We start from the raw sequence: 144,179 nt of genomic DNA, 5'->3' as shown, positions 1-144,179 counted from the left end.
TCATGTGTTCTGAGATTCTGTCTTTTAGACACCTTATCGTGCTACCTACATATTGTTTTCCGCATTGGCACTCAATTATGTAAATGACATATTTCGTAGTACAATTGATGTTCACTCTGATGTCAAATGTGTCTCCGTTGGGACCAGTAAACATCAAAGTCTTGTGTTTAGCCCATTTGCACATCGCACAAAAGCCGCATTTGAAGAACCCTTTGCTACGTTGTGTCAACCAGTCCGGAGTTGTGTCTGTTCGAGGAACAGTTGGACTGAGTCTGTTTCTCAGAGTTCTTCCTCTACGGAAAGTTATTTGGGGAGTTGGAGGAATGAGATCCTTGAGTATTGGATCATTTTTTAGCAGATTCCAGTGCTTGGTCATGCTAGTGCGAATTGGTCTGTGTAGGCTGTTGAATTCAGTAATCATCCTCACTGTTGAATCTTTCGCCCTGTTATGGTTGTTACATTTGAGTGTCTCTGGTCTTGTGATTTTATTGAGTCTCTTTTTGGCTGAGGACAGGATTGCTGGGGGGTATCCACGTCTTTCGAATCTCCGTTCCATGTCTTGTATGGTCTCTGCCAGGTCGCTATCCTTGCTGCAGTTTCTTCTGGCTCTGAGGAATTCTCCAAAAGGTATTGATCTGATTTGGTGTGGTGGATGGTAGCTGTCCGCTCGAAGAATTGCATTACAGGACGAGGGTTTTCTGTACAGTTTGCTGTGTAGTTTGTTGTCGTGTACATAGAATTCCTAATCTGGAATACCTGAAACCCTCCTAGTAGATCAATAGAAAAGTTGGAGCTATTGGTCTTGTAAATGACAAATATTTTATTTATGTGTTGGTTTTTAAAATAGCTACATTGATAGCTTTGTCATTTACAATGCCAATAGTTATAACTTTCGCGAATGTGACACCTATAGCATTTGTAATGCAACATGTTTTGTATGTACGTGATTTAGATGGCAGCTCTGGTCATTAGGCCACATCTCTGGAGAGATGTACGAAGTACTGAGGAAGACAAGATAAACTGCACTTCAATAATGATGTTGAAATTAAGTTAGTACCTCTTTGATCGTTTTACTGCAAAATTGTGAAAATTATGAGACTATAGTTCAGAACAGTTCGAATTTAGCTGTAGGACAAGGCAACCCAAGAAGTGCCAGTTGTTGTGGTGGCGAGTGATGCTGTGGCATTCAGTGATGCTGTGGTAGCGCATAGTGATGTTGTGGGTGGGTGGGTGTGGGGGTGTGGGTGTGTGTGGGGTGTGTGTGTGTGGGGGGGGTGGGGTGTGTGTGGGGGGGGTGGGGTGGGTATGTGGGGGGTGAGTGGGGTTGTGTGTGTGGGGGGGTTGTGTGTGTGTGTGGGATTGTGTGTGTGTGGGGGGGTTGTGTGTGTGTGGGGTTGTGTGTATGGGGTTGTGCGTGTGTGTGGGGTTGTGTGTGTGTGGGGTTGTGTGTGTGTGGGGTTGTGTGGGTGTGGGGTTGTGTGGGTGTGTGGGGGTTGTGTGTGTGAGGGGTTGTGTGTGGGGTTGTGTGTGTGGGGGGTTGTGTGTGTGGGTGTGTGTGTGGGGGTGTGTGTGGGTGTGTGTGTGTGGGGGGGGTGGGTGTGTGTGGGGGGGTTGTGTGTGTGGGGGGTGTGTGTGTGTGTGTGGGATGAGGGTGGGATGTGGGTGTGGGGGGTTGTGTGTGGGATGCTGTGGGTGTGTGTGGGATTGTGGGGTGTCCCCCCAGATGTGGCCATGGCTAATAGGGGATAATGGTACTCGACAAAACAGGTTGAAACTGTTTTGAGTGGGACTGTGCAGGGGAAGCATGCTAGCTCGAATTTTAGCTAGGCCAAAGGAACTTTTTTTTTTTTATATAGAAAGTGTTAACAGGTCTATTCACAATTATTGGGTTTCATATTTCGGGAGCTTTTTGATTTTCTTCTGCTTACGATTTTGTTTTGCATAATGCTTTCGCCGGGAGACTAGTTCGATCAAAAACAGTCGTGTAGTAGCTGTGCAATGGCGTATGAACTGCAGCTACATGCACACCGCTAGCAATATTCACTGAGTACGTGAAGAAACTGCATGGAAATTACTCGCATCACTTTTGCACCCACCAGCAAGCCTTGAGCAAATATTCACATGGACAGAAAACCCGGAGCACACTTCGAGTAATAATCCAAATCGTCATGAATGAAATACGCATATTTCCCACGCACACAATTTTGCAGTTTTGCCCACCCCTAAAGTTAACCCCATGGGAGATCAGCAGTCAGTCTAGAGCTCTACTGGTCTCTGAGATCCCAAAAACCTTTCTCATGTTTCATACATCCAAGTCGAGGTCTCTGTACTATCAGCAATTTGGCAATCGAGTACACTGTAGAATACTTGCTGCGTCGAATATCGGCCGGAGGTGCAATGTTTTAACGTGGGTGTCATGGCCCTCGAAGTACCTAGGAGGAAGCAGCATGCGCTTAAGGAAAAGAAACACAAAGGAGGGTAGATTAATGCAGACAAATGACCCGAGTACGCACCAGGTCCTTTTTCAGGGACGAGAATGGATGAGCTGGGGCCGCAACCCTGGAATCTGTCATGAACTCATCTTCGAAACCGCGTGCTTTTATATCAAAGTAAGTACAAACCTTGCAAACGCAGACCTGCTGTCCTCAAAATCATTACTCTGCAAACGCTTTCAGTGATGGTAATACAGGGACTGTGTTACATATCAAACCCTGGCCTGGTAGGGTGGAAGAGCAGAGGTGACGTGAAGAAATGTGCTGACACCCAAGCCTGCGCTGGATGGACTGGTTGGAGACACCTTAGACTGAGGTTCTGAGCAGGGGATGAGCTCAATATAGAAGCAGGAGAGGGGTCACAGAGAACAACAGAGTGGATGGGGGTGACGAAAGAAATAACAATGAGGAAGCTGGGAAGCAGAGTAGCAAAGGTGCCTCTAATAGTTGCAATCTTGATGCAATACAATGCAAAGCCCAGGCCTGTGAGTGAAGGGCAGGGTGTGAGTAACTTCTACCTTCCAACAGTGCCTGAAACTGAAGATGTCACCCTTGGAAGTTTTGCCCACTGATCACCCCGCCTGCCACTGCGATACTCCATCCCTCTCTACTAACAGTTAAAAATGCACGCCTTTACCCCCCTGCACCTGCCCTAGAAAATAATAAAGACACGCCCTTGCCCCCCTGCACCCGCCCTAGAAATTAATAAACTATGTAGCCAGGGGGTAACCAACTTAGGACCAGGAGAGCGAGATCAACAGATAAGTAAATGATGTACACTGGGGTTCATAGTTTGTTCAATTACCTTCTGTTGTTATCTTGAAAATATGGCATGGATCCAGCGCTCCTGGGTCGGCAGTGATGCAATCCTTGCACATATCTAGTAACAGTGGTACACGCCTGATCTCACTTCTCCTTGTAACGTGACTCATTCATGCCCGCGCCCCCATTCATACACCTCACGCATCATCCACTCTGGTCCACTTGTGACCACTCATCTGCACGTGACCTTGCCTTTATGCAGTACTTCTATATGAACTGCTTTAAATCCAAATAAACTCAACCCACCCATGTGCGGGAGTATTCAGACACTGGAGGTCAACAGGTAAGGTTAGAGCGAGGCCCACTCATGTGTGGGAGGGGAATGCCACCTTCTTAGCAGTGGTATACATATACACAAGGGCAGCGCATGGCAGGACAGATGGACTTCCGCAGGTACAAGCACACCACAAATGGCGCTATTGGGTGGATGCCACTTTCTCTGCCGGGGAATCAGATGCTGCCTCCCCTCCCCCACCCCCTGGGGCAGGCGATCCGTCTTTTTTGGTTGAAGGTTGTCCCGGCGCAGCGTGCTGCATGCACAAACCAGCCGCAAATCATCATATTTCAGAAACCAGATCATCCCATGCTTTTTCCCCCTAGGGACCTCGTCACAAAAATGTAAGGCAAGTCGCTTGCCCTTCCCTCCAAGCTGTCTTTTATGGAATGCGGACTGGGGCGGAGCGCACGAAGTGGGAGGGGCCCAGAGACAAACCCTAGGGCGCAGCTGTGTGTGCTATCTTGGGAAGCACAATAGAAAGCATAAAGCTGTGACGAGATATAGATAAGTCACCCCTCAACGTTTTGGCCGGCTAGTTCATCTCGTGATTTAAATGTGACACCCTGAGTCCATCAAATCTTCTAAGAAGTCAAAACGTGTGTAGAGTAGCAATTTGAAGCTATGCCTGGATTTGGTCACTGTAGTAGAAACGTGCTTTTTTTGCAATGATAAAGCGCACCGAACCCTCGTTGCATAAATATGTTGGCGCTAGGATGCTACACACAGAAAACATAAGGTAACATTCACAGGAGCGGTCGTTGATAGTGGCGAGAGAGAGTGCATTGTTTAGGTCAGAACTGTCTGTCTCATATGGAGAATACATACATTCTAAACACAACACCTCATCTAAATAACACGATTCCTCTGTACCCCCATTGTCCCCGTTGTTTTGTGTCCACCTTTGAACCCCAATGTTGTATTTTTATATTATTGGCAGATCCAAATAGTTTTGCATGCAGCAAAAAAAAAAACAAGACTACAAAAACCACTGGGGTGGAAATAAGCAGATTGTGTGAGAGTAGGTGACCAATGGACGGAGGGAAGAGAGAAGGGGAGGGTTGAGGAGAAATGCGACACGGCGGGCAGGGGAGGGGGCGGAGCGGGTAAAAAAATAAATAAACAAGACGGAGGGAAGAGAGAGAAGGGGAGGGGGGAGGAGAAATGCGACACGGCGGGCAGGGGAGGGGCGGAGCGGGTAAAAAAATAAATAAACAAGACGGAGGGAAGAGAGAGAAGGGGAGGGGGGAGGAGAAATGCGACACGGCGGACAGGGGAGGGGGCGGAGCGGGGAGAGGGAACAGACGGCAATTTGGTGATGTGCACGTGCATTTTAGGTCAATGCGCTTGCGCATTGACCTAAAAGCCACGGGCACAGCACCAAATCTCCCAGTTAGTTTAACTCTAGTTAAAGCCCTATATGCTCGCAAGCTCGATGCGCATGCGCATCGAATAGCGAGACCTAAAAAGATGAATGGAAAGAAGACATAACCAGCTGGGAACCGGAAGATCTATTTCCATTAACAACAGTAAAATATACAAAAAAAATTATTACAAAATTGAAAGCTGAAGGTGCCACAGGACCAAACGGGCTGCCAAATGCCCTATTAAAAAAAGACCCCGAATTCTGGTCTAATTACCTCACACCCCTTTTCAATCAATTGTTTTGTGGTAACAAGATGCCATGGTCTTGGAGCGGAAATCTCTTCCATCCTATCTATAAAAACTGTAGTAGAACAGAACCCGGGAATTATTGGCTGATAACCCTTATTGATGTAGAGGCAAAACTTTTCGCCTCCTGCATTTTACGTCACTTACAGGAATGGACAAATGAAAATAAAATAATTCCAAAATTTCAAACCGGCTTCAGGCAAGGTATGGGTACTATCACAAACCTCTCAGCAGTGACGATCTTAATAGAGATAGCAGAAAAGAAGAAGGCAGGATTACTGGCATGTTATATCGATCTGAAATCAGCTTTCGATAGAGTGCCACGCGATCGCCTGTGGAAAAAATTGAAAGCATGGGGCCTCCCCCAGATATTAATAGATAAAAGAATATCTTTATATAGTGATACATGGGCCACAGTAAAGCTTGGAGATGGGAGAAGAATATTGTCACAAACAAATGTAACCAACGGATTAAAACAAGGCTGTGTGCTCTCACCATGTTTATTCAATTTGTACTTAGCAGACCTTAACAACTATCTGCTACAAGTAAATGGTCACCCGCCAAAATTGGCAAATGAGCTAATTCAGTTCCTGCAAGATGCGGACGACATCATGGTGGTGAGCCAAACTCCAATAGGCCTGCAAAGGGTCATAAATAAACTAATTGACTATTTCGACCTGTAAGGCCTGGAATTAAACAAAACAAAAACTAAGGTGGTGAGACTAGCGTGCCCCAGGCGAGGAAAATATAAATGGTACGCAAAGAACACACAAATTGAGGAGAAAAACTCATATAAATATTTGGGTATCAAAGTGGGCAGAAATATGTCCTTGGTGGATCAAAAAAGGGACAATACAGCCAAAGCCCAATCATTAATCTTCGCCTACAAACAGCTTTATAAGAAACTGCAATGCCATTCACATGGGCACCTCCTAAAAATAATGGCAGCACAATTACTTCCAACTTTGGCCTACAGATTGGAAATATGGCACGGACAAGAAACCAACACCCTAAACAAATTACAGATCAAAGTTTATAAAGCAGTCTTCAATCTTTTTAAAGGCTCATCTCAGCACAAATAAGCTTAGAATTTGGTCTAGAAAATCAAGAATACCAAAGGAAAGCAATCTTTGCAAAACTGTGCTGGAAATTTAGAGCATCAGAAATAGGAACATTGAACAACTTATGCTGGACGGAAATAAAGACACAATATGACCAAAAAAAGCCTAACATTTGGGGTGACTACCTGCGAATTGCCCTGGAGACATTAAAGATCGAGGAAGCTTGGAACAGCAATTTGGAACGAACATCATTCAATAAAGTGTGTAACACCAGGGAGAAGTCACTATCTTTTGTGGAAGACAAAAGGAGATTGGCCAAAAGCCGTCATGCATGGGTTGTAATAAATTCGTACAAAAGACCAAAACCAAAACCCTACTTAGCAGCTCACTTCCGTTTATCATTAAAAAGGAAGTTTATGGTATATAGATTAGGTGATAACTGCTTAAAGGATCTGGACCCCACTTGGAAAAGCAAACAGCAAGCAAAGACATGCCGTCTATGTGGGTACCATACAGAAACTTTAAGCCATCTAATGTGTGAGTCCGTAAAAGAAGAAAGAAGGAATTTGCTGAAAGCAGCCTTAAATGACTTAAATATTTGTACCTGCCGACAGGCGGTAACAAATTGGATGTGTGCCACAACGAACATTTTAATATGCCGCGGAGTAACATTTATGACACAAATAGACAATTTACTCGCAAAAGTAGAATAAGATCAAGGTTCGGGCCAGAAAGGGAATTTTTTAGAAACTGTAAATATTTTAAAGCATGACTAAGAATATGTACTTTCTAAATTTTAACTGTTAACTTTCATTATATGTATACTTTATGGTTGTGACAGACCAAATAAAGTTATTTTTGGACTGACTGACTATCCAGCGTTTCAACGTTGTGAACAGAAATTATGTACTAAAATTAAAGGTATATTTTAAAGCAGCAGGGCTTTTAAACATAGCTATATTTTGAGAAAGGGCTTCTTCCCCACACAGGGGTCCCCTAGAAATGACGCAGACATTTTTCTTTTCAAAACCAGGATATTACCAGCTGTGTCATGGAATTGTAATCCGTATATTTTTACAGAATGTATATCTTAAGAATTCGCTACTATGCATTGCTCTCCTTTTGAGTACGTACGCGACAGCACATGAAAGAGAAAAGCACTGAGAGGGGCTTGAAGGGTGTTTTTTTTTAAAGGTATAACTCACTCTGGCAGCCTCGGCCCAGTGAGGCCTGGGGATGCAGCAAACACAGCACAGTGTGTGTTACCTGTGGTGAGGGCTGGGAGGGGCCTGGACTCTTGAGGGTCAGACTCTTCAGGGGGGCATGGGCTGGTCACCTCAATGTCCACAACTTCAACAGCAATTATAGTGTTATGGTGCATTTGAACTTTGTTTTAGAGCTGCATCAACCCCATTGGTCTGCATTTAGACACCTTCAGACTAACATTGAATTAATGTAATTGTTATAAGTTTGACAATGGTCATGCTGCATCTAGAAACATCACAAAATAAGCATCACATTGCACCACAACTGCACATGACTTGGACAGAGACTCTAAAGATACCACTAGCCTTCAAAGTATCAGATTGTGATAGCATAAGCCATACAGAAACATGAAAGTGCGCCTACAACAGAGAGCTGCTGGGTTGTAAATAGCATCAGACAAGGATTGTAATCTGCACCTACCTGTGGCTGCAGGATCATCAGAGTGGAGCTGCTCCTACACACATCAGAGGGAGCAGGGGAATCAAGAGTGTGACTGCAACAAATATCTGAGTGGAAGCAGCCGAGGCCCTCTGTACAAGTGACGGGGATTAATCCCTTTACCACCACTGGAAATCACACTTACCGCGCGGACTCCCGCAGGCTTCTCCCAGGCAGAGCACTTATCTGCTCGCTCCAGGTGAAATCTCCTGGTGAAACACTTGCTCCAGGGGTATACTGCCAAAAAAATCAATTTTCAATGGGGTGTTTGTCCTGCTATTGCCCCATTAAATCCAGTTTGCATAGATTATCAGGACTTTCAGATCATAAAACCCGGTGCTGGTTATCGTGCGCATACATTTAAGACATAAAGATATATTTTCACGCAAAAGTTGATCGAGGCTGTCGCTTAGCGCCCCCGTCGTCTGAGCACCCACACTAAACCTTAGAAATGTTAGGCCACAGCTAGGCAATAAGAAGCAAGCCAGTGTTACTACAATGATCAAGACAACCAGTCCTCAAATGCGGCTGGAAAAGCATCAGAGTTTGGCTGCACTAAGCATTCAGCGGCGGCCAGGAGAAGCACAAGGGAGCGGCAACAACGAGTATTGCAGAAGGTTGACAATGAGAGTCTGAGTCTATTTAGAATTACTCTCAGATTGAGGGAATTCCAATGATTGTGCTTTTACACACAACTATACAATCCTAAATACTACACATTATTTGTGGAGCTCAAACACTTAACAAACAGTTATTTCATTTCGTGTGTTGTTGTGGGACTGTCGTTAATGAGGTTTCTCAGGGCTTATTTGCAAAGTACAGAAATATATCAAGTCAATTATTATAATAATCTATTTAAACATTTTCTTAATGGGAAATGAGAAGAGTATTGGCACCCCGGATGATGTCATCAATGTCATTTAACATGCTATCAGTGATGTAATATGTGAGATCATAAGCAGTGCATGATGGGGGTGCAGGTTGAGGGTAGATTACCAAACCATAACTGGGGAATTTCAGTGGTTTTTAGGTTTTGATTTCTCATCATAATCTCACTTTGAGTTTTTTCCAGTGAACCTGTAAAAGTGTTTTCTAAAACATAGATTAAAGCCTTGTAACCAAAGCTAACCATAACTTCAACTAAACAGTTGGTTTTCCAGTGAAAATGTATGTCTATTAATTGATGTATAAATGTAGTGCCACGTGACACATTGGCAGCCCCCCTTTAAAAGTTATTAAAACCAGAGATCCTTGCACGAGGCTTAACTTGCTAACAGGCTGACAGATTCATTGATCAGCACCAAAATTATTAGCAAACAAACAATTTTTAGGTCCTCCTTGTAACTGTGTCCCCTGTTGAAATATGTGCATGAAACTCAAAACATTAAGAGTAAGCTAAACATGGTAAAGGTCTGTTGGACTTGGCCCTTCTGGCAGGTTCACCCCTGAACTTTTTGCTTTTTATATGTAAATTGCTGGTAGTGATTTTTGGTTCCTGGGCGCCTTCACTGTGTCCCAGTGGAAAGTGCGTGCGCACTCTGAGTGCGTGGAGTAAGGTTGGCCTGCCCTCCCATAGGAATGCATGGGGAATGTCTGTGTCCCTGGTAGTTCCTGATGCGTGAGGTGTGCAGGCTCGAGTTTGGTATGTGCGGACTCGTGTGATTGAATGCTGCGCAATGATGTGTGCGGCGTGAATGTGTCTAGTGTGGAAGTGCTACTTCTAGACATGGGTGTGCGTGTGCAGTGAGTGTGCTGACACGTGATTGGCTGGAGCTGGCTGGTGAGCCTGGCTCCAGGAGTCTGGATGGGTCTGCCTCGGTGGTGAATGGAGAGATTAGCATGCTGATGTGATGGAGGGGTGCAGGGCCTGAATAGGGCTGGGCTTTCCCCACACAATGCTGGCTCCGCCCCCTGTGGTGCATCTAATGACCCTAGCCTTCCTAGTGAATGGAATGGGTGGCTGAGGAAAAAGTACTCCAAAACCAGCTGCGACTGGTTTTTCCCCCACCCTGCACCCTGAGACAAAGGGATTTAATGTATAAACAAGGGCTGTGTCCCCTTGCAATTTGTTCTCTTCTTGGATCCTGTTGTTGAGGGGGGCTGCTGCTGGGCGCCATGAGGACTGCCACTGGGGATTGCCTCCCTGCCTAGGAGGACCCTGTGAGCTGGCTCTGGGCCCAGCCTTGCCCCCCCCCCCCCCACCTCCTGAAGGACTTTGTGCAGGACTTTAGGGGCCATAGCGCATGAGAAGCGCTTTATTTGTACTTTGCTGAGGTCCTACAGCACCTGGGAGCGCTGCCCCCTAGCGCCCGGTGCTGTGATCCTGCCTTCCTCGAGGGATTCCCCGGCGTGGGGATCCCCCCTTTTTGCGAAGCTGCGGCGCGGGAGCCCACCCTGCATTTTTGCCGTTTTTCTGCCCCCCAAGCGAGTGCCCACCTCGCATTTATGCAGCTCGTGGCACTTCGCTCTTTATTCAAATTAGAGGGAGCCCACCCCTTGTAGCACCGAGTTCACCGCCGCAGCCCAGGAGTGCTTGAAACCTTGCCGGGTCGCTGCCTAGTGCAACCTGGCCTCCACATTCCCGGGCCGCACTGAGATTGGGTCCCGCAGCCGCGACCCGGAAGTACAGTAGGCCAGGCAGGAAGCGGACAGGAGGCCACCCCGCACTCCTGCCCGGCAAAGAGAAGAAGTCCGGCAGCCCCAGACACGTGGAGGAGCCGGCAGCCTGTCCCTACGGAGGGAGGGGCGCGAGGCACCTTCCCGTGCCTGCCCTCGCCTCCACAACGAGCAAGAGACCCACCCGACAGAAAGAGAGCAGAGACGCCGCCTCCCCAAACAGCCGGTGAGTGGAGCAGAGGGCGATTGTTTGCAAGTCCCCCGGAGAGGGAGGACACCAGTGACGGGGGCACCATGGTTCTTTAAAGGCCCCGTGGGGGCCCGGGCCGTTATTTGTTCTGAGCCTGAAAGGCTCCATCGTCATGAGGGGGCCCTATGCGATTTTGAGCCCCGAGGCTCTTGGGGTGCATTTTGGCCATTTCCAGAGTTGCTCTGCAAGAGAGCAGGCAACTCCAATGCCGGGGTACTTGTGTTCATCCAGCCCACGAGGCTCCCGCACCACAGGGGCAGTTGTTATTAAGCCCACGAGGGCTCCTGCATTTCGGGTGGCAGAGCGACCCCAGCAGACAGCGGGCCACTCCCCCCACACTGGGCACAATTCTTGAAGAGCCCCAGAGAGGCTCAAGGGGGCATATTTGTTTTACGAGCCCTGCGAGGCTCTGGAGTGCCATTCTGTTTATTTAGAGCCACAATGCTCTTGGGGGACACAAGTGCTTTGGCCGAAGCCTGTGAGGCTCCAGCGTTGGCCACATCATCTCCACAGCTGCCCAGCACTTAGTGGGCAGCTGCTCCGTTTAGGCCCCTGACATTGGGACACAGGGCGTCCTAGCCCCAACAAGGCCAGTTGGCCTGGGTACAGTCACAAGTGGTGACTTATGTGAGTGCTGCGCAATTGCTCTTACACAGCTGAATGTTTTTAGGCATCATGTATTTTCCTTCCCTGCACCTCTGAATGTGTTTTGATGCGTCATGTGTAATATGTTCTTGCTTCTACTCCTGAATGGATGGTGATACTTAGGTGGTTGTTTTTCTCCTAGTACAGGTGTTGCTAGTGAGGCCCTGGTTCCCTGCGTGACCTTTTCTTAAGGGGGTTAGGGTTACGTAGGTAGTACTTACCTGTTACCAGTGATTACTGGTTGTGTGCTCTATTTTCTATTTTGTGCTACAGTGATTTATATTCCATGTTCTAAGTGCTAAATTCTAAAAGTGCCTATTCCTGACAGTGGTCCAGGTGGCCCTGTCTTGTACATATCCCCTGTAAATTCTGCCCGTGCCTGTTGGCACATTGTAAAGTGTGTGTTTTTATCTAATGGGTTTTGGGATAATACAAAGGCTATTTTTACATATAACTTTGTGTGGAGTTTTCCTTTGTGGTGGGCCTTGGGTGTTGTTGCTGGTTGCGCACGCAAACACTTAACCTACATAGACTCCGAGTTTAGCCTTGCTGCTCGCGTCACGTTACCTAGAGGGTGAGCAGGGGTTATCCTTGGCGTGTAACTCCCTTGCCCTGACTTAGAGTGGGGGTCTCTGACTCACTTTGGCGCAAGCCTTGGCCAGCCAGAGATCCCATTTCTAGCAAGGTCTGAAAACTGTTCAGTTCCATGACGTGGCACCAAAGATTTTACAGATTCAAAGACTAAGGTCCAGGCTCTACAGTCAACTACCATTAAACACGGCCGAAGGCCATGAGCAGCAGGGGGGGGGGGTGCGTCTGCCAGCAGAAGGGTGGGCTCATGGCCTGGCCATGGCCAACCCCCGGCTGCAAACACCCATGTGGTTAAGAGTAGCCCTGATACTGGCCTAAAAGTGGTTCATGGCAAGACTGATAGAGCAAGGACGTCGGCGGGCTCCAACCAGCATCGCAAGTACCTTTTTGATCCCTGGTAACTGCAGGTATTACCTTCTCATCCCCTACCCTGGACCCCCAAGGAGGTAGGAATAGGGACATCCTCTATTGATGCTTTAAACCTCACAGGTCCTGCTCAGCCCAGCGCTCAGAAGCCAAACAGAGGATAAGATGGAGTCTCACCACTCAACGCCACCATCATGGCCCAGTGTCCCTTTTGACTCATTGGGAAGAGCCATTGAAACTGCACTGGGAGAGGATCTTCAATACCAAGAGAACCTTTCAGCACTGCCCCCGCATGCCGGTAGGGGGCATCACGGGTCTACATAAAACAATTGTTAGTGACGGCGTGCTGGTCTCCAGCTTTAGACATTTTTAGGGGTCAAAAATGAGGCCAATCCACAGAAAGGGAAATGGGGGGGTCAGCGGCCCATTGAGCGGGAGGACAGCGGGCCATCTACAGCTAGAGTGGGAGGATAGCGGGCCATCTACAGTAAGAAGGGAGGATAGGGGGCCATCTACAGTAAGATGGGAGGATAGGGGGCCATCTACAGTAAGAAGGGAGGATAGGGGGCCATCTACAGTAAGATGGGAGGATAGGGGGCCATCTACAGTAAGATGGGAGGATAGCGGGCCATCTACAGTAAGATGGGAGGATAGGGGGCCATCTACAGTAAGAGTGGGAGGTTAGCGGGCCATCTACAGTAAGAGTGGGAGGTTAGGGGGCCATCTACAGTAAGAGTGGGAGTATAGGGGGCCATCTACAGTAAGAGTGGGAGGTTGGGGGCCATCTACAGTAAGAGTGGGAGGTTAGGGGGCCATCTACAGTAAGAGTGGGAGGTTAGGGGGCCATCTACAGTAAGAGTGGGAGGTTGGGGGCCATCTACAGTAAGAGTGGGAGGTTAGGATGCCATCTACAGTAAGAAGGGAGGATAGGGGGCCATCTACAGTAAGAGTGGGAGGTGAGGGGGCCATCGACAGTAAGAGTGAGAGGTTAGGGGGCCATCTACAGTAAGAGTGGGAGGTGAGGGTGCCATCTACAGTAAGAAGGGAGGATAGGGGGCCATCTACAGTAGGAAGGGAGGATAGGGGGCCATCTACAGTAAGAGTGGGAGGTGAGGGGGCCATCTACAGTAAGAGTGGGAGGTGAGGGGGCCATCTACAGTAAGAGTAGGAGGTTAGGGGGCCATCTACAGTTAGAGTGGGAGGGTGGGGGCCATCTACAGTAAGATGGGAGGTTAGGGGGCCATCTACAGTAAGAGTGGGAGGTGAGGGGGCCATCTACAGTAAGAGTGGGAGGTTGGGGGCCGTCTACAGTAAGAGTGGGAGGTTGGGGGCCATCTACAGTAAGAGTGGGAGGTTGGGGGCCATCTACAGTAAGAGTGGGAGGTGAGGGGGCCATCTACAGTAAGAGTGGGAGGATAGGGGGCCATCTACAGTTAGAGCGGGAGGATAGGGGGCCATCTACAGTAAGAGTGGGAGGATAGGGGGCCATCTACAGTAAGAGTGGGAGGTTAGGGGGCCATCTACAGTAAGAGTGGGAGGTGAGGGGGCCATCTACAGTAAGATGGGAGGTTAGGGGGCCATCTACAGTAAGAGTGGGAGGTTAGGGGGCCATCTACAGTAAGAGTGGGAGGTGAGGGGGCCATCTACAGTAAGAAGGGAGGATAGGGGGCCATCTACAGTAAGAAGGGAGGATAGGGGGCCATCTACAGTAGGAAGGGAGGATAGGGGGCCATCTACAGTAAGAGTGGGAGGTGAGGGGGCCATCTACAGTAAGAGTGGGAGGTGAGGGTGCCATCTACAGTAAGAGTGGGAGGTGAGGGGCCATCTACAGTAAGATGGGAGGTTAGGGGGCCATCTACAGTAAGAGTTGGAGGTGAGGGGGCCATCTACAGTAAGAGTAGGAGGTTAGGGGGCCATCTACAGTTAGAGTGGGAGGGTGGGGGCCATCTACAGTAAGATGGGAGGTTAGGGGGCCATCTACAGTAAGAGTGGGAGGTGAGGGGGCCATCTACAGTAAGAGTGGGAGGTTGGGGGCCGTCTACAGTAAGAGTGGGAGGTTGGGGGCCATCTACAGTAAGAGTGGGAGGTTGGGGGCCATCTACAGTAAGAGTGGGAGGTGAGGGGGCCATCTACAGTAAGAGTGGGAGGATAGGGGGCCATCTACAGTTAGAGCGGGAGGATAGGGGGCCATCTACAGTAAGAGTGGGAGGATAGGGGGCCATCTACAGTAAGAGTGGGAGGTTAGGGGGCCATCTACAGTAAGAGTGGGAGGTGAGGAGGCCATCTACAGTAAGATGGGAGGTTAGGGGGCCATCTACAGTAAGAGTGGGAGGTTAGGGGGCCATCTACAGTAAGAGTGGGAGGTGAGGGGGCCATCTACAGTAAGAAGGGAGGATAGGGGGCCATCTACAGTAAGAAGGGAGGATAGGGGGCCATCTACAGTAAGAGTGGGAGGTGAGGGGGCCGTCGACAGTTAGAGTGGGAGGTTGGGGGCCATCTACAGTAAGAAGGGAGGATAGGGGGCCATCTACAGTAAGAGTGGGAGGTGAGGGGGCCATCTACAGTAAGAGTGGGAGGTTAGGGGGCCATCGACAGTTAGAGTGGGAGGTTAGGGGGCCATCTACAGTAAGAGTAGGAGGTTAGCGGGCCATCTACAGTAAGAGTGGGAGGTGAGGGGGCCATCTACAGTAAGAGTGGGAGGTTGGGGGCCATCTACAGTAAGATGGGAGGTTAGGGGGCCATCTACAGTAAGAGTGGGAGATGAGGGGGCCATCTACAGTACGAGTGGGACGTTAGGGGGCCATCGACAGTAAGAGTGGGAGGTTGGGGGCCATCTACAGTAAGAGTAGGAGGTTAGGGGGCCATCGACAATAAGAGTGGGAGGTTGGGGGCCATCTACAGTAAGAGTGGGAGGTTAGGGGGCCATCTACAGTAAGAGTAGGAGGTTAGGGGGCCATCGACAGTAAGAGTGAGAGATTAGGGGGCCATCTACAGTAAGATGGGAGGTTAGGGGGCCATCTACAGTAAGAGTGGGAGGTTGGGGGCCATCTACAGTAAGATGGGAGGTTAGGGGGCCATTTACAGTAAGAGTGGGAGGTGAGGAGGCCATCTACAGTAAGAGTGGGAGGTGAGGGGGCCATCTACAGTAAGATGGGAGGTTAGGGGGCCATCTACAGTAAGAGTGGGAGGTGAGGGGGCCATCTACAGTAAGAGTGGGAGTATAGGGGGCCATCTACAGTAAGAGTGGGAGGTGAGGGGGCCATCTACAGTAAGAGTGGGAGGTGAGGGGGCCATCTACAGTAAGATGGGAGGTTAGGGGGCCATCTACAGTAAGAGTGGGAGGTGAGGGGGCCATCTACAGTAAGAGTAGGAGGTTAGCAGGCCATCTATAGTTAGAGTGGGAGGTTAGGGGGCCATCTACAGTAAGAGTGGGAGGTGAGGGGGCCATCTACAGTAAGAGTGGGAGGTGAGGGGGCCATCTACAGTTAGAGCGGGAGGATAGCGGGCCATCTACAGTAATAGCGGGAGGACAGCGGGCCTTCTACAGTAAGAGTGGGAGGTTAGCGGGCCATCTACAGTAAGAGTAGGAGGTTAGGGGGCCATCTACAGTAAGAGTGGGAGGTTAGGGGGCCATCTACAGTAAGATGGGAGGTTAGGGGGCCATCTACAGTAAGAGTGGGAGGTTGGGGGCCATCTACAGTAAGATGGGAGGTTAGGGGGCCATTTACAGTAAGAGTGGGAGGTGAGGAGGCCATCTACAGTAAGAGTGGGAGGTGAGGGGGCCATCTACAGTAAGATGGGAGGTTAGGGGGCCATCTACAGTAAGAGTGGGAGGTGAGGGGGCCATCTACAGTAAGAGTGGGAGTATAGGGGGCCATCTACAGTAAGAGTGGGAGGTGAGGGGGCCATCTACAGTAAGAGTGGGAGGTGAGGGGGCCATCTACAGTAAGATGGGAGGTTAGGGGGCCATCTACAGTAAGAGTGGGAGGTGAGGGGGCCATCTACAGTAAGAGTAGGAGGTTAGCAGGCCATCTATAGTTAGAGTGGGAGGTTAGGGGGCCATCTACAGTAAGAGTGGGAGGTGAGGGGGCCATCTACAGTAAGAGTGGGAGGTGAGGGGGCCATCTACAGTTAGAGCGGGAGGATAGCGGGCCATCTACAGTAATAGCGGGAGGACAGCGGGCCTTCTACAGTAAGAGTGGGAGGTTAGCGGGCCATCTACAGTAAGAGTAGGAGGTTAGGGGGCCATCTACAGTAAGAGTGGGAGGTTAGGGGGCCATCTACAGTAAGAGTGGGAGGTGAGGGGGCCATCTACAGTAAGAGTGAGAGGTTAGGGGGCCATCTACAGTAAGAGTAGGAGGTTAGCGGGCCATCTACAGTAAGAGTGAGAGGTTAGGGGGCCATCTACAGTAAGAGTGGGAGGTGAGGGGGCCATCTACAGTAAGAGTGAGAGGTTAGGGGGCCATCTACAGTAAGATGGGAGGTTAGGGGGCCATCTACAGTAAGAGTGGGAGGTTAGGGGGCTATCGACAGTAAGAGTAGGAGGTTAGCAGGCCATCTACAGTAAGAGTGGGAGGATAGGGGGCCATCTACACCAAGAGTGGGAGGTTGGGGGCCATCTACAGTAAGATGGGAGGTTTGTGGGCCATCTACAGTAAGATGGGAGGTTAGGGGGCCATCTACAGTAAGAGTGGGAGGTTGGGGGCCATCTACAGTAAGATGGGAGGTTAGGGGGCCATCTACAGTAGGAGTGGGAGGTGAGGGGGCCATCTACAGTAAGAGCGGGAGGTTAGGGGGCCATCTACAGTAAGAAGGGAGGATAGGGGGCCATCTACAGTAAGAGTGGGAGGTTAGGGGGCCATCGACAGTAAGAGTGGGAGGTTGGGGGCCATCTACAGTAAGAGTGGGAGTTTGGGGGCCATCTACAGTAAGAAGGGAGGATAGGGGCCATCTACAGTAAGAGTGGGAGGTGAGGGGGCCGTGGACAGTTAGAGTGGGAGGTTAGGGGGCCATCGACAGTTAGAGCGGGAGGATAGGGGGCCATCTACAGTAAGAGTGGGAAGTGAGGGGGCCATCTACAGTGAGAGTAGGAGGTTAGCGGGCCATCTACAGTAAGAGTGGGAGGTTAGGGGGCCATCTACAGTAAGAGTGGGAGGTGAGGGGGCCATCTACAGTAAGATGGGAGGATAGGGGGCCATCTACAGTAAGAGTGGGAGGTGAGGGGGCCATCTACAGTAAGAGTAGGAGGTTAGGGGGCCATCTACAGTAAGAGTGGGAGGTGAGGGGGCCATCAACAGTAAGAGTGAGAGGTTAGGGGGCCATCTACAGTAAGAGTTGGAGGTGAGGGGGCCATCTACAGTAAGAGTGGGAGGTGAGGGGGCCATCTACAGTAAGAGTGGGAGGTTAGGGGGCCATCTACAGTAAGAGTGGGAGGTGAGGGGGCCATCTACAGTAAGAGTAGGAGGTTAGCGGGCCATCTACAGTAAGAGTGGGAGATGAGGGGGCCGTCGACAGTTAGAGCGGGAGGATAGGGGGCCATCTACAGTAAGAGTGGGAGGTGAGGGGGCCATCGACAGTAAGATGGGAGGTTAGGGGGCCATCTACAGTAAGAGTGGGAGGTGAGGGGGCCGTCGACAGTAAGATGAGGGTTAGGGGTCTTCTACAGTAAGAGTGGGAGGTGAGGGGGCCATCTACAGTAAGAGTGGGAGGTGAGGGGGCCATCTACAGTAAGAGTGGGAGGTGAGGGGGCCATCTACAGTAAGAGTGGGAGGTTGGGGGCCATCTACAGTAAGAGTGGGAGGTTAGGGGGCCATCTATAGTAAGAGTGGGAGGTGAGGGGGCCATCTACAGTAAGAGTAGGAGATTAGGGGGCCATCGACAGTAAGAGTGGGAGGTGAGGGGGCCATCTACAGTAAGAGTGGGAGGTTAGCGGGCCATCTACAGTAAGAGTGGGAGGATAGCGGGCCATCTACAGTTAGAGCGGGAGGATAGGGGGCCATCTACAGTAAGAGTGGGAGGATAGGGGGCCATCTACAGTAAGAGTGGGAGGATAGGGGGCCATCTACAGTAAGAGTGGGAGGTTAGGGGGCCATCTACAGTAAGAGTGGGAGGTTAGCAGGCCATCTACAGTAAGAGTGGGAGGTGAGGGGGCCGTCGACAGTTAGAGCGGGAGGTTAGGGGGCCATCTACAGTTAGAGCGGGAGGATAGCGGGCCATCGACAGTTAGAGTATCCACTCGCATTGATTCAATGTCCAACATGGGTGTTGGCACGGGTTGTCGATTGGCACCTGCTTAGTCGGTATCAGAATCTTGGTGACAAGAATAGTGGTGCAATTGAGGGCTGGAGTGGACATCTGTACAGGAGTCGGTACAAGCCTGGTTAAAGGGTCCCATGAGGTCAGGTGGCAGTATGGGCGGTCCCTCCAGTTGCATGAGGCCCGAAGGCGCATCAGAGGGAGCTGTGAGCACACAAAAGATGGGCAGCATGGCCTCCTTGAAGGCCGCAATTTGCTAAGGGGGTGAAGATGACTTGGGCAACATGGGCCTGTCGAAAGCCAGCTGAGAAAACTGTTCTTAACACTTTGGGTGCATCGGTCAAACAACTTCGAGTCGTGGCTGGTGCCCGGGCACCGAGGGCACAGCTTGTGTGGGTCAGTGGCCGACATCTGCTTCCTGCAGCAGTGTGCATGGCTTGATTCTGCACTTTTGAGTTGGGAACATTGTTCCCTAGGACACGGAGAAGAGTTATTCTGTCGAAGTTGTCAGATGAGTGGAATATCAAAGATACAAACCGCGCAGAGGAGTACTCACCAGGAGATATCCGAGGTACAAACAGTGCACAGAAGTACTCGCAGTGGGATATCGCAGGTAGAACAGTGCAGAGGAGTACTCGCCATGGGCTATTAAAGCTAAAAACAGCACAGAGGAGAACTCACCATAGTATATCACAGGTACAGTGTGCAGGAGTACTCAGAGTGGGATATCGCAGCTGCAAACAGAACAGAAGAGTACTCACCATAGAATATCAGACGTACAAACAGTGCACAGGAGTACTCACCGCGGGATAGACCAGGTAAAAACTGTGCAGAGAAGTACTAACAATGAGCTATTGCAGGTACAAAAATAAAGGAGGGAAACTCATCATGTGTAATCACAAACAGCGCAGAGGAGTACTCGCCATAGGATAGCAGAGGTACAAACAGCGCACTCACCATGCGATATCATAGGTACAAACAGTGCACCGAAGTACTCAGACTGGGATATTGCAGTTAGAACAGTGCGGAGGAGTACTCGCCATGGGCTATTGCAGGTACAGACAGCACACAGGATACTCCCCATGGGATATTGCAGGTACTAACAGTGCAAAGGAGTACTCACCATGGGATATCATAAGTACAAAGAGTGTACAGGAGTATTCACGGTGGGATGTCAGAGATACAAACAGTGCAGAGGTGCATTTGCCATGGAATACTGCAGATACAAACAGTGCAGACCAATACTCACCATGGGATATCAGACGTACAAACAGTGCACAGGAGTACTCACAGTGGCTAATACAGGTACAAACAGCACAAAGTACTCGCCATGGGCTATTACAGGTGCAAACAGTGCAGAGAAGAACTAGGCATCGGATATGGCCAGCACAAGAAGTGCACAGGAGTACTAACCAATTAATATCGTAGGTACAAACAGTGCAGAGGAGTACTAGCAGTGGGATATCACAGGTACAAACAGCGCAGAGTACTCGTCATTGGCCATCACAGGTACAACAAGTGCACAGCGGTACTCACCATGGGATATAGCAGGTACAAACAGGGCACAAGAGTACCTGCGATGGCCTATTGAAGGTAGAAACCACGAGTACTCACCATGGCATAGCAGAGGTACAAACAGTGCACAGGAGTATTTGCCATGGGATATCACAGGTACAAACAGCACAGAGTAGTACTCACCATGGGATATCGCAGGTACAAAAAGCGCACAAGAGTACCAGTGATGGGCTATTGAAGGTATAAACAGCACACGGGAGTACTTGCCGTGGGATATCACAGGTACAAGAAAGAAATGCACCTGAGTACTCACCGTGGGATATAACAGGTACAACCAGTGCACAGGAGTATTCACCATGGGATATCACAGGTACAAACAATGCACAGGATTATTTACCATGGGATATCAGAGGTACAAAAGGGGGTGGTGATGGACAGAGCATCTGAACCAATCAAACACTCACACCCAGTCAACAGATCTGGGTTTAATCCATCACCGTTCTTTATCCCACTCTGCCACCCCAGTTCAGACATGGCCATATGCAAATCAGTCTGACCCTGTGCCTCATGGGAACAGTCCAGCCTGAACTGCCAAGCCATGCCTTCCATGGACCAGAAACAAGCTTCCTAGAACCGGTTTCTGGCATTCCAGCCGTCTTCAGCCCGGCTTGCTTGAATCCAGTGGGAAAGTGAGCAAGGGACTCACGTCTGAGCATACCCTGCCAACTTATGTCGAACAAAGCGGTACAAAAGGGGATGATGGACGGAGCGTTTGAGCAAATCAAACACTCACCCCCAGTCACAGATCTGAGTTGAATCCATCACCATTCTTTTGCCCCCTCCACCACCCCAGTTCCGACATGGCTATATGCAAATCAGTCTCCCACCAGCCATTTGAATTTGTGCCACATTGTTACTGCTTTGAGCTTTTACAACATCCTTGTGCTAATTCATTATTGCACATATTGTAATTTTTACATTTTTGTCTGAATGAGAGTGAGATTGATGGACATGAATGTGAGAGTATGAACATTTTAGGTCGTTTTTTGGTAAAAAATAATTAAATAAATGCTTTTTTTGGTCCTTTTTAGGTCGAAGGCCTAAAAGGCTGCGCTTGCGCAGTCTTAGGCCGGAGATTTAATGAGTATGAGTAGCGCCGAAGGTCCCGCCTCCGTGCCCCATCTCTCCTTCATTGGCTGGCTTCCTAAACGGAGGCCAGCCATTGGAGGAGAGATCAGTCACTCCAATGTAGCCCCGTCCTTTTCGGATTTGGGGGCGTGATTTTTTGCGTTCTTTAGACAGTGACGTTGTCCGTCACTCAGAACCACAAAACCACGCCCCCAAATCCGAAAAAATCTCGGGGCTTTTTTCAGCCATTTTGAAGCTCGCTTCGAGCCCTCCGGAGGTCGGTTTGGGTCGTGTGCTTCTGTTTTCCTGCGTGCCCCGATGTCCGTGTGTGCCTTCTTTCCCCTGTCTGTTTCGGTGGGCGTCTCTGCGTCTCCCCCGGTCTGTTTCCCACCCCCTCCCGCTCTCCGTGTATTTTCCCATTTTGAAGCTCGCTTCGAGCCCCCCGGAGGTCGGTTTGGGTCGTGTGCTTCTGTTTTCCTGCGTGCCCCGATGTCCGTGTGTGCCTTCTTTCCCCTGTCTGTTTCGGTGGGCGTCTCTGCGTCTCCCCCGGTCTGTTTCCCACCCCCTCCCGCTCTCCGTGTATTTTCCCATTTTGAAGCTCGCTTCGAGTCCTCCGGAGGTCGGTCATGAAAAGAACATGATTCAAAATTATTTTATTTTTACTTTTCTAGTGCGGAAAACAAATTATGTTATACCTCCGTTTGAATTATGATTTTTTTTTTCATTTGCGCTCTCCTACAATCTTAATATCAGCTGTAACATTACCATACCACTATTGTGTAGCATTCCTATAGCGGCGTTTGCTATGCTTCCGTTGAACCCCATGTCTAAACAGTTCTCGCATTTCAAGGTAGCCCCCTCCCCGCCGGTGTATGAAGTGACGTCACGTCACCAGGCTCGACTCAGGCTAGTCCGTCGTCCATGCCTATGGTGTGGCATCTGTGCGGGTGCCGCTGATGGCGGCGGGCGCGCGCCTCTGTGGGTGGCAGCTGGATTCGGGGGCTCGTAGGTGCTCCCATGCTTTGTGCCCATGGGCTGCCGGTCCGCGCTGCGGGTGACTCTGCTCACCTTTTGGCTGCTGCGCTGGGCGGCGGCTCTTGTCAATGCGTTCCCAGGGGAAGGTGCCAGCGAGAGCCGGAGCCTCCGCTCCCTCCCCGGCTCAGGTGCTGATGTGACAGTGGAGGACGACGAGACGACAGCCGAGCAGGAATACTACGAGAGTGGGGCCCGTGACGACCGCCCGTCCAGGTGAGCGAGGGGGCTGGTGTTGCAAGCCAAGTGGTGCAGCTATCCCAGATAACTTTACAACTTGTACATTTGCATTTTTTTCTATTTGTATCTCTTCCCTGTGTGACTTTACAACTTGTAAATTTGCATTTAATCCGAAGTCCGTATGTATCGCAACTGGTTCTTTTGTGAAGCGCCCTGACACCTTCGGTTAATGTTCGCGCTATAGAAAATCGCAATAAATAAAAAAAAGAGGTAACTGCACCCCCTTCCCCTTCTGCAGGGAAGGGGACGACAAGTAGAGCCGAAGGATACAACAACATGCACAAGATGGGATACAGTTAACCTGTATGTACATAGTGCAGTGCAAACGACAGTAGAACGTCACATGAGTTTGGGGCAATTAATGTGTCTGAGAATACAGTGCAGTCCAGTTTAGCTGAGTGTGCAGCCTATATAATGTGTATAATGCAGAAGGGGGATCGTGTAAATATCCTTTGCACCAGGCTGATGTCATGGTGCAGGGGTCGTTTGACATGAGGCCAGGGCAGCTTCTGAAGTGATGGGGTGCAACGCAGCTGAGGCTAGGGAGTGCATGCAATCTGGCAGGGCTTCCTTGTTTGAGGGGTGGGCATAGCGTCTGAAGGGCATTGCGGAGGTGGGAAGATGTACAGCTGACTCTATGAGGACGTGTGCCGTCTGAGCCCAGGTGAGGTACGTTGTACGGTTCTATTCGACATCCTAATCTGTGCGCCAGCCTGACTCGTGGAGTTTTATTTTTTTAAGTACCTGTATGCAGTGAGAGAACGCGATGCCATGTTCCGTCAAAACGAGGAATGACGTGGTTTCTGTCTGCGGAGCGGGAGATGTTTCCTTTCCCCCAATTACTTGTATACCTTTCAGCAAAAGAAAGGAAGATTCCCTTGATGTGTCAAGAGATGAAAATGTACTCCTGGCTAGCACTAAGTTTACGACAGTACTTCCAATCTACCGCCAAACAGATAGTTCTCTAGGCGCTTTACAAAATGGTTCCTTCCCTTCACCTGGGGGCGCCATTCACACCACTCTGATTGCAGGTGTGTCTGCTCTCCGCTTCCTGCCCACAGGCTTTGTGATTGGTTGCGGGCCTTTGTTCTCCAAGCAAGAAGCAGAGACTGACCTGCAAGCAGGTAACTTGCATTTATTTTGCTGATTTTTATTATTAAATATCAGTTTTTTTTATGTAACGTTTCCAAATGTATCCAAAAAAGCAGAACACCATTCCTGGACCTTTGTTTTTCAGCGTTTACACACTGTTAATGAACTGTTATTTCAGTCTGTTAGTTCGATTGTAGCCACCACATCAGAAAAAAGTGATTTGCACATGAAAAACCGGGGCTAGAGCGCTGCAGGACCCGTGATTTCCCTAAGTGAATATTGGTGCGCGCCGACTTTCGGAATTGCAGTTGAAAGAATGTGTTAACATGCCAACTGATTTCCTTAGCAGAAGCCATAGCTCAGAGGCACTGTCGTCAGCCTTTGATATGGCATGTTCCTAGCAGACAGGTCCTCTTTAAAAACAGAGAATGCCAACGCTGGTAAACGTGGATATGGTGTGAATTTTTGAGTGTGTAAACCTTCGAGTTTAATCATGTTAAGGTGATACACTTCTAACTGTTCAAGATCGTATATCATAGTGGTGCACGCTGAGCGCCGACTTTCAGAATCACAGAATGTTTGAGAGTGTGGGAACAGCTGTGACTGTAGAGTTTAACTGGTTACTGTGGTGATTTGGCATGGATGGGTTGTGTGTGTTCTTACTATGAAAGCCGAGCAGTTCACCTTCATTGCAAGGAGCCCATACAGCCTTTTTTCATGCTGCATTTCGCCCTCATAAAATGCACACGCTTGCTGATAAACAGGGACACCATGCCGTATTGATTGTAGAATGGTACGTTTTAACGTTAGGTAATGTAATGAATTAGCGCGATGTCTGCTGCTTATTTGTTTCACACTGCGGTATTATGACTGCTTTCAGGTCGTTAGTAGGGATTTAAACTCATGCGCGTGGCCGCTAGCTCGGATGGGCAGCCATACAACAAATACAGGCGTGGCCCGCTATTAGATTGCAAAGTACCTCAGGGCATCTCGAAGCGCAGTAGAATCATGCATATACACAGTCCATGTCAAGATTAAATCACATGCTTCCGTAAGTACCAGGAAATCCTTGGGATGCGACACGGGGTGGGGGGGGGGGGGCACTTAAATACGGTTCTCTGCCTAACCCAAATATGGACTATGTCTCTGAGTGCATCACCATCCTTTTAACAGTCTGTGTGCGTGGCTCTGTGTGTGTGCGTGGCTCTGTGTGTGTGCGTGGCTCTGTGTGTGTGCGTGGCTCTGTGTGTGTGCGCGTGGCTCTGTGTGTGTGCGTGGCTCCTGTGTGTGTGCGTGGCTCCTGTGTGTGTGCGTGGCTCCTGTGTGTGTGGCTCCTGTCTGTGTGTGTGCATGTGTGTGTCTGTCTGTGTCTGCAAATACTCTCCTCTACTCTCTACTACTCTCTAATGCTCACCTATTGCCATTGTAAATGACAATACCATTTATTTATGTTTTTTTTTTAAAAATCAGAAAAAAGTCATTAGCCAATAGCTCTACCTTTAATAATGCTGAGACCATTGCATTGTAAATGCTTGTTGTTACATATTTTCGTTGCCTTCGTTCTTTCTGTTTATCATTGTTTCATTATCAAACCTTATTGTTAGTAGGTTGCCTTAAATATGTACATTGACTGATATCAGAGGTACAAACAGTGTATAAGAGTACTCACGATGGGAGAGCGCAGGTACAAACGGTGCACATAAGTACTCGCAATGGGATTTCATAGGTTTATACAGCCCAGAGGAGTATTCGCCATGCGATATCACAGGCACAAACAGCGGACAGGGGTACTCCCTATAGGCTATCACAGGTGCCCCATACTCACGGATCGTCCCCCCCAGTACCTCCTCCAGGGCACGAGCAGACAGCAGAGGTGCCCATACTCACTGACGGGCTCGGTGGCGGGGGCCAGTCTGGCGGAGAGGAGCCGTAGACGAGAGGCCGAGCTGGGCCCTGGGGTGCAGGGTGAGGAGCTACTGGACCTGGAGGCCGGAGTGCTGGTCATCGTGTCCACCTGTGTGAGGAGAGAACCATAGGTCATAGGTTATAAGAACCTACCTTTCAAGGGTGCCCTTCTGAGGAGGCCTGGACCCGAAGACGTCTCTCAGAACCCCATCAATCTATGAGTCCAGGGTACTTCTCTGCACCTTGTTTGCTTCACTAGCTTTGTTAGTCCCATTTTCTAATCCACTTTAAATTAACAATTGTAAAATAAGTATTGGGAGCAGAAAATCTTTAAATGGCGACCAGATCCTTGAAGGGCAGCAGGTGTGAACGGAGGAGCGTGCATTCAAGGGCACAGGCTTCTATACCTAAACAACACGTTCAAGCTTCTCACACACAGCAGAAGCAGGAACGCAACAGTGCACAGTTCCTCATGCATACATCCAAACTAGCACCGGAACGAACCCTTAAAACACATGTAGCAGGTGAGGCATAGCAGGCAGCAATTCATGCATGTCCCTCTCTTTAAGTTTCGATCACACATTAGCGACTCGATCAATCAACACTGCGTAAACTTATGCAGCAAAAAGACAGTTACCCTGGTCCGGGCTTAATTTGTGATAGTAGTTGCCGGTGGGGCCACCAACACTCATTTTTGAGGACCGACGCGTACTTTTTGTCATCAGACTTTGACCTAGAACAAGAGAGGGAAAAACACAAAAAGAGTAAAGAAGGAGGAAGAGAAAGATGGAAAAATGTGGCGAAGGGAGAAAGCAGTGACTGGTGAGAGTGAGATAAAGAGACAGGAAATGTAGAGGAGGAAGAAAGAGGCAAGAGGAGGAATCAAGACCAGGCAGCCTCTGTGTTAATGAGATAAAGAGATAGGAAGTGTAAGGGGGTAGAAGGAAGAGGCATGGTGGTACCTGGAACATTAGCCGCCATAGCAAGAAAAGAACATGGCATGAGTACATCTTGTGGTGAGGAAGTTGATGACAAAGCTTTAACCTTGGCTGGTTCTGGATTCATTAACCCCCCTCAGAGAAATGTGCCCAAAGAAATGTAGTTTTGTTTTGTAAAACTCGCATTTTTCAGCATTCAACATGAGACCTGCATCAGCAAGTAGACGGCACACTTGGGTAAGGACTCTATCACGTTCCTTTCATGTGGCCCCAAATACCAGTATATTATCACTGTACTTGAAAGCATGCGTAACAGGCTGTATAATACAACAAATGTCATCTTGGAAGTTTTTGGCTGCTGAAGACACTCCAAAACTCAATCATTTTTATCTGAACAAACCAACATGAGTCGAAAAGGTAATAACGTACCTTCAATTTTCTTTGACTTTGAGCTGATGATATCCTTTGTTCAGATCAAGGTGTGAAAAGACCTAAGCACCACTCAACTGGGCAATCTTATCGGCAATGTGTGGACTTGAATGTCATTCTCTTTCGATTGCCTTGTTTGCTTGACGCATGTCAACACATACTCGCACTGACCCTCCACTACTCTTTTTAGGTACCTCCACTATCAGCGACACTCATGGCTCAGTAGTGCACTCACTGATATCATTTTTAAACAATGACTTAATTCCTTTTTCATCACCCTCTTGTAGATGAAAGGCAATTCGACAATGCCTTTGAGCAACAGTACAAATGTCCTCATTAATATGGAGCTGCACTTTCATTGTCCTAAGTTTTCCCAATTCATGAAACAAGAACGGAAATGTATTCACTATGCTGTGATGAGCATTGATGTTGTAATTCACAGAAATTAGTTCCATGTCAGCAGCAATGATAAAACTGAGTAGACAGGCACTTGGCGAAGTGCCCTGAAGGACCTGAATTGGGGCTTCTACTTTTGTCCCTTTGTGTTTCACAGTTGCCTTGAATGAACCTTGCACATGTGTATACTTTAGATTTCGATAATGTGAGATGGGGCACTAGAGGCAGTTCATTGAACTTTTCAGCTGGCATGATATTTATTGACCAACCACTGCCCATAATGAATGCTACATAGCACCCATAGACCTTCAGTTTGATTTTTGGACAGTGTCCAAAAGAATTTAGTGATTTCACTTGTAAATCCTTTTTCAATTTGTATGCTTCAGGTGCACATCTTTCAGTAGTCAGCATTGACATTAAACACCCACCATCTTCACTGTCACCCGACAGCGACGGCGAAGAACCTCTTGATGAAGAATTAGATGACAATCAGCCTTTTTAAATTTCTACCAGCCTCAAATGATTTTGCCGTTTATTTCAGTGGGCATGACTGGAATGTTTCTGGAACTTTCTGGTAGCCATTTTGTCTTTAAGATGTAATGCACTGGCAGTCATTTTGTCTTCTGGACATGATGCACTCATTTTGCAAACTGTTACAAAATAGTTTTCTTTCCCACAGCCTTTACAGATCTGTCCAATAGCAGGACATTTACCTTCAGGTGCAAAAGAAAATTCACAACGAAAACACAGCTTCTTTTCTTCTGAGACATCACATTGCAGACTTCTACCATGTGTTTTGTCTTGCTTTTCATACTCGGTGTCGATTCACTCTGGGCTCCGCCGGCCTTCATGTCAGTGGCTTGTTTTTCGGTACGTTCTTCAGCTCTGACCGCCATGAGTACATGCTCCAGACTGAGCATCACTCTCAGCATTCGGCATCTAAAGGAATCGGACAGACAACGATCTATGACTGGGAGACGAATGGCTTCTTCATCACTGAATTTTCTCAACTCACTGTGTTTGATGAGCATTGCAAGTCTTTCAACAAATATGACCATTGTTTCACCATCTCTCTGTCTCTCCTGACTGAAGCTGTACCTTTCATAATCAATATTCTGCATCAGATTGAATTTGGTGTTTAGCACTTCTTTAATTTGACTGTATTAAGTTTTTTCGCTTCAAGGTATTTTCTTTATCACTTCTTTCACCCACCAAATTTTTTTAGATATTTGATTACCTTTTTTTCATCTGATTCTTGCAGCGCATCCATTAAATCATCAAAAGCTTCGATCCAGATGGTTTATCTAGCGCCAATATTCTGCTTCATGCAACACTGAAAATGGATAGAGATTTTAGGAAGGCAGCAGCGCTGTATCAGGCGCTCTCTTTGAAAAATTGGACTATTCCAACCGCTGCTCGGGCCTTGTTGGTACAGCAGGATTCGACAGACTTGTAAGCGCAGGCCATGTGGTTATGCTTTGGTTGCTGTGCCTGGCGCTGAGATCGGATGACTCTCTTTACTCGAGATGTTGGGAAACTAGATGCTTGTTTCTTGTATCTGAGGTGTGCCGCCCTTGGTGTTTCTTCACGCTATCTTAGACTTGGTTGATCTCTGCCTCCTAGGTCTTATCAGCTTCCTCTCGCAGCGTTCTATTGCACTTGGCTATTGAAGCTTTTGCACTTTCTCTACCTGGTGGTCACTGCCTTTAGCGCTACCATACTCTATGACTGATGGCTCTCTGTTAAGTCGTGGCGTCACACTTCTTATCTCGGATGTATTAGCACATTTTTGACCGATGATAAATGAAACTTTCCTTATGGCCTTCACTTTCTTTGAAGGTCTTCAAAGGTCTCGTATTGGCTAGAGTTGCACTTTGACTCCAAATACACCAAGTGTTGAACAATTTACTGGACCTCAGGAAACTCTCGCTCTCTGGGCGAGCAATCGCGACTCTTCGGGTTGGCTGGGGTTACGCATCGCCTACCTCGTCGCCAGCTGCAGTGTCCTCATCAGCTTGGTGGTATGTAAATGAATGATGCCACAAAAGGAGTTTGATATTACAAATCTATATTTCTCAGAGTGTTAACAGCATGTGCTCCATCGGAAATGTTATCTACCACACCCAATCACTTACGGAGTGCGTGAGGGGCCATAGGGGTCCCACACTCCGTAATACACAAGACACTACATAATACAATCAGATAAAATTCCACTAGATAGATATAAATTCTACAATTAGATAACGTTCTGCTATAAAATATAACATTCCTCAATCAAATAACATTCCACCATAAAAATGTAACATGCTACAATAAATTAACATTCCACTATAAAAAACGAATATTCCTCAATCAGATAATCTTCCACTATAAAAATATAACATGCTACAATCAGATAACATTCCACTATAAAAATATATACTTAGCCACCTAAGGGTATTAATGCGCTATAAAAATTGTTATAACATAACATAACATACATGCTACAACCACACAACATTATCCAATTGTGAAATGTTATTGATTGCGAAACGTCACCAATGGGCAGTCGGAGGCTGTCGATGGAGCAGGTAATGTTATGGATGGATCATGGGCTGTCTAGGTGGATTGTGGAATGTTGTCCAATTGCAGAACGTAATTCATTCATGGAATATAAACTTTAAGCAAAATATCTCCAAATGGACAACCCAGTGCCGTAACCAGCTAAGTGGAGTATGAATACCAGAAATCCCCCAAAGGGACCCGCAGGGCTGCTCGAAGCTGCCAGCTTAAGGAAAACCATAAACTGCGCGCCTCTCTCACACTTGTTCATCCATCACACTTCTAGGCGCTGCGTCCCGTAACTCGATAACCGCACGGTGGGGGTCATCACGCACCGAACAGAGACACTTCTCAAAACAAAGACGACGTTGTGGTACACACACCTAAAATCCAAATAACTACCTAACCTATCCGCCACTCAAATGACTTTCATATTTCACTATACTAATTCACCATTAATCCTTTATGGGTTCCGGAGTAGCGTGCTACTTACCAAAAACGCGCTTCGACTCCTCGTCAGGGGTAGTAAGCGCTATATAAATACAATTGCAATACAGTACACTGTATGCTGCCCATATGGAAAGCGCCTCAGCGCCCTACATCGTGGTAGTAAGCGCTATTTATATGTTATCCTTGAATTATGGGGAGTTATCCGATCCCTGAAGGCGGACTTTGCACAGAGGAATGTCGGCCGCCGGTGGAATGCCCGCCCGGTGCCAGTCGCTGCCCCGCCGCCCCTGTGCCCAGCAGGCACGTGAGTTCAGCACACAGCTGCAGAAATGAAGTGGGCGAGGAATGGAGCGGCCCCCTCCCGTCCCACCCCCGCTTCTGTTGTGATCCGGTTCCAGCTCAGTAAATCTGGCGGCCCCACTACCTGTCTCCGCCCCCGCCCTCCCGGGCTCGTATTTCCCTTTTAACGGAGCGCCCCCCTCGGCTGGGCACAGAGGGAGGTGGAGCAGAGGGGACAGACAGCAGCATCCCGGCCTCAGCCTTCACACCGGAGCATCCTCACTCCTGGTACCCAGGGTCAGGCAGAGGGGCGCGGGTGCCCCACACCCCGGAAAGGATGCCTTCCTCCGAGGGGCTCCTGCTGGTCCTCTGTGCAGCGGCGGTGGTCGCCTCCCAAGGTAAGATAAGACCCCATACACGGAATTTCAACTTTTTAAAAAGTGCTTGTTTTATATAGCGCCATGCACGGCGGCTTCGGGGCACTTGATAACACTTAACTTCGGAATTTAACTCATCTCAGAGAATCCCCGAAACTTTGAAGCTAAATTCCCAGGTGTGTGGAGAGGAACAAACAAAAGTTGTCCAAAGTCACACAAGGTGTGCAAGCTCTGAGTGAAAGACAGCCCTCCGGGCTCCGTGTTCACACTTACCCCAGAAATCTACTCCTTCTCTCAGTAGAGTAGAGCTGTAGAGAGTGACGTGCCCAGAAGCGCCCTTTGACGCACTCTTCGCCAGGAACGAGCGAGAGGCTAGGCGCGGTTTTACAGCGCCTACTGCAGCGCGCACTCTCTCCAGGCGCCGAGTGTGCGCTCGCTGTGCGTGAGTACGCTCTGTGCGTGTCTACACGTAAGACTCCCGTGGACTCCGCAGATTTAAGGCGAGAAATGTAAAGGCTGAAATGGCGCAGAAGATACATTATACAGTCCCACTAGACAAGAACAGGTGTGTCAGTCCCTGCACTTCCGGCGGCGAGTAGTGACGGCTCAATGGCACTGCGCCCCTGTGTCTATCTTGTTGTGATATCAATTATCTCCTTACACTAGAGCTAGCTACAACCGCCCTGCAGCTTCGCAGCGCTGTAAACAGTCTGCCCTTGAAAGCGCGCCAAATCTAATGTACTGAGGGCCAGTGGACAAATGCAGCTGCGGAGGGCCACGCTATGCTGCTCAGTTGGCTACATTACATTATGCGGCAAGAAATGACTCATTATGCGGCACATTTTGTGCCAGCATTAATTGTCGATTTTGTCTTTTTCTTTCACGAACGTTTCACCTCTTCTTTAGTACCAGTTGAACATCTAACCGCAATCAGCAACTGAAAGGTGTTAACCTTTGCAGAGGGCCTTCTACGGCGCAGTAACACTTGGGCAGATTTTTTAATAACTTTGGATCTGGTTGAGCCAGAATAAATAGATTTTTCCTCAAAATCTGCACATTATGCAGCAGATGACGGCGTTACGGGTGGGCGGAACCCCCGGAGTTTCACTCCGCGGAATTCTGCGGAGTTATATTAAACCTCTGCGAGATTCAGCGGAGTTTCGTAAGCGGCGGAATCATCAGTCACACTGATTTTTAGCACTGGGAGCTTGTTCCGCACTGCAAACATCAGCGCAAACGGCACCGCGCAAACGGCACAGCACAGCGCGCGCAGCTTCTTTCTGCGGCTCGAGTAGATTTTCTAGTCGAGTGGCGCATTCTCACTGTGAACGGCTGCAAACTGCCGGAGACCGCCCACAGCGAGAAAGTCTCTCCAGGTAGCATCCTAGTGCCTGAAAACTGCGCTAGAGGATGCAAATTCTCGCTCGCACTCGCCAACTTAACATTGGCGAGCCGCGCGGAGGAAAAAACTCCAGCACGCGATGGTTGGCGGAGTTTTTGCCAGAACTTTGCATTACAAGTGTAACATGAAGTAGGCAAAACTCACTGAACTTAGTCGGGGAACAAAATTTAGCCCCACCCCTAGTTATGTGACGTGTGACAAATGCACAATTATACAGAAAACACTTTGGCTGCTGAATTGCTTAATTGCGTTGGCCCTGGTTGTGCTCAGTGTTTCAATGTATCGACATTGGAAGATGAAAGACAGTGAACCTACAGAGATTCAAAGGTTGACTATCATGACCTGTTGAGTGCATGCAGAGCTCTACAGCACGTGCGTTAACCCACTGACCTATCTCTCCTTACGGTGTTAACTACTGTAGGAAGTCAAAAGAACTCTATGTCATTTATATATATATTACTATGCATGCATGTATTTGTATAATTCGGGGAGCAGCGTTTACAACGCAACTTTTACCACGCACTACCTTTACCACGCAACTTTTACTACAACGACTTGCGCTGGGGGTGGCGCTGTAGGATAGGGAATGGTTTAATTTACTATCCAAAACCTTCCCTACTATCCACGGGGACTGGAGTTGGAATAGTAAATTAAACTATTCACTATCCAGTGCCCCCCAACGCAAGTCGTTGAAACGACTTGCGTTGTAAAAGTTGCGTGATAAAGGCATGCGTAGTAACGACATACATCTGTATAATTCATTTGCACAGTGCCTTTGGCCGCAGTGCAACTTCGGAGCGCTACAGAAATTCTGAAGAGAATCAAGGAAGGCGGTAGTAAAAGGAAACACTGGGCTGGTATTGGTACAGAACTTTCCTACTCCTTCTGAGGCAGAGAGCACTTTCGTGGGGGTGGAGTAAAACCTGTTCTGTTTGAATCCTTTATAAAGAGATCTGCGCCTGACAGGGCGAGTTCTACAGAAATATGCCGCGGTCTTCACTCGTTCCCACCTTCATGGAATTATGTGGAATGCTGCAGCTTTTGGTCCCAAATGCATTAACTACTCATTTGTTAAGATATGAGCTAACAATTTATGGTAAATAAAAAGAGCACAAGAGGAAGCTTAGTGGGTTAATGTGTGAGCTGCAGAGAGCTGTGTATTGTAGAGTAACATGTTGTGTAGTGCTCACTGCCCCTACATAGGGGCGTTGAAGCACTTGTTGCAGGGGTATGAAGCACACGCTGTAGGGTGTGTGGTTGTAGGGATGGGGTCTTTGTTCTGATCCTGTGTGGGAAGTGTTTCCATGTGGTGAGTGGAGTCCACCCAGCTGCAGTTGTGGGACGTAGCGCTTCGCAGTGTGATGGATAAACAAGTATGAGAGGCGCACAGGTGATGGTTTTCAGTAAGCTGGCAGCTTCGAGCAGCTCCACAGGTCTCTTTATGTTATTTCTGGTGCTCGTAGTACGCTTAGCAGTTTCCTGCACAGAGTTGCACAGTCTGAGATACATAGTTTAAAGTTTATGGTCCTGACCGGGGTCTGGGACGGACGCAGGTACCGTCCTCCCTTATATGTCGTCATTGTGAGATGTCACGAGGCGCTTGTGTGGGAGGGACAGTGGTGATTACATTAGCGCCCCGCCCCCCCCCCCCCCCCTGTTGGCCAGTGGTACATGGCGGACCTTCTCAGCTATCCCACGCCTCTCCAGTCGGTGCTGTGGACTGGTCCGGTGCTGGGTGTTGGACACGACCTGCCGCGGTCCTGTCTTATGCCAGTGCAGGAGACTCGAGCAGTATGAAGGGGTCATTATGCAGTTGTTTGAACTACAATTAGTGAGGGGCAGGATAGGTATGTATAAATATACATTACAGTGGGGCTGACTCAGCCTTTCATCTTTCGAGAGCTATAACACGAGTGGGATAGTGGAAAGAGTTTCAACTGTTGATTACAGCACTAGGGGGGCATATCATCAAGGCGGCGCTATGAAATTATTGCCGCTTTTGAGTCCATTTTCGGGCTAAAAGCGGTGATAATTTCATCGCCTTATCAGCAAAGACACACTATCGCACATTTTGCTGACTTAGCGCCAGTTACAACAACGCCGAGCTTTGCATTTCTAATGAGATGCAAAGTGGGCGTTCCTCCCCGAAATAACTGGAGAAATGTCGCTAACCGACATATCACCAATTATCAAGCTGCACGCTAACAGGCAGAGCGACAAGAAAAGTAGTGCTAACCACAGTTATCGCTACTTTCCTTACCCCTGCTTGTAATCTGATTTAGCAATGTAATCCAATGGGAGGTGGATTACATGGCTGAGACCACCCTGCCCTATCAGCAAGGTATCGTCAGTCGCAGTGTGATTATCGCTGGATTTCCAACGATAATCACTCTGTTTTCCAGCTAACGCTTGGATTCCTATCGCATTGGAGATATGCGTTGCTGACAGCATGCTATCTCCGCGATAGGAACCAGCGTTCGCCGGCGATAAATATCCTAGTGCTAAGTGCGCTTAACTATAATTATCGCCTGGCCTTGCTGATATGCCCCTAGAGTCGGCTTGTGTGATTCACTTTCACGACTCTCCATCTCAAGACAGTGAGTAGTTGCTGAGGCAGCGCTAGAACAGTTACCTGTTGAGGTACCGTACATCTAAAACAGACACCATCCCAGGTACCATCAACGCTTACTACCTGAGGTGCTGCTGCAACAAGTGCTGGCTGAGGTACTGCCATCACTAGCAGCTGCTGAAGTACAACCCTCACTAGCAGCCGCTGAGGTACAGCCCTCACTAGCAGCCACTGAGGTACAGCCCTCACTAGCAGCCGCTGAGGTACAGCTTTCATGAGCACCTTTTGAGGTACAGCCCTCACTAGCAGCCACTGAGGTACAGTCCTCACTAGCAGCCATCGAGGTACAGCCCTCACTAGCAGCCGCTGAGGTACAGCCCTCACTAGCAGCCATTGAGGTGCAGCCCTCACTAGCAGCCGCTGAGGTACAGCCCTCACTAGCACCTGCTGAGGTACAGCCCTCACTAGCACCTGCTGAGGTACAGCCCTCATTAGCAGCCGCTGAGGTACAGCCCTCACTAGCGCCTGCTGAGGTACAACCCTCCCTAGCAGCCACTGAGGTACAGCCCTCACTAGCAGGCGCTGAGGTACAGCCCTCACTAGCAGCCGCTGAGGTACAGCCCTCACTAGCAGCCGCTGAGGTACAGCCCTCACTAGCAGCCGCTGAGGTACAGCCCTCACTAGCACCTGCTGAGGTACAGCCCTCGAGGTGCAGCCCTCACTAGCAGGCGCTGAGGTGCAGCCCTCACTAGCAGGCACTGAGGTACAGCCCTCACTAGCAGCCGCTGAGGTACAGCTTTCATGAGCACCTTTTGAGGTACAGCCCTCACTAGCAGCCACTGAGGTACAGTCCTCACTAGCAGCCATCAAGGTACAGCCCTCACTAGCAGCCGCTGAGGTACAGCCCTCACTAGCAGCCATCGAGGTGCAGCCCTCACTAGCAGCCATCGAGGTGCAGCCCTCACTAGCAGCCGCTGAGGTACAGCCCTCACTAGCAGCCGCTGAGGTACAGCCCTCACTAGCGCCTGCTGAGGTACAACCCTCCCTAGCAGCCACTGAGGTACAGCCCTCACTAGCAGGCGCTGAGGTACAGCCCTCACTAGCAGCCGCTGAGGTACAGCCCTCACTAGCAGCCGCTGAGGTACAGCCCTCACTAGCAGCCGCTGAGGTACAGCCCTCACTAGCACCTGCTGAGGTACAGCCCTCACTAGCAGCCATCGAGGTGCAGCCCTCACTAGCAGGCGCTGAGGTGCAGCCCTCACTAGCAGGCGCTGAGGTGCAGCTCTCACTAGCAGGCGCTGAGTTACAGCCCTCACTAGCAGCCATCGAGGTACAGCCCTCACTAGCAGACGCTGAGGTACAGCTCTCACAACTGCTGGCTGATGAATAGTACTCTATGTCCTTTGCCCACAAGTTTATAGCAAATAAGCCCTATCATGAATCTTACTGGAAAATAGCACTATTTGTCAACAAGATTCACCCTAGGTTTTAACATGAAGAAGAGGCCATGGACCGGATGGGCACATATACTTTACTAATTTCTCCAATTTAAATGGGATTTCTCCCAAACAGGTGTTTAAGATTATTTGCAGATGCGATCCCCATCACCTGGCAGCAATTCAAGCATGTTCTCATCCATCTGTTCGCCCACCTTTCATCCGTCCCTCCTTTCATCCTCTGGCCATAAGGCACGGTCAGGGTTTCTTCAACAGGTTGGTGTTGCTGCATGCATGGGTGCCTATGGGTGTGCCAGTCCGTGTGTACATGGACGTGTGCAGCTCTACCTACAAGAGTGCATGTGTGAATGCTATGCTAATGCGCTGGTCTGTGACATATAGCGCCTTCACAGGGAGAATTAGTTTCACTTGCTTTTAAAAACGAATGTTTGGGGAGCATTTGCACATTTGTAAGCCAAGAGGACTCAAAGATAGCAGGGTTCACTCTACAAGCCTCGCTTGGCACCACATTGTGTTATATCCGATCAAGTACCAAGTCTGTGGCTCGTCTACTCCAAGACTTAGAGATTGTTCATCCACACATGCACACAACCACCCACCACACATGCACACCGCCACCCTCCACACATGCACACAACCACCCACCACACATACACACAGCCACCCGCCACACAAACACACAGCCACCTGCCACTCAAACACACAGCCACCCGCCACACATGCACACAGCCACCCACCACACATACACACAGCCACCCGCCACACATGCACACAGCCACACGCCACACATGCACACAGCCACCCACCACACATGCACACCGCCACCCTCCACACAAACACACAGCCACCCGCCACACATACACACAGCCACCCTCCACACATACACACAGCCACCCGCCACACATGCACACCGCCACCCTCCACACATGCACACTGCCACCCTCCACACATGCACACCGCCACCCACCACACATACACACAGCCACCCGCCACACATGCACACAGCCACCCACCACACATACACACAGCCACCCGCCACACATGCACACAGCCACAAGCCACTAATGCACACAACGAACCACCACACATGCACACCGCCACCCTCCACACAAACACACAGCCACCCGCCATGCATACACACAGCCACCCTCCACACATACACACAGCCACCCGCCACACATGCACACAGCCACCCGCCACACATGCACACAACCACCCACCACACATGCACACCGCCACCCGCCACACAAACACACAGCCACCCGCCACACATGCACACAACAACCTGCCACACATGCACACCGCCACCCTCAACACATGCACACAACCACCCACCACACATGCACACCGCCACCCCCCACACATACACACAGCCACCCTCCACACATGCACACCGCCACCCTCCACACATACACACAGCCACCCGCCACACATGCACACAGCCACCCGCCACACATGCACACAGCCACCCTTCACACATGCACAGCGCCACCCTCTACATCGCCACCCCCCACACATACACACAGCCACCCGCCACACATACACACAGCCAACCCCCACACATGCACACCGCCACCTGCTACACATACACACAACCTGCCACCCTCCACATACACACAGCCACCCGCCACACATGCACACAAACACCCGCCACACATGCACACATCAACCCGCCACACATGCACACCGCCACCCTCAACACATGCACACAACCACCCACCACACATGCACACCGCCACCAGCCACACATACACACAGCCACCCTCCACACATACACACAGCCACCCTCCACACATGCACACCGCCACCCCCCACACATGCACACCGCCACCCACCACACATACACACAGCCACCCTCCACACATGCACACCGCCACCCGCCACACATGCACACAGCCACCCGCCACACATGCACACAGCCACCCGCCACACATGCACACAGCCACCCTCCACACATGCACATCGCCACCCTCTACATCGCCACCCCCACACATACACACAGCCACCTGCCACACATGCACACCGCCACCCGCTACACATACACACAACAACCCGCCACACACACAGCCACCCGCCACACATGCACACAGCCACCCTTCACACATGCACAGCGCCACCCTCTACATCGCCACCCCCCACACATACACACAGCCACCCGCCACACATACACACAGCCAACCCACACACATGCACACCGCCACCTGCTACACATACACACAACCTGCCACCCTCCACATACACACAGCCACCCGCCACACATGCACACAAACACCCGCCACACATGCACACATCAACCCGCCACACATGCACACCGCCACCCTCAACACATGCACACAACCACCCACCACACATGCACACCGCCACCAGCCACACATACACACAGCCACCCTCCACACATACACACAGCCACCCTCCACACATGCACACCGCCACCCCCCACACATGCACACCGCCACCCACCACACATACACACAGCCACCCTCCACACATGCACACCGCCACCCGCCACACATGCACACAGCCACCCGCCACACATGCACACAGCCACCCGCCACACATGCACACAGCCACCCTCCACACATGCACATCGCCACCCTCTACATCGCCACCCCCACACATACACACAGCCACCTGCCACACATGCACACCGCCACCCGCTACACATACACACAACAACCCGCCACACACACAGCCACCCTCCACACATACACACAGCCACCCCCCACACATGCACATAGCCACCCACCACACATACACACAGCCACCCGCCACACATACACACAGCCACCTCCCACACATGCACACTGCCACCCTCCACACATGCACACAGCCACCCCCCACACATGCACACCGCCACCCCCCACACATACACAGAGCCATCCTCCACACAAACACACCACCACCGTCCACAGATACACACAGCCACCCCCCACACATGCACAAAGCCACCCCCCACACATACACACAGCCACCCCCCACACATACACACAGCCACCCCCACACATGCACACCGCCACCCTCCACACATACACACAGCCACCGCCACACATGCACACAGCCACCCGCCACACATGCACACAGCCACCCTCCACACATGCACAGTGCCACCCTCTACATCGCCACCCCCCACACATACACACAGCCACCCGCCACACATACACACAGCCACCCCCCACATGCACACCGCCACCCGCTACACATACACACAAAAACCCGCCACACACACAGCCACACTCCACACATACACACAGCCACCCGCCACACATACACATAACCACCCACCACACATGCACACCGCCACCTCCACACATACACACAGCCACCCGCCACACATACACACAGCCACCCCCCACACATGCACACAGCCACCCTCCACACATGCACACTGCCACCCTCCACACATGCACACCGCCACCCACCACACATACACACAGCGACCCGCCACACATGCACACCGCCACCCGCCACACATACACACAGCCACCCGCCACACATGCACCCCGCCACCCGCCACCCATACACACAACCCGCCACACACACAGCCACCCTCCACACAGACACACAACCACCCTCCACACATACACACAACCACCCTCCACACATACACACAACCACCCTCCGCACAAACACACAACCACCCGCCACACATACATACAACCACCCGCCACACATACACACAACCACCCGCCACCCTCCACCCTGCTGCTGCCCACTGACTCTTCTGGGCGATCTTTTCTTTGGTCAGTCTGTTACCCTCCTTCAATCTCTATCTTTTTATTTACTAATCTCAAGCTCCCTGAAGATGAGGCGATGTGTAATTTTGAGTAAAAATCTAAATAAAGTAAAATATGTCTTCTTTGTGTGCAATCAGTTTACAAAAGAAACCAGGTCAGATTGTGTCACTGGCTGCTCACAATTAAATCCCAAACTCTGTCACCTTTGGCTGCAGTGACTGGCCTACCTGGTGCTTTGTTTTTTGGTGTATCACCCTGACTTCTGGGAAATAATGAACTCACCCTACTTTAAGACTCATAGGGACCCGACCCGAGATACTAATGTGGGTGAAGTGGAATGGGTGGAACACTTCGCAAACATCTTTTCTCCCACCTCTTCTCTTGTTCAACCACCCCAACTACACCCTCAGGTACCCAGGATAACTTATCCTTCTCACTTATAGAAGTTAGGTATGGGCTAGCGGTTGCAGTACAGGAAAGGCCCCCCGGCCCAATAGACTTTTTTCTGGACAATGTATATCTCCCTGGTTCTTCCACTGACCAATGTATTTAACCCGTTCCGTGCTTGCGTCGGCCAACGGCCGACACAAGCACTACCTCGCTGGTGCTGCGCAAGTCCGTTGGCCAACGCAGCCCCGCCCACTCTTTATTTCTCCCGCACTGCGGGAGAATTTGCCCCGCGGTTAAGGGGTTAATAATATAGCCATAGTAGGCCCCCCTCCCTCCTGGAAAACCAGCGTAAATATCCCGATTCACAAAAAGGTAGATAGGGGAAGTCCTAAGAACTACAGGCCTATTTCACTTTTTGACACAACAGTGAAACTCATGGGTCGACTTCTCCTGTCCATGGAGGCCTGGGCACCAGACAGGAAAATACTAATGCAGCCTCAGTACGGGTTCCAGCGGGGAAAAGGCCGGTAGATCAGTGCCTGAAGCTTTCACTGATTATGGACAAATATACTAGATCAAAGGGTGGGAAAATCCATCTCGCCTTTATGGATCTTTCATCAGCATTTGACTGTGTCTCCCACTCCAAGCTCTGGTCTATAAGGGATGGGGATTGATCTGCCCATGATCGATTTCATCCGGCAACTATACACAGATGCTTGTGCATCTGTCCGATATGGGAAAAATGGGGAATGTTCCCGCCCTTTTAAGATCCTACAGGTGGTAAGGCAGGGTTGCCTCCTCACCCCGTTCCTATTTTCCATCTACACGAACGGTGTTGAAAAAGCTCTTGTGGGCGCAACCCCGGATCTCCCTGTGTCCGATTCCCTTCAGATGCCAATTCTGGCCTACGCTGACGATGCTGTCCTGGTCGCCAGAATGGGGATAGGATAGGGCTCCAACGTCTTATAACAGCCTACGCGGCTTTTATGGACTCTTTGGACCCCAAAGTCAACCAGACGAAGTCATTTGCAATTGTAGCAGGGGGTGGGGACTGAGATAAAACCCCATACCTCCATATAGACTCATGGAAAATTGAGGTGGTTGATCCTTCCCTTACTTAGGGGTACTCTTTGACAAAGAACAAACATGGTCACGGTTGGTTGACGGAAGGGCTATGGGAGTGGAGAGAAGCCTAACAGTGATAAAAACCTTTACGAATAGGATGGGTGCAAAACCACGAGCCGCTATTTAACATATTTACCATGCCAAAACAAAGTCTGCAGCAACTTATGGGGCAGGCATCTGGGGTATGGCACCCACTGACCCACTCCAAACCATTGAGAATAGATTTTTTAAGTCCTTGGTGTCCCTCCCGCAATCCCACTCAAACTATATATTGCACACAGAATTGGGCTTATCCTATATCAGACGTAATTAGACCAGCCCCAATCCTACTCTGGCTCTCCATATGGCGCCGGGATACAGCGACCCTAACCCAAAATATAACAAGAGACTGCCTAAGATTGGAGAACTACAGCAGGGTCAGATGGTTAAACTATGGAGAACTAGAGATGACTGCTGTAGGGGTGAAATAATTATTTAAGGACCCAACGGCCTGTAGAAAGACGTCAAGGCAAAGGGTGGTGGATATATTTATGCTTAAGGCCGAACACATTCGAAGGGAGAAGAGCTACAACAAAAAGTCGGTCCTGGCTTACCAATTAACACCACGAATGTTAGAGGGAGGATACTTTCACCTAGGGGATATCTCATCACCACAACACAAATTCATAAGACTGTGATTTCGCCTGAACCCGATGCCATTGATGTTAGGGTTCCCAGCGAAAAGGTTTATTTATTTATTTATTTAGTCATTTGTAGAGCGCACAGCTACCTCCAACGGAGGTGTCCCGGCGCTGAAAACCGTAACTCCAAGGGTTCAGAGGGGTGCAGGAAGGGAGGGGAATTAAATTAGGGAAAAGAGCCAGGTCTTGAGTTTTTTTCGAAAAAGAGGTTTTGATGTCAGGAATCTCAGTTCCATGGGCAAATGATTCCACAGTCTGGAGGTGGTTACTGCAAAGGCCCTTCTCCCGCTCATGCAAGGCGAAAGCGGGGGCAGATCATTAGGCGGAGATGGTTTGATCTAAGATTTCTCAATGCTTGTGAGAGCTTCATTCTATGTCTCAAGTAGATGTGGCCACGATCATTAACACCTTGGGTGCTAGTGATATTTTCCTCCTGTGTTGAAAATTATATTTTCCCATTGTTTGTGACAAGGTCAACTCGTCATAAGCACAGCGCAGGTAACACCCATGACGAGCTGACCTTGTCACAAGCATGGAAGTGGTTAAGTGCTCTAAAAGCAAGGATTAAAGATTTAAATTGGTTGCAGAGTCTCACTGGAAGCCAGTGAAGTTTGATAAGGTGGGGTGAGATAGAATGACGGTAAGGAATGTTGCAAATCAATCTGGCCGCTGAGTTCTGAACCGTCTGTAATTGATTTATTAGATACGCCGGAGCTCCAACATAAAGACTATTAGCGTAGTCCAAATGAGTGGTCATGAGGGCATGGACCACTGTCTTGCTTGAGTCCAATGGCAGGAAAGGGAGGATTGTTTTTATCATCCGGAGTTTTCCGAAGCAGGATGTGGTAACTTTTTGATTTGTGGCTTGCATGAGAGAGCAGTATTGAATTGAAAACCTAGGTTACGGGCAGATTGGACTGGTACCGGTGGGGGGTTTAGTTCGGTCGGCCACCATAGACTGGAAGAAATGGGGGATTTCTGATTTAAAAAAAGAACTTCCGTCTTGTCTGTATTGAGTTTTAAATTATTGAAAGACATCCATGCAGCGATATGCACCATGCAATGACGGAAGTTGTAAAATGATTGTTCAGAGTGGTCCTTAAAGGAGAACACCAACTGGGTATCGTCGGCGTAAAAATTTACTCTGACGCCCCAGGATTCTACCACTTTTGCCAATGATTTTAGATACACATTGAATAAAAGAGGGCTAAGGGCGGAGCCCTGTGGAACTCCCCAGATCAATGGTTTCTTAGTAGGATAAAAAGGGTCCAGCATCACCTGTTGAAATCTATCTACAAGGAAAGATTTAATCCAAGCAAGAGGCGTACCGCCGACACCTACCTCTTGCAAGCGAGTGAGCAGCATGTCATGGGAGATGGTGTCAAATGCAGCGGATAGGTCGAGGAGAACCAACATGGCCTCCTCTCCCCTATCCGTGCATTCCCTGATTGACTCAGACACCTCAAGTAGGGCTGACTCAGTGCTGAAGTTCGGTCTAAACCCTGATTGGGAGTCATGGAGCAGTGAGTTTGATTCCAAATAGTTATAGAGCTGCTCTTGTACTGCCTTCTCCAGTACTTTGGCTGGCTTGGATAGAAGTGAGATAGGTCGGTAATTGCTTAGGCAGGATGGATCAATACTTGTTTTTTTTGGATGGGGATAAGCATTGCATGTTTCCATGTGGAGGGAACGATTCCTGAAGATAAGGAAGAGTTCCAAATTTCAAGTAGGGGATTGATAATTAATGGGGCAATTACATTCATGACCCGGGCCGGGGCTGGGTCCAAAGGAGAGCTTGATTTGCATTTTAAGAATAGATTCAGTGCGTTTTCCTTGGTAAGTGGTTTAAAAGTAGTGAAAGCATTCGTGTAGGGGGTGAATGGGACTTCAGTACTTTCTGTTCCGTTTTGAAGAATAGTTGCCGTGATGTTGGCAATTTTGTTAGCGAAGAACTCAGATAAATCTTCGCTGAATGCTTGGGAAGGAGAAGCAGATGCAGATAGAGCGATGGGGTTGGTAAATTCTTTAACAATGTTAATGAGGGCTTCAGTTGAATTTTTTGCATTGGCAATGGTTTCTGCAAAAAAGACGCTCATAGAGTTACGTTTAAGTTTGCGAAACTCCTTGAGGGCCTGTCTATAGAGTGATTTGGACGCGGGGTCATATGTTCGACGCCATTGTCGCTCCAACTTTTTGCATTGGCTTCTCTTTTCTGTTAGTTCCAAGGTAAACCAGGGAGCTGATGGTTTTTGTCTACGGGAGATGAGGGTCTGTAACGGGGCGACTTTGTCAATGGCAGTCGTAAGATCATTGTTGAATGTGAGGACCGCTTCATTGAGATCGTTAGAGGAAGAATTAACATTATTATTATATACTTGCTCACGGGCAGTACAGGAAATTTTGTGCCATTTTCTGCCTTGTGTTCTGATGGCGGATTCCCTTTTAATAGATGGAGGTAGAGCTACCTGGAATGGGATCAAAAAAATTATCAGACCATGTCAGAGGAGTGGACGGAAGGATTTTTAGTTTAGGGCAGTTGGAAAAAATAAGGTCTAGGGTGTGTCCTGCAACATGTGTAGGACCCCTCATCCCTTGAGTCAGATTAATATTTTGCATAGAGTCTAGGAGAAAAGTAGCGCGATTGCAGCTACTTACATCCACATGGTGGTTGGAGTCTCCTAGTACCGTAAAGTGAGGATATTTAATAGACAGGTCTGCAATAATTGCCAATAAATCAGAGATGGCAGATTGAGGGGTATTAGGGGGGATGTAGACCAAGATTCCTGAAAGAATAGCTGTGGAAGAGTCCGAGACTGAGAAATATAATGCCTCTAAGGGCTTTATATTGGTAATTTTCCTCGACGTGATTGTCAGGTGGGTCTTTAGGATTATTGCAATTCCTCCACCCTTTTTTGGCCCCCCACGGCTAATTCCTGTAAATCGATAGTCAATGGGTAGGGCAAGGGAGATGTCTGTGTTGGAGGAGTCTTTGATCCATGTCTCCGTAAGGAACAATAAGTCCCAGGACAAGGTAGACAATAACAACCAAATATCACTGGCATGACATGGTATAGATCGACAACTAAGCAATCCCATAGAGTATGTTTTCATGGGTGGGGGCATGCTAATTGCAGTATTATGGGAACAGTTTGGATGTGGGGAGAAAGCAAATGAGCAGTTTTGACATTTAAACATAGAGGGGGTGGACTGGGCAAGATTACATGGTGTGGGGGGAATGCAGGTTATCTTACCTAAGTCTAGAAGCTGAGATTTGGTCCAGATTAGCCTGTGTGCGGGGAGAGCACTAACAGCATGACTGGCCCTTGGCGCGGAGCTGGCGCGGACGGGCGCAGACGGGCTTGCCTTAGGCGCACGTTCGGCACGCAAACGGCGCGCCCCCTTTTCTGAAGCGCGTTCGAAAGAGGCACATATTTTATAGATGCTGAGTGATAACAAGAGAGGGCGTGGCCTCAAGAAAGGGGCGTGTCCCAGGGGTGCGCCGGTAATGGCGGCAATGCGGTTTGTTTACGTCCCTCTACAGCGCTAGGGTCCGCTGCGCGTGTTTTGGCAGGAGCGTGCTTGCAGGTAGGGTGAAGGTTTAAGAACAACACACAAAATGGTGACACTCAAAGTTTTAAAAGTTTTAACAGTAAAGCTCCCGGCTTCCGCCTCAGGAGATACAGTTATCCAAATGGTGCTAGCATTCAGCGTCTTTAAATAATCAGGGTCGGTGGGCGTGGCCTCAAGAAAGGGGCGTGGCCCTAGGGCACGCCGGTAATGGCGACAATGCTGTTTGTTTACGTCCCTTGGCAGCGCTAGGGTCCGCTGTGCGTGTTTAACCACTCAGAATTGACCCTTGGCCCCTGTGATATGCATTCTCCCCAAACTGATCTTCACTTATTTTTTTTCTGTGGTTTTTATAAGAAGGCAAGAAAAGAATCTATTGTTCCGATTTTAAAGCGGTATAATTTCAAACAATGTAGGGTTGCACTCTATTTCTTTAAATCACGGCCTGATCCTTTAGTCTGCTTTTTGGTAGTGACGTTTCTGTGGGCCTAATTGAAAACAAGCATTTACAATGCAATGGTTTCGCCTTTGTTAAAGTTAGAGCTATTGGCATTGCTCTTGACATTATTTTTATTTATGTATTTTTTAACATAAATAAATGGCATTGTCATTTACAATGCCACTAGCTTTATCTCTCGCAAATGACACACACAGAGCCCCCCCCACACACACAGCCACACAAAGCTCCCCACACACACAGCCGCACAAAGCTCCCCACACACACAGCCGCACAAAGCTCCCCCCACACGCAGCCACACAAAGCTCCCCACACACACAGCCACACAAACCTCCCCACACACACAGCCACACAAACTTCCCCACACACACAGCCACACAGAGCCCTCCACACACACCCACATGGCACAAGCAGGCAACAGGGGCACACTGAGGCACAAGCAGGCAACAGGGGCACACGGACGCACAAGCAGGTAACAGGGGCACACTGAGGCACAAGCAGGCAACAGGGGCACACGGAGGCACAAGCAGGCAACAGGGGCACACGGAGGCACAAGCAGGCAACAGGGGCACAAGCAGGCAACAAGGGCACATGACAATGGGGGTCCCTGGTGAAACGCGCCCTCGCCCCTCACCGGCGGGAAGCCACGCAGAGAGGCGTTTTTGTTTTTCTAAGCCCTATTTGTTTTTTTTCCATCATCCACCGGCCTTTCAGCAGCCTGGGGCTTTCTCTTGAAGTAGTGGGGCAGGGAAGCAAGCACAGCGAGGGGGCAGGGAACTAAAATTAAATTACTAAAAATAAAATATTCCATGTTGCAATTAAAGTTACCATCACCCAGTCACTCGTTAATGACTGTAAAAACAGCATCATCGCCTATGTACTAAAGGGAGGAGTAAAGAACCTCAGGATGCCCTTCAGTGTAAAAGTCTTCATTGGCTTAGGGTGCAGGTGAGTCTTACTTTTGTTTGAGATAATGATTTGAGCAGGCCCTGTCCTGTCCTGATGCTCTATTCATTAGGTAAAGACAGGCACCAAGAAACAAGTTAAAATAATACAATAAGATGCACACATGCCACATCAAAATGTTGCTATGATATTTTTCATCTTGGGGTGCATGATTTATAAGCTGGACTTTATTGCACCCAATAAGTACCATAAAGAGAGAGATTAGGGGCCTAAGATAGAACGTCAAAGGCTTCATTAAACTGGAACGTTTTAAAAATGTTGCTAAAATGTATGTGTTCTTGCTGTTTTCTGCAATCCTGTGGTAGGCATGTTACAGAACAACTGTTGTACTAAAACTGTTTTGCCCCCAAAGCTGCAACGTGCTCTGCCAGAGTCCTTGGATTTGTAGTGTGCATATCTTTTCATCCCTTTGTTGTCCAAAATATACTGGGGTGCGGGGAGTTGCAAATATTGTGTATAAGGGAATAGCGAGCAAGGAAAGAGGACTTTCTCTCGGAGATAAATAACAGGGCAAGTCTTATGAAAAGCTTCTTGTTTATGGCAAAGTTGGAGTTCATCACAATTCCAATGTTCTTCACCTTGGAGGCCATATAAAATCCCCAAGAGGTACACACCATGTAAATAGTAATAACTGGGAAAGTTCTGAGGAGTTTGTAGCTGCTGGCAGCATTCTTGTATCTACCATAAAGGAGTCATGGATGGTCAGAGACTCAAACAGTTGCATAAGCACCTGTTGGCACATCAGCCTCAAATTCCAGACAATATGAACTAAATGTTAAGTTGCTCTGAGAACCAGAACATTTAACAGACCTTGATATCAAACAAAACAACCTAGGTCTGGACTATAGTCTCTATTAACATTAGGAAATTCCTTCTTGGATTGCAACTAGTAGCAACCTGCATGAGTCTCAATCTGAGACCTTAGCTCTCTAATCTCCTAAAAAGGCATCAGTACTTGCATGAGCATTGAAATGATTCTTTACAATCAACATATTTTGGGGCTGAGCAGCATGTAGGGGCATAAAAATTCACTTTCATCTTAGCTGACGGACAGCACCACTACAGTAGAAATATTTCCTACAAAGTTTAGAATGGACTCCAACTGTCATCAACAACTGATGTAATGCAAAAGCGCACAGCAGAATGCACCCAACATATGAATCCTCAAGGCAGCCATTGCCAGGCTCACACGTTTACCAGGTGAACATCCAGGGTGAATTAAGAGATCACAATAAATAGTACAAAGAAACAGCACAATGACATTAAGAACAGTTCGCTGTGGTCCTGCAAACTTCTTTAAAGAACATATACAATGATGTGAAGGTTTTAGAATGCAATTGCATGTATTGTTGGAAAACATCAATAAGGCACTTGAGGATGTCACACCGAACGATGCATAAGTACAATATTGCACAGTGACTTTACTAGTTTGAAAAAACCATAAGTTCTGAAGAATCCATAGATTGATGTTAAATGTTGCATGGATGACTGATGGATGTGTGAAAACGTGTGTGTATGTGTAAAGGATGGATGGATGTATGGAAGGATGAAAGTGTGGATGGATGCAGGTTGGATTGTTGAAAGTGTGAATGGATGAAATGTTGGACGGAAGGACGTATAAAAGAAAATGTAGGTGGATGGATGTATAAAATGTTGCATGGATGTGTGAAAAGGTGGTGTGATGAATGATGGGTGGATGGATGAAAGTGTGAGTTAATTGATGGATGTGTGAAAAGGTTGTGTGATGAATGATGGGCGGATGTATGAAAGTGTCGGTGAATTGATGTATAGATAAAATGATGGATGTATGAAGGATGTATGAAGGATGGGTGGAAGAATGAAAGGATGGATAGTTAAAGTTGCATGGATGTATGATGCATGTGTGAAAAGCTATGTAAACAAAAATTTACACATTAACATTTTTGCATGTAGCTCAATTTGCTATAGAATAATTACATTTGTTGTAGTCTTTTTCAAGTAAAATTGTCCATTAACATATCTTATGTACTCTGTAATAATAATGCAAATACAAGATAAAAAGCTTTAAAAAGTTTTATTTAAGTAAATATATATTTAGTATTATTGTTTGCAAGCAAATTAAACTTTAATTAAAATACTGTATTTTTAGCCTTTTAACTGAAACATAATTTGAATATCTCCCATTTTTAATTAAAGAGAGTCTGTCAAAGAGATAGTCTATCAAACAGAGAGAGAGTCTGTCAAAGAGAGAGAGTATGTCAAAGAGAGAGTTTGTCAAAGAGAGAGAGAGTCTGTGAAAGAGAGAGAGAGTCTGTCAAAGAGAGAGTCTGTCAAATAGAGAGTCTGTCAAAGAGAGAGAGAGTCTGTCAAAGAGAGAGAGAGTCTGAGAGAGAGAGTCTGTCAAAGAGAGAGTCTGTCAAAGAGAGAGAGAGTCTGTCAAAGAGAGAGAGTCTGTCAAAGAGAGAGAGAGTCTGTCAAAAAGAGAGAGAGTCTGTCAAAGAGAGTCTGTCAAAGAGAGAGTGTCAAAGAGAGAGAGTCTGTCAAAGAGAGAGAGAGTCTGTCAAAGATAGAGAGAGTCTGTCAAAGAGAGAGAGAGAGTCTGTTAAAGAGGGAGAGTCTGTCAAAGAGGGAGAGTCTGTCAAAGAGGGAGAGTCTGTCAAAGAGGGAGAGTCTGTCAAAGAGGGAGAGTCTGTCAAAGAGGGAGAGTCTGTCAAAGAGGGAGAGTCTGTCAAAGAGGGAGAGTCTGTCAAAGAGGGAGAGTCTGTCAAAGAGGGAGAGTCTGTCAAAGGGGGAGAATCCGTCAAAGAGGGAGAGTCTGTCAAAGAGGGAGAGTCTGTCAAAGAGGGAGAGTCTGTCAAAGAGGGAGAGTCTGTCAAAGAGGGAGAGTCTGTCAAAGAGAGAGAGTCTGTCAAAGAGAGAGAGTCTGTCAAAGAGAGACAGTCTGTCAAAGAGAGACAGTTAGTCAAAGAGAATACAAGATAAAAACCTTTTAAAAATTTTTTTTAAGTAAATATATATTTAGTGTTATTGTTTGCAACCAAATGAAACTTTAATTAAAATACTGTATTTTTAGCCTTTTTACTGAAACATAATTTGAATATCTCCCATTTTGTACATTGATTTACAGTCAAGTATTGTGTTGTTTTTCACAACTCATGTATTTTCCGTATGTATCCATTTTGTAATATTACATTGACATTTTTGGGCAAGATTGGCATTAGTGCTTCCTGAATGTCGTCAATGTCCGGTGGTATTTGGAAGTAGTCCAGTAGAATATTGTTATCTATTTCGACTGATTGTAAATTTTCTGCATTATCAATATGTACATTTAGTGTACTGTGTTCCTGATTCGCATTTTCGAGGCTATATATAGTCATATTTATTTCTTCTTCTGGCGGTTCTATTTTCTGTGAAGGAAAAAGAATTTAGTTAATTTCATATTTATGAAGTTATTTTATTTCTTTTCTTGTGTTGACCTACGGACAAATTTCTTGATATATGCAGTCTTAAATAATGTTAATAAGTAGTGAAGATAGTTTAAGAAAGGATAGATTGTGAGTACGTATAGTGAAAAGGTATAATAGAGGATTATAGACTGTTTTGTAATGTTATAGATACTTTAGTAAAAATACGTTTTCATAAAGTGGAGAGTATAAGTTAGCTTTATAGTAGTGATTAGTATAATACATAGTGTAGCTTAATGCATTTAGATAGAGTATTAGAAGCGATAGTTTGAGTGGATTTTAATTAGTGAATATAGAGTTTGATGGTGTTTGAAGAAGTAGATAGTATAGATTGAGTAGTAGAGCAAGTTATTAATATTTTCATAATTTGTACTTACTTGAAATTGTGTATTCCTTGTTGTGTTTAACATTTTATTGTTGTTAAATTCATGCACTGTCAAGTGCGTCATCTTAATGTAGGATCCAATTTCAATGGGAAAGTCTGTGGCATCTCTCCAAAGAGTTATTTTTACTGAGTCCGTTGTGTCTTTCACAGTTATTGATTTAAGTTTTGTATCTTGTCCGGCAATAACAATTGTTTTTATTTCTTCTTCCTGTAAGATAAAATTGGTAATAGAAATTAAAGAGAGTCTGTCAAAGAGATAGTCTATCAAAGAGAGAGAGAGTCTGTCAAAGAGATAGAGAGTCTGTCAAAGAGATAGAGAGTCTGTGAAAGAGAGAGTCTGTCAAATAGAGAGTCTGTCAAAGAGAGAGAGTCTGTCAAAGAGAGAGGAGAGTCTGTCAAAGAGGGAGAGTCTGTCAAAGAGGGATAGTCTGTCAAAGAGAGAGAGAGTCTGTCAAAGAGAGAGAGAGTCTGTCAAAGAGAGAGAGAGTCTGTTAAAGAGAGAGAGAGTCTGTCAAAGAGAGAGCGAGTCTGTCAAAGAGAGAGCGAGTCTGTCAAAGAGAGAGCGAGTCTGTCAAAGAGAGAGCGAGTTTGTCAAAGAGAGAGGAGTCTGTCAAAGAGAGAGAGTCTGTCAAAGAGAGAGAGAGTCTGTCAAAGAGAGAGAGAGGAGTCTGTCAAAGAGAGAGAGTCTGTCAAAGAGAGAGAGAGTCATCAAAGAGGAGTCTGTCAAAGAGAGAGAGTCTGTCAAAGAGAGAGGGTCTGTCAAAGAGAGAGGGTCTGTCAAAGAGAGAGTCTGTCAAAGAGAGAGAGAGTCTGTCAAAGAGAGAGAGTTTGTCAAAGAGAGAGAGTCTGTCAAAGAGAGAGTCTGTCAAAGAGAGAGTGAGTCAAAGAGAGATAGTCAAAGAGAGTCTGTCAAAGAAAGAGAGAGTCTGTCAAAGAAAGAGAGAGTCTGTTAAAGAAAGAGATGGTGTCAAAGAGGGAGATAGTCTGTTAAAGAGAGAAAGTCTGTCAAAGAGAGAGTCTGTCAAAGAGAGGGAGTCAAAGAGAGTCAATGAGAGAGAGTCTGCTCAAAGAGAGAGAGAGTCTGTCAAAGAGAGAGAGACTCTTTGAAAGAGAGAGAGAGGGAGTCAAAGAGAGAGTCAAAGAGAGAGTCAAAGAGAGAGTTAAAGAGAGAGTCAAAGAGAGAGTCAAAGAGAGAGAGAGAGTCTGTCAAAGAGAGAGAGAGTCTGTTAAAGAGAGAGAGAGTCTGTAAAGAGAGAGAGAGGGAGTGAAAGAGAGAGTCTGTCAAAGAGAGAGTGTCTGTCAAAGAGAGAGAGAGTCTGTCAAAGAGAGAGAGAGTCTGTCAAAGAGTGAGAGTTTGTCAAAGAGTGAGAGTTTGTCAAAGGTGTAAGTATTGTGTGCAAGACTCTTTGGTATATAGTGTGTGTGTAAAAGGGTGAATTTTTTTTTATAAGCTTACCTCAGCAATAGTCCCAGAAATGCTCATTAATGAGCGTAGTGAAGCTGCTTGTACTGTTTTTATCGGTGATATTGGTGGAGCAGGGGGTTGTAGTATATATTGTGCCTCCTGTATTATTTCTTGAGGTATAGATAAGGGCATCATGCGTGATAGTTTCGTTTGTTTTGTGATGATAATCACATTGTTTTTGGCTAAGAAATTGCGAATCATAATTCCATTCCCTTCTTTCGTTTGCTGGTAAAATGGCTCATTGTAGCACGTTGCTTTAATGCAACTACTTTCATCAGCTAGAGCTAGATGATACATTACTTTGTGCTCTTGTTTAGCATTTGTATAGTTTGTTTTTGTCGAACATTTTATTACGTTGGCTCGGATTGTTTTTTGGTAAGGTTTGTTGTCTTCATGTTTCATTTTTTTGAGGTCTTCTATGGAAATCATCTGAAATGAGAGAAAATGTTAGTACACATTCTGAGCATACATTTTTCCCCTTTTGCTATTACCTGTAATAAAATAGCATGTTAATGAAGTTGTTGCATTTTAAACTGCCACCCATAATGCTTTGTGATCACTGTAATATGATTCTAATGTACCATAGTGCATGATGTTGTCATTAGTATAGATGTGATCTAGTGTAGAATTGTAGTCTGTTGTGTATTGTTCTATTTTTTGCTGGCATTGAAATTGCTGCAGCATATATTCTAATAGCAAAGTTCTGTTTGGTGACATTTGTGTTAAATCTATATTGAAGTCTCCCATGATGACATATTTTGAATTTGGATACAAGTAAATTATGCTACTTAAAGCTTGTAATAATGTCTGCAAAAGTACATGTGGTGGTTTGTACAGTATAATAAATAAGTATTCAGAATCATTAAGATGCAGAGTGAAAATTAAAAAGTCAATTTCGTGTTGTGTTTGATATATTGGCGATAAAAGCATGTTTTTTTTGTAGTAAATGGCAATACCATGCTTAGTGTGCTGGTTGTGAAATTTATCAAATAATAGTAGGTGATATTGTTCTATTAAGAACGTATTCTTATCTGCTTTTCTAGTTGTGTTGATTTCAGTAAGGCATATAATATCACTGTTCATGATATTTTTGTCTGATTTCATAGCAGTGTAATTTCTTTGCAAGGACCGTATGTTATGGACAATTATATTACACTGTTGTCTATAGCTATGCAATTGTGGTACTGATATTTGTAATAGCATGTGTGTTCTTAAACGTGTCATTTCTTCATGCACTTTTGGATGTACAGCTATTTTGTCTTGCTGAAAGTTTCTAATGTATATGTTGTCTAAAGATTTAGCTCTGCTTAAAGCTACATAATGTAGATGATGTACTTTACTGTTGTTAAAGTGAATGTAAATGGGCTCAATTGTTTCTCCTTGTGTTCTATGTATAGTTCTTGCAGATGATTGTCTCAATGGGAATTGTTTGCGTATAATAGTTATAAATTTCTGTGTATATTGGAAATGCCGTGTAATAGCATGAATGGGTGTCCAATGAGGCAAAATATTACTGTGATATATGTGTTTGTTTTCTTGTCTTGTTAATTTGCCTACTGTTTCTTTATCAAAATTAATCCAAATTACATTTGGGCTGTTATTGATAGTTTCCACAAATTCTACTATACCTGTTGCACCATTTGTTAAACCATCATTGACATTTATATTGTTAGTTAAATCATATCTTAATTGCAATGCAATATGTAATATTGATGGCAGGCTCATTGTTTTAGTAGAATCTGTGGGCAACTGTTTTAGTATTTTTTTTTTTACTGCTTCACTTAAGTCTGCTGCAACTGTATCTATTGCTGTAGCTGTGTAAACTGGGTAATGGGTTATATGTTCTAATAAAACTGCATTATTTACGCTATTGACTTCATTGTTAGTTCCCATAATGTAAGGGATCGTTTTGCTAATGTTTTCAGGTGGCTCTATTTCTCGTGTTTTTATCTGTATAATATCCTCATTTGTTTGTTTCCCTTCTCTTAATCTGTTTAGTAGTTGAGCAAATGGCAAGTCATTTTGTTGTCTCATTATTTTAGTCAACTCAAATAACTTGAAATGTGTCTGCCATAAATTAGTACTTACTGGCCTATATGAATGTTTTGGGTTGTCAAATATGTATGGGTCAAAAACTGGCTTCAATTGGTAAAAGTCTCCAATTGCTAAAATAGATATACCGCCAAAAGGGAGATCAGACATTTTTATCTCTTGCAATCTATTATGTATAAAGTTGAATACATTAGCCCCTACCATTGATATTTCATCAATTATTAGCAATTTAAGATGCATTAGCTGACCTTGTAGTGTGCTTCTATTCTCATGAGTTAGCTGTCTATGAGTTAGTGTTTGTGAAATAGGTATTTTAAAAGTACTATGTAGTGTTTGTCCTTGAATGTTATGTGCTGCTTTGCCAGTTGGAGCTGTAAGCAATACATATATGTTATCTGGGTTTTCTCCTGCTTTTGTATTGTAATAACGTACTAATGTTTGGTAAAGTGCTGTTATAAGGAAACTTTTGCCTACTCCTGCACCACCTGTACAAAATGTGTAGCATGGTGTTTCTTTAGTTTTAACCCAATGCAAATGATGATATATAAAGTTAAGTTGTTCTTCTGTTAGATTTTGCATTATACTATCATATTGTTCTTTTGGCATTATGTTATTGCTTATTGATTCTTCTCTACTTGTACTTCTAATCCCTAAATCAAATGATAGGTCATACAATGGGTTTTCATTATTTTGCACTTCATGGCATATGGTGTTATCTTCTTCTGTATCTATTGGTGGTAGCAATGTATCTAATATACTAGTTTCATTGCTATTAGTTGTTAGTTGTTTATTATGTTTATTATATTTATTATGGTTTGAATCAACTGCATTTTTAAGTTCTAGATAGCGTTCATAATAAGTTCCCTTGTTATTAATTATATTATGTTCATTTCGCCATGGGTAAAAAAGCATGAGCAATTCTCTATAGTAATTTTCTGAGTCATTTTTGATGTTAAATCTGCAATAGCGAATTACTCTTGCTTTTTTTCTTTTTATGCAGTTTGTTTCGTCTACTAAATTTATCTCAAGTTCTTCGTCATCTGAGCTATGAAAGTTGTTTTCAATAAGGAAATTGTCATGGCCTGTTTCTTCTTTTCCTTTACATTTTTTCTTTTCATTATACATAGATGCATAGTCAGCTAATGTACATGTTTCTAATTTTACAGGGCGTTTACTATACCTGACTATAATATTATCATATTGTATTTTACAAGACTCATCTGGTAAAGAATTGATAGTTTCGATGTCTTTTAATAAGTATGTACGCTTTTCATTAGGACTTGTATTGATAAATACAAAAGATCTTGAACTTTTCCGTAAAGGAATTTGTAGTATTAGATATGCTGCTTCTTGTGCACTTATTTCTGTACAGTTTAAGAATTTGTTCCCTATATGCTTAAGTTGTTCCTTAATACTTGGATTAGCATGTACTTCTTTAGCAGCTTGGGCAATTAGTTTGCTCATTCCTCGCTGTGATTTACTAATGTATGAAACAATATACACAGCACATGCATATGCATCTAAGATGTATTGTATATCTATGTTTGCTTGCCATGCTTTCAAAATAGTTGGATTGTAGTTATTTATAAAGCATTCAGCTGGTGTTCTTTTCAAGAAAATAGTATTTTTTTGTATAATAGATTGTATACATAAAGTATATTGTTTTAGATCTATGTTCATTGAATGCAAAAACTGTTCAAAAGTATAATTTGAAAATTCTTGGCTATTTATAGTTAGATGTATTAGTTCAATTTGCTGTAAGAGCTCGTTATTTGTTTTGTCTAGCTCTATTGGTTCTAGTATAAAAGTTTCAGGCATTGGATATCTGGGATAATGATATTTGCATGTTCTTTTATGTTTGATACGGCAGTTCTTGGTATGGCCGTGTCTTTGTAGAGGTAGTAAAGACTCTATATCTGGTTCTTCTGTTTTTGCACATGTAACATACTTATTTATGAAAGTAGTGACTTCATCTCTATCAGAAGTTTCATATAGTGGAGCATTTTCTATCCATATTATAGCATGTATATGTGGTGATCCCCGTTGTTGGAATTCCACTCTATAAAAGTAATCAATAATTTTGCCAATTGGATTACTTTCATGCAATAAAACAGAATTAAATAATTTCCGAACTTGAAAGTCAAAATGTCTTGCACATGTAATGGGATTCTGCTGTATTAATTTGCATTTTGTTTCCCATGACATATTGTTAAATTCTTCTTTTGTGCATTCTGGTCTCTTTTCTGTACGTAATAATATGTTAATTAAGTGATACCATTTCGTTTCTGCAGCAGATAACGTTAAAAAAAATGTTGGTAATCCTAATTGTCTAATCATAGCAAAGAGGTCTTTTTTGCATTGCTCCCAATATGGTGGTGAACTACGGATAGTTTTAAGTATTTTGTATCCTTCATTATACTGCAAAATTGTATCTAATTTATTCTTTATGTCTTTGGCAGTTATAATGTTTCCATTATTAAAGTATTTCCTAAGAGATATAAATATTTTGCTCTGTAATTGTTTAATGTGTAATGTTTTTAATTTAAAGAAAAGATTAGTAACACACTTTGCTACTCTTAGATCATTACTTCTTACTTCTGATTGACAGATTGTGCTGTAATGTATTGGGACATGCCTTTCTTCATTAGTCGGCCTTCGTTTCCCGCCAAATATAGTTGGGAATGCCAAATATTCAGAATCTTTGTCTTCATACAGGCCTCTTGGTGTGTTATATTCTGCAGGTGCTAAACTTAAAATATTATTTGTTTCTGTAGTAATAGTTTCATTATCTAACATAGTATCTAAATTTCCTGCTGGAATGTTGTCTGAGGAATCTGACGTATTACTTGTATCTGAAGTCTCATCACAAGAATGTATATCTTGTGTTGTATAATCCCAATCTTCATTAATAGTGATTCCATATTCTTGAAACAAAGTGCTTGTAGTGGCTAAATATAAAGCTGCACGTTTAACTTTGTTTGGTCTAACATTTTCATAATGGGTATAAGATTTATAACTTAATTTCCTTTTTAATTTTATTGGAATTGTCATGTTATCATTAATTTGCCTTGGTAAAACAGTTACTGTTGTCATAACGTCTGCAGGGACATTTACTACTGCACCTGATAGAGATTTTTGGAACCCACGTGGTAATGTTCTAATTTGTAAAAAAGGTATTCTTGGCGATACTAATCTTTCTTCTAAGTTATGCAACTGTAAGACTGGTGGGATATCAGGAAATGTCATCCCATTATATACTGAACATGGAGGTATTTTGTCTTTTGATATATATGTGTAACATGTTCTGCATATCTCATTTGTTCTGTATTTGCTAATATTACATTCTATGAATTTAGCTCTCTTACTAATACTGTGTGTATTTTGAAGACTTTGCTTATGCCAGAGTTGATTGCAAATAGTGCATGTGTACTCGGGTCCATATCTTATTTCTTCCTGAAATATCCTAATTATCTCATTTGTTGTTTGACCTGTTATATGTCTATGATTAAGTTCATTCTCTTTGTTTTGTGTCCGTTTTCTTTTTCTAGTACTGTTTACTTCTAGAATTTCTATATTTGTTGGTTGAATTAGTGATTCAACATTAGCTGTTAATGTGTTTATTATCTCAGTATTGTTAAGAGCTATGTGTGAAGCTAAATAACTGTCTTCTGTTACATGCAGTCTATTGTCCTGACTATTGCTGTTTTGTGTGTTTAGTATTGTATTTTCTACTTGTAAGTTATTCGAAGGAATTTCCCCTAATGCATTTATAGATATATGTGTCGTATGAACATATATGCTTTTTCTCGACTTTACATTTCCTTGTCTATGATTCCGTTGTGTTTGGTGTAAACCTTTTTTGCTAATTGTTGTTATGTTCACTGTAGTTAAATCTAAAGTAATACTCTCAGAATTAGTAATTTGTTCTCTATTGCCTAATTTTAGGATGTATTCTATAATAAGATTAATAGAGTCAAGGTTGATAGCAATACATGTTCCATTAGGATGTTGTATTGCATTTTCATTTTGGCTATGTGAATCAAATAGAGAGTATGTATCTAGAGTTTTGAAGACTGAAATTATATATCTACCTATAGAGATCAATATACCAGTTTGTGAATTAATTGTCGAAGTTAGTGCAGATATAAATTTACTATGTAAAGTTTGTGCTGATTTTGTTAGTTCTTCGCTAAAGCATTTTTTGAGCTTTGTAGAATAGATTAGGTCATTGCTAACTATGTAATTTGGTAACTTTAGAGGTTGCATACAATCTTGTTCACCGACAGAGTGCATTTCAGTGTACAAAGCATCTCCAAGATTCATAATACAGTGCAAGTCTACACTATCCCAAATATATGCTGGTTTACAGTAGTTCTTTAGAATAGCAAATATACTATTTTGAAGACAATGTGTATAGTGACTAGTTTTATCACTATGTGTATTTTTGTCCTGTGGATGTGTGTTATGTAAAAAGGGAATTTCTTGTGGTGTTTGTGTTAAAATATGTGAATCTATATTGGTATTATTTGTGCTACTTTCCTTGTTCTGCAATGTGCTATTGTGTATATTATCATGAAGTAAACTGTCATTACTTCCAGTAATAAGTTTATATGTATTATAGTAATCACTTGAATATGTGTTTGTATGTACATTACTTGTGTTTATTGTTTGTTGTACATTTATGTGTGTGTTATTAATTACATTAGTAGAATATGTGTTGGTATTTAACTTACTTGCTGGTATTGTTTCTTGTAGATTTATGTGTGTGCTATTAATATGTTGTCTTTCTGTGTGGCTCTTAAGTGTTTTCTTAAGTATACTTGCATATGTGTCAGTAGGAGTAGTCTCTTCTGGTGTATTAGTATATTGTGTTGTGCTGATCTGCTTGCTGTTCTCTTTAGATTGATTATTAGGCCCTGTTGTAGTGAGAATTGCACAGGAATACGTACTAGTACTAGGAGTATTATCTAAAAATGCTAATGGCTGTTCCTTATTCCAAAAAGTTTTTTTTTTAGATTGACATCTCTGAATGATTTTTTTGGCATTTTCTATACGCATTTCAAATGCTTGTGTGAAAAAATTTTCACTACCTTTAGTAGAATACACATAAAAATTTTTTGAAGCTACTGCATTCTTATTTTTTTCATGACGCACCATTGCTTTTTGAAGTGATTCTTTTGTAATCGTACTTATTTGTATTGGAGTTAATTCATACGGCACACAATTCAGGTTTGGTTTCTTAAGATAGTGTGCCAGATTAGTGATGTACTCTAGAAGTTTTTCAAATGTGAACTGTATAGTAATACATGTTCCATTTGGATGAGGCATTCCAGTCTTATCACGACTATGTGAGTCAAATACAAAGTATGAATCATTTTTCTTAAAAATGGAAATAACATAAATTTCCATGCAAAGTATAACACCGGAGTTGGAATCAAGTGCAGGTTTTAATATTTTGTTGAGATTTGGAAACGAAGGGTCACATTGTTGTAATATGTCTCCATAATAAGGTTCTTTAAGTTTAAGAGAATAGATAGTAGTATTGTGTTCAATAAAATTAGGTAACTCATCTGGATGCCTAAGTTGTTCGCTATTAAGTAAATGCATATCTATATATAAAGCATCACCTAATTTCATAATGTAATGCAAGTCTTCTTTAGTCCATGTATGTGCATCTTTGTAATAGTTGTGTATAATTGCAAAAGTACTATTTGGCAAGCATTGATAACCTCTCGAATTGCATGTAAATTTGTCATGACCTTGATGATAATCTGCTGCTAGTATTTGCATGTTAGCTAATCTAATTTATGAAATAATTTGATATCGCTACAGTATTGCTAGATTTTTTTGTTATCCGCGAGTCTATTTTCGTTCTCTTATTTAATCTCTCTCTATATATATATATATATATATATATATATATATATATATATATATATATATATATATCTATTGCTAATTTATATTTTATTTTGTACTTAACTATAATGCAAGGCAATTAATTGAACACTATTTTTTTGCATTGTATTTTAGGTAGCAGATTTAGATGTATTTTGTTTACAATTTTAGTGATGTACTAGCTATAAGTTATACTATTAGCATATATATATATATATATATTTGGATATATATATATGTATATATATATAGTTATTTTACTGTTAAATATATTCCAAGTTACAGGTTGATAGCTTATTTAAAAAACATACTTCTAATTGTATATATTTCCAAACAATTAGCAATTGTCTTTATAAAAGAAATAATTTTCAATGTTAAGTATATAAATATATATATAATTTTTTTAATAACTAATTATATATCTGATTTTGTCTAGTTTTTTTTCTCTAAATCCACTCTATTGTTGTTTTGGACTTGTTTTATAGTTGGAGCTGCTATCAAAAGAAAAAGCAATTACTTTTACTTTTTTGTTAACTATTTTTTTTTCTTAAGATTAATGTTACCTATGGAAATCTTCTATATGATCTTTTCGAATTCTAAGTATATACTATATATATATATATATATATATATATATATATATATATATATATATATATATATATATATATGGGTGTGTGTTGATATGTGTTTTGCTTTTTCCCTTGCTATTTCTATACTTACAAGTCAATAAAGAAGCAAAATAGATACTTTTACCGTGATGATGTTTTCACTGATGTTGTGTCAAAGAATTACGTCTGATGTTATTCAATCAATTGGCAATCTAAGGAAGAATGAAACAAGCATTAATATTGAGTTGACTTATTAATATAATAAAAGCGGCTCTATACTCAAGACTATGTGTAGAAGTTGTATGTGTAGTATGTGTGTGGATTGAGTGAAGCATATTAGTAGTTGTAAATCGAGTATTAGAAGTGTATGTAGTATAGAGTAACTAGTAATGTATAGTAGTAAGGAGGATAAAGTGAGCAAGATAGAGAGAGATGGAGGGCAGGAAGAAGAGATGTTAATAAAGAGGGGTGGTTAGGCAATATTGAGAGTAGTGGAAAGATGAAGAGAAAGATAATGAAAAGAGAGAAGTCTGATAAGGAAGAGAGGATATAGAGGTGTAGAATGTAAGCTACAAAAAAATAGAAATGTAAAGTACATGAAGTGATTTTTATGAGAAGTTGTAAAGAGTGTATTAGATGCATTGTTTGTAATTTTAAGCAAGTACAAAGGAATAGGAGAGGTAGTGAGATTAAGGAACACTTAATCCCTTGTTAAATCTAAATAAACAATAGAAGAGACGTTAAATACATCTGAATTTGCCACAGAGACTGATTGATGCAACTGGGGAATTGCACACTCACTTTAGGTGGAAAAGAAAGCCCTCACACACCGACCTAGTCAGTGTCATGCTTCATCATTGGGCCCCACCAAAGAGGCCGAATGCCTCTTTGGTGTGCTACGACGCCAGAAGACTGCGGAGCAGGTTTTGTGAAAAAGGCATGTTGTGAGTTTTATAATTAAAACTGCCTAATGTGTAAGTAAAAATCTATAATTCTTGATGCTTAGTACACAAATGAAAGAGTTATGTGTCTGAATTTAATGCCCAAGGTAATGGATTTGTTAATTTAAAATACTAATTAGTCAGTCAACATGTTTCATGTTTTACAGTTGTTTACATTTCCTTAGGCATTTATAATGACAGAATTATACCCCGGCGGTATGGACTCTCTAATCGCCCACCCTGACCTGGGGGCGTGAAAGTGAAAATATCAAAAAAATTATTTAGTGCATTAAAAAAAAGGGGAAGAGCAATTGCTCATTCCAAAAGTGTTTGTGCACCTGTAAAAGAAATAACAGACAAACATAAAACTTTCACACAATTAGTTGTAAATATAAGTCATTGCGTTTGTCCAGTGTGTTCTATAGTTGTTGCATAGTGTTCCTAAATAAACACTATAGTTAACATCATCTATATAGCCTTATAGGGATGCTCACACTAACTTAGTGAAGTGGAAAAATGTGTGTAAAGCACACAAAGTAGCTAGAAAGTGTTGATGAAGAGAGGAGACACATAAGAGATCAAGAGGGCTAGAAAGCAAGAAGAGAAGTAAGTGCAGAATGGAGTGAGAAGATAGCAAGTAAAAAAAGTGCAAGATAGAAAGTGAAGACAAGATGGAGACGTAGATAGAGTGTGAAGACAGGAAGGAGAGAGGACATGAGAGAGAGAAAAAGGGAGGGAAGAGGGTGCAGGAGAGAGGGATGGTATAGAGAAAAGAAAGCATAAAGGAGATAGAGATAAGAATGATAGATAGGGAGGAAGAGGAACACGGAGAGTATTAGAAAGAGAAAAAAAAGAAAAAGGAGAGTGCAGGACAGAGAAGCATGATAGATAGAAAAGGAGCTAGAAAAAAGAAAAGAGCAGATGTAATAGGGGGCAGGAAGAAGGAAGAGAGCATAACGGAGAGATATATAGAGAAGAATGAATAAAGAAGTAATTAAAAAAAGGAAGAGAGAGTGCTAAGAAAGAACGGAGTATGCAGAGAGGAGGTGAAAAGAAGTTAGAGAAAGATAAGTAAGAAAGAGGAAGAGAGTGCCGGAGATAGAAGTATGATAGATAAGAAAGTAGAGAGGATGCAAGATAAATGGAGATCATGAGAGAGAACGTAAAATGGGCAAAAGACTGCAGAATGGAGGCAGAGGTCCAAAAATATAAGGAGTGCAAGATGGAAAGGCAGAACAACATAGGGAAGGATATAGAGAGCAAAAGGAAGAGCAAGAAAGAGAGAAAGCAGGAGTTAAAGGGAGGGTGTCCATGAGGGAGAGTGATGGCAAAGGGAAAATAGCAGAAGGGAGATAAAAAAAGAATGATGATAAAGAGTGAGGAAGAAGGAAGGAGAGAGAGCAGATGGAATAGGGGTCAAGAGTAAGAAGAAAGAGAGCAAAAAGGAGAGAGAAAAGAGAAGAGAGTGCAGAATGGAGTCAGAGGGCAAGAAAGAGAAGGAGTGCAAGATGGAAATGTAGCACAATATGGGGAAGGAGATAGAAAGTTAAAGTAAGAGAGAGGGCAAAAGGGAGAGCAAGGGAGAGAGAGAAAAAGCATGATGTAAAGAGAAGGATGGAAGAAAGAAGGTGAGAGGGTAGATGAAGAAAAGCACAAGAGTGTGAATATAAGATGGAGTGGCCAAAATAAAGAGAAATAAAGAAGGAATACAAGATAGCAACATAAGGAGCAGAGAAAGAAAGGAGAGAGATGGAAAGGGTATGCAAGAAGAAGAGAGGGGCAAAAGGTAAGAGCAACAGGGAGAGAGATAAAGATCGAAGGAATAGGAAGAGAGGGCAGGAGAGATAAGCATGATAGAAAAGGATGGAGAGAGCAAGCAGAAAGGAGAAAGGACGCAGGGCGCAAAGGGAGCAGCTTTTTTGCGCAAGCCAAAACCTAATGAGAACTGTAGTGTGAGTTTGGGTCGGCCCTCGTCATTCATTGTCTGGCTCCATAAATTGAGCCTAGCCATTGGACGAGGGGCCTGTCCGTCAATTTAAAGCAGACTCAGGGGCGTTCAAGATTCTTTGGCTTTTGCCGACAAAACGACGCCGGGAACGCCCCCGATTCTAGCCCGGCATTGCCGGGACCTGCCTTTGATGACGTATCAGGTTTCTTTGTCTGTGGCGGAACAAATTGCAGGTAAGCGATGATGTCTTTTGTAATATAAATGACTGTATTTTTTGAATGCCCCATCCGAAATGTTTAATCACGTTTTTTTTTTGTTCTCTGCAGGTATTTTGCGACGGCCCGGTGGGGGGAACAATTTCCGGGCGGGATCCTTGGCTCGCTGTCTGTCTCCGTCTCCATGGTACAAGGGATTTCTTGCAGGTAAGAGATGGTATCTTTTAAGGACAGAGATGGAGAGTGAAGGCAGGAAGGAGATAATACGCAGGAGTAAGAAGAAAGGCAGAAGGTAAAGGAAGAGTAAGAAGTAGGGCATGAGCAGGGAGGGAGAGAGAGCAGATGGAAGAGGGTGCAGGAGAGAGGTATGGTAGAGAGAAAAGAAAGCATAAAAGAGATAGAGAGAAGAATGAAAAATAGGGAGGAAGAGGAACACAGAGAGTATTAGAAAAGAAGGACAGTGCAGGACAGAGAAGCATGATAGATAGAAAAGGAGCAAGAAGAAAGGTGAGAGCAGATGGAATAGGGGGCAGGAAGAAGAAGGAAGAGAGCAGAAAGGAGAGATATATAGAGAAGAAAGAATAAAGAAGTAATTTAAAAAAGGAAGAGAGAGTGCAAAAAAAGAACGGAGTACGCAGAGAGGAGGTAAAAAGAAGATAGAGAAAGAGGAAGAGGGTGCAGGAGATAGAAGTATGATCGATAAGGAAGTAAAGAGGACGCAAGATAATGGAGATCATGAGAGAGAACGTAGAAAGGGGAAAAGACTGCAGAATGGAGGCATAGGGCAAAAAATAGAAGGAGTGCAAGATGGAAAGCCAGAACAAGATAGGGAAGGAGATAGAAGTGAAAGTCACAGAGTGCAAAAGGAAGAGCAAGGAAAAGAGAAAGCAGGAGTTAAAGGGAGGTGCATGAGCAAGAAAGAATTAAGAAGGGAGCAGTTGGAAGAGGGGGCAAGAGGGAGAGTGATGGCAAAGGGAAAATAGCAGAAGGGAGATACAAAAAGAATCATGATAGAGAGGGAGGAAGAAGGAAGGAGAGAGAGGAGATGGAATAGGGTGCAGGAGAGAGAAAAAAGAGCAAAAAGGAGAGAGAAGAAAGTGCAGAATGGAGTCAGAGGACAAGAAAGAGAAGGAGTGCAAGATGGAAATGGAGAACAACATAGGGAAGGAGATAGAAAGTGAAAGTAAAAGAGAGGGCAAAAGGGAGAGCAAAGGAGAGAGAAAATGCATGAGGTAAAGAGAGGGTGGGAAGGAGGGCATGAGCAAGAAATAAGTAAGATTGGAGCAGTTGGAAGAGGGTGCAAGAGGGATATTGATGACAAAGAGAAAAGAGCAGAAAGGAGGGAGATAAAAAGAGAAGCATAATCGAGTGGGAGCTAGAAGGAAAGAGAGAGCAGTTGAAATAGGGGGTAGTAGGGAGAAGGAGAGAGCAGAAAGGAGAGATATATATAGGAGAGCAATAAAGAGAGCAGGAGGGAACAGATTGTGATGGAAGAAAGAAGGTGAGTATAGATGAAAAAAAGCACAAGATTGTGAATGTAAGATGGAGTGGGCAAAATAAAGAGAAATAAAGAAGGAATACAAGATAGCAACATAAGGAGGAGAGAAAGAAAGGAGAGAGATGGAAAGAGTATGCAAGAAGAAGAGAGGGGCAAAGGGTAAGAGCATGCGAGAGAGAGATAAAGATAGGAATAGGAAAAGAGATGGCAGGAGAGATAAGCATGATAGAAAAGGGAGAGAGGAAGCAGAAAGGAGAAAGAACGCCGGAAATAGAGAGATAAAGAATGAATTCAAGAGACAGCTACATTTAGGAAGTAGAGAAAAAAAGGAGAGAGATGGAAAGGGTATGCAAGAAGAAGAGGGGCAAAAGGTAAGAGAGCAAGAGGGAGAGAGATAAAGATAGAAGGAATAGGAAAAGAGAGGAAAGGTAAGATAAGCATAATAGATAAGTAGGGAGAGAGCAAGCATAAGTAGAGAGAGCAAGCTGAGACGCAAGCTAGAAAGAGCATCAGAGAGAAGGTAAGGAGGAGTAAAAGTGAGAGCAGAATAGAGTGAGTAAAAGAAAGTGCATGATAGAAAGAAAGAGAAGAGGGGAATACAGGAGAGAGTGTAGGGGCAAAAGGTAAGAGCATGCAAAGAGAGATAAAGATAGGAATAGGAAAAGAGATGGCAGGAGAGATAAGCATGATAGAAAAGGGAGAGAGGAAGCAGAAAGGAGAAAGGACGCAGGAAATAGAGAGATAAAGAATAAATTCAAGAGACAGCTACATTTAGGAAGTAGAGAAAGAAAGGAGAGAGATGGAAAGGGTATGCAAGAAGAAGAGGGTCAAAAGATAAGATAGCAAGAGAGAGAGAGATAAAGATAGAAGGAATAGGAAAAGAGAGGGAAGGAGAGATAAGCATAATAGATAAGTAGGGAGAGAGCAAGCATAAGTAGAGAGAGCAAGCTGAGACGCAAGCTAGAAAGAGCATCAGAGAGAAGGTAAGGAGGAGTAAAAGTGAGAGCAGAATAGAGTGAGTAAAAGAAAGTGCATGATAGAAAGAAAGAAAAGAGGGGAATACAGGAGAGAGTGTAGAAGAGAAAGGATGCAAAAGAGGGAGAGGAAAAAAAAGAAGGAAAGTAGGAGAAAGTGAGGAAAGAATAGAGCAGGAGTAAATAAAATAGAAAGACTGCTGGCAAAATCATGAATGAGATGCAGAGTAAATGCAAGAGAGAGGAAAGGCAAGAATGCAAAATTGAAAGGGAAGGCAAGAGAAAGATGTATATATGTTGCATGTGCTGTCTCAGTATCTAATCATTTGCTCATCTCCAAACTAAATCAAATGTTGTTTATGAGGCAAACTTTTGTGTATATCCAGCAAAGAATGCCCAGTACAGACAGAAAGAACAAAGTCTTAGTTATAAGTTTTCCTTTACCTTTGACCTCTCTCCTGATTACGACCTCACCAGTGCTGCTTTCATCTCCAAAGTAAATTAAATGTTGTTTATGAGGCAAACTTTTGTGTATAACTATCTAGCAAAGAATGCCCAGTACAGACAGGAAGTACTACCCAAAAATGTCTAAAGTAAAATAAGTTTTAAGTATTAACGTACCGTGTTGAATGAACGAATTTGAAAGATGTGTCCGCGATGGGGCAGTTGCACCAAATGGCAAATTTTTTGTCCTGTAAAAGCCAAATATACCGTTAGCAAAAGTTTGAGAAGAGTGAGGACATTTGTGTGAAGTATATTAGAAGTTGTAAATAGAGAATTAGAAGCAGTATGTATTATAGAGTAACTAGTATAGTAGTAAAGACTATAAAATAACAAGGTGGAAAGAGATAGAGGTCAGGAAGAAGAGAGAGATGGATAGAAAGAGGGGAAGATAGGCAAAAAGAAAAGGAGTGAAAATAAAAAAGGAGAAGGATGATGAACAGCGCAAGTTAAAAAGAAGCTTGATATGGAGAGAATGCAAAGAAGTGAAAAGACGACAAAAATAAAGACAAAAATAAAGAAGTAAGAGTGCAGGAAATTGAAGTATGATAGATAAAGAGTGAAGCATAATAGAGAGGGAGCAAGAAGGAAGGAGAGAGCAGCTGGTAATTGAAAAAAGGAAGAGAGAGTGCAAGAGAGAACGTGAGGAACTTTTTTGGACAAAAGAATGTTAAAAAGGGTATATAAAGAAGAAAACCACAAGAGTGTGAAAGTAAGATAGGTAGAGTGTGCAAAATTGCGAGAAATAAAGAAGGAATCCAAAAGAGCGAGATATAAGGAGGAGAGAAAGGAGTGGTGGAAAGTGTCTGGAAGAAGAGAGGGGCAAAATGTTAAGATATCAAGAGAGTGAGAGAAATAAAGATAGAAGGAATAGGAAAAGAGAAGGTAAAAGAGATAAGCATAATAGATAAGTCGGGAGATAGCAAGCAGAAGGGGGAGGACGCAAAAAATAGAGAGCACGAGAGAGAAGAAAAGGATGGGTAAAAGTGAGAGCTGAATAGAGATGGAGTAAAAGAAAGTGTGCAAGAGAGTGAGAGAAATAAAGATAGAAGGAATAGGAAAAGAGAAGGTAAAAGAGATAAGCATAATAGATAAGTCGGGAGATAGCAAGCAGAAGGGGGAGGACGCAAAAAATAGAGAGCACGAGAGAGAAGAAAAGGATGGGTAAAAGTGAGAGCTGAATAGAGATGGAGTAAAAGAAAGTGTGCATGATAGAAGGGAAGAAGATTAAAACAGGAGAGAGAAGGTATAAGAGAGGGCATGAAAAAAAGAGGGAAAAGAGAAGAAGAAAGAAAGTAGGTGTAATAGTGAGGGAAGAATAGAGCAGGAGTAAATTAAAGAGAAAGACTGATGGCAAAATGGGAAAGGAGATACAGAGTAAATGCAAAAGAGATAAAGGCAAAAATGCAAAATTGAATTGTAAGTCAAGAGAGTGAAATGTATGTATGTTGCATGTGCTAGCTTAGTATGTAAGCATTTGCTGCCGGGACCTGTAAAGAAGGTGGGGATGAATATATAGGGTGAGGGCAGAAGAGTGAGAATGCAGGAGAGAGAAGGAGAGCAAAAGAAAGAGAAAGTCGGAGGAAAGGAGAGAAGAATAATGCGAGAGTGAAAGAAAGGACATTGAATGTAAAATTGTGAAGGAGATGCAGAGTAAATGCAGAAGAGAGACATAAGGAAAGGCAAGAAAGAAATTGAAAGGGAAGGCAGGAAATAAAGAGATCTATGTATATTGCGTGTGGTAAATGAGTCAAAGCATTCCCTACAGGGACCTTTCCAAAAAGTGTTTGTTATAAGTTTTACTTCTCTGTTGATTCCAACTTTACCAGTGGCACTCTTGTACAAAAGCATAAGATGTGCTTTATGAGCGAAATTTTGTGTATAAGTATACAGCAAAGAATGCTTAGTACAAACAGCAATTAAAAAACGAAATGTATTAAGTAAAATAAATAAAGTATTAACATACCGTGTTTATATAACGAATTTCAAATTGTGTAGTCGATGGGTCAGTTGCAACAAACGTGTACTTTTTTATCCTACAAAACAAAAATAGCATTAGCAAAATATTATGAGTGCAGGCCAAAAAAGCAGTGATTTTCTCATTCAAACTGTGCAAATTGAATCTTAGCCAAAGCTTTGCGTACTAGCAATTAATGCGTTCTAATGTAATAGTATGGCAATTATTTGCGTCACGTTACTGGTTTGTATGTGCCTTTAAAAATATAGAAATCCGCGCATGCACGTTGTGAAAAAAAAAAGAAGGAATGTTGTCAGTGTTTTATTTAATTTCTCGCATCGTGCAAAGCAGTTTGTGAACTAAAGTTGTAACTGAACATATATATATATGCGTGTGTGAAAGATTAGTCTTACCTAAATCAGTGAAATGGATTAACAAAAAACATGGTGAAATTGGCCAAATGTATATACAACACAATTGAATTGTAAAGTGATACGTATTCTTACTGCAAATTAGTTTTACAGAAAGGCATACTTACATGCGCAAACATTTTCATCCTAAATGCACAGTTTGCAAACATTTATATCGTAAATGTACCTATTGGCGATGTATGAAAAAGAACTCAAAGGCATTAAACAAAAACATGGGGAAATTGGGAATATGTATATGCAAGACAATTTAAATCTAAAGTAATACGTATTATTACTGATTTGTTTGCACGTATAAAAACTGTAAAATGTGCTCGTAATACCGTTGCTCAAAAGAACAGATTACTTTCACAGAAAGGCCTGAACTTACATGCGCAAACATTTTCCTCCTAAATGCAGTTTGCCGATGTATAACTTTGCACTCAAAGTCGTCGTATCTCACAATGACTAAATTTAGTGTTGCGACAAACACATGCTTGTGCCCATCTAACTCTCAGCCCTACGATTTGAGCATATGAAATACAATCTGGCATCGCACAAACAAGGCACCCAAAATGTACATAATGACGAATTGCATTAAACAGCAAGGCCTTACAAAGTAAGCATGTGTAAAGGCCATGAATAAAGTAGACATGCGCAAACATTGAAATCGTAAATCTACCTACATTTTTCTCCTAAATGCAGTTTTCCGATGTATAACTTTGCATTGAAACTCGTCGGTCTCACCTTATCCTAACTTCTTTATGCTCTCAGTATAAAATCTGGGACAAATGACTTTCACAGAAAGGTAGAAACTTACATGCGCAAACATTTTCCTCCTAAATGCAGTTTGCCGATGTATAACTTTGCACTCAAAGTCGTCGTGTCTCACCTTATCCTAACTGTTCTTTATGCTCTCAGTAAATGTAACGGGCCTTCATGCTCTGACTAAATCTAGTGTTGCGACAAACACATGCTTGTGCTCATCTAACTCTCAGCCCTACGATTTGAGCATATGAACTAAAAAAGGGGACAAATTATTTTCACAGAAAGGGCTAAACTTACCTGCGCAAACATTTTCCTCCTAAATGCAGTTTGCCGATGTATTAGTTAGCCCTGAAAGTCGTCGTGTCTCACCTTATCCTAACTGTTCTTTATGCTGTCAGTAAATGTAACGGGCCTTCATGCTGTGACTAAATCGAGTGTTGCGACAAACACATGCTTGTGTTCAGTTAACTCAGCTCAACAATTTGAGCATATGAAATAAAATCTGGCATCGCACAAAGAAGGCATCCCAAATGTACATAATGACGAATTGCATTAAACAGCAAGGCCTTACAAAGTAAGCATGTGTTCGAATTTTCAAAGGCCATCAATAAAGTAGACATGCGCAAACATTTATATCGTAAATCTACCTACATTTTCCTCCTACATGCACAGTTTGCCGATGTATAACTTTGCACTGAAAGTCGTCGGTCTCACCTTATCCTAACTGTTCTTTATGCTCTCAGTAAATGTAACAGGCCTTCGTGCTTTGACTAAATCTAGTGTTGCGACAAATACATGCTTGTGGTCAGCTAACTCAGCCCCACTATTTATGCATATTAAATAAAATGTGGCATCGCACAAACAAGGCATCCAAAAAGTTCATGAATAAAGGAGACATCCGACAACATTTATATCGTAAATGTACCTATTGCCAATGTACCAAAAAGAACTCAAACGCATTAAAGAAAAAAATGGTGAAATTGGACAAACGTAAAGGCAACAAAATTTAATTCTAAAGTGATTCATATTATTACTACTTTGTTGCGCGTGTAAAACTGAAAATTGTGGTCGTAATACCGCAGCTCAAAAGGACAAATTACTTTCACAGACAGGAAGAAACTTACAGTTTATGTCGAAAGGCTCCAGTCCGCTGTCTCGAAGTATACCTCCTGAGATCGGTCGAGAAATCGAGAGGCTCCAGTCCACTGTCACGAAGTATACCTTCTGAGCTCGCTCGAAGAAATGTTTCTTTCCGTGGCTGTAGTCCTTTACATACTGTGGAAGACAAAAAAAACGGCAGTTAGTTCATTAAATAACAAAAGACTTGCAAAGTTTGTTGTTAAGAACATGTAGGTGAGATGTTGTTTAGGATGTTGCTGTCTCGACATATGTAAATTGCCGATAGGAGGCTGTCTGGCCGAATGAAAAGGTCATGGATGCTGTGACTCGTTAGAGTACTTAGTGGCAATGTGCGACTTTTGCCGATCTTGAATATCAAAGCTTAGTGGTAGACGAGTTGGCGCCACGCTGCCTGCAAATACAAAAAGAAGTGCTGGTGAATATCATTTTGTTAAAGTAGAAAAACACGATAGCTCTTTCCAATAATTCCCTACACAGAAAGCACACGATATAAAATAACTATTAAAGTAAGCATAATAGAATTACGACACCACGCCGCCGACATATTCCTGCAAATAAAGGGAAAGAAATGAAGTTAGAAATTACTTTTGAAACGTAACAAAACACTCCGGGTATTCGAAAGTGACAGTAATTCTTTAGTTACCAAAAACATCGCTTACCTGCAAGTCGTCACGCCACGGATGAGACCCGACACGGAAACACTAGAGAGAACAGGCCAAAAAAGAAACATCAGAAGAACATAAACAAAATAGCCCGAACACCTGTTACGTTAAATCTACAACACCTGTAATAAAATACAAATTACATTTGAATCTATCTACACCGAGTCGCACTAAGACATGACAACAGCGCTTACCTTAAAGTTGTTCGTCCACGAAGAAAGATCAGAAGAACATAAACAAAATAGCCCTAACACCTGTTACGTTAAATCTACAACACCTGTAATAAAATACAAATTACATTTGAATCTATCTACACCGAGTCGCACTAAGACATGACAACAGCGCTTACCTTAAAGTTGTTCGTCCACGGAGAAGGAAACCCGACACGTCACGGCAGGCTACACAGAAACAATAGAGAGAACAGCCCAAAAAAGAAACATTAAAAGAATATAAACCAAAAAGGCTGAACACATGTAAAAGAAATACTAATTACATTACAATTTAAATCGCGTACCTGAAATTCCTTGGACCAAGGAGACGGAGACAGACAGCCAAAGATCCCATGACAAAATGGCGACCGGAAATCGTTCGCACGCCGCCGCCGTTCAATTACTGCAAAGAAAGGAAAATACATAAACTCAAAAATACCTTTTCCATGTCAAAAAACTCACGGGCATTGAAAAGGGACAGACATTTGTTACAAAACACAACATGGCTTACCTGCAAGTCGTCATGCCACGAATGAGCCCCTACACAAAAACACAAAAGAGAACAGTCCCAAAAAAGAAATACATTACAATATAAACAAAACAGGCCGAACACCTAAAAGAAATTACAATGACATACAAATTTAAATGGCGTACCTGAAATCCATCGTCCCACGAAGACAGACACCGAGCGCAAAATGGCGAGCGGAAACCGCGACCACGCCCAGATCCCGGGACCACGCAGCAACGCGGAAAAAAACCTGCAACGAAAGTGATATAAATTAATTCTAAAAAAAGCTTTACAAAGTTACAAAAACTCACAGTCATTAAAAAGAGACAGCCATTTATTAATTACAACACACACCATCGCTTACCTGCAAGTCGTCACGCCACGAAGGCGACCCAACCCGGAAACAGTATAGAGAACAGGCCCCAAACATAAATACATTACAATAAAAACATAATAGGCTGAACACATAAAAGAAATTACAGCGACATAAAAATGTAATTAAAAAACACACCATCGCTTACCTGCAAGTCGTCACGCCACGGAGGAGACCCGACACGGAAACATTAGAGAGAACAAGCGCAAAATATATAAAACAAATAGGCTAAAGACTGTAAAACACATAAAACAAATTACAATTATATAAAAATTAAACGCGTACCTGAAATCCCTCGTCCCACGAAGCCAGACACCGAGCGCAAAATGGCGACCGGAAACCGCGACCACGCCCAGATCCCGGGACCACGCAGCGACGCAGAAAAAAACCTGCAAAAGAAGTGAGATAAATTAATTCTAAAAAAAGCTTTACAAAGTTACAAAAAAGTCACAGTCATTAAAAAGAGACAGTCATTTATTAATTACAACACACACCATCGCTTACCTGCAAGTCGTCACGCCACGAAGGAGACCCGACACAGAAAAATTAGAGAGAACAGACCCCAAAAATAAATATACATTACAATATAAACCAAAAAGACAGAATACATATAAAAAAATTACAATAACATACAAATTTAAACCGCGTACCTGAAATCCATCGTCCCACGAAGCCAGACACCGAGCGCAAAATGGCGACCGGAAACCGCGACCACGCCCACCTCCCGGGACCACGCAGCGACGCAAAAAAAACCTGCAAAAGAAGTGAGATAAATTAATTCTAAAAAAGCTTTACAAAGTTACAAAAACTCAGTCATTAAAAAGAAAAGAGACAGTCATTTATTAATTACAGCACACACCATCGCTTACCTGCAAGTCGTCACACCACGAAGGAGACCCGACACAGAAACATTAGAGAGAACAGGCCCCATAAATAAATATACATTACAATATAAACCAAAAAGACAGAATACATATAAAACAAATTACAATAATATACAAATTTAAATCGCGTACCTGAAATCCATCGTCCCACGAAGCCAGACACCGAGCGCAAAATGGCGACCGGAAACCGCGACCACGCCCACATCCCGGAACCACGCAGCGACGCAAAAAAAAACCTGCAAAAGAAGTGAGATAAATTAATTCTAAAAAACCTTTACAAAGTTACAAAAACTCAGTCATTAAAAAGAAAAGAGACAGTCATTTATTAATTACAGCACACACCATCGCTTACCTGCAAGTCGTCACACCACGAAGGAGACCCGACACAGAAAAATTAGAGAGAACAGGCCCCAAAAAAAAATATACATTACATATAAACCAAAAACACAGAATACATATAAAACAAATTACAATAATATACAAATTTAAACAGCGTACCTGAAATCCATCGTCCCACGAAGCCAGACACCGAGCGCAAAATGGCGACCGGAAACCGCGACCACGCCCACATCCCGGAACCACGCAGCGACGCAAAAAAAAACCTGCAAAAGAAGTGAGATAAATTAATCCAAAAAAAAGCTTTACAAAGTTACAAAAAGTCACAGTCATTAAAAAGAGACAGTCATTTATTAATTACAACACACACCATCGCTTACCTGCAAGTCGTCACGCCACGAAGGAGACCCGACACAGAAAGATTAGAGAGAACAGACCCCAAAAATAAATATACATTACAATATAAACCAAAAAGACAGAATACATATAAAAGAAATTACAATAACATACAAATTTAAACCGCGTACCTGAAATCCATCGTCCCACGAAGCCAGACACCTTGTCCAAAATGGCGACCGGAAACCGCGACCACGCCCACATCCCGGGACCACGCAGCGACGCAAAAAAAAAACCTGCAAAAGAAGTGAGATAAATTAATTCTAAAAAAGCTTTAAAAAGTTACAAAAACTCAGTCATTAAAAAGAAAAGAGACAGTCATTTATTAATTACAGCACACACCATCGCTTACCTGCAAGTCGTCACACCACGAAGGAGACCCGACACAGAAAAATTAGAGAGAACAGGCCCCATAAATAAATATACATTACAATATAAACCAAAAAGACAGAATACATATAAAACAAATTACAATAATATACAAATTTAAATCGCGTACCTGAAATCCATCGTCCCACGAAGCCAGACACCGAGCGCAAAATGGCGACCGGAAACCGCGACCACGCCCACATCCCGGGACCACGCAGCGACGCCAAAAAAAACCTGCAAAAGAAGTGAGATAAATTAATTCTAAAAAAGCTTTACAAAGTTACAAAAACTCAGTCATGAAAAAGAAAAGAGACAGTCATTTATTAATTACAGCACACACCATCGCTTACCTGCAAGTCGTCACACCACGAAGGAGACCCGACACAGAAAAATTAGAGAGAACAGGCCCCATAAATAAATATACATTACAATATAAACCAAAAAGACAGAATACATATAAAACAAATTACAATAATATACAAATTTAAATCGCGTACCTGAAATCCATCGTCCCACGAAGCCAGACACCGAGCGCAAAATGGCGACCGGAAACCGCGACCACGCCCACATCCCGGGACCACGCAGCGACGCCAAAAAAAACCTGCAAAAGAAGTGAGATAAATTAATTCTAAAAAAGCTTTACAAAGTTACAAAAACTCAGTCATGAAAAAGAAAAGAGACAGTCATTTATTAATTACAGCACACACCATCGCTTACCTGCAAGTCGTCACACCACGAAGGAGACCCGACACAGAAAAATTAGAGAGAACAGGCCCCAAAAATAAATATACATGACATATAAACAAAAAAGACCGAATACATATAAAACAAATTACAATAATATACAAATTTAAATCGCGTACCTGAAATCCATCGTCCCACGAAGCCAGACACCGAGCGCAAAATGGCGACCGGAAACCGCGACCACGCCCACATCCCAACCACGCAGCGACGCAAAAAAAAAACCTGCAAAATAAGTGAGATAAATTAATCCCAAAAAAAGCTTTACAAAGTTACAAAAAGTCACAGTCATTAAAAAGAGACAGTCATTTATTAATTACAACACACACCATCGCTTACCTGCAAGTCGTCACGCCACGAAGGAGACCCGACACAGAAACATTATAGAGAAAACAGACCCCAAAAATAAATATACATTACAATATAAACGAAAAAGACAGAATACATATAAAAGAAATTACAATAACATACAAATTTAAATCGCGTACCTGAAATCCATCGTCCCACGAAGCCAGACACCTTGTCCAAAATGGCGACCGGAAACCGCGACCACGCCCACATCCCGGGACCACGCAGCGACGCCCAAAAAAACCTGCAAAAGAAGTGAGATAAATTAATTCTAAAAAAGCTTTACAAAGTTACAAAAACTCAGTCATTAAAAAGAAAAGAGACAGTCATTTATTAATTACAGCACACACCATCGCTTACCTGCAAGTCGTCACACCACGAAGGAGACCCGACACAGAAAAATTAGAGAGAACAGGCCCCATAAATAAATATACATTACAATATAAACCAAAAAAGACAGAATACATATAAAACAAATTACAATAACATACAAATTTAAACAGCGTACCTGAAATCCATCGTCCCACGAAGCCAGACACCGAGCGCAAAATGGCGACCGGAAACCGCGACCACGCCCACATCCCGGGACCACGCAGCGACGCAAAAAAAAAACCTGCAAAAGAAGTGAGATAAATTAATTCTAAAAAAAGCTTTACAAAGTTACAAAAAGTCACAGTCATTACAAAGAGACAGTCATTTATTAATTACAACACACACCATCGCTTACCTGCAAGACGCCACGAAGGAGAGCCGACACAGAAACATTAGAGAGAACAGACCCCAAAAATAAATATACATTACAATATAAACCAAAAATACAGAATACATATAAAACAAATTACAATAACATACAAATTTAAACCGCGTACCTGAAATCCATCGTCCCACGAAGCCAGACACCTTGTCCAAAATGGCGACCGGAAACCGCGACCACGCCCACATCCCGGAACCACGCAGCGACGCAAAAAAAAAACCTGCAAAAGAAGTTAGATAAATTAATTCTAAAAAAAGCCTTACAAACTTACAAAAACTCAGTCATTAAAAAGAGACAGTCATTTATTAATTACAACACACACCATCGCTTACCTTACAGCGAGCCAAGGATCCCGACCGGAAATTGTTCCCCCCGCCGGGCCGTCGCAACCTGCAGCGAAAAACAAAAAAAAAACGCGATTAAACATTTCGAATGGAGCATTCAAAAAATACAGTCATTTATATTAGAAAAGACTCCATCGCTTACCTGCAAGAAATCCCTTGGAGCACGAAGACGGAGACAGACAGCAAGCCAAGGATCCCGACTGGAAATTGTCCCCCCCAACGGGCCGTCGCAACCTGCAGAGAAAACAAAAGACAACATCGCTTACCTGCAAGAAATCCCTTGGAGCACGGAGACGGAGACAGACAGCGAGCCAAGGATCCCGACCGGAAATTGTTCCCCCCGCCGGGCCGTCGCAACCTGCAGCGAAAAACACAAAAAAAAAAACGCGATTAAACATTTCGGATGGAGCATTCAAAAAATACAGTCATTTATATTACAAAAGACTCCATCGCTTACCTGCAAGAAATCCCTTGGAGCACGAAGACGGAGACAGACAGCAAGCCAAGGATCCCGACTGGAAATTGTCCCCCCCAACGGGCCGTCGCAACCTGCAGAGAAAACAAAAGACAACATCGCTTACCTGCAAGAAATCCCTTGGAGCACGGAGACGGAGACAGACAGCGAGCCAAGGATCCCGACCGGAAATTGTTCCCCCCCGCCGGGCCGTCGCAACCTGCAGCGAAAAACACAAAAAAAAAAAAACGCGATTAAACATTTCGGATGGAGCATTCAAAAAATACAGTCATTTATATTACAAAAGACTCCATCGCTTACCTGCAAGAAATCCCTTGGAGCACGAAGACGGAGACAGACAGCAAGCCAAGGATCCCGACTGGAAATTGTCCCCCCCAACGGGCCGTCGCAACCTGCATAGAAAACAAAAGACACCATCGCTTACCTGCAAGAAATCCCTTGGAGCACGAAGACGGAGACAGAAAGCGAGCCAAGGATCCCGACCGGAAATTGTTCCCCCCGCCGGGCCGTCGCAACCTGCAGCGAAAAACAAAAAAAAAACGCGATTAAACATTTCGGATGGAGCATTCAAAAAATACAGTCATTTATATTAGAAAAGACTCCATCGCTTACCTGCAAGAAATCCCTTGGAGCACGAAGACGGAGACAGACAGCGAGCCAATGATCCCGACCGGAAATTGTTCCCCCCGCCGGGCCGTCGCAACCTGCAGAGAAAAACAAAAAAAAAAACGCGATTAAACATTTCGGATGGTGCATTCAAAAAATAAAGTCATTTATAATACAAAAGACACCATCGCTTACCTGCAATTTGTTCCGCCACAGACAAAGAAACCCGACACGTCAGTAAAGGCAGGTCCCGGCAACCTGCAGAGAAAAAAAAAAGTCATTAAACATTTCGGCTGGGGCATTCAAAAGAGACACGTATTTAGATTACAAAAGACATCATCGCTTACCTGCCATTTGTTCCGCCACAAACACTGAAACCCGACACGTCACCAAAGGCAGGTCCCGGCAATGCCGGACCAGACACGGGGGCGTTCCCGGCGTCCCGTGACGTCGGCAAAAGCCAAAGAATGTCGGGAACGCCCCCGTGTCTGGTCCGGCATTGACGGACAGGCCCCTCGTCCAATGGCAAGGCTCCGTTTACGGAGCCAGCCAATCAAGGACGAGGGACGATCTAAAGCCACACTATGGAACTCAACAGGATTTCGCCTGCGCGGAAAAGCTGCGCAGAGCGCAGCTTCCGCTAGGCGAAACCTAAAAAGGGAAGTTCCTGGGGCTCATAATTGGATATGGTGTTTTCTATTTTATTTTGCCATAACTTAATACCAGATAACTTGTATTTTAGCTTATGTTTTAAGCTGGCATCTGTCTATGTATACAGGGAATTTTATAATGATTTTTTTTAACTGGGTCTTTCTTAAATGTTTCAATTGTCGCTGTGTGCCGATCGCTGTAGTCTTCTACAGTTTCTTGTTGTTTTATGTACTTTTATGATCTTAATTGACTAAGATCGAATAAAGTTTCTAAAGTGAAAGGGTGTATAACGTGTCGGCTTGATTAGAGTTATAACAGCTATCCTTCACCTGGCCCCGGCCTAATTGTTCCCACTGTGTCCATGTGCAGTGTGCTAACACCAGCCACATGCAACGGTGTCAACACACTTTGTGTGCTGTGGCACAGAGGAGTAACTTTCCTCTCCACTGTGGCTCAGCTGCAAAAGGCATAATTTCACGGCTATTCAGTAATTTCTTTCCTCACAATTATGTCATGACTGGGAGCAGGTGTTGTCGCTTGGTTTAATCTGAGGTGGCATTATAGGTAAAAAAACGATGGATTGGAATGCTAAACTGAGCCAAGGCCAGTGTTTAACCTATTTGCAAGCCTCCTCCCATCACCTTTTGTGTGTTAGATCTAACGTGCTAAGGGCGCCGGGTAGGCCCAGACATGGGTCCCGTGCACACTGTGTCACTGGAACGAAGCTATCCCTGACATGCGAGCCCCAAACAGGCCGAAACCAGTCCTAGGGTGCTTGTGCTCCAGTTCAGAGAGGATCAGGCTTGGCAGTTCAGGTTGGACTATTCCTATTGGAGCAACAACATGGCTGATTTGCATATGGCTGGGTCTAAAGTAAGGTGGCCTAGTGGGGAAAAAAAGATCAACATGGGTTGGAATGTTACCCCGAGCGACTGCCACTGGTTAAAATATTTGCAAGTGTTCCTCCCATCACCGGGGTATTTGGTGAAACAGATCTGACCTGAACATACACACCTCTTCACCCAGTGCTTAATTTGTAAAAAAAAAAGGGTTCTCGTCAGGAGGCCCCTGTAGCTTGCGCCACACATTGCCCCTGCCAGCGCTGCCAATGACAGAACCAACACAACTGCTAACCCTCACACTCCTACAAGTGTGACAGTTCAGACTATTCCAGACCACCCAATGCTATGCAGGGGTCTCCAAACCGGTCCTGGAGGGACGGATCCATGCCAGATTTTTAAAATAACTACATGTATCTCAATGGGGATATCCAAAAAATCTGGCATGCAACCGGCCCTCCAGGACCGGTTTGGAGACCCCTGCTATAAGGCATGAGTGGCAGGTATTACTAATTGTTAAAGTATATTAAAAAACTGTTGTTGTGTTCATTTCGAAATTAGACAGACAGCACCACCATGTGGTGGACTGTAACAAGTGCTGGTGTTGACAGTTAAATGATGGTGCTGAGAATCAGAAACAACTGGCTCAAATTAAGCACTGTTATCACCACCTTATCCCCAAACTTAGCACCTCAGCTGCAGGAGCAAAGATACACTAAGCATGTCACTTTACTAGGCTAAGATATAACGTGGTATCTGAAACTATTTTTGACTTTATTTCTATATTGCTGCCAGATATTTAGGTCTATGTAGGTTCTGTTGTAATATCATTTAAGGTATGGTACCAAATGAACACATATTGAATATTGTCAGGCACAAACATTGTGTCCTAAATTTCATTTACAAAAAAAATTCTATTGGAGTTAAAAATAAGAAATCTTGTAAACAATATTTAGGACACAATATTTGTGTTAGATGATTCTTTTGCCAATTATATTCTGACATACAGCCATCAAGAAAGAGTGTAATTAAAGTAATCAAAGCCATTTATGTGGCACGCAATGCATATTGGTGTGTTTTTTTGCATGTAAAGGGTGTTTAGTACTACTCAATGAAAACCTTTTTTTCATGTGCATTCGAATGTGACTACTTCAGTCTTTCAACCGTTGTGGTCTTTGGTTCTTTTAGTCTTGCTATGCTGTTGTCGAGAGCTCTTTTAGTGTTTGGCGACTGCTGTTTACGTCTCCTCAAGTCTTCCAGTGGCGCTTGTTCTTTGTTCTATCAGTGGTCAAACGGTTGTTATTCCAGCTCCTTGTTTTTGGATGGATGTTGGCCATGACGCCTCCCCTCTTTTTATGGTCACTGTCCATGGTTTCTTCAATCTTCCAATGAATGTCTTTTTTCCATCTCTTATTGGCTGGTGACCAGGCACCCGTCCTCAATTAGTTGTTGTCATTGTTTTTACAGTTTGTCAGATTTCTTTACAGCGGCAGTAGCCAACAGCACCATGCTAACTAACCTCTTTGTATATGCACAAGTTGTGCACACTTAGCCCACAGGTATGCAATCACAGGCAGGATCAGCTTTGTGGACAGGCTGCTTGAGCTATATCCATCCTCTTTGTGAGTGAAGCTTGTACTGCCGCTGTGGTGCTGTGTCCGCTCTGTAAGTGACGGACTCTTGACTGTTGGTGCAAGTGTTGTACTGTATTGTGCGTGTTAGCGGGGTTTGCTCCTCTCCGGTCAGTGCTGTACGTGAATGGGTATATATAAAAAACAATTCCCAACAGGTATCAATTTAAGGCAGTTAAATGATGTATGCAGTCAGCATTACATAAAAAAGAAACAAGGAGACTCATATGGTTTAGGAGCTTGTTATTCACCAATTCAAAGGAGGGTGTTTCACATGGAAATACAGTTAGGCAGCACTGTACAGAGGAAATCATGTGACAACCCGAAGGCACTTGGTGAGTGGTGATATATAAAATTGGTGAAAGGTGATGATGCAAGTGCTGAACGTGAACAGCGTGAACGGCGCAAGGTGACAAAGAAATATACAGTGGTGGCTCCGCAGGATTTAGTTTTAGTCACTTAAATCATGGTATCAAACAATTTACAAGAGCCAAAAATGTTAGATGCGCCATAAAGTTGCGCTGTGATGTCGACGGCGTTTCGATCCCCGTGAGTCGGGATGGTCTTCAGGACAGGGTTGTCGGGTCCAGGCAGTGTTGTCCACAAACAGCTCGTGGCGTGGTTCCTGGGTCCATGGGCGGAGGCAGCGGATGAACAGTCTGCAACTTGTTTGGCGGAGACCAGGGCGGGTTAGGAAGGGCAGCGCCTGAATAAATCAAGGCGGCCGGGGGCAACGAAGGCTCAGAACGCTTGGGAGGCTCGCTGTGAGAAGGAGCAGCTACGTGAGTGGGGTCAGTTGGGGAAGCATGCACGGATTCTTCAAGTGCTGTTCCAGTTATGTGCATGAAGCTTGCACTGCTGTCGACAACAAGAAGGAAGCTGGAGGTGAAGGAGCCTTGGTTCTTAGACCTCTCGGCTGCCTCTGACCAGGTGTCACGCAAGATCCTCCCCAACCGACTGTCACGCCTCCACTTTGGCTTACGCCTCCTCCTTTTGCAACTGTGGCTTCTCTTTGCTCCGCCTCGAAGGATGTCCAACATGGCGTCCCTCAAGGGTCTGCCCTCAGCCCTACCCTATTCAACATCAATGTTTCCTCCCTGTCGGACCTCGTCCAGTTACTCAGCCTGAGACTCTGGACTTCTGCCAATGACACTCACCTCATTGTAAGATTAGAAAGGGATCCCTCGATCTCCTAGGCTCAATTCAAGAGACGTTTGTGTCCAGTTCCCAAGTAGATGGAGTACAAACTCCCTCCATCCACACAATAACCAACCAGAGGCCTTACTGTCTGAAAAGCTGCGGCAAGATGGCCGAAGGAGCTTGGGCTCACCCAACTCCAGCCACCACCACACACATCTTTGAAAACACACTTACTTTTGACTCCAATATTAACCAACTTATTCCACCTGTTGTTTCTAATAAAGCATGTAAAGCATAATAATTTCTTTGATACCTCAGTCAACAAAACAACTGTTGTTCAAGCCCCGATTATGCCAACGCTTGATTACAGTAATCCTCGTCCGCAGGGCTGTCGGCTTACCTCTTGGCCGAGCTTCAAGGCATTCCAAAGGCTGCCCCTCTGACCATGCTAGGTCTGAATAAACGCTCCAGAACTTCTCTCGTCTTGGGTCCCAGCACCGGCCTTCACTGCCAAACACTGGCTTTGCCACAGAGCTCTCCACTCTTCAGAGAATTTGGCACAGCCACTCTGCTCATTATACCCCGATCGGAGCCCTTCCCTCCAGCTCAGAGTTTTCTTCGGCAGGTTTCTGGCAGTCAGAAAAACCCTCATCAGAGATGGCATCTTCTCGGTTTTCACGGCCCGAGTCTGGATTATCAGACGTTAACCCACCTGTATTTACCACGCATATAATACAACGCGTTGATCTTTACCAGCGCTTCTGGGGGTTTGGCAGGTATGGTGCTGCTCCGTTCATTGTGCTTGGTTGGTAGAGTGTGGGTTTATGATGGAAGACATTTGGTGTCATGCTTGAGAAGCGAATGTTTTGCGTTGCGACAAACTTGTAACTGAGTTTACATGCAAAGTGAATGAAAAAGGGTGAGAATAAAGTCTGGCTCTTCTTTGCAGTGTTTAGGGGTATAAGAGTTGTCACTTAGAGAAGAGCTAGGTCATTACCATTTCCCTGAATCCCAGGTGAACTTTGCCGGGTGTAAGTTCCGGTGTTTGGTTGCCTTGCGGGTAAGGATGAAGCTTGCACTGAAGTTGCTTCCTGTGATGCACTTGGTCTGATTTGTGGGATGCTCGACCTGCTGTCACATTCGGTGTCCATACCGTGTGTGTGAGGGAAGCTTGCACTGCTGAAGGCTGCACTGTAACTGTTCTTAGTTGAGACAAAAGCTTCCACTGCTGCCTATACTGTACCTGCAATACTGCACCATATTAAGTCTGCGTGCTATGGAAGCTTGCACTGCAGCTGTGTATACTGTACCTGCGATACTGCACCATATTAAATTTGTGTGCCATGAAAGGTTGCGCTGCAGCTGCCTATGCTGTACCTGCACTAATGAACCATATTAAGTCTGTGTGATAGGGAAGCTTGCACTGCAGCTGTCTATGCTGCCCCTGCGATACTGCGCCATATTAAACCTGTGCGCTACGAAAGCTTGTACTGAAGCTGCCTATGATGTACCTGCACTACTGCCCCATATTAAGTCTGTGTGCTACGGAAGTTTGTACTGCAGCGGTCTATGCTGTACCTGCGATACTGCGCCATAATAAACCTGTGCGCTATGGAAGCTTGCACTGATGCTGCCTATGTTGTACCTGCGATACTGCGCCATATTAATCCTGTGCGCTATGGAAGCTTCCACTGTAGCTGTCTATACTGTCCCTGCGATACTGCGCCATGTTAAACCTGTGCGCTATGGAAGCTTGCACTGAAGCTGTCTATACTGTCCCTGCGATACTGCGCCATGTTAAACCTGTGCGCTATGGAAGCTTGCACTGAAGCTGCCTATGCTGTCCCTGCGATACTGCGCCATGTTAAACCTGTGTGCTATGGAAGCTTGCACTGACATTGTATGCACTGTACATATTGCACATGATGAAAGTGTGTTCCGCTCCGGCCTGTGCATTGCCAAGGGTTTCATTGCTGCACCTGTTGCCCTCACACTGATCAGATTTCTGTTCTTACATTGCACATACATGTGCTGTGCCCTCTTTTGTGGGAGGGAGGCTTGTGCTGCTCCTGACTGCACATGTTCAGGGTCTGAAGCTTTAATTATTACTAGCTGGGTTGTACCATTTTCATTTTTAAGGGGGTATGTGATGCTCCCACCTGTACCATATTTGCTCTGTGTGTGTGGAAGCTTGCATTACACCCGACTATCCTGTTCTTTTTCTACGTGTATGGAAATCTTGCACCGCTACTGCGGGCCGGGCAGGGTTGTACTGGTTCTATGTGTGGACAAAGCTTCCTTGGCTGCTCCCTATGCTGCACCTTTTCTTTGCGGGTGAAGCTTGCACTGCTGCTGCGGGCCAGGGTTGTACTGGTTCTATGTGTGGACAAAGCTTCCTTGGCTGCTCCCTATGCTGCACCTGTTCTTTGCGGGTGAAGCTTGCACCGCTGCTGCGGCCCGGGCAGGGTTGTACTGGTTCTATGTGTGGACAAAGCTTCCTTGGCTGCTCCCTATGCTGCACCTTTTCTTTGCGGGTGAAGCTTGCACTGCTGCTGCGGGCCAGGGTTGTACTGGTTCTATGTGTGGACAAAGCTTCCTTGGCTGCTCCCTATGCTGCACCTTTTCTTTGCGGGTGAAGCTTGCACTGCTGCTGCGGGCCAGGGTTGTACTGGTTCTATGTGTGGACAAAGCTTCCTTGGCTGCTCCCTATGCTGCACCTGTTCTTTGCGGGTGAAGCTTGCACCGCTGCTGCGGGCCAGGGTTGTACTGGTTCTATGTGTGGACAAAGCTTCCTTGGCTGCTCCCTATGCTGCACCTGTTCTTTGCGGGTGAAGCTTGCACCGCTGCTGTGGGCCAGGGTTGTACTGAATCTATGTGTGGACAAAGCTTCCTTGGCTGCTCCCTATGCTGCACCTGTTCTTTGCGGGTGAAGCTTGCACCGCTGCTGCGGGCCAGGGTTGTACTGGTTCTATGTGTGGACAAAGCTTCCTTGGCTGCTCCCTATGCTGCACCTGTTCTTTGCGGGTGAAGCTTGCACCGCTGCTGCGGGCCAGGGTTGTACTGGTTCTATGTGTGGACAAAGCTTCCTTGGCTGCTCCCTATGCTGCACCTGTTCTTTGCGGGTGAAGCTTGCACCGCTGCTGCGGGCCGGGCAGGGTTGTACTGGTTCTATGTCTGGACAAAGCTTCCTTGGCTGCTCCCTATGCTGCACCTGTTCTTTGCGGGTGAAGCTTGCACTGCTGCTACTCAGGCTGTACCAGATCAAGGTTCTTCGATACCTTGCGCTGGCTACTTCCCAGGATGCAACGCAATGGGACGCAAGAACACCACAAAACCTAAATGAGATTTACCAAGCCACGCAAGGCCACCTTGCGTTCCCTGAGTTGTTTCCTACATCTAGAGTAACGCAGGGCAGCGCAAATCACTGCCTTGTGTTATTCTGCCGCAAGGAGGCGTGCAGTGCTTTGAACAGGGGCGTTCCCGCGCCGACACCCATGGATTCTGACACACTCCCAGATTTAACAACATTCTCAGACCTAGGAGAGAGGCCGAATTACACACCGGCCCACCAGAGGGGCGACGAGTAGAAATATCTGTATTTCTCCTCGTTGTTTTCTCTTTCTAAGTGTGCTACATCTGCAGCTCACTTAGAAAGAGGAAAATGCCTCCGCAGACCGTTTTTGCCGCACACAAATAATACTGTCTGCCCTGGCACAGGACGCAAGGGCGCTTGCATTGGTGCTAGGCAGCCAAAAGTGTGTCAGGGCTAGGGAAGGACAGGAATGCGCTGTATAATGGTAAATACAGCACAACCCTGCCCTTTCACGCAGCGCAGCTAAGTGGCCTGCTGCGTTGCGTGAAACTCTGGTAAGTTTGGCCCTTTTTCGTTTTCTTTTCAGTGGCAGATGGACGCCACCAGAAGCAGGTGGGGGCATTTGTAGGGTCCGGCATTCTTCACTCTGCAGAATGCACATGATGCACGTGAAACTTTCCTTTCTTCCTGCATGTTAAAGAGTGCAGGCGTGCCTCAGTGCACATTAATGTGAGCACGAAACATTGATACATTGTTCCATAGTTCCATGCAGCGCTAGACAACCGCAGCAGACTTCTCCTCATGTCAATTTACGGGACCGGAGAGTATGTGTTTGAAAGATGGTTTGCATGTTAAAAAAATATATATGAATGATTCAACTGCTTGCAATGTCTGCATGTAGCCTAGGTCCATGAATCATTCCCCTTGCAATACAAATGCAACCATGAAAAGCCAGTTCAGCGTAGTCTCCTCCGCCGGCGTCCTCACTCTTCGCATGCTCCGTAAGGTCTTCAAGTCGCTCCCTGTCAACACCAGATGAACCGTCACTCAAGCCCTAGCAACCAGCCGACAGGACTATGACAACGCACTTTACATAGGAATCACCGAGCACCTCCTGAAGAGACTGCAGACCATACAGAATTCAGCGGTCAGACTCATCCTCGACCTACCCAAATGGACCCACATCACCGCCCCAACTTAAGGAGCTCCACTTGCTCCCCACTCAGACGAGATGTCAGTTCCAGATGCTGTTCCAAACCAAAAAGCCCTACACAACCAAGGACCACCATACATCAGCCACCGCCTGAACTTCCACCAACCCTCCAGACACCAGCACTCTGCCTCCCTCTCCGGCGCCCACACCCTCCGCATCCACCGAAGCAACAGCGGAGGACGTTCTTTCTCCGACCTCGTCGTGAAGTCCAGGAACGACCTTTCACCTCGGACCTCCGCCTCACAGCTGGAATTCAGGAAAGATCACAAGCCCTGGCTGTTGCAACTGAACCCTCCCTAGCAGCGAATCTCAGCGCCTGGAGACCCCCAAGGGTGAGTAACCCCGCGCTACAAGTCCAGTTTGATTTATTGATTAATCATTTATTTTGATGTTGGGAATTAATAACCCCTCGTAGGGGTAGTGGAATCAATCGACTGTGCAAATCTTTGTTCTATGGGCCTCATTCACAAAGTCTTCACCCATGAGTTGGTGTGTGTTACTCCAGCAGGTTCTGAAGCAAGTCACAAGTAAGTCTCACAATCTCACAGGAAAAGTCTTTATGGTTCAGGTCTATCTTCCAAGTTCATTTTGTGATGGTTTTTCCCGCTCTGTGCTATGTCCCGAGACATGCAGTTGCCGCATTGAATGCTGAAGTAACACATCTCTACACTCATGACCCCCAAGCACCCTCATGGGTCACCAGACCGGGCACCACATCACCCAGGTGATTCTCCCAATCCCATTTTCCACCTGTGGCAGGTGTTACTCCTACCTCGAAACCCCATCACATGTTCCTATCCAGCACCCACAGTGCACCTCACACAGCTTATAGGACTGGAGCCTGTGACGTGTCGGTTACAGGCAGGTTTCAGAGCGCTATGTAATTGTGAGAAACTTTCACGACTCTCGCCACTGTTCCATTTTTACGGGATGATTATATTGCTGCTGTTCCTGCTCTGTATGAGGGAAGCTTGCATAGCTCGACCCTTGCTGTATCATGTATGTGTGGGTGAAGCTTGCACAGCCTCTGCCCTTGCTGTATCTAGAATGTGTGGGTGAAGCTTGCACATCCGCTGCCCGTGCTGTATCAAGAATGTGTGGGTGAAGCTTGCACAGCCGCTGCCCGTGCTGTATCAAGAATGTGTGGGTGAAGCTTGCACATCTTCTGCCCATGCTGTATTGTGTGTGTAGGTGTGTGTGTTTGTCTGGGTGAGTGAACGCTTCACCCACATGCACAAAGTTCCGGCCTGTGCTATACATCTGTATGTAGGGGAGGCTTTAAGTGCTCCTGTCTGAGCAGTACCTGTTATCTGGAAAGTGAGCTTGAACTTTTTGCCCTGATCTGGGTCGGTGAAAGAAGCCTACACTTCCATTGTACCTGCTCTGTGAGGGGGATGCTTACACTACTCCTGTCCAGTGTAAGGGAAGTTTGCACTGTAGCAGCTACTGTTCCACGTCTGAGTGAAGTTTACACTTCTGTCAGTGCCTAATTTCTTTAAAAAATAAATATATACATATATATACATATATATATATATACACATATATATATATATATATATACACACACACATATATATATATACACACACATATATATATATATATATATATATATATATATATATATATATATATATATATATATATATATATATATATATATATATATATATATATATATATATATATATATAGATATACATATATACCAGGGCTCCCGTCATGAGGCTACTGCAGCTTGCACCACATGGTACCCCTGCTATGCTGCTAGTGATAGTAACAACACAACTAATAACACTCACACTTCTACAAGTTTGACAGTTCGGACTATTTCAGGTCCCAAAGCTATAAGAATGGCTTGGACGGCAGGTAATAGTAATTTCTAATGTATACTGAATTAATAATTAACTGTTGTTGTGATCACTTCTAAATTAGCCAGGCAGGACCATCTTGTGGCAGACTGTCACAAGCGCTGGTGTTGACAATTAAGTGCAGGTGCCAAGCACCGGCTCATATTAAGCACTGCTTCTGCTGTCCTGTTCAGTGAAGGGGAGCTTACATTGCTCCTGTTCCTGTCCAGTGTAAGGGAAGCTTGCACTGTTGCAGCCACTGTTCCATGTCTGAGTGAAGTGTACACTGCTTCTGGTGTTGTGCCTGTACAATGTGTGAGGGAATCTTGCATTACTGCCGTTGATGCTCTGTGGGAATGCACCTTGCATTGCTGCTGGCCCTCTTCTGTACATTCGGGAGAAGGTTTTTTATTTTTATTTTATAAAGTTTTATATAGCGCGAATTTGACCCAAGAGGGTATCAGAGCGCTTTACATTTAGGATCGTTACGTTAAAAGTTACATCAGTTACAAGAGCATAGAAAGGTACAGTACACAAAAATAATGTTGCCAGAATTTGTAGGAGGGAGGGAAGGAAGGAGTCGGTAGCAGGAAGACGAGGAGGAACTGTGCCCAATGTCCGGCCGGGTAAGTGACAGTCAGGGGGAAACCAGGGCCCATCTCTTCAATAGCTGTCTAGCAGCTCCACCCGATATCAGCCAAGTTGCTCAGGTCTCAGCGAACAGGGGAATCAATTTTTTGTTTTTTTGATTTGATAAGTTTATATAGCGCTGGCTAGACCCGGAGGTATCAGAGCACTTTACCAGAGGAACTTTGTGTTACAAGCTACATCAGTTACCATAGCGTAGTAACGTAGTAATTACAGTGAACAAACAACGTGGTTAAAAAAATTCGAAGGAAAGGAGGGAAGGAAGGAGCCATAGCAGGGAGACGAGGAAGAACTGCGCCCAATGTCTGGCTGGGTAGGTGACGGTCGAGGGGGAAACCAGGACCAATCTCCTCATTAGCTGTCTAGCAGCTCCACCGGGCATCAGCCATGTTGCTCAGGTCTCAAAATTCTGGAATAAAATAGCTTAGACCCGAAGGTATCAAAGCGCTTTACATGACATCCTTTTTGTTCCAAAATTACATCAGTTACAGGTTACCTCGGTTGCAGGGAGAACATATAGAGATCTTCGAGGATGAGGTCAGAGGAAATGTAGAGGCGTAAGGGGTGGGGTAACAGGGTAGGGGGAGATCCGAGAGAAATACATTGGGAAATATCTGCCCAAAGTATATCCCTCTTACTCTTCAAGTAACGATAAATTAGCCAAACAAAAATGAGGACAGGTCTTGAGGAGCTGTTGGTTGAGAGGTAGGTGGGTGTTAGGGTGATGAGATAGCACTGGCTAGACCCGAAGGTATCAGAGCGCTGTACAAGAGGTTCCAAAAAGTTACAAAATTAACATCAGTTAAAAAGTTACATCAGTTACTAGAAAATAGGTGAATCACATATTCAGTGTCATGATGGGTGATCTGAGTGGGGGAGGATGGTGGGAGAGCATCCCTAGCCTCGCTGGTGTAAGCTCGGAGAGCCAGTCCATGTAGTTCGATGTGGTTGGAGGGGCTCCTCTCTTTGCTGCAGCCCTGTGGAGCGAGAAGGGGATGGGTGAAGGCCAATTTGGTAGTGACCAATTGGAGGTAGGTCCGCCATATTAAGGTCAGGCATAAGAGGCAGGACGGAGGTTGGTGAGGTGAAAGGGCTTGATAGCATTAGGCAAGGAAGAATGCAAGAAAAAAGGCTTACGTGGGTCTCTTTGGAAGTAAAATAACTGTGAATGCACTCCCTCGAGTCAGGACAATTTTGTTTCAGGGTCAGTCATGGGTCCTCCCCCTTGACAATGCCTAGGTCCTCACGGCGGTCCACTCCTACTTATGCCTGCTCAAAAAGCCTCCTTAATATTGTCAGTACAAAACCACAGGCAGCAGGATATTGGGTGTCCTGTGCTGCAGCTGGAGCTGTCAGTTATCATTGTCCAAAGCCGGCGCCATGTTGGAGTCAGGCTACCCGCTCCGGTGAGGTTTCTTTCTGTGGGACTGCTCCCCCCGCTTGCGTGAGCTGAGCTGCGGAAGAACAAGGTGCTGTTTTGTCCACCTACGCTGCTTAACAAAACTCACTGTGCCGCCATTTTGGATGGGATTCCGGTCAAGGATCGTGCTGTGGGCTACAGATATAACGCACGGCCAGTGTCATCAAAGCGATCACTCTTGATGCTAATTATAGTGCGATCCCTTGCAGTGGAGGGGCCCCCCACAGGGTACGATCCAATGTCTTTAAGTCAGCAAAACGCATTAACAGCACCCGTTGCCCCTGTCGTATTAACATGCATCACGTCTCAACTCCTTCCCCAAAGTTCAGACCGGGTAGGATTTCCTGCTTCAGGCCAGATCAAGTGGGTTGTGCAGTGCTATTCGTACTGCGGGTGGCTCCTCCGCCCACTATGTAGATGGTGCTAGGTCCAATGTAATTACGCCATTGCTTTCCTATACTCATATCGGGCCGCCATTTTGAGTCAAGCTCCAGCGTCGGAGAGCGCTGCTTATAAGTGAATTTTACCGCTGTTAGATGCCGTAATAGCGGAGTCCGCTTGCAGATTTCAAAAGTCTCAACATTCCGACAGCATATTTTGTGCTTTTTGGAAATCTATGTCTGCCGTCTGCGCATTTCAGCAGCCGATAATGATTTCGGCCAGGGGAGCTGCACTATTGTTCGGCCATCTCGCCGACTGTTGCTGATACACACTCCTGAAGTCATTATTTTAAAATCCCAAATAAATATACATATCCTTACATATATATGGTATTTGGAACATCCTGTTGATCCTTTGGTCTGTTCAACTGTCACTCACATTTTTCTTCACCCACTGTAGCATGCAGCATGGGGCAGTGGGTCAGCCCACTTCTGCCATTGGCTCTCTTGCACTGAGTGATGGCATTTTGCCCGATTACATGAACACATTCAAAGTATGGGATTGTTTGTTGATAGTTTGCCATAGCTTGTTTCATTCCATTCTTTATCTGTTTATTTGTTAGCCCTCCTTGTGTGTTTAAACTAAGTCTTCAGCTTATAGTTACTCAAAGTCAGTAGTACCCTTTCTTAGAATCAGTAAGAATCTTATTTTCATGAGATGTTCATTAAAATTAAAAAGCTTAGTTAGGAAGCACCTCTGTTATTCAATTAAAATTAAAAGCAACAGCTATATATTTTAATTGATTTACATTTCTTTTTCTTATTGTAGCATATGCTTACACTAGAAAAAGGAAAATGTGACCATCGCATTATCTTGCTGAGGCCAGAGCTGTTGTTTTTGACAATGCTTGTTTATTGACATTATTGCTCTTCCTGCAGCAGCCGAGGTGCGAGACTCCAAGTCCCGGAACCGGAAGCACGTGCCCAGTAACAAGAGGAAGGGGAGGCCCTCGTTTCTGAACATCGACACTTCAGGTAAGACCCCCAACGAGTAACTGTGGCTCGAGAGGCGTCCTTGGGGTGTTTATTTATTTATTTATTTATTGCATATTTATGTAGTGCGAACTCGACCCGAAGGTATTGGAGCGCTTTACATGAGCACCGTATTTACATTACACATTCAGGCACAGGGAGATTAAGTGATTTGCCCAGAATCACAGGATGTGGACGCGACTCCGAGGCTCGAACCCTGGTTTCCAGCCCCAAAGTCGGCAGTCTAGCCGACGGACCACCTGGCAGAAACCCTTTACCCTGACAACATGGGCTCATTTTAACCCCACATGGAGTGAAATGTTCAATCGATCAGTCAAGCAGGGCTTGTTGAGCATGGCTGAACCCCCCAGAGGTTTCATTTGATAGACACCAAGGCATTGATTCTCAAAACATGGTCACAGGCGTATGTGTGACGTAGGCCTTTTAGAATATTTACACACGAAGGGTTCACAACGCCAGGCATGTCTAAGGCCGAGGAGTCGGATACATGTGCATAAGGCTTGCAGATAGGCGTGCACTGCACACACAAAACAGCTCTGTAGGTGTGCAGAGTGGGAGCAGTATACACACACACACACACACACACACACAAACATGCACACACACCTGCATGGAAGATGTGCTCAAAGTTGGGGATAATAAATCCATATTCCATTTCAGCAGGGTGAGTGTAGGAAGGAGAGACATTTCCAAGCAACATATTTTGCCTGCCATGAAGAAAAATGTATAATGAACCTCTCATTTCACTGTGAGCAGTCACGAGCACACTACCCAGTGTTTAGGCTGCACACAGAGTGTTAGTTAAAGAGGAGTATGTTTACCAAGTTTGTAAATACTGTGCCAACACAGGCGTGATTGATACAAAACAGGAACAGGTAGTGGTGGATACAAGGGTCGCACCTCAAAATTACTGTATCTACGGACTACAAAGTAAGTTAAAGTAGTAACCTAAGATGAAAGAGTAAAATTGGTGCCACTCAGGGTAAGAAACACCCCACTACCTGAGGTGTAGGAAACACAAGTAACAACTGTGACTTGTGAAATAGCTTACAACAAAAGAAATCCTGGCACTCAAAATACATCAGATTATATTAATGACTTCATTCTGTCAACCTAGCCCAAAGCAAGAAAAATGAGAAATATTCTTGACACAGGATACACGGGAAGTGCATTTATCAAGACATTCATTAGTTTATTTGATAAATATTAAAGTATCAAGATTAGTACAAGAAGTTACAAGGACTCAGACACTGCAGTCTGGATAATGCAGTCAAACATCTCTACCAGTAATGGACATAGTGATCCTGTCCTTGTTGCAAAGAACATGAAACAGCTAACACCCGTTTTGTCACCACCGTTAGGTTTGGCTGATTTGTAAAGTGCAACAGCTGCCCCAGCAAAGGGGCGTCCCGGCGTTAAAAGCAGAAAAAAGGCTAGTAACAGCAGAGTCCATCAAAGCGGGCAAAAGAGAGGCCCGAAAAACGACCACACCTAGAGAAATGGGAAAAGATGAGTTTTCAGAGCCTTTGGAAAGTCAGTGACTTTCTCAAGGCTGTGGAAACAATTGCAAAAACACATATACACATTTATTAAACCCCCTCCAACAAGACAATCGTGTATTGTCTTATGCACTAAATGGATTGAAACACATCACAATATGTCCTTTCTTTTCATCTTTACATGATTGTCGGTATTGGGCTTACTTTTATTTTGTGACAGTTAATTCCTTTTGTTAGAGTAGTCGTTATATTTTTGCACCTTGAGAAAGTCACGGTGTTTCATGTTCTTTACAACAAGGACTGGACCACTGTCTCCATCAATGTAGAGATGTTTGACTGTATTATCCAGACTGCAGTGTGTCTTTGTAACTTCTTGTACTAATCTTTTTTTTTTTGTAAATCTTTTTATTGTTATAAAAAAACGAAAAGAACAATAAAAGTGTATCAAGTGCAATGCAGTCCAACACATACAAGGAATCAAACAATTGAAAGGTCGCAATATCGGCAATCGTTGAAGCAGGACACTGAGACTCTAACACACATTTCACGAATCAGGATTATAAAACTAGCGGAGTTCACCTATATCAATACGTGCTGCCCACAGGCCACTCCACCCACAAAATCAGGATATTAAAGATCATTGCATCCCTCGATACTAAGATCATAAACAGGATAAAGTACGGACACTTGTATGCAAAAATGGACAAATCAGAATAATAAAGCTCGCATTGGCACCATAATACTGAAAACAGTCAGGATATCCAGTAAATAAAGAAAGAAAAAAAAACGCAACATGCGCAACACCCCACGCCCCACCCTGCACCCCTGCATGTAGCTTACGCCAGTCCCCGACTAGCAGTGTGCCTGTCGCCCCATCTAATCTACAAATACTAAAAAAAGGTAAGTGGAGGAGGGCCTTCGTACAGGCTCCCGGCCTCTCCCCCGCTAGTTCTAAGCCTCCCCCTATTACGGATATATTATCATTTCAATAGCAAGCGAAAGTCGGGGGATACTTTACTCGCCTACACCGCCTCCCTGTACCAACATTATAAAGTGAATCCCGCACTGCCACTGTTTGAATAAAAGTCTTGAAACGATAGTCCATTCTCAGCCTTGACCCGTTCGATCAGGTACACAAATGTTCTTCAACCGAACAGCCGCCATCTTGAAAATTCAAATGAACAGTAGCGAGCCGGAAATAGCTGGGCTTTCTCAGTCTCATTGTAACTGGGTCCCATCTGTGTTGATAAGAACCACAGATGTTTAAAATCCAGGTGCACTGAGTTAGGAAAGAGAGAAAGGGCCACTCTGTCGAGCCACTCCTGAGTCATCACATGAGTCATCAGATAAATTGCCTGGTGCGATTTACCCTCAGTCGATAACAATATTGTGAGCACTGACATGACCGGGACCTCCAATACACGGGCATTAGCTAATTTACAATCCAGGGTCTCTCGCATCACTCGTTTTATGGGGTTGCTGGCCGCCATTAGTCCGGGTTGTGTGGATGTCGTTACTTCCGCAGTGTCATTGAATCGAACAAAAGCTATGTCACTATTTCCCAGTTCAAAAGCCACGGCATCCAATTTGTGCTCCAAGGCTTGGGCTTTCCAGTTCAGGGAGAGATGAAGACCCTCGATCGCCGCCATTATAGCCCAAGCGTAGGTTCAACCCTGGTCAGCACTAGTTAGTCCCCCTCGATAGGGAAATTCTGATCCGGTCTCGGAGATCCCTTAGATAGGATATGTCGTGCCAGGTCATCCTTTCGAATTTTCCCAGACCTTACGGAGGATCGGGTCCGATTCACACGCAGGCCGATATTGAGCGCCATTTCGCGCGTTTCGTTAACGGACTATATCTGGGCCCTTCAGGATAGACCCAGTAGAATCAGAAGCGAGGACACATGTTCCAACCTCTCTGCATGCAAGGATAATGCGGAGCTGTCTTCAGGATATGCCCGAAACCATTGGGTCGCAGCTTAGACGGTACCAAGTCGGTTATATACCGGGCACCGACAACCAAATATTCCACTCGCATCCGCAGTGTCATTGAGATGCCTTACTTCAGGTGCTAATCCATACGGGTATTTGATGTTAAGATCGGACAAAATTTACTTCCATTCCGGTGGACCGGCTCCTCCCGAACTCTTATGGCCGAAGATGTTCAACTAGAGGCCGGCTGCACTCTTACTCGAGGCCCCGGCTTCAATGCTGATGTAGGCCGCAAACTTCAAGGCGACGTTTCTCCGTTCTCGAAGCAGGTGGAACTTTCGGGGTTACTCGGTGTAGCGTTATTTCGTTTCATCTACCCGGGAGAGTTGGATAGGCACAGGATAACTGGCAGGATCTTGTAGCAGGATGAGGAGGTCTGCGGAGCCGGGAGCCTAAGTGGCCATCTTGGTCGCCAGCTTGGCTCCTCCCTCTTGTACTAATCTTGATACTTTGATATTTATCAAATAAACTAGTGAATTTCTTGATAAATGCACCTCCCGTGTATCCTGTGTCAAGAAGATTTCTCCTTTTTTTCTTGCTTTGGGCTAGGTTGGCAGAATTAGGTCAATAATATAATCTGAAATATTGTGAGTGACAGGTGTAATATAGACTCTGAGTTATTAATGTACAACTATGCCAGAAAGGTTTGTGCCTCAGCTGCACATCTGTAATCTATGCACGTGTGTAAGTAGTGCATCTAAGAGTTGGCAGAGGCCTTTGTGAGTTGGCTTACACCTGCTCTGGGAGTTCATGCTGGCCAGTAACAAGGGGTTGGAGGGGGAACACCGGGAACCCTAGGCTGACAGTACTCTGTCAACCAGACGTCTGTTTCATACTAGTGTATGTCGTTTCGGCCCCATGATCTCTAATCATTCGCTTTACCAGATAAAACTGGGGGTTCCGAGAGCCAGCTATCCTGAGGGAAACAAGCTACTAGATGGTTCGATTAGTCTTTCGCCATGATGGTTGGCCGTGGTGCCACCTTTCCAAGGCAGGATGTCAGTCTCGATAACATTGTGTTCTGCCAAGGAGACTCCATGAATGGTGTTGTTTTTTTTTAATACACACTCACTTCCCTGCCCTTTCTGCCAGCGGAACCTTTTGGAAAGCCGACGGTGATTGGCAGCTGACAGGAAGGAAATATGTCATTGAGGAGACCTGGAAGTTGTGCTCCTGAGGCTGTTAAACAGGCTGGCCCTGGGCCCAGCAGCAGGCTGGCAAGGAGGCGAACTAATTTAGGGCCCATATTAAACACATGATATGTTTACAGTCTGAGTGCAGTGAAAGGTGCCTTTGGACACGTTGCAGCCGAGTCTGGGTTGGTCGGCAGCCCTTAGAGGACTTTTACTGCACCATTTGCTACTTTATGGCTGCTCTGGAAAGTGTAAAGGAAAAGATATTTCCAAATAAGCCTTCCTGGCTGCGTAATTTCAACCAAATGCTTTGGAAGCTAGTCCTCCACGCCCTTCGAATTGTAGGGAACCCCTAATAGTTTTAAAGGGGTTCATGTTGTCCGTCCTGGTTCAGTATGAAGTTGTAGGACCAGGGCAAGAGTCGGGGTACAGGCTATTGGACGGCGTCCACCCACTATTTTCACAGGGTGGACGCCGTCCACCCTGCCAAGAAGTTGGGCACCACTAAAAAAAGATGCTGAATTCGTCCCGGTGTAATTTCCGAACACCGGGACACTTTCAGCAGCGCCTGCACGTTGTTATCTGCTTTCGATCCACAACAACGTGCAGGCGGGGACGGGCTCTCTTATTTCTGAGTCCTGCTGGGCCCATAACAAAGGCCGAATCTGATGTTCATCAGGCCTCCTTTTGTTTGAGTCTCCTGGCTGGCAGCAGTAGGGAGCCTCACACCTAGAAGCAAATGCAGCGGAGGGGAAACAAAGGCTCACACCTTGTTAGCACTTCACACATACTTAAGAGGGGCAGCTGTTCACTTTGTTTCGGCTCTGTTTAGGAGATATGCATGCACTGCAAGAATGTCAGATGTGTTGATCTGTCCCAGTACTTGCACAAAATAAATAGCATTTATATATAGCGCTTACTACCCCTGAGGGAGCGTTGTAATAATTTAAATATTACTATTTTTTTAAAGCACTATGGCTAGAGGAAGCTTTACGCTGACAAAAGACAACATTGTTTTATGTGTAGCGTACAAAAATGGGAATCTTCTGCTTAAATCAGGAGGGTTTGCAAGTATACTCGAAATGTGCTCAAATGTACTCATGAGACACCTGCTAAACATATATGTGAGGGCTTAAGACCGGATGTCACTTCCTGTGATGTCACGCGCTGTGATGTCAAGCGCTGTGATGTCATGCACCGTGATGTCATGCGCTGTGATGCCACTTGCTTACTGATTAACCAGGTTAGTCCCCCCACTTCTTTTTTTAGGACTTGTGCCCTGTGTAGGACAGAAATCAACAGTTTCCTTGACTCTCCAGTGGTAGCTGTGGTAGGGATCTTTTTCTTCCCTAAATCATCATCATAAGCAGGCCTGCCCTGGAGTGACTGCACGCCAACCATACAAGCCTTTTGCATTTCTCAATCTGCCAAAAGTTTGCTCCACAGCAGATCTCAAACCTTATTTTCGTCTCTTTGGATTTCAGGTGCCACGGAGTGGACTTCATGGTTCAACGTTGACCACCCAGGAGGAGATGGCGACTACGAGACCCTGGATGCTATCCGGTTCTACTACCGTGAGCGGCTGTGTGCGCGACCCATCGCCCTTGAGGCCCGGACCACCGAGTGGGTGCTGCCTGAGGAGACCGGGGAGGTGGTGCATTACAGCCCAGAGAAGGGGTTCTGGTGCATCAACCGGGAGCAGCCAGATGACGGGATGTGCTCAAACTATCATGTCAGGTTCCAGTGCCCTTATGGTAAGTACAGAGCATTGCAGATCAGGGCACCAGAGAAGGAGACGCGCGCCTCCAGTCTGAACCTTCTCAGGTCCACCTCAGCTGTCAACACATACCTCTCTCCACTCAGGGGGCTGTGAGAGCATCTACATGTAAGGCATTCATCTGGGGGTGTTTTGTACAAGCACTAATCTGAAAGGACTGGACCACTCCCACCACTGTCAGAATAAATATCCCACTTCTGACACCAATTATCATAGGTTGCAAAACATCCTTTAACCTGAGCAGCAGCCAGACTACCACATGCCGGACGTTTATCTGGGACAGCATCATACAAACACTAATTTAACAGGGCTGTTCTGCTTCTATCATACTGAAAACATCCCACTTCTGATATCAGTATGGAAATATCCCAGCACAGCCACCAAAGGGAGCTACTTCAGCATTTACCACCATCCTGAATACATTTATTCTCTGCCACATAAAAGAGGACATCCCCGGGGAGGTGATAACAATACCCCATAATTTGGGAGCTGAAAGTCTAGTAGGAATTGGCTGAGTCAGTCGTGTAGGCGCAAGGCTAGACGAGGGTGTCATTTCAAATGCTGCACCATGCTGTAAAGTATATATATATTTCCTTTAATATTTTTCAGATCAGCTCTACTGGTCTCAATGGTCGACGTGGAGTTCCTGCTCGCGCGCTGCCTGTGGCATGCCTGGCATCCAGATCCGACAGCGCACCTGCCTGAACAACCAGCCCCCGCTGCTGCCACACCTACCCAGGTGCGAGGGCCAAGCCACGGAACGCAGGCCCTGCCAGTCTGCGCCATGCGCAGGTAATACACGTGGTGGCACCGTGGCAAATATGCATTTTGTGACTGTGCATCACAGGCTTGCGGACTGCAGGACAATGTGTGCATGTGTGTGCAGCGGATGTATGACGCGAGGGTAGTGTACCACAGAGCTGTATGCATGTATCACAGGGGAGTCTTGTGGTGTGTACCAAATCAAGTGCTTAATTTGACCCAGTGGTTTCCAGTGCTAGACACCAACACTTAATTGTCAACACCAACACTTATAACAGTTGCCACGTGGTGACGCTGTCTGTCTAATTTAAAGATGAGCACAACAACAGTTGTTTATTAATTCAATAAACATTCAAAATGACTACAGATTGCCCCAAAGCCATTTTTATAACTTTGGGGGCTTGAAATAGGCTGAAATGTCCCACTTGTAGGGGTGAGATGGTTAGTAATTGTGTTGGTACTGTCACTGGCAGAGCTGATAGAGGCAATGGGTGGTCCAAGCTACAGTGGCCTCCTGACGAGAGCCCTCGCACTTTTTTTTCACATTTTGTGCTTAAAAAAGGCACCAAGTGCTGCAAAGAACAGCTGCTCAGGTTCTCATCCTTTGGATTGTTCCTGAGCTCCAATAATAGGATTTTTGAGTGAATGGTCTTTAATGACGTGACCGGGCATTATGGTGTAATCTAGGGAATTTCTCACAAGCGGAAAGCAGAACTTATGTGAGATTTGCGGGTTACGAACATGCAGGGCATAGTTTAATGTATCAAGGCAATGGAAGCAGGTGATAAACAGAAGGCCAAAAACTCTGCACATCCCCACTGACCTGTAAAACAAATGTTGTTCCTCTCAAAAGGCGTTTTGAATTAAAAAACTATGGACAGAAGTGAATATTTGCATGAAAAATATGTAACACTCCTACACACTCTTCTGAGTTCCCAAGCAACTTTTCCCAGACTGCACTTACAATGGAAATAGCAGCCTCTTGCAGACACCTAACACAACAGAACTATACGATTTTTAAATTAAATGAAATAAATGTTTGTCTTAGGATTTTTTTTATTCAATAAATTATATTGTATTTTAATTGCATTTACATACCACCTATTACCACAAATAAGGCACATAAGTGCTTTATGGAGAGCAGCATTTCTGCATCATATTTTGCGTTTTGTTTAGCGGTGGGAGGAATGGTCCGTTCCGCTTCAGAATTGGTGGAATTTTGACCACTACCCATTACTTTTTAGTGCAGAAATCTGGCCAAATTCCACCAATCGCTGCGTGGCGGAATGGTCCCTAATATGTGGGCTGAAGAGCGCAAGCGAGATTTAACGTCCCGTAGTGCAATTTTCTAACACGGATCAGAGGGCTGCGGCTCAAACAGATTTGCTGCAGCTAAGTTAGATTTTCTACTCAGGTGGCAGTAAAATCAACTCGAATGGCCGGGCGCTCTTGCGTAGTGCCATTCGCACTGATTTTTGGGCTACTTGAGCTACTGGAGCTAAATTGCAGAGCAAGCTGCATATTATCCACCCGTTGGCAGAATTCTGTGGAATTTACCGGAGTTCTTACCTAACTCTGCGGAATTATGCAGTGTGAAACTTCACGAATTTCACCCACCCCTGGGTTTTGTTCATGCAAGATAATTTAGTTAATATAAAAGAAGGTTCAGTTTAATTTCGCACACAAAGCACAGGAGGTACACGGTCACACTTGTAGCAATGCACTAGACAAACGCAACACTAAATAATATTCAGGCTAGTACTGGTCGCTCACTTCCCAGAATGCCATACCACCCATGTCATTTCCTGTTGGAAGTGATGCAAGGCAGGTCTGAAAGCAAGCACAACTGCCTGTCAAAGAAGCCAAAGCCACAAAAGAACAACTATTGACCTAAGCTGGCTACTAAATACACACATTTCCGAGTCTGCCAATGAAATTCCTTTTCAACTTATAAAAATGCATCTGGTTCTGTTCTGTTTTTTAATGTAAATTCATCCTGCGGTCACTTCTTCAAAAGGTATTTTCCATAACTCTCTTGGTTTCATCCCGGAACCAAGAACCCTACCTCCGGTATTAGTTAACCGGTCTATTTCCAGCCTCAATAGGCCCTGTGTACTCTTAAAGTGGGAGACCGTGGCATTAGACCGAGGCTGGAGGTTGCAGGGTGGTCTGCCAAAAGAAACCTCAGAACATATGGTTTTCACAAAGAGGGTAATGCACTTAATGAGCAAGTTCCCAGCAAAAGACAAATAAAAATAGTAAATTAATACAAAAATGCTCTGGACAAAAAAGGGCAGGGGCATGTAAAGTTGGAGACTATTTGTTGTTCTTGTTAGTGGTAAGAACACAGGAAATTAATTTTATTTATTTTATTTTATTTATAAAGTTTTATATAGTGCGAACATGATTCCGAAGGATATCAGAGCGCTTTACAATTTAAGGGTGAGGAAGGTACAAGTTGCAGTACAATCATCAAAGGGATAACAACCCAAACAAATCAAATATGCACATCAAACATGAAGGTTACAATTGAAGCGACAACAAGGGTAAGATAATGATAGGAACATAGCGAACTGGGAGGGGAGCAAATGAATAGTAGAGCAGAGTAATATCAATCGCAGGCCTTAGGGTGAAGGTCCAAAGCATAAGAGCAGACCATCTAAAAACTTTTAAAGTAGGAACTTGTTCATGAGGAACCTTTTGGCTTCCAATTTGAAGGTAGTCTTGGAGGAGATTCTGCGTATTTGCAGTGAGAGAGAGTTCCAGATCTTCTGCGCAGAGCCAGAGAAGGCTCATGACCCGTTCTCTTTTTGCGAAAGATCTGTGGTTTCAGGATGAGAGAGTTAGCAATCCGAGAAGGTCTACCCCCTTCGGATAATTCCAGCTTTTGCACTAGATAACTGGGGGGTTTGAAATGGAGGGCTTTGTGAGACAGACAGGCAATCTTTAGCTGAATTCTTGCTTCATAGGGTAGGGATGAATGAACAAAACCGGTACCCCATATCACCTTGACCAATTAAAAAAAGTGATAGATGGAAAATATTTAGCTTACCTCTGGAATCCACTAATAATTCACATGAGCAGCTCTCTAATGCATCAAATGCTCTATGCTCATGCCTTTTTAGGTCAAGCCTCGACAGCGCTTCTGCTATCTGGAGACTTGTCGTGTACACTTTGTGGGCTTACATCCCACCTATTGCTTTTTATTTGTTACTTGGATTGTCCTACCAAACAGCTTACTTACTACTGGTGAATCCTTCCTCTTTGTCCCTCCTTTTTGTCTTTTGTTTCCTCTCAAGAAGCAGCGACCAAGTACTGTATCTTTACGCTTTGGTTGTTTAGCTGTTTGTTTTTTTAATTTTTTTTCCTTCTTTCCTGCTCATGTTACTGTTTGCATGTGTTCAGCTTCGGCACTTGTAGCTGCTTGCATTTTAATGCAGCATTTGTCCCTCCCGCCTCCCCCAATGTCGCTGCATGCCTGCCCCTACCTAATCCCACCTTGCTTTTTGTTTTTTCAAATTTTCTTTGCAAAGCTGTTCTGCCAGGTTTCCGTGGAGTTCATGAGACATTGCAGCCTCTCCCACTGCCCCTAGTTAAGCATGACAGTGGCTTCGAGGGGCGCATGTTTTTCTTATGTTCTGCACGTGCCTGCTTGTTACTTTTTTGCTTCCGATCAGCGTGGTGCCTGCTTCACGGTCACCACATTTCATCTTCAATCATGGTGGCCACTTCGGGAGGTCATGTGACTTTCTTTTGTTCATCCCTTTGCGGCAGGCCACATCCTCTTAAAAATGTTGTTTTCCTACAGTGTTGCCCTGTCTCTGGTGCCAGCTGGTCTTTGTGCCAACTCTGTAAGCCGAGCCAAACTCTGCTTGCCGGGAGGCGGCCCGAGGGTTTTTATGATGAGCGGCCACTTTTTATGCTGAAATTATATTGATGGTGCAAAGTCAGGGCTTAACAAAACACACAGATCAATACAGCTCTGTAAAGCGATCAGAAGAGATATGTTGAAGTTGATGGCTGTGGAGGAGATCTCATTAAAAGCGTTAGTACGGCTCCCCTTGGCTGTAGGAGGTCTCCGGGGTAGGGATAGATAGCTCAGCTTCAGTCACTGAGTATACAGATTTCTTAATCTAAAATGTATTCACGCATCATGCTACACGACTCGCCCAGCTTATTTAATTGGAATTGGTAAACTAATTTACCCCAAGTTGCTAATAGTTATTTGATGGCATTGTGGTTGATGCCCTGCACTCGGACTTGGTTCACAATTTATAATACCCTGTTGCCACAAGCACAGCTCCGGTGAGAGCTGGCCTTGTGGGTGTCGGTCACCTCACTGGGTCTGGTTATTTGAATTATTGTCTCTGTGCCGGCCCCTCCCGCCAAGCTGGTTGGCTCACTTCCGTCCATTTATTATTATTTTTAAATAAAGAATGGGCTCACCACACCGAAATTGGAACTGGGCATTGCGATTTCACGTTCCGAGTGGAATTGAAAATTCTTCGCACAACAACTAATTTTGAGTTCTACCCACTGTAAATGGAGTTAAATCATAATAATTGTTCAAAATATAGCATCAGAACGCACTGGCTTGAGCTAGGTAAAACAGGACGGGCAATTAGAATGCATTTTTCCAACACTTAAAACACGAATCAGCCTTTTTACCTCCTCATTTTTGTGAAGAATGGAATCATTTGTTCATTTGCCGCTCTTTGACCTATTATATTTCATTCCAGTTGATTGTTTTCGATTCATCAATTCCATGCTCGAAGTGGTGCTCTTGGACCAGGTTCGAATTCATTCCTAATAATCATATCATGTGAATGTGAGGACTTCGGTTTGGCATATATATTGCTACAGTGCGTGTACTGGTGACTAAATTAAATATTGTCTGCGTCGTGATTTTACTCAACCTTTGATCAATGCTTGATATGTTTTTTGTATTAAGAGTTGGAAGCCGGCTTCCAAATGAGCTTTCTACCTCTGTCAAAACAGTGGCTGATGGACCCTCCGCCGAAATAGGAATCCCATAGGATAAAATGGGGTTTATATTTAACCCCTCCCATGCTCGTGACAAAACCGTTCCGTCACGAGCCTCGGGTGGGCTGTGCTGGTGACGGAACGGTTTCGTCACGGCCCTCTCGCCACGCCTCCGCGGCGCAAATTCCGCGCCTGCGCTAACGTTCTGTAGCGCGGGCGGGGCCGTGACAAAACCGTTCCGTCACAAGCACAGCTCACCCACGTGCCGTGACGGAGCGGTTCTGTCACGAGCATGGGACCGCCGCCCCCCCCCCCCCCCCTTAGCACTGCGGCGGAATAGCCGCCGCAGTGAAGGGGTTAATGGAAGGGATATCCGTCACCCTTGTGATAGAATAACCCGTCTGCTGAGATCTAAATCAGGTTCTAACAGCAACTATTTGAATGACAACTTCTTAATGCCTTCCACAAACAGAACACGTGCAGCTTCTTTTGAGTCTGTGCCAGCCAAGTAGCTGTGACTTCAACAATGTCAGTCATCAAGAGCGCTAGAATGGTGGGTTCCTTCGGAGTCTGAAGTCACGGTCAAGAATATACTTTGGTTAAACAGAGAAAAAAAAACACACAGAAAAACACATTTTTTTCTCCATTTGGCCGCTTCAAGGCACCTCCAAGTCTTTTGGTGTGAGCCCTTTGTCTTCAAGTCAAGTCAGGAAAATCTTAATTCAGATGATCACCAAAGAAGCTTTTGGCATTAGATCTTCTAACTAGTCTTAGGTGAGGTCATTGGACAGTTTATGGGAGAAGAGTTGTGGTCCTTCTTGGAGTTTGTCAGCTTTGTGTGTTGAATGCCATCTTGACTTCGTGCATCTTCACAGCTCTCGATGCCACCCTGGGTAGTACTGATGTGGGCTCTGAGCCAACTGGAGAAGCAGGCACAGGACTCTGATGGATCTCAAGTATATTTCTTATGATTAACAAGGATTTTGGTGACGCGCTTTACCGCATTAGGTCAGCTTTCCATCATAATAATAATATCATCCTCCCATTCTCATGCAGTTAATCCAGTGCTTAATTTGAGCCGGTGGTTTCCGGAGCTCGGCACTGGCACTTAATTGCCAATTCTGGCACTTATAACAGGTGCCACATGATGGCGATGTTTGTATAATTTTAAGATGAGCAGATCAAAAATGATTTATTAATGCATTGTATATTAAAACAATTAGTACCTGCCACCCAAGCCATTCTTATGACTTCAACAGTCTGAATTGTCACACTAGTTCATTGTGATGGTTAGCAGGGTCATTGGCAGTGCCGGCAATGTGTGGTGGAAGCTGCGGTGGCCTCCTGACGAGGGCCCTGGCACTTTTTCTTTTTACAAATTAAGCAGAGAGTTAATCCTGGTTTGTACGCCGACTGTCTGCTCTAACCCTTTTGTTTCAACAGTGGCCGGTCAGAAGCCTCATCATGCCTTGCCAGAAGGGTGTTTAGAGTTACTCCCAGTTAGCAGTCTGATCGAAATGCAGACAGTGTTCCCTTTTTGCCTCCTGGCTGTTACTGAACTCAAGCAGAAAAAGGAAGCAGGATTAACCAACCACCCAGAACTGCCACACACCAGAGAGCTTGTGCATTGTTACTGCTTATTAAATTCAGCTTATTTTTGTTGGCTGAAACAAAGCTTGCTGGCCGATGGCCAAACTTAGCAGACGAGTTTTAGTTCACATGCTGAATAAGCCTGTGTTCGGGGGGTGCTTCGGCTGAGGGGTTGCTATATGTGACGTTGAGCTATTATTTGAAGCTGCAACTTGTGCTTTTCACATTGGGGTTTGGGTGAGGGGCTGGCATGTGGCTCCACATCAGCTGTAGATTAGTGGTGTTAAACATTAGTCTGCTGGTTCCTTTGTGAGTTTATGACCTTAGAAAAACAGGAAACCTAAACATGTATGTCTCTGGGCAAACATTCAGCCCATTGAACTGTATTGCTTGCAGAGTTGCAGCCACCTTTCACAATGAGTGAATCCAGTGTACCAGCTGGTTCATGGGTTACACTGTTTTCCTAAAGCTTCACTTAAACCTAGGTTTTGATTGAGTCCACCCCTTTCTTGCTGCATTGGAGTGCAGAAGCTATAATTATTGTGTCCACACAAAGGTTGCAGTCCCGGGAAGCTTTTCATCAGAACTTGAAAGTGAAGACATTTCTGTGGTTGTCGGTAAGACATGTTAAGTGAATGTACAGTGATGCATTGCACGGTTTTAAAATCTTGAAATCAACAGCCTCCGTGACATAGCAAGTAAATAAAAGGCAAGAAGCTCCCAACCCACTAAAACTCACAGTAAAAAGAAACACCGCCGGGTCATGATGTGAACCCACAGTCGCAAATAACAAATTTCACGAGGGGATGAAGGCTGTAACCACCTGGATGAAGAACAGCTGCCTCAAGCTAAACCCATTGAAGACAGAAGTCCTCATCATGGGTACCACCCTCTCCACCTGGGATGACTCCTGGTGGCCCGCAGCAGAATTGGAACACCCCCACACCCACAGACTACGCACAAAACCTCTCCATCCTCCTGGACTCGTCACTCACCATGAGCCCCTGCATCAACTCTGTGTCATCATCCTGTTTCCACACGCTTCAACTGCTTCGAAAGATCTTCAAGTAGATTCCCACTGAGTCCAGAAAGATGGTCACCCACGCACTCATCAGCAGCAGAATCGGCTACGGAAATGCATCACCCAGAAACTCCTCAAGAAACTAAACATTCAGAAAGCCTCCCCCAGACACATCCTCAACATCCCCCGCCACATCACTGGCCACCTGAGAGACCTCCACTGGCTCCCAGTCAACAAAAGAATCACCTTCAAGCTCCTCAGACCTCCGCTCTACCAAACTGGCCCTGGCTACCGTCCCACGTATCCTCAACATAATGGCCGGAGGAAGATCTTTCTCCTACCTCGCATCAGCGCCTTGAGACCCTTATGGGTGAATAGTCGTGCTTTTCAAGTCACCAGATTGATTGATGCGTGACCCTGTCATGTGTGCACCCTGATCATCACGCTAGGGCTAAAGCTCAAAATTGCCCATGTGCATACATCATCACGCAGGAGCCGGATTTTAAACTTTTTATTTTTTTCACCGGTGGTGGTCAACGTTGGCAACAAGCTTCTAGTTTTTCTTTTTGCAAATGAACAAGAACTGCCAAGCCATAAGGTAGGCTAATGCCTTTCAAAAGCAAGACCTATTAGCTTTGCCAATGTTTGTTTAGAAATGGATCAAGCATATGCCAATCAGGCTTGGCCACGCCTTATGCAAACCGGTCTGCCTGATATTCCACCCCACATCCCCTCTGCCCAGAATCACATGTGATCCTAGAGAATTTCCTACCTTATTTGGTCTCACTGGCATCGTCTCAGGTTAAGACCGCGGGCTCGTGAGGTTGGAGCCCACATCCGGGCATGCTGCCATCAAGCACGGTGCCCCCCTGGTACATGCCCTCATTACAGCCGCGCTTAATGTATGCAGCAGCTTCTCTCTGCTACCTTAAATGTCGGGCACAGCTCCTCAGCAGAGCGGAGGGACATATTCGGACTATATTTGGAGGACACAAGGAGGAACACTGCATATGGAACAATCTTCAAATTTCAATGAAGAAATTAGACACAAAAAAAAATTAATGGCCTCTACTACAACAACATTGCCAGCTCCTGGTTCAAGATGAAGCTTTTCATTCACCCAAAGTCAAACTAAAACTTCAACTTATTTGTTTATAATCATCATTTCCCACGTGCACTCTTGCACAGCAGACAGAACTTTGAACAACAAGTCTGAAAAAGGTTTAGCTTGTGCCTAAAATAAAGAAACAATATTTGTGTTTTTGGTACACGCTGTATGCCATAAAGGGATAGCTATGGGAGACTGACTTAGGTCGCTGGACAAGTCCCCATGGGCCATAACACGAGCAAGTATCATCGAGGAGATGCAACACAGGGATGGAGAACTCTGGGAGACTGACTTGGGGCATTAGACTGGTCCCCATGGGCCATAACACAGGCCCGGGCGCTTGTCCATGCTTCTTCAGAGGGAGAAAGCGAAGGATCTCTCCCTACGTTCAGTATGATGAACACTGTTGACTAGACTTTCTGGATTTGTGGCCTAAAAAACAGTTCCTGATTAAACAGGACTTCCAATTTCTTACCTTTACCTTCTAGAGTGGGAACAGAACTGAACTGATAGGGCCACGAGTCAGAGGGTCAACACCAAAGATCATCTCCCAATATCAGGATCTTGGTTTCTCAAGCTTCCCTCGTACACGCAGAACGATATAGCAGTAATCAAAGCTTCAAGTTCAAGTTTGGCATTTGTATAGCGCACTACTCACCCAGAGGGTCTCAAGGCGCTTGAGGGAGGGTGGTACTTTAATTATCAAATATCCAAGTTTTTAGTTGTTTTCTGAAGGAGAGAAAGCTTCCGAAACACCCACACACCAAGGAATTATGGTATACACAGAATGGTATAGCAGTAATCCAGTGATCAATCAACAGGAACTAGTTCTGTTTGGTGTTTGCTGTGTGTCTGTGTGGGAAACCCATTTGGGTTTTATGAAGGCCCTCTGTCAGGCTCCACACTGCAGGATCCGATTGTAGTACACAGGGCTCCACCTCCCGACCACACCAACACACTGACGTAAAAGCACAGTGTGTTCGAGGGATAGGGCGAGGGAAAAATAAATAGAACAAGGAGGGGACGGAAGGGGACTGCTGGGAAGGGACAGCTGAAAGACAAGAAAAGGAACACACAGGCTAACGTTATTCACTACTCAACCTACTCTCATTGCATTCTCGCTAGAAGGACAACCATGTTCACCTTTATGATTGAAGTATTCTCCTCCTATCCCTTGTATATATTATCACGGATATCAGTACATCTGGTTCCTAAAGAACATAAGAAAACAGGTTATACTCTGGCACTAGAAAAGAACTCCACCTGGTATTGTTGGGATCTTATTAGAACATACCCCTCCTTGTTTACGTTGATATCCTTATGCTGCCTCCATAGCACACCACATTCCCCAAGTGATTCAAAAAGAAATGTACAGACAAAGGTTCCTTTTATGTACAAACAGAAAATCTCCAAAGTTGACACGGTAAGACGTAGCCTCCAACCACTGTCCTCCGCTCTCGTATAGTATTTCTACAAGATTCCACTTGGTTTCCTCTCCAAATACGGCAAGGTGTAGGGCCCCACTACCTTCCGCTTTGGCACTGAAAAGATCAGGACACTAGTGACCTTCTTCTGAACTGTAGCGTGTAGGAATGACCTCCCACTACGCTCCGCTCTACCGCTGTCCTGAAACCAATAACCCTGCACAGCCGTGCAAGTTCCAAAATCAATGGCTCTGTCCCACAAAGAATCTATAACGTAGATATATACAAAGCAAGTCACAAGACACGCGTTAACCCCACGCGCTGCCTTTAAGCTATCGGGAATTGTAAGAGTCCCAACTCCGCTTGTACTCACTGTCTCGGTTTCCTCGCCGGTAGATTTGCCAGCCCAGAGGTCTGTGTAAACAATTCTCTCTAACGGATGCGTGTAGCTCCGCTCGCTCAGCCAGCAACAGTGACGCCAGCCGCTGTCTTGAGAGCGGTTCGTGAAATAAACAAAGACGCGAGCTCTCTCGCTCGCCTCTGTTTTGCTGCAGAAAGGTAGCTCGATGATAACTCCGGAACAAGAACAAAAGCGCCGCTTTAACCCAAGGACTCCGATTCTCCATAAACTCCAATAGCACAAAATCACGAGCAAAGTCATGTGGTACCGCCCTTCCTTTTATAGAGCCACTCCCACTACCAAGGCTTCTGGGAGATGTAGTCAAAACTTAGGTAGGCGCATTACCAGATCCTGACACCCTCACCCACCAACCTAGTTGGTGGCTGTAGGAAGGTGGATATCGAACTATGGTTACCCCCAACTTTTTGCCTAGTGTTTTGCTGTTTTTTGAAATAGTTGGCCTGGGATCCTGCTATCCAGGACCCCAGGCTTCCTGCTCTCTCTGTTAAAATGGACTCCATGTACCTTAGGTACATATCTAATTGGTCACTCTTGTAAGTCCTTGTACAGTGTACCATAGGTACCCAGGGCATAAGTGAACCCAAGGCCTACCAGGGGCTGCAGCATGTATTATGCCACCCCTGGCTGGCCATCCAAATCTGACACAACTGGCTGATCAATCAGCTGGGGCAAGGTGGTGTAATCACCCTTTGCTTTAGATATAGTATACCTATATCTAAACCTAAAATGGACACGTATACTCCTATAAGTCACTCCTATGGCAGGCCTTAACAATCCTGGAGGCAGAGTGCTTGGAATTATGTGAGATGGTGCTCTAGCATGATCTGAGCCTGTCTGCAGCTTTCGGAACCAAGTCCTTTAGCTGTTTCCATGATAACGCTATACCATATACTCTTAAGTGCATTATAATCCTCGCGGTTATTGCTAACTTTGGCATAGCATTATCAAAACATGTCGAGTAAGGTGTCATACGAATTGGAATACTACCCCCTCGCCAGTTCTGGCAACGGGGGTAGCGTTCCACCCTTCTAGAGGGACACGACATGTATGTAACTGTGAACCCTGGTTAAAGTTAACTCGAGCCTCAGCATCACAAAATGGATGCTGCCACCACAGACACAAGTCTGACCTCCTGCTGCTGGGAGTCCTTCCAGCGAGGGAGGCTTGGACAAAGGGTTTCCTGCCTTGATAGGTGCTAGCACCACCCCAGACAGGATTTTGTGTATTGGGTAGGACAGGCCTGAAAGGAATGAGACATGCCTGGGGCACACAAGGTGCCCTGTGCATACACCGGCTCAAACCAGTTGCTGGGGCACTCCAGCCCCAGCTCTGGCGCGAAACCGAACAAAGGATAGGGGGTGTAACCACCGCCCTTCCTGGTCCCACCGATTGGAGGGACCTAGTGATAGTACAGCCCCCTTTAGGAGAATAAAGGTAGGAGCTGGTAACATTCCAAATTAGATTATCCTGAATTGATTTTACAAGAAGAAATTCTGTACTTCGACGTTCTGCTCCACAGAAGACTGAAGAAATCTCCCTTGTGGGCAAGGAGTGTCCACCCTGCACAAGCAGGCACCATCAAGCGTTCCAGCGGTTCACTTTGTCGTCTTCCCGAGTGGATCCAGACTTCAGAGCCCGACGAGACCTGGACTTCCAGACCTCTCCGACCTCTACCTACATCTGCAGCACAGCTGAGATCCGTGGGTGCGACGAGACACGTGGGACCGGCCCTCTTGAAGAAACTGTACTTCGCTTCCAGCACGACTTCTGAGGTATCCTCGACAAAGTGCTTTGGGGATTGAGTAGCCCCAGCCCCGAGCAGCTCCTGCACAGAAGATCAGCCCTCCAGCATCCACAAGATCTGCGTGGGGCCCTTTTGCTTGATTGCTGCTCAACGCGTTGTCTGGTCACTTGCCGGCTGGCTAGTGGTCTCCCAGACAATGATCCTTGAAAACTTCACCACTGGTCTGGTTGCTCCAGACTGGCCCTTGCTTCCCTGCAAAGGAGAAGCACCCCGGACCCTCCTGGTCCGCACCAGACGCCTTTTTCACTCACCGCGTGGGTTGCCTTTGCCAAGTCCTGTTGACGCCGAATCCGGAACCAACACCGCCGACAGCGAGAGCCTGCGTGGGACAGCTCGTGCCTCCATCCTGGTCATCAAAGACACCTCCTGGTCCACGTGGCTGCAGAGTCAAGCGTCCACTCTTCACCTGATCGCGACGACAGCATCTGGTTCCTTCCTGGTTCCACTCCAGTCACTGGCTAGTGACTTTGAACATTGTCCCCTCTGCTTTCAGGTCTTCATCTTCCTTGATCCACTCTTGGATCACTCCGGACAGCTTCCTCCTGGTCGCCTGCAGTATCTTTCTTCAAGGCTCCATAGACTTCAACGCGGAAACCCGACACACTATGACACCTATGCACCCGCAGCCCGTGGGCGAGGTAACAAGAGCATTTCGGTGCTCAAGGGTAGATTCACTCTCCTAGTGTCCAGATTTCCAGTCGTTTTAGTCCTAACTAGTCAGAACTGTCCGTACTCACCTTTTTCGTAAACTGTACTGTCCATAGACGTTGTTACGCATCTCACGTGTGAGTTCACACTCTGCACACGCGTTCTGTGGGCCTCCTATTACTTACCTAAAGTTAGGATAGTGTAGTCCCAGCGATCCTAAAGCCTCTGGACAGCTCCATTCCTTCTATCGACTTCCTTATACCACTTATTTAGTATATGGTTTGATGTGCCCCTAGGGCACCATTGTAATTCGTGCAACTTAAACGTATTTTTCCTAAGAGTCTTGTCATGTGCTTAGCCCTCTGATCTCATAAAGAGTTCAGAGGTGTTTGTTATTAATAAATATATTGTTTATTTTCATAACAACCTGTGTGGTGTCCTTTCATTTGGTATTCAAGGGGTTATATGTGGTAAAACAGCTGGCTTCACATGCCAAAAGAGTTTAGCCTAAGTCTGGTTTGTCCATGCTACCCTTAGGATAGCTGGTCTATAAGGTTGACTTACAACCAATCACCATATGGGTTGTTTGGACTGATACAAGGTGATCAGTAGAACTAGTGAGCATCATATATCAGGCCAACTTCTCACAGTGGCATGCTTCATCATCGGGCCCCACCCAAGGCAACGAGTGTGCCTTAGGTGTGCAGCGACGCCAGATTACCGCGGAGCGGGTTTGTTGAGTTGGTGAGTGTGCTATGCGTGTGCGCTGCGTGGGGTTTTCAAATATTGTCCTTGGAGTCCCAAATGTTACTTTATTGGTGGGCTCCAGGCAGTAACTAAAAACAAAGGCTTGGGTCGTGCATGGTAGACTTATGGTCTCCAACGTCCAGTGCGGTCGACTAGTTTCAGCCAGATCTTTTCTTCTACTGCCTTTCTTCAGGACCAATTGTGCGTGTGGGTGTTACAGGGATCTAAGTGGTTGTCAGTGCCCTGTGTGTGAAGCACACGCTAAGGTGCTTATATATGTAGGAGGGGTTTTCTCTCAGACTGTACACCTATGTACAGTGGACAATGCTCCACGGGCCTCTGCCAGGGGACGGGACTGGTTGCACTTGCGCATGTCTCCGGGCCCGCGGGGAACCTGTTTTCCGGTCCCGAGCTCCGGAGCAGTAATCCAACCTTCCCAAACATCCACACACCAAGAGCAGGTACTGTATGACATCTGAAGTGCAAGCTTTTCTCATACATACAGAATGGTATAGCAGTACTTGAAGCTTCTCAGATACCCACACACCAAGGACAGGTGCTGCGTGGCATCAGCAGTGCAAGCTTCCATCATACACGCAGAATGGTAGAATAGTAATTGAAGCTTCCCGAAACACCCACCCACAAGTTCTACATGTCATCTGCGGAGCAAGCTTCCTTCGTACACGCAGAACAGATGTACCATAGGGAGAAGCATGCAAGTATTCCCTCACACACACAGAACAAGTACACAGAGCACCTCAACATGAACAAGCTTCCCTGACACACACATGAGGAGTTATATTAGCATTTAAGGGATCCCTCAGACATAGAAGTGACCTTGCATAGTCAGCAGCAGCCTGACCGTCTCTCTCTCTCTCTCTCGTGAATATCTCACTCTCTTGAATTTAGTGATGTTCCAAGAAATGTTGTCAAAACCCAGCGGGGGATGGCGAGGGGGTAGTACAGCACACGGCAGAGAGCAATTAACAAGAGCCATGCATCAGAGGGGGTCCTGGGGTCTCATGTACTGAAAATGCATTCCATAAACTTGGGTGCAATTTGTGCACTGACTTTTATGGAATACATTTGTAATTTGCAAAATTAACTATGGGGCGGTTAACGAAATGCAGAATCGTGAATGGTCGCAATTCAACCTACGTCATAAAATATTAATTGGATAGGTAGCAAATTTAGACCCACTATGATTGGCTACAATCACAGGAATGGTGGCCTGCTAGGGTCAGCAGATCACCATGGCTGGGATTGCTTTTCAAAAAGGCCATCTGTTTTAAGTGGAGCCTGCTTTCCAAAATGGAAAATGGGATGAGTTTAAAAAGAAAAATGTAATGTTTTGCAAACCTTTTTTATTAGTTAGTAGTCCCCTGCCTACTCCTCAAAACAATGTTTTCCAAACTGTTGCAATGTGGTATTAGTCCCTTTGGGACCGCTTCTCATATACGAATGGGTTACCGTCTCTTTTGAGGTGGTGGTAAAATATTGATGTTTTGCAATCGGATTTCAGTTGCGAAACATTAGTACGTACCATAAAAAATCTGTATTTGGAAGGGACATTCTGAAATTCGCCCCTTCCATATACTGATTCGTAATGGTTTCCTAAACCTATTTAACGATTCAGAAAACTTTTTCCAAATGATTAAATGGGCTTTGTTCATTTTAAAAAGTGTGATCCCTCTTGCAAACCCCCTGATTTACCAAATCATTGGTTTTGCAAATGCTAAAAGCGTAAATGCATAAGGCGCTTGACCTCAGCACTGATGCGAGTAAGTGAACAATGCCACCCTAAATGTGAGTAGAGTGGAGCCTCCCTCTCGGCCGAGAGAGCTTTAGTTTATTATAGAAAGTCCCACCTCACGCCTCCTCAGCGCAGAAGAGGGATGCTATATTCCAGGTCTACATAGGACCATGCCAGTAACTGATCACCGCTGACCCCAACGCTTAACACTTCCAACTTCCTTCCCCACACAGAGGCCAAGTGGAGCCCGTGGAGTGCCTGGACACCCTGCACCAAGACCTGTGGTGGTGGCCGCAGAACCCGGAAGAGGCGCTGCGCCAGGTCACCCACGACGTCGCCGTGCGTCGGACGAAGCCTCGAGGCGCAGAAGTGCGCAGTGACCCCGTGCAAAGGTGGGTGACATTTTCTTCGCTAAAAGGCCGCTTGTAACCCCCGTGCATTGAGGTCAAGCCAGCAAAAGGCTGGTTGTGTCACAGTAGGACCCGCCCTTGTCCATCACAGAGACATATTAACCCCTTAATTCCTGGAGCAGAGCAACCAACTAAGACGGTGTCACTGTGTGTCACACGATTTCGGCTCCCTTCACACAGTCACCTGATGAGGAGCTGAAATCACACGGTGGCAGGGAAAACCAGCTGAAACCACTGCAAACAGGGGATTTCAAGCTCATTTTCGGAGGCAGTAAGCAGCCGATGTCCATTAAAAGGTGCCTTGATAACCATTTGTTTTGGGTTTTTTGGGAGGGGGGCTTGGTGAGGGGCCAGGCCATGCTACCTCCATGGCCCGTCCCCTCCTCAAACAGTACATTTATTTTGTAAGTTGGCAGGTATGCTGAAGTGTCGGCACACCTTAGTGCCCGACGTATACGAGCCAATAGACTTGGTTGAGGAAGGAGACTCCCATTTTTTTAAGCCAAAAATGGCATACATTTAGCTTTCTCTCACCTGAAACAGTCCCCATTGCAATACAAGTTAATGAGAAAAACACATTCCCTTGTGTATTTTCTTAAAATCTCCCTCTTTCTGCTGTCCCAATGTTGGCATGTATGCCAGCCCCTCCCCTGCCTGCAATGACCTTCAGCATACATGTCTAGGACCCTTACCCATGACCTATGACATAAGGGAGCATTAGGAACACCCTTTAATGCCCTATAAACTTGTCTTTAACCCATTAACCATGGCACGAATTCCACTACGGTGCTTGCGAAATAATGAGTGGGCGGGGTTCAGACGGCCGGGGGCTGTCCGACGCATGGAACTGGTTAAGGCAGAAGCTCCAGGTTTTTACTTGAAAAGGTTTTCACCAGACACAGCTGAGTAAGTGAAGTGTAAAACTAGAAAGGAGGCTGGTCTCAGAGGCTGGAGTAATACAGAGGGTGGTGGATAACAGCCTACCTTGAGCAGGTCTCTCCGCTGAACAGGTACTGTAGTACTGAGGTACTGCGCTGGGTGGTCGGACACTCAACTCTCATGTAAGGTGTCTTCTCCCTGCAACAATAAAAAAAAACAGTCAGTACCTCAGTTCAGCAGAATACACACCACTAGACACAATTATTTGTTATCACCACACTGGCCTCATGGCTTTAGGGAGATGACTTGATACTCTGGGCTTGTCAGCAAAGGAGGCAGCTGACTGACAGCTGTCAGTCATCTGAGGAAGGCCTCTAAGTCCCGGAGCAGCCGCTGATGGCATCTGACGCACAAGACTCCGGCAGAGCTCCAGTGATGAACCCAGCTCAGGCCTGGGGCCGTGTTATGTAAAGAGCCAACGGGCGTGTGTGCCCGCTTCTTGCACCAACAGGGCACTTTAGTATTACAGAGGAGGCCGCAGACACTTCTTGTGCAGCATCTTGTGTAAGATGCACCATCTGTGCTATCTTCAGGAGGTGTTCTCTCATTTGCATTGAGGAATGGATCCATGCAAATGAGCAGACCTGGACTGGCCTTTCAGGTGCTATGGAGAAAACCCCCAGGGTGTGGGGGTCATTTGTTTTTTGTTTGTCTGAAACAAACTCTTGGCGGTTGCTTCTGGGGAGAAAAAAAAACGTAGGGAAAGTTTGGTGCACGGCCGCCAATACTGACAGTGTCCATGACAGCGGATCCTTTCAATGACAGAGACGAACACTGGGGCAGTGGGAAATGAGGAGCACTGAGTACCATCACGGTGGCGGTAATGTCATCTGCTGCCCTGATAGACGGTGAACTCCTCCTTCTGATGTATGGGTAAGAAAAGGCCTTTGTACCCCAAATAATTCTGCTGGTTTGAAGAAATATGGGCAACTTAAGGAAATTTGAGCAGATATTAAAGGATTTCCAATCATGATTATTATTTTAATTTTCCAAAAAAGGAGGTTTTCCAAAACATTTACTTCTCATGAACAGTAAAGGCAGTAGATATTATCCTACATATTTTAAATCCATTAACAATGGTATAGTATATTTATTTCGGCATATGCAGGCATATCTTTAATCTTCTCAAAGGAAATTTGTGTTACGATTAGGAAAAAAGAAAATGCCATGTTGTACTTGCAATGACAACTTGAAATCACTTTGTGGTGCTTAATAAAGTTTGTTAAAAAAACACAATGGTATAGTATTTAATTGTGTCCATGAACAAGGTGCTGTAATGGCTTTTAAACTAGGTGATCTCAAGATGTAATGGGCACAGTTTGCACCATTGTAGGGAACACATTTTACAAAACTAAATCTCATTTCAACTTATTTTGTTTTTAGTATGCCAGCTGAACTGCACTGTGGGTCGCGCCACCCCGGATTGCAGCAGGTGTATCTGCGATGACCATGTCCTCACGGGTCACGTGCTGAACACGGAGGGGTCAGCGCTGGCCAATGCAAAGGTTGCCCTGGGTGAGAGCCCATTGGCCATTCTGGTCACATCGGACCGGCGAGGGCAATTCGCGGTGCCAGGGATCTGTGCTGATGCCACATTCAACGTTACCATCACACTCGAGAACTACGTCCCTGTCACAGTCCAGCCGGTCCTGAACGGGTCAGAGAGCTCCCATGTGCAGGCGGTCCTCACAAGAGCAGGTGAGAGTTGGCATTTATTCTTTGTTGACGTCCCCTACCATTTATTCCATGTCCAATCACACGGCACCCTCAAGGTACGGTTGACATGTGTAACATGCTACAACAAAGGCATCCATGAATGGCCGGATTCCCCATGCTGAGTGGAGGAGAGGGGTCTCGAGTGAGATATTGTGGCAACCAAGAATCCTACCTGATGTGGGATCCTGAAAATAGCAGACAAATATTACTCCTAAGACGGAGTGTACTATTGAATATTGAGACTAAGAATGTTGTGACATAAGAGTATCATGGTCAAAATATCGAAAGGCAAGCGCATATAGAGGAAATATAGATTTACTGTACCTAATTTCTCATCAAAGTATATATATATATATATATATATGCAAAAAAGTAGGAGAGAACTCTGGGTAGTCCCCAAGTTTAGGTGGAAGGCAGCTCCTGAATAGAGCACCCTCAACACCAGCGGCACTCTAAATTTACTCACCTCAAATGTCTGCTTTTCTATCAAAGTTTTTAAGCATAGGACTAGCACAGTGCTATCCACGCCGAGATAGAAATGGACAAAGTCTTTTGCCATTTGTACAGCAAAGTCTTTAAGCATAAGATTAGCACAGTGCTATCCACGCCGAGCTGTAAAATGACAAAAGCCATTTACCACTCCAGGCACAATATTACAGCTTTGGATTTTTACCAATCCAAAGCTGTAATATTGTGCCTGGAGTGGTAAATGGCTTTTGTCATTTTACAGCTCGGTGTGGATAGCACTGTACTAATCCTATGCTTAGTCTTTTGCTATTTGTACAGAAAAGTCTTTTTGTCCATTTCTATCTCGGCATGGATAGCACTGTTCTAATCCTATGCTTAAAAACTTTGATAGAAAAGCAGACATTTGAGGTGATATATATATATATATATATATATATATATATATAATATATAATATGTATATAGTCAAGGTACATATAGGTGTAGTTGAGCACAGGAAAGTCTGTAAGTCTATATTTACTCGCCTTTGCATATTTTGGCTTCAATATTCCTGCACCTCGATATTCCGTCTCAGATATTCAAGGGGCCAAACTCCTAAGAGGGAGACATAGATTGGGAATGAAGGATGTTGGATGCGGAGTGATGGATGAAGACCATGTTTAGGAAACAGTATTTTTGTGAGACGATATTTAGATATTTAAATGATTGACGAAGGATGGTGCATAAGGGATGAATAAGGATGGTGTAGGAGCAATGGATGGAGGATGGGGGATGTTGGTTGATAAAAGACTGATTATGAATGATGCATGTAGGATGAGGATGGACGGCGGAGGCATGACAGATGATAAATGTAGCGGTGATGGATGAGGTAGGATGGACGATGGTGTAAGAATGGAAGACAATGGAGTAGGATTTTGGTTGATAAAAGACCGATGACGGATGAAGAATGATGGTGTAGCAGTGATGGACGATGGATGATGGATGAGGCATGATGGGGTGAGGTGGAGGTGGAAGTCTCTTTTTCTCACTCACCCTCCTCTCTCTCTCGTCTTCTATATCAGCTCTCTCCTCCCCTCTCACCCTCCTCCTCCCTCCCTAGCTCTCTCCAGGGACTCCTGCCTACTTTCTTCTCGGAGTCCTCCACCCTTCATCCTTCACATCCCATCCCTCTCTTCCTGCCTCTTTGTCTCTTACACACCCTAGAGTCCCTCTGTTTCTCCTCACTGCCCTCCAGCCCTTGTCTTCACCTGAGCCCATGGGCTGCCAGGGGCAGAGGCTTCCCCTGACTCAGCCGCTGCCTGGTTAATGCCGCAGACTGACCCACCGTGCCCAGTTTCCTCCTCTGTGCACAAGCACACTTCCCCTGCTCGGTTTGCAAAAACAACGCTGACATTTCTACCTTGTGAAAGCGGATTCTTTCCACCTTCCCCTTGACTCACAGCCTGGCGGCTGCAGACTGCGCCGGGCTCCATCCAAGCCTCAGACCTCGCCTGTTCCTTCGTTTAGCTGCCCGCTTACCCTGGCATGCTGTGTGTGGAGGGGTGCCTGAGCACCAGAATAGTGTTACCAAGAATAACAACAACAACAACAACAACAACAACAATAATAATAATAATAATAATAATAATAATAATAAGAAGAAGAAGAAGAAGAAGAAGAAGAAGAAGAAGAACAGCAACAACAACACAAACCGTCTTGAGGTGCGAATAACCTGTGCTTTCTGTTTCTCTTTCTTTGCTCAGAGAAGCCCTACATGGTTCTGCACCCCGACTCCAAGGTCCGGATGGAAGGGCAGCGCGTCAACCTCTGCTGCCACGCCGTGGGCACCCCGCTGCCAACCAAGTACCACTGGTGAGCTCTCAGGACTCCCCGCAAGAACACTCTACTTACATTTTAATGTCAACTCTTACAATAGATTGATCCATACATTCGGGGGCCGGGGCGATCACTTCATTTTCAAAGTTGCTTTTAGGGGTTCCAGTGAAAAGCCACCGGTCACATTGTCTCCATAATCTGGAAAAAAAGAGGAGCTGTTCATGGTAAAACTAAATGTCGGCAGGGTCATCTTAAGAAGTTTGGGGGCCCTGGGCAAGAAATATGTTGGGGGCCACTGTCTGGAACAAATTTGAATTGTATTAGCCATTTTATCACTAATTCAAGGGCTGTGATGCAAAACAATATTGAATTTTATGTTAAGGGTTGAGATCAAGAAATTAAAAAAAAGTGATCTGGAGGGAAAGTTCACTCTCCCAGGGGGGGCCTCTTGGGAAGGGGGGGGGGGCCTCGGGCAATTTCCCACTTTGCCCATGTCTTAAAACATCTCTAAATGTCAGTGCCAAATATAATAGAAAATTCTGGTCCAGTCATTATTCTGATGATGAAAGGGTGAATTTACCCTCACGAGTCCTCACAGAGTCATGCTGTGACACATATAAAGTATATAACACAAATTGCCCGAACCACAAAATCTCTACAAGCTTATTAGGAGGGAAAAGATCAATTTATTGTGATCCCCCTCGACATCCAACTTAGTGTCAATCTTTATTATCATTAGATTTAATAGTAAACCTGAAAATCTTATGCAAACACGAAGATCAAAATAATTGTTATTGTGGAATATTGTTTCTTTTCGAGATCCTTTTTGGAAGCAAACAATAGGAATTCTGAAATACAACCACAACTTAAACAGTTTTCAACACAAAAATGCCTTGCAGGTGGAATAAGAATATATTTAATCTTTCAGAAAGGCAAAATATAATCAGATTTAGCATTGTTTAATGGTGATTTCTGTATTGTATTATAACTTTTAAATCTGTCGGTTACGAGCCACAAAATTATTTGATCCGTTTAACTGTATCGAACTTCAAAGGCTATTTGAAAATAAATCAATGCGTGTAGAGTAAGGGCGGTCACGTGAGGGGTGCAGTCTACTAGAATAGTTGTGCGCTAGAGAAAGAGGACTGCTTTATTAAAGTGGGCGTAATGTAGAGGTGTGGTCTGTTAAAGTGGGTGTGGTGTAGAAGCAGGGGTATGTTCTGTTAAAGAGGGTGTGGTGTGGAAGTGGGGGTGTGGCCTGTAAAAGTGGGGGGTGGGGTCTGGCACAGGAGGTGTGGTCGAGAGGGAGAGGTGGGATGCAGCACATTAGAAGTGGGCTAAAGAGGAGTGATTTAGAGGAAGAAGAGGTGTTTTTGAGGAAGAAGCGGAGTGGTTTCAAGGAAGAAGGGGAGTGGTTTAGTCGAGGAGGTGCGGTTTAGAGGAAAAAGGGGAGTGGTTTAGCCGAGGAGGTGTGGTCGAGAGGTAAGATTCAGCATAAAAGGTGTGGGCTAAAGACAGGCGTGGTTTAGAGGAAGAAGGGGAGTGGTTTAGCAAAGGAGGTGTGGTTTCAAGGAAGAAGAGGAGGTGTGGTTTCGAGGAAGAAGGGGAGTGGTTTAGACGAGGAGGTGTGGCCTAAAGACAAACATATGATTCAGAAAAGGGGGTGGTGATGGACAGAGTATCTGAATTAAACAGAACACTCCTGCCCAGTCAACAGATCAGGGCTTGATCCATCACCGTTTTTTAGCTCACTGCACCATCCCAGCTCAGAACCTGGCTACATGCAAATTAGTCTGTCCCTGGCCCAGTGCATCATGGGAACAGGGCAGACCAAACTACCAAGCCAATTCTTTTACTGGAAAGGAAACAAGTTTCCGGGGACCGGTTTCTGGCATGGCCTAACAGAGTTTGTGTAGTTTCCAGGAGGAGCCGTTGTCTCAGAGAGTGGCTCTTCCCTATCAGAGCTGGTGTGGCCCTCAGGAGGACCAATGGTCCAGCAGAGGAATTATAGAAGAGAGGAGGCAGTGTGGTCTAGAGGCAGAGGTGTCGACGAGCAGGGGATGCGTAGATAAGAGGCGGAGTAGTGGTCTAAAGACAGACGTACGGTTTGGGAGTGGAAGCGGAGTTAAGAGGAGAAGGTGTGGTCTAAAAACAGAGGTGTACTCAAGCAAGGGAACTATAGATAAGAGGAGGAGTTGTCATCCACACACAGAGGTGTAGTCAAGCAGAGGGTGTGTAGATAAGAGGAGGAGTTGTGGTCTAAAAACAGAGGTGTGGTCAAGAAGAGGACGTGAGGTGAGGAGGCGGAGTAGCGTTCTAGAGACCGAGGTATGGTCTTGCAGTGGAAGTGTAGCTAAGAGGTGGGGTGTGATCTAGCGGCATGGGTGGAGTCAAGCCGAGGTAGTGTACATAATGGGCCGAGTAGTGGTCTAGAGAGGGGTGTAAAGACACTGAGGAAGTGTAACTAAGAGGACAGCAGTGGGCTAGAGGCAGAGCGGTGGCCCAGCAGAGGAAGTGCAGGCAAGAGGAGGAGGTGTGTTCCTGTAAGAGCAGTGTCAGCGCCTACAGGAGGGGATGTGAACCAAAAGAGGAAGCCTGGTCCAGCAGAGGAGGTTTGGTTACTTGAGGAGGCAAGGTTAAGTTGAGGGGGTGTGGTTAAAAGGAGGAGATGGCGTAAAATAGAGGCGAGGTGGTAACTCATTAGAGAAGTTGTTGTTTACAGGAGGAAGTTTGGACCACTACAGCAGGTTTGAGCCAAGAACGATGGTGTGGTCGAGCGATGGATGACATTTTCAGTTCTGGGTGATGTGGTAGTCCAGTATTGGAGCAGTGTACAAAGCAGATGTGTGTATTTGAGTCAAGAAGTGGGCTAGCCAGGAAGAGGCGGCCTAGTCTTGGAGGTGTGCTCCAACATTGAAACATGGTCGAACAGTGAAATGTGGGTGAGCGGAAAAAGTGCCAGTTAGTTGCAAAGGTGTAACCTTGTGCAGGGGGCTTGCTGAGCTAGACATGTCTGATCTCAGCCATACTGGCCTTTCAAAATCTGCGGCTTGGTGGAAATCACTGTTTCCTGAAAGAGCAGTACCCCTTGGGAGAAGTGATCTCTAAGATTTGAGTAAATCTGCCCCAGAAGTAGCGTCAACCCAACCCTCTTGTTAATTTCAATGAATCCGTTCCCCCCCTGCTTGAAGCACTCCCTGTTAGCTCGTTCATGGTGGTTATTGAGTCTCTCTCTCAAGGGTTCTTGTTGAGCAGATTTGTTACTTACGACTTCCGCCCTCTGCAGGTTTCACAATGGAACCCTCCTCGACCGACAAGTCTACAAGTACAATGAGAATCTGGTCCTCCGGAAGCTCGAACCGTCGCAGACCGGGTCTTACTACTGCAAAACCAGCAACTCGGCTGGCACTATTAAGTCCTCTGTGGCCCATCTGACAGTAGCCGGTGAGTCTTCAATAATTGATTCATTGACTTATAAATTTATTGAGTGCACAGTTACCCCAGAGGAGGTCCTGGTGCTGAGCAAGCCTGCCTAGACTCAAGACACCCATTAGAAATATGTGACGTTAGATGCAATGAACCAGGTGTAAACAGTTTGTAAAAGAAACATTTGGTTAGATTGAGAGCCAAGGGGCTTGGGTATAGAATTCTTGTTCTGTAAAAAACAAGAAGAAATTTACACGAACATGATTATTATTGATCTTAGGTGGGAAGCCACCTGACAGAAGTTCCCAATATTGTTGTTCTAGTTTTTAAAAATAAGTGTTTTGCTTTAAGCAATCATTTTCTATTTGCTTAAATCTCTCTGTTATCTTGCTCGTATCTAATAGATTTAAATGTATATCTCCGTAGGGAAAGGACAACCTACCTGCAACAGTAAACCTCAAGATCATTCGATCAGATTGCCGCAGGAATGCCTTCAAACAGCCACGGGAACCACCTACTACAACGTGGGCAAGTGTGCCAATACCAGATGCAGCGGCAAACTTGGCTCGGACCTACAGTGCAAGGACAAGTTGAATTTCTGCTGCGGAGTGCAGAAGATGGAAACGCGTGAGGTGCAGTGCATGGGGTACACTCTGCCAGTCAAGGTTGTGACCAAGTGTGGGTGCGAGGTGTGCACACAGCCCAAGGTCTTGGTGCGAGGCCGGGTGGTTGCTTCAGACAATGGAGAGCCGCTACGTTTTGGCCAGATCTTCATCGGGAAGGAGAATGTTGGCTTCACCAGCTACAAGGGCACCTTCACCCTCGAGGTGCCCCCAGAGACAGACAGACTGGTTGTCACATTCGTTGACCGCATGCAGAAATTTGTGGACACCATCAAGGTCCTCCCGTTTCATCAAAGAGGAGGTTCTGTGTATCATGACATCAAAGTGATGAGGAGGAAAGAGCCAGTCGAACTGGACGCGAAAGAGCACAACGTCATTCAATTAGGAGAGGTTGAAGGCCAAGACTCCATTGGAGAGATCGTCATACCGCCAAGTTCTTTTCGCAAAGCCAACGGGGAGGTCTACAACGGCACCGTCAAAGCCAGTGTTACCTTCATCGACCCGAGGAATATCTCCACTGTCTCGGCTGCGCCCAGTGACCTAAATTTTGTCAACAGTGATGGTGATATTTTCCCACTCAGGACTTATGGGATGTTTTCAGTGGACTTCAGAGAGGAGGATTCCAATGAGGTCCTGCAGACTGGCCAGGTGGAGGTTCACATGGACGCGGAGCAGATCAAAATGCCGGAGCACCTTGAGCAGATGAAGCTGTGGTCTTTAAACCCAGACACAGGCCTCTGGGAGGAAGAGAGTGAGTTCCACCTCCGGAAGAACAAGCGACGGAAGCGAGAGGAGAGGACATTCTTGATTGGGAACATGGAGATCCGGGAGAGGCGCATGTTCAACCTGGATGTGCCGGAATATCGCCGGTGCTTTGTCAAAGTCCGGGCATACATGAATGAGAAGTTTGCACCCAATGAGCAGCTGGAAGGGGCGGTCATCAGCTTGATCAACTTAGAGCCAATGGCCGGCTACTCTTCTAACCCGCGAGCCTGGGGGCGGTTCGATAGCGTCATTACTGGGCCCAACGGAGCTTGCCTTCCAGCTTTTTGTGATAGTCAAAGGTCTGATGCTTACACCGCATATGTCACTGCCACTCTTGGTGGAGAGGAACTAGAGGCTGCCCCATCTAGCCCCAAACTAAACCCTAATGTGGTAGGGGTCTCACAGCCCTACCTAAGCAAATTGGGCTACACAAGGACTGACCATGAAGACTCCAGCCTCAAAAGAACGGCCTTTAAGATCAATTTAGCCAAACCGAACCCAAACAACATTGATGAGACCGATGGGCCAATTTACGCCTACCGGAACCTCCAGGGCTGCGAATCTGCCAGATATTCCTCTAGCCACTTCCGCTTCTATCGAGTAGAAGTGGATAAGTACGAATACAACACGGTGCCCTTCCAAGAGGGTGACCTGACCTCATGGACAGGGGACTATCTCTCCTGGTGGCCGAACCCTCAGGAGTTCAGAGCCTGCTACATTAAAGTGAGGATCAGTGGCCCTCAGGAGTATATGGTGAGGTCCCAGAACGTAGGCGGGACTCACTACCTCACTCGGGGACGGCTGTATGGCATAAGGGATGTACGCAGCGTGCGTGACGTGAATTTTTACAACACCTCTGCAGCATGTGTAGAATTCAAGTGCAGTGGGATGCTGTTTGACCAAAACTTTGTTGACCGCACGCTGGTGACCATCCATCCTCAGGGCAGCTGTAGAAGGACGGGCATGAACCATCTCCTACGCGAGTACCTTGCCAGGCACCCACCACTGGCAGAAAGCAATGACACTGCGGCCTTCACCATGCTTGCACCGGTGGATCCTCTCGGCCACAACTACGGCATCTATACGGTCACGGACCAGAACCCCAGGCTGGCCAAGGAGATCGCTATTGGCAGGTGCTTTGACGGCACATCCGACGGCTTCTCTCGAGAAATGAAATCTGATCAGGGCTCCGCCTTGTCCTTCTACTGTCAAGAGAAACCAATCACCAGGCAAAGCTTCTTCCAACGACTACTTACCTCCCCGGGGCAAACACTGTCCGAAATCCGGCAAGGCATGATGGAGAACGAGCAGCGACAAGGTCCCTCTCAAGTAGTGCCCTATCCAGCAGGGGTGCGTGGCATGTTCTCAAGTCCGGTGAGGAGGACCTCCGGTGCCGTAGGGAGGAGAGTGCGACTGGGCGGCAACCAGGGCCAGAAATAAATACTCCCCGCACAGTGGAATTAATATTCCCATGCATCTCAACTTGAAGATGACAGTTTTGCTATCATTCTCCTGGCTCACACACTCTTCCCAGACCTCCAAGTGGGACAGGAGTCAAATCCTTGGGTCACTTGAATGCAGTTCTTCACCGTATGCGTCACCATCGCAGCAGGGGCCATGAACCAGTGGTGAATCCGATAGGGCGAATTGGTTGAAAAGGTTTTGCAAACTAAGTTATTATCTTTAACAGCTAAAAGTAGGACTGGGTCAGAGCCGAAACCATGCCAGAAAAAAATCCCAATTTCCATGCAAGACTTGACCTTTGCCCAAGCATCCGGAAAATTGTTTTTCATGGACGTGGAGTTTTGGGAGGGCAGAACTGCTTTAGTAAGGGTTCCCATTGAAAGGGTGCCCTTAAATGTGAATTTTCTGGAAAAAAAAGACTCATTCAGAAGAAAGCAACATTTGTACAGACACTTCAGATGCCATAGAAGAGATAGGGGCCGAACCTTGCTTGAAAACCTTTCTTGCTACCTTCATGTATCCATCTTTCTCTGCTTTCTGGTCAAATTGTTTGTAAGTTTGCAGTTCTGTGATTTTGTCCATGTTTGGCTGGATAGTGATTTTAATCTTCATTTAGTTTTGGAGGGCCTCTTCCATGGGGGAGAGGGAGGAGATAGTTCACAATATTGTGGTGGAAATATTGACCTGCCACCGTATCATGTACACAACATCCCCTACCTATGCATCATCAGGGGAACCAGATGTGCGCAACATCCCCTACCTATGCATCATCAGGAGAACCAGATGTGCGCAACATCCCCTACCTATGCATCATCAGGAGAACCAGATGTGCGCAACATCCCCTACCTATGCATCATCAGGGGAACCAGATGTGCGCAACATCCCCTACCTATGCATCATCAAGGGAACCAGATGTGGAGTTAAGAATAGTAAACCTAGACACACCTAAATAAACAAACCATGATGATATAGTGGGAATCAATATTGTGGATGCAATATTTTGTGTCGGTCAATATTTCTACTGCGATATTGTGACATACTACCGCTCAAACAGCACACAATGTCCACATTTTGACTAATACTGTGGGGTGGTGGTTATGACGACAGATAGCCAGCACACATGCCAAGCGAAGCTTACCCATATGCATTACCCGGGGTGAGCAGTTATGTTTTAGCCAAGAGCAACCTGTACATGTTATTTTGTGGTTTACAATTAATGTATGGGCCTAGAAGTCCCAACAGGCAAAGTGCTGTTGTCTAAGAAGTCATGATTCATCTATATAGTATGTAATCACTTGGATTTTTGGGCCTGCAACGCTACTCTAGAGGCCAACCATATGCAAATGTGACTTGGGGCAGCTTGAGCCAAATGGCACAAGGAGCACCTAAGCGAAGTCTGGTCATAAGAGCCACATTTAGGCTGTTTCACTTGGGAAAACAAAAAAGTGAAATGCTTGAACTAATCTCAGCAACTGGGAATTCCTTAAGCCTAATTCAAGTCTGTTAGTTTAGGGCAGAATATGGTTAGGCAATCTCACACCCTGGGCCAACTAGGCACTGCATTATACTACGTCCAAACTGGATATGTCAGAAGTTGGTCACTTAGACGTCATTCCATAGGTACTTAGCAGACGTTTCCCTAGTTGGGATGCTCTGGCTTGGAAAGCTTGCACATAACCTATCCCCATCACCTAACTCCGCCCGCTTCCCAGAAATCCTGCCATTTTTCACCATCTAACCCTCTTTTGTGCTTGCCATACAGATCGCCTCCACGAAGGCCCTTTCATCTGAAAACACTTATCTGTATATTGTTCATACTTTGAACTCATGTACTGTACGTCTCTAGAGTGTGCTGGCCACACTCGCTGCCTCCGAGACTTATATGTAAGTATATCTATATATGTACTCGGGACCTTGGGGTACATTTGAAGCAGTTGACTCAACAGGCCTCCTTAGAGTTTGGCACACTCGGTCACATTTGTGGCTAGTGAGCCGCAGCTATCCCAACTAAGAAGACGACAAATGGACTTTACTATTTCCGCTTATTTTGGGTACTGGGCTGTATAAAGAAAGATAAAGTGATGAGACACACAGTGGGCTTACCACCGAAGGACCTGTAAGATGGTCATCACCATCTCCGATTAGGGAAGGCGGCTCCAGCCGACACCTGTCAGAGGTCTTTAAAAGGAGCACCATTGAACCAGGTAATTAAAACACTTTTTGTAAAGTGCTAAGAGGCATTCCATCTTGTTTAAGTTAGAAAGAAAGCAGCTTCATTCTGGTATTGCTCACATGTTCAATATCTATTTACTTTTAATAAACCGATGGCTATTTTTGTCTCTTGGATATGGAATAAAAACAACTAGATTTCATCACGTTTCGCCCTTGGCAGAGCTTCCTCAAGGCCCATATAATCACCATTTCTCCCCTTACAATTACAACCCTCTCATTCCCAAAGGTAATTTAAAAAAAGAAGGAAGTGGTGTAGTTAATCTTTAATAATATTCCCCTTGACTAATTACATGCAAATGGTGACAAGTTTTTTCTTTAAATGATATTATTGACATGACGTTTTCCACAGTTTTTGTAAAACATAAAATTATTGTGCAGCTTCAAAATCAAGAAAATGTCTTAAAGGCATGGATGGAAGTTAGAAAAGAGAAGGACATTGAAAAACAGAGGGCTCTTATTGGTCTGTGAGCAAAAGAGTTAATCAACGCATTTAATGGGCCAATATTCACACTTCCTAGCCTCAGGTATACTTCTAAATGTTATTGGTGTTCACAGAACACGTCTTCTCTGCCATCATTAAAAAATATACTATATGAGCCGATCATTTCCGGGGAGACTACTGTGATCTGATGCGCCTCACTCTGCAGAGATGAAGGCCCATGGGCGACTGATCCAGCTTCATCGAATTAAATTAAATTGTGCCGACTGAGCTGGAGTCTAGCGCTTAGAATGAAAAAAAAACTAAAGTTGTCCATAGAAATGATCACGACACCCTTCTTGAATAAAACAACAACAGGAAACCTAGTTTTTGCTGATCCCTAGAGTAAGGTATCGTAAAATGCGGACAAGCCATCTTCTACAAGACACGAACTACGGGTGGATGCGGGAACCATGACTGTCTGGACGACGCCATAGAGGAGCGTTTTATCGTACCAGAAGTAGGCAAGATAACAGAGGCGACACTCCTAGATTTTTCAGCTGCCGGCCGTATCAGGGACCACGAGGTACTGCTGAACAGACATTATGATTGGACAGCTTGGTCTTATATGACCTGAGAGTGTATCCACTCAATTCACAGTCGCTGCTTCGGAGGGATCAACATCCTGAAGGCGACTATGCGTAGATGGTTCCTGCTGCTCCATCGCTCTGTTCAATGTTCGTATACTTAAACTGATAAAGACGATGGAGATATATGACAATGGCCCTAACGCCCACATCTCATTGGACAGAAAACTAGCACTCTAGGCAAAACACCACCAGATGTCTACAACACAAACCAGTTGATAGGGGAAAAGTCCTATGCCTGACGGCCTGGTTCTGGGAAGGGCAGCCTGGACAATGTTATGTTTGAGTTGCTCACAAGATTTGATACTCCCCAACCACATAATCACAGGGTGCTCGAAACCGGAGTATTATATGGTAGAAAAGTCCTTGCTCAGGATAATCGCCCCTTCATCCGAGCACCCAAGGGCTTGGACCTTTAAGGTCCTCGTGAAGGAGCAGCTGGATTATTGCAAACTTATCGACTCTGCACTAAAAGAATACATTTCCAGATACAGTCAGAAATTTGGCCAAACCATGGAACCGCTCAAGAACCTGTGCCCTGCTTTACAAGTAAACTCTCTCAAGTACCCAGAAGATGAAGCGCCATTTTGCAAAACAACAAAATAAACAAATAAGTAGATAGTTAATCCTGCATTGTCACATGTCAGAAGATCACCTGGTTATTACTTTAATTAATATAAATACAAGACTACAAGGGGCTGGGAAGGTAGGAAACATATGATTGGTTAAGGCACTCACATCTGAACATGGGAACATAATAGGCTTCACACTGAGCATGGAAGGCACTGTACACATATCAATAACATGTTATATTACATAATGCAGCATCAGTATTGTTCTGTCTCTGAACATAGCTTGGCGGGATAATGCATCTGCTGTACAGGTGCATGCGGTTGGCCCATCATCTGGCCATTTGTTTGCCCATCTCCCTTGGGGATAGCATGTGGGTCCTGCAGCGGGTGCTGTGGTTGGATGCTTTCCTGAACAGCTCGAGCGTCAGGCCTTTCCTGCATCATAGATAGCTTGCACTCTGAGGGGGGTGTTCAACAGGGTGACCACCTCCCTAAATGTCATCACGACACGGTTTCCGGTGCTGGACTTTTCAACATCAAATAAATGCTATCCGTTGTGTAGGGGTCTGATCGAGAGTTTGGCGGATGGGACACTCCGACACAAACGAGGCAGACGTCCGGTCAGTTGTATTATAAGTCCATTATATCCTACAGCACTTGTAAAATTGCAGACAGGATATCCATCACATTTGACATATTATTGGGCCGCAGAAGTCTAAATAAGGCCTTTGGTCAATGGATCCCAACCAAGACTACAATACCCAGAATGCATTAGGTCAGGACACTAAAACTCAGAGAAAGCATCCATTCTCGCTTGCAGTGAGGTAATCACCTTAACTGTCCCAGAGCTGTGCTCTATAAAATGTCAGTATTTTTCTGTGATGTCTCTTTTCCAAGTATGTGGGAAAGTTTTACACAGCATTCTCCATTTGTTGCCAGGTCCAGTCTGATTAAATCAACCCACACTGGTTATTTGCTTTTTGGTGTTCACAGGGTTGTTGCTTTCATCATATATACAGGACTACAGCTACCAGCATGCAAAGTGATATACACTGCAAAGGCAGGATAGGCAAAATATGTTAGTTTTGACTTTGGAGAGGTTGAAAGCAGGCTTTATTAAAAACCAGTCTCAGTTTGTTTTTGGTACTCGTGAGAAGTTGACCTGGTTACGTCAGACCTGAGGTTTATCCCATGTCTTATTGAGGCCAGGAGGTGTGAAAAATCCCAGCAGCAGCTAAGATGGGTCCTAAGACCCCAGAAGGATGTAATGCCATAACTCTGTCCAAGGGCTGCTTTGCACATCTGAGCGCATTTAAGCTGTTTCAGCGCAAGGAGACAAGGGCCCCCTGTTCATTGCCCTGGTGGAAGCCCTGCTGAATTCTGGGCAGGCAATGCAGACTGACATTTTCAATTACAAATTAACCATTTCCCTTCCTATTTTTTTTATGGTGCATTTACTTTATTTTTAAACAATCCTTACTAGAAATGTATTTTTGCATCTTGAAAAAGTTGGAAATGTCATTAAATGTTTATCAGTGTTTTATTAAATCTGTTGGGTTTGGTTGATATTTTTAATTCATTTTAATTCAGGTAAATTGCCCATGCAATTTCTTGCGCAAATTCCTAGTGTCACGCGGAGCAATGATAGCCAAGCCCAGATGCGTAGCCAACAATCCTTGGAATTATTGACTTGTAAACAAATATTTATAATTGAAAAACCCAAAACTACAAGTTGTGCCTTGCCTCTTGATGATGTCTTCTATCAATACCCAGTGATTTCATTTTCTTTCACTGATTTCAACATTAGGGTCATTCGCTGATTTATATTTCAGGAATATATTCTGATTATTCTGATTTCATTTGGGTCCACGTCCCCGATTTCTCTTTTGTGGTACCCTTTCTGCTGTCTCTTTAATGAGTTTCCTAATTTTGATTTCATGGTCACTCATAATTTACCTTTCATTATCACTCTCATGAATCGCTGACACCCACATTTTTTTCATTCACTGTCATCTTCTAAGTTCTTTCTAATTCTCCATCAGATTTCTCCGCTGTGGCTACCTCCGGTTTCTCTTTCAGTTCCGCACTGTTTTTTTCTCTTCAGTAGTCGCTCACTGATTTGAATCCCATGATCACCCCATATTTCTCTATCATCTTCTACCTGATTCCTTATTTTTTGTAAAAAAAGACTCAATAAATCCCTTTCATTTCCCGTTACTGGTAGCTATTTCGTGATCACCTTTTGGTTTCTCTTCAGTGGTCACTCCACATCATTTCTATATCATGGTCACTCATGATTTACTTTTCATGATCACTCCCATAATTGACAGCCATGCACAGGTTTTTCTTTCATCTCATCTTCTGACTTCACCTTAAACTCTCCATCTAATTGTCTCCCATTTCCATGCTATGAATTCATGACCGCTACCCTGATTTAGCTTTAAGGTTACTCCTCATATATTATTCTCGACTACTTTCTTAATTTATCTTTCATGGCCATCCACTGATTTCTCTTTTATTATCATCTATTGTTTTAATTTTCATTGACACCCGCAAATCTCACATTCTTTGCAGTTCCTCTTCCAAACACCAATTTGCTTCTGGCTTTCACTCGTATTCTCTTTCATGGTCGCCTTCTGATTTCACTTTCAATGTCATCCATTGATTTTTCTTTTATTGTCACCTATTTTCTCTTTCAGCTCCAATCCTGGACTTATCGTTCATGCTAATCTGATTTCTGTGTCTTGGTCACGCCAAGATTTCTCTTCCATTTTGACCAAACTGATTTTCTGTTTTGATCCATACTCGATTTTAACTTTAATGACACCACTCTGATTTTTTCTTCATGGTCACCCCTGGTTTTCCTCTCATTGTTACCCCCTTTTTTCCCCTCCTATGGTCACCCAATGATTTCTCTTTTATGGTCACCCAATGATTTCTCTTCCATGATCACTTGCTGATTTGTTATTAATTGCCTCCCCCAGATTTCCTTTTCTTTGTTATTCTCTAATTTCTCCATCATGGTCATATCCAACTTCTATCTTATGGTCATGGTTTAATTTATCTTTCAAGACTTCACCCTTCCTTTATCTGTGTGGTTAACTCCTTGATTTCTCTTTCTTCATCACTTCTGATTTCTGCTACAACTCCCTGATTTCTCTTTCACCGTCTCTGCTTTTGGCTAATTTCACTTTCATTGTGAACCTTGCTGTCTGTCAAATTATAACCTCTTGATTGTTCTTCAAATTCAACCTCAGCACATGTTTTGCAGCCACGGTCGCCTCCTGATTTCGGTGTCATCTTCATTTATGTTTCTTTCATTTCATTGCCCTGATTTGCATTCCAAGGGGTGCAGTGATTTCCCTTTCTTGGGTTCCCTTTGATTTCTTTGTCATTGTTACTCAATGATTTCTCTTTCAATGTACCCTCTGATTAATGTTTTATTTCCATCCTTGATTTCCTTCTTTTTGACCCACTCTTATCTCTTCCACCTCCTTTTGCTCTAAACAAGATTTATTGGCTTTTAGAATAATTTCTGCTTATGATCATTTCATCTTGTCTCTTCCATGGACTCTCAATGAATTCTCTTTTATTGTGCTCCACATGCTCACCGGTCACTTTTAAGAGGCCTTGCTTAGAGGCCCTCCGGTTTGTAAGGACCGGTTCATATGTTTTTAGAAAACATGCCACATTTCTGGAAAATCAGGACTTTAGCCACACATCTACTTGAGGATGATGTCTTGTGATTCAGGGGTTTGGAGAGTGTAAGGTATGTGAAGTGGCTTTTTTGTTACACGCAAACACCACAACACCAGGTGAAAACAAAGTTCAGTTTCTTTTTAAACCAAATATGTTTTCTAAAGTAAATGACTGAAAAATAAGTTGCTCCAAAAATTGTTTTAGAGAATACTTTCCGTCTTCAGAGTTGAAGAGAGACAAATGTGCCACCTGTCTCTTTTTTAGAAGAAATTGGGTGCTTTCTTGGTAGATGGATAGATAAATAGATAGATAGATAGATAGATAGATAGATAGATAGATAGATAGATAGATAGATAGATAGATAGATAGATAGATAGATAGATAGATAGATAGATAGATAGATAGATAGATAGATAGATATTCTTTTCGAAACTGGAGCAGCGTTGGAGCAGCCTTGATGGATATGGGAAGTAGTTCCAGATCACGGGTGCATAGATGGAAAAGGCCTGCTGTCTTGGGTTTTTCTTTTTTACACTTCTTGGTATGCAGTCTGATAGTGTCCGGGCTGCGGATGTGCCAAGAACCAAGAAGAGGCGCCAGACTTGTCATAGTGCCCAGAAACATGTGAGCGCGATTCCGTGACACAGCACCTTCTTGTCATTTCCTCTTTCTTCTCAATATGGCCAGCCAGAGGGAGGGGCCTGGGAACTACAGATATTTGGCTTTGTAATTTAGGGACATGCTGTGGATTTTTTCTGTTACAGCAGCATTCCAGATTTTGAACCAGGCGGTGCCGAATCATGGGGCTGTTCTAAGATCCGAAATGGAAATATTATTAACCAGTGAAATGCCATGACCTGGCGACTCGGACAGTGCCATTCAACAGTCTACCATGGTCATCATTGGCTTTGCTTTTTCACAACAGAAGCAGACTTTAGGGTTTATCTTTGGTGAGGAGTGAGGTACCATTGTATATATCTTCTGTCCCATATCTACAGCAGTGTATTCTGAGGAGTGAAGTATTATTGGAGACACAGAGCAAATGCATGGTAGAATATATCCAAGAGTTTGAGAATTTTTATCTTCCCATTTTCACAAAAGTCAATTAAAATTTCATGAAATTATGCTTTTAGAAAAAAAAATATTTTGCCAATATCTTGTGTGACTTTTTTTATGTGAGCACACACTTTTAGTTAAAAAAAAAAAGTCTTGTGATCTATCGGTAAGAGACTGGTTTACCCCCCAAAAATCTCTGAAAGAGACATTTTCAGCACACGCTAGTCGCCAGCAGCCAACACCAAATTGTATAATGAAAATATTTTTTAAATTCCAAGAATTTCATAATACAAATTTCAGGAATTTTGTAGATTTCGCATGCTTAATTAAAAATGTGCCCCAACCTAGATATATCCCTCCATGTTTGTAGGCAATGCAGAACGTGAGACATGAAGCAATGAATCAGCACATCTGCCCAATAGCTTCCCAAGAGTCAGCAAAAACCTCTTTTCCATAACATTGCCGCCTTGTTGTATAGAAAACCTTCTCCGTAGCATCATCGATGGACTTGTTGCCAACTAGCACAAAGTGCAAAGTTTGAACTTATGCCATAACCAGTACTGTCACAGGGAAAGTGAGTCTTGTATCACGCAGGCGATGTCTGTAAATATGGCTAGATTGTTCACTCCGAGCAAGACCCAACAACTGAAAGTTTGTGTTTTGACCGTTGTTTTGAGTTAAGTTTCTGTTCTTGAAATGTCACGTGAAAAGAGGTAACAAAGAGGCATGACCCATTATAAAATAAGCTTTGGCAAGCATGAATTTTTGACGTAGGTCTATGGTAAGAAGGAAATAGAAGAAGGACTATCTTCCCTTAATTCATGATGTTTTAATCCCTAATTTGAGGTATCTCCAGTTGATGAGGTTGAAGGCCGTCTGTGCGTTTAATTTGAGTTGGGGCAATTCATGATCTTCTGTGTGTTGGTGGCCTGGGCAGATGAGGATAATGACTCTATGTATGTTATGCATCCCACATATATGGTTTGCACTTTGCCTACACTGCGGACACATAGAACGGATCCATTCAGCTCAATAAACTTTCCGGTAAATGTTAGCAATGGGTCTGCAATGTCTTCATTAGTAGATCTTTTAGTGGATTTTTATGAGTGGGGTTTAGACATGATTCTAGTTTTAATGCTGAATTTCAATATGTTCGAGGCATATGAGCTGCAGATTACACACTGTGCATAGATGGCCACCTAGTGTTAGGCCCGGATGTTTGCAGTTAATTTGGTAAACATTAAGGGACTGATAACGATATGGCCTGCAAAGGCTCCAACCTGTGGTCTGATCATTAGGGCCGCATAGTAATGGGCCGCTCAATTTCATTTTCGACCACCTCACTATGTTGGAGGCGGTCAGAAAGGAAACTGGCTGGCCATTCCGGCTATCTTCCGATGGGCTCGAGAAGCCCATCTGCCCGTCGGAAGCCGGCAAGTAATCTCTAGGGCGGGTCTTTCTGCCCTTGGAATTACGATCACGGTTTCCGACATGGTTTCCATTGCGGCCTGTCCGACATGGATACCATGCCGGAAAGCGTGTTTGGAGGGCCCCAGCTGGGCCCCCTTTGATGCATGGCCTCCGGTTGGAGGCTGAGGGGGCACCTATGGTGCCCACCTGTTGATCCCTGCACCTTGTGACAGGCGCTTTGAGGGGTGCAGGGATGAACCGCACCACCTAATAGATGGAGCCATTAATATGAAATCCTAATATTGGCTTTGCAGAAAATTCTGTGTTCACCACACATACAGGTACAAAACATGTAATTGTTTCATTGATAGTAAAAAAAAAACTCAATGTTTCACAGAGACTGAAATTGAAATAGTATAACCTATCTATCCGAGCCAACAGCAATGCACATGTACTTAAAACAGGAATATTAGTAGTGCTTAATTTGAGATGGGTATTCAAAGGAGGGGATTGGCCCAGCAAGGTTGGGGAAGGAAGGCAGGGCCGATTATTGCTAAACAAAGAAGATGAGCCTTCACAACCACTTAGTTTGAACAATTATTTTGAATGGAAATAAACGCAAATTAATCCGTTATTCCTAGCCTTTGACTTAGGCTACTTTAGTATTTAATTATTCAACATTTTTGTAAAGAGAAGGACATGTAATCAACTCAACAGAGAATACATTTTGATGATATCCTGCTAGAAAAACACAAAGCAACTAAACAGATAACAAATCAATTATACCATTTACAGAAAAAAATATACACAAAAATCACAAATCTTATCCATAACAGCAACTATAGCGTGTAGTGATCTAATCAACTACCTGACGAAAACAGTTGAAACATGATGAAACCATTCTTGCGTGTTTACACAATTCATAACACAAAAAAATGCAACTGTTATGAGTACAATTACAAATTGATGCAAAGATTTCTTGTCATTCGAGATTCAAGCTGTACTTAATATAGTGGCCGACGCGTTTCAAGTCTCGGTTTTTGGAATTACCGGACTCTCATCAGGGCTGGATGAGTCTTTAGGGAGTAAGCCAACTGTTTACAAGAAAAAACAAAAAAACTAATTGGAACTATTCTTCCCAGACAGTCTATAACACAAAGCAGTTATTTAAACGTAAAAGAATACTTCATACCTGGTCAGTGACCAGCGAGAGTTATGCGTCTCAAGTTCAGCGTTGGTGGAACACTTTGTGAGCCAAAATCATAACGAAAATCAGTTCAAGTGGACTGTTCTGGCCACAATTGACTCTAAACATGGATCAGTGTGCGTGGACAGTGCCTTACTACGCAAAGAGGCGTACTTAATCATGAAGTTCGACAGCATAAACAAATGTATTCTCTGTTGAGTTGATTACATGTCCTTCTCTTTACAAAAATGTTGAATAATTAAATACTAAAGTAGCCTAAGTCAAAGGCTAGGAATAACGGATTAATTTGCGTTTATTTCCATTCAAAATAATTGTTCAAACTAAGTGGTTGTGAAGGCTCATCTAATTTGAGATGGGGCCACCTGCAATCATATTGGGGACCAGCACGTAGACATGTACCAAAAGCAAGAGAGGGAAAAACACACAAAGCAAAAAGACAGAGGAAGAGATAGATGGAAAACTGTCACAAAGGGAGGAAGCAGGACACGGAGTGTGTGGGAGTGGATTAAAGAGGCATGAAGTGGCTTAAAGACTATGCAGCCTTGGTCTTTGGCGCAACGCATTTATTTGCAGCAGCCACTGTCTTCAGAACTCATCCTTTTACAAATAAAGCACTGGAGATTGGAATCTCGCGCTCATGAGTGAACGTTCCTATGTGATTTCATATCAAAACACTTTCATGGAATACTATTACCAAGAAACCATTTCACCTAAACAGTTTCATGGAAATTTGCAGGATGAAGGGCATTTACCATTTCACAGAAATCAATTCATAGAGAGCATTTTATTTTAAATTGGCGCGTGCCCGCCTATTTATGGTGTGAATGCAGGAGTTGCAGGTCTTACTTCTACAAACATTTTTGTCACAGGAATTTATTTCAGTGCTTAACTTCAGGAGACAATATGTTTCATTGTTAAAGAATTCCTTTGGATTCTTTAAATTCACGGACCCTAAACACTATAGATTCCTGACCCCCTCGCATCCCCAAAACACAAACTATCCCTGCCCTCTGAAAGCCCCTCACTATGCCTAAACTACAACCACGCCTCACCCCTAAACCCCACCTATTCCTGAACCCTAAAAATCCTCACTAGACTCATTTGCATACCCTTAAAATCCACCTGTCCCTGACCCTATAACATCTCACTACCCCTAAACTCCATACATTTCTGAACCCTAGAAACTCTTTTCTAATCCTAATCCCCAACCATCCTTGAACCCCAAAATCCTCACAACACCTAGACATCACCCATCCCTTAACCCTAAAAATCCCTCACCCTCAAAACTCTACCCATCCCTGAACCCTAAAAGCAACTATCTATATCTAAACTCCACCTGTTCCTGAACCTGTAAAACCCTCACCAGCCTCATCTCAACCCATTCTTTAACCCTAGAACTCTTCCTGCCCATCAACTTCACCCATCCCTGACTCCCAAACCTCTCACAACCCCTACAATCTACCCATCACCTGACCTTAATATCCCTCGTCACTCCAAACAACACCCCCTAAGACCCACCCCAACACCACTCTACTCATCCCTGAACCCTAAATATCCCTCACTACCCAAAACTCAATCCATTCCGGATCCCTAAACAACCTTTACTACCTCTAAAGTCCACCCATACCAGAACACTTAAAAACCCCTTCCTACGCCTCAACTTCACCCAAAACACCCCCTCGTCAGCCCTAAACTCTTCGCATCCCAGAATCCAGAAACCCCTCACTATTCATAAACTCCACAAAAGTTTCATGTAATTTTGGATTTTTCCTTACAATTATCTTTTTTTGAAATATTTCCATTCATTTTGGATGTATTTGTATTTCCTTAAAAGTGCGTTTTCTTAAAATTGGTGTTCCAAGATGTGGCTCCCTCCAGAGCAGACTCTTACTTTTTGTTTTTCAATTAATTCGCATACATCAATGGTAAACCCCTTGTCATCTCTATAAGTGAAGCCACTTGCATACCGGATGTTTTATTTTTGGCTGAGCAGGGTTAGAGGGAGGTTGGTTCCTGTCTCTCATTGCCATCTAGAAAATGCATCTGTTACTAATCAAATTAATAGACGATTCTTCCCAAAACCCTTCAAGTTTGATGTGGCACTCAGCAGCTACAAACGTTTATTGCAGTTTGTTTTCATTTTGCGTTTATCTTAGACATTCATACAAATAGAATAAGAATAATAGGAGAGTTTATTTCGCAGGGGGTGCGCCTAGGCTTTCCAGTTTGTTCCATTTATTGCTGAGGCCATGATTCCACGCCTGGTCTTTCATTTAACAAAGAGTGCATTCTGGGAGTTGTAGTTTTGGTTCACTTCAGAATAAACAACTACCCTGAAACATTAGATTAAAATGGTTTGTAGAAGAAAAGCACTGCATGGCGCATTCACCAAGTCACCATGGATTCACAAGTGTTGTCATTATTTTGTTTTTAATATATAAAGGAAGCATTTGCAACAGAAGTGCTCTGCATTTCAACCAAGGTGGGAAATTGAAACATTATCAGAGTGGGATTTTACAAAAAGACAAATGGTGGTGTGTAAACAATTTACTTTATATTAAACCTTTCATATTCATATTCAATTATCAATTTGGCGATTGCATATTAGTGAATAGCATTAAAAAAGTCTGCACTCCCATTTTTTTAAAAAATAAGGTACAAGTAATTTGTTTGCCTGCCTTTTTCACCTTTCTTCCCACACCTTCGTTTATTTCATTTTTAATCTCTGCCACACCACTTCCTATAAGCCTCGGCTCCCAATACCCCTCACCTGTTTATTTCTCCTCTATACGGTCTTCGAGCTCCTTTGATTGTTGCCTTCCTTGCTTCCTGTTCCTGTGTGGCTGTGAAAGACATAGAAAACAGACTGTAGTTTCTCATTTTTGGGGGGAAAACTCACACCCAGAACCTTCTGTCTGCGACCCTTTCCTCCGAAAACATAATATACTTCCAATTTCCAGCTATTTAAATGTTGTAAAACACTTTTGATGACTTAGCACAGGATTTAATTCATATCCAGCACATCTTTTTCTGAACATTTTCAGATAATAAAGCAAAAATAATTTTCACAATTTGGTAATTCGCCTAAATATAGATTTGCCACTTTGGGGACGAAATGAGCAGTAGCCATTGGTAATTTGAGGCTATAGAGAAAGAGAGATTTGCTCAGAATCACATTATTATTTTTAAGTGGCGACCAGATGGAAGGTGAGCAGCAAAGTCACTTGCAGAGTGATGATTTATTCACATTATTACATGTGGTTGTTGTGTGTGTATATATATATATATATATATATATATATATATATATATATATATATATGTGTGTGTATATATATATATATATATATATATATATATATATATATATATATATATATATATATATATATACACGTGATGTGTTACAGGATGTATCTGTGGTCACTGTGAGGGGTGAAAGTGCTGCTAGATTAGGAGGGGACCACAAGGAGGACTTCTGGGATTCTTAAAGTCTGCCCGCTCGGCGCAGTGAGATCCCAAATCCTTCCTGCAGACACCTCCTAGCCCGGCCTCACCTTCACCCCTCACAGTAACCGACTGTACATTCCCACTGGGAATGGGGGAGATTTTGGGCAGTTTGGTTCGGAGTGTAGTCCAGTAAATAAAGCAAAAATTCCTCCCAACAGAAACACTCCTCACCCAGGTCAGTGGGCTAACAATTAGCCAAGCGGCCACCGCTGTTTGGAGCCTCACGAACGATTCTGGGCAAAAGACAAAAATGCAACCAATGACCACCATAGATCCCATATGACTACTAACCTCCCCTTCAGGAGTGCCACAACTAACACACTCACTGCAACACATGCCCATGGCCAGGTTCCGTCTTGATATAAGATGTGTGATTCTAAAATGAAAACAACTATCGTGTGGTGCTTTTGATTCTTGTCATAGTCAGAATCTTTCCCTGAGGCACCAACTCCCATAGTTTTCGTCTATAGTGATTTGTGGTAATACGACATTCTAACAAAATTTCCTTAGTGCTTTCGCCTCAGACTTCATTGTGGCCCCTGGATTTAAGGTGAGGTTAGGGTTGATTAAAATAAGAGTACCGGGTGCGTGCCACGCTTCTGAAACGTACTGATGTCAGGTGTGCCTGAGAAGTGAGAAATCTTGACTGTCTGCTGCCTCTAGCAAGGTGGCACCTCACACTAATCTACATAGGTACCCTCAACGCAACTGATCCCCTCTACAACTCCTGGGCAGCGTCAGTGAGGAAGAGCCGGGCATGTGACCAACTCTGACCCAGGATTGTACTCTGGAACATAAGTACAAGAATATCGTGGCACACTAATATCGAAGCCACAATATGGTGGCAGAAAATAACGAAAGATAAGTGCACAGAGAGAAGTATAGATTTACTATTGTCAACTCCACATCTACTGATCTTAAAGCTATATGTACCATTTAGGTAGATATATAGATTTAGGTATACACACTTGTCGATATTTCAGATTCAATATTTTGTCTTCGATACTCGGTGCTGTCGATATTCTGCTTTCGATGTTAAGGGAGCACACCCTTGAAGATATATATATTGTCAAGGTACATCCATATGTGGAGTTAGATATAGAAAACCTATACTTACCTTTCAATACTTTGTCCATTGATGTTTTGTTCTCGATATTAGCGTCCCACGATATTCTGAGTTTGTTACCCGGGATCCACATCGAACCCAGATGGCGTGCCTCTAAGAACCAGAAACCTATCGAGTAGTCATCTAAAGGAGCAGTCTGTCTTCGCTTGTAATGCCCGCCATTAGAATGTTGCCGTCTACCCATGTATGTGATATTGGTGCTACATCCCCTGAGGTTATCCTTGAGGCGTCAGTCTTCACCCATTCCTATCAGTTTGATTTCCATGTAAATTCCTTACAGGTCCCAAGATACAGACAACAGTGGCCTGAGGGATACCTGGAATGTCCATAGGATTATTTCTTGATGAGATACACAGTTTTTTTTTACAGTTTTTGTCAATGTAAATATAACTGATTATTGACAGCAATAAAGGACTTTAAAAAAGTGTTTGTCTTCAATACTTGAGACCTTCTTGAGTTCCTCTCTTGTTACTTTGATTAACGTTTCGGCGCTTCTCTGGTAGGGGTTGATGCAACAAATTGTGCCTTCAGTCGATGAAGTCTATTGTGTGCGCCTTACAAAGAGGATAAGGGTCTACAATGCACTTGGCCCCTGAGCCAGGTGCAGCATTCTCTCTGTTTCTCTGGTTAGGTCCTCCACTCTTCACAGAGGCTCACACAGTAGGGTGTGTGGTGCACATATTTGTCACCATGTGACTTTTTCCGAACAACAAAATGAACAATCTTCAACTGGACGGTAAATACGGCGTCTCCGAGAGCAGCGGTAACTGCATTGCTGACACCAGGGGAATGTCTTGTAAAGACTGGATTAGACATGTCAGCATCTTTACTCTGTCAACCTGGAGCTGATGTAAACATTGTCACAACACATTGGGAGTTGTGTTGGTATAATCCATGATGGAAATGTCATGTCGTTCACAAGGAATCTGTGAATGTCAGATCCAAAAACCTAACCAAGGGAGTGGGGATTCTGCTGCATGTCCAAAAAAAGACCCCTGTCATAAGAAAAGAAAAAATATTTTCGTGAACACCCCCTCACTCACCCAGGTTTGCCCCTGGTGCAAGTGATGTTAAAAACGCCTCATGATCTGCCCGCTGGAGGGGCTTGTCGTCACACCTTAGTCAAAGCATACATCCGTCCAATCACACCTACTGGTACCCGGGCGGACCAAGAGGGACAGTATTGCCTAAACATAAATACTACGAGTCCGATATTAAACCGTATGCATTTTTAACTTTGGTGTTCACAC

General features: G+C 44.8%; 2 protein-coding genes across 2 annotated transcripts; one reads left to right on the top strand and one right to left on the bottom strand.

The window, feature by feature from the left end:
• Nucleotides 1–30,921: 30,921 nt before the first annotated feature.
• On the top strand, nucleotides 30,922–136,730 carry LOC147666496 (cartilage intermediate layer protein 2-like). The gene is made up of 9 exons (XM_086949037.1): nucleotides 30,922–31,090; nucleotides 92,652–92,747; nucleotides 98,873–99,142; nucleotides 99,775–99,957; nucleotides 115,660–115,818; nucleotides 118,159–118,473; nucleotides 120,702–120,810; nucleotides 124,061–124,218; nucleotides 124,627–136,730. The coding sequence occupies exons 1-9, from the start codon at nucleotides 31,030–31,032 to the stop codon at nucleotides 127,026–127,028; spliced, it is 3,753 nt and encodes a 1,250-aa protein (XP_086805163.1). The 5' UTR covers nucleotides 30,922–31,029; the 3' UTR covers nucleotides 127,029–136,730.
• On the bottom strand, nucleotides 49,456–73,231 carry LOC147666497 (uncharacterized). The gene is made up of 11 exons (XM_086949036.1): nucleotides 73,145–73,231; nucleotides 73,002–73,030; nucleotides 72,796–72,893; nucleotides 72,631–72,679; nucleotides 71,604–72,320; nucleotides 69,314–69,383; nucleotides 67,468–67,538; nucleotides 61,416–61,482; nucleotides 52,701–53,138; nucleotides 51,237–51,452; nucleotides 49,456–50,802 (listed from the first exon to the last, which is right to left on the bottom strand). The coding sequence occupies exons 9-11, from the start codon at nucleotides 53,136–53,138 to the stop codon at nucleotides 50,542–50,544; spliced, it is 915 nt and encodes a 304-aa protein (XP_086805162.1). The 5' UTR covers nucleotides 61,416–61,482; nucleotides 67,468–67,538; nucleotides 69,314–69,383; nucleotides 71,604–72,320; nucleotides 72,631–72,679; nucleotides 72,796–72,893; nucleotides 73,002–73,030; nucleotides 73,145–73,231; the 3' UTR covers nucleotides 49,456–50,541.
• Nucleotides 136,731–144,179: the final 7,449 nt, after the last annotated feature.

This window comes from Lissotriton vulgaris, unplaced genomic scaffold (assembly GCF_964263255.1).
Source record: "Lissotriton vulgaris unplaced genomic scaffold, aLisVul1.2 SCAFFOLD_3966, whole genome shotgun sequence".
Classification (NCBI taxonomy): Eukaryota; Metazoa; Chordata; class Amphibia; order Caudata; family Salamandridae; genus Lissotriton; species Lissotriton vulgaris.
Note: the sequence above shows the minus strand (reverse complement) of the source record. Positions and strands in the feature narration are given on the sequence as shown.

Excerpts from the sequence above, each read along its gene's own strand:
- LOC147666497 (XM_086949036.1), bottom strand. The coding sequence starts at position 53,138 with ATGATTTCCATAGAAGACCTCAAAAAAATGAAACATGAAGACAACAAA. Across the intron at positions 51,453-52,700 it reads TTTCTGGGACTATTGCTGAG|GAAGAAGAAATAAAAACAAT; the intron begins GTAAGCTTATAA and ends TTTATCTTACAG. Across the intron at positions 50,803-51,236 it reads CAAGGAATACACAATTTCAA|AAAATAGAACCGCCAGAAGA; the intron begins GTAAGTACAAAT and ends TTTCCTTCACAG.
- LOC147666496 (XM_086949037.1), top strand. The coding sequence starts at position 31,030 with ATGCCTTCCTCCGAGGGGCTCCTGCTGGTCCTCTGTGCAGCGGCGGTG. Across the intron at positions 92,748-98,872 it reads TCTGAACATCGACACTTCAG|GTGCCACGGAGTGGACTTCA; the intron begins GTAAGACCCCCA and ends TTTGGATTTCAG. Across the intron at positions 124,219-124,626 it reads GGCCCATCTGACAGTAGCCG|GGAAAGGACAACCTACCTGC; the intron begins GTGAGTCTTCAA and ends ATATCTCCGTAG.